Below are 119,513 nucleotides of genomic sequence, written 5' to 3'. Positions count from 1 at the left end.
CACTGTGGAGCATGCTGGAGGTCCTTGAATCAGTCCTTCAGACCCCAGATAACTCACCAGCGGTGTGGCCCTTCGCCCAGTTCTCCATTCACCTACACAGGGGCTGTCAAATGACAGCGCTAGCTTGGAAAGGATGGTTTGAGGATTGATTGTTGTTGTTTTGTTTTGGGTTGTAGGAAGTGTTATTGCTTTGAGGTCCAGGCTGGCCTGGAATTCATTATGTAATCAGGGACAACTTTGAAGTTCTAATCCTCTTGCCGCCCGCTCCTAAGTGCTGAGATTAGAGGCACGTGCCACCAAGTTATTACTGATTTGAGGACTGGAAAGCCAGGTCCTATTACTGAGTTCTTGTTAAAGCTTATTTTAGCTGTTACCGGATTTTTGTGCTTTGACGTGACTACCTGAGAATCACCACTAGAGGGACCAAAACCAAAGAAATGGGCAAGCTCCCGGACACTGGTCCCACCCCACCCCCCGCCCTTCTTTTCTTTCATTTATAAATGAGAGAGTGAGAGAGAGAGAGAGAGAGAGAGAGAGAGAGAGAGAGAGAGAGAGAGAGAGAGAGAGAGAGAGAGGTCCCCTGTCTGACAGTATCTTTTTTCAAAAATAAAAAGTAAGCAAAAAGTAAGATTTGTTAGCAGGGCAACGTGTGCCTGCCCGTAAGCCTAGGACTCAGGCACGGAGGCAAGAGGACAAGAAGATGGCCTTGTGGTCCAAGCAAGCCTGGGGTACATGGCAAGGCTTTGTCTAAGGTGCAAAGAAAATGGCTGGTGAGATGGTTCAGGCAGCAAAGGCGCTTGCAGCCAACTCTGATAACAGATCTGAAGAGCAGAGGGGGAGGGGGCTTTATGCCTTGTTCGTACTTGTGGATGTCAAAGATCAACTTGCAGCAGGTGGTTCTCTCCTTCCACTGTGTGGGCTCCAGGGTTAGAACCCGGGGCTCGGGCTTGTCAGCCCACTTGGCAACCTCGATGGACACACTCAGACTTTTTTGCTTTTGTTTTGTTTTTTAGGTGGTTTATTGTTTGTTTGTTAGTGTGTTTGGGTGCTTTGTATGCATGTATGTCTATGTACCATGTTCATGCCTGCTGTCTGTGAAGACCAGAAGAAGGCAATGGGATGGAACCCTTGAACTTGAGATGCTCCTAAACATTGTGCCACCTCTCCAAGACAAGGCCTCACATGCAACCCAGTATAGTTAGGAGACTCTTTTTAACTCAGTGCATGTGTGAGACAGAGAGAGAAAGGAGAGTGAGTGTGCCTTGTTGCGCATGGGGAGGTCAGAAGACAATATACAGAAATCAGATCTTTCCTTTAACTATGTGAAACACTTATTAGGATTGTGTTGTGGCTAGTTTTGTGTCAACTTGACAAAAGAGGAAGGTAACCCTATTGAAAAAAATGCCTCCATAAGAGTGGGCTGTAGACAAGCCAGTGAGGTGTTTTCCTAATTAGTGATTGACTGGGGAGGGCTCAGCCCATAGTGGGAGGTACTACCCTTGGGCAGGTTTAAAATCTAGGTATCCATAATCCCAGCATTTTCCAGGCTGGAGGCTGATGCCAAAAGATTTCAGTGGGACCAGAGAGGTGGCTCAGCACTTAAATGCATGTACTGTTCTTCTAAAGGACCTGAGTTTGGTTCCCAATACCTATATCAGGCCTCCTATAATACCTGCTCAAGGCTTCTACCAGCACCTACCACACACACACACACACACACACACGCACACGATTCATGGACTTGGGCATGCTATGCAAGTACTATATATTTTTTTCCCTCAAGACAGGGTTTCTCTGTGTAATAGCCTAGGCTCTCCTGGAACTTGCTTTTCAGACTGCTCATATTCTGATATAAGCCAGTAGAAAATCTTTATTAGGCAGCTGATGACTATACTGAATGTTCAGGATCTCAGTATAGTCCTGAGCCTTTCTCAGGGTGAGCTTCTAAACACAAAAACCGTATTCTGGGTTGACTTACTTCAGTTAACAAGAACAGTTAGCCAGAATCAACACTATAGATGTTAAAAAGCAAGATTAGTTAAAAAGCAAGTATAGTACACTTCCCGAAACTATGGACTTTGATGGATTAGATCTTTGTTTTCATTTTGACAGGTGATGTTGTCATCTATGTGCTGAAATATTTTTGTTTGTTTTTGGGTTTGTTTTTGTTGTTGGTGGTTTTTTTTGTTTTTTGTTTGTTTGTTTGTTTTTTGAGACCCTTGGCTGTTCTGAACTCACTCTACAGGCTGACCTCAAATTCACAGAGATCTGCCTGCCTCTGCCTTCTCAGTGCTGGAACTAAAGGTGTGTGCCACCACTGCCCAGCTTGTGCTGAGCTTTATAGCTTGAGTGGTATTTCCATCATGGAGGCAATCTTACTGAGCAACAGGCTGAGGGTATATTACATGCTCACTGTTTTCAGTTTGCCTTGTTCTTGATTTTTAAGACATTGTTTCAAGTGGGCTGGAACTACATAGTAAGACTCTGTCTCCATTTTTCTTTTACATATTTAAAATTGTGTGTGTTGCAGGTAACCATGAAGGCTTCCGGCTGGAGTCACAGGTGGTTGCAAGCTGCTAACATGAACACTGGGAACCAAACTCAGGTCCTCTACAAGATTGTTATGTGCTCTTAGAAGTATTAAATTATTTATCAGAGATTGGTGGGTATGCATTATCAGTACTCATAGCTGTAAACTTTCCTTACACCTGTCTTAGCTTAATTTTTATAGAACTAGGGTCACAATCTGAAGCCAAGAAGCTACCTATCTGTCCTAGTTATGACAATTAAAATGGTACAGAAAAAGTTTATGCAATGTGGCCATACTGGGAAAAGGGACAAAGAGATTTTCCAAGTCCATCTTCCAGTCTTGACAGGAAGGCGGGGCTTAAACAGAAAGCATATAAATATAACTAAGCTGTCAACCACATGGTCCTGTCCACTGTTATCTTCGCTCCCATTCTCTGTAGCCAGGTCAGTTTCTTCTATATAATCATCTGATAAGTTATAAAAATCTTTCTGCAAAAGATAGCTCCTTCTCTAGCTTCTCTTGGGGACTCCAGTCATTTCCTCTCAGGGAAGAAAATTCCTGAGGAAATTATAATTTCTTGGGGGTGAATTCTTCTAATAGTCTGATGGCCAAAGAGTATTTTTTCAGATACATCCATTCTCCAGGCACATGGCATCTCACACCTTTAATGCTGGCATTCAGGAGGCAGGAGCAAGTGGATCTCTGTGAGTTCAAGACCAGCCTGGTCTTCTTAGACAGTCCAGGTTAGCCAGGGCTATATATTGAGAACCTGTCTCAAAACAAAAACAAAAACACCTCCTAGAATATATCCATCCCTGATCTACAGGTGGGTGAAATCCCCAAAGTTTCTGGCAATTTGTACTTTTCATTTTACTGGGGGTCTAGAAACTTCTTTGCTGTCCTGTCTGAGTTCTTCAAGGGCCCCAGGTCACCCAGGGGTGTGCTATTCAAGGCAAGTCATGGTGGTACCTGTTTGCAATCTCAGTACTTGGGCGGTAGAGATCAGGAATTTAAGGCCAGTTAAAGCTACTGGGCGTGATAGAATATTTTCAGGTGTGTGACTTGTTTATGCTGCATTTGTTTAATTCTGTGAAGCTGTGTTACTGTGCCTGTCTGAAACACTTGGTGGTCCTAATAAAGAGCAAAATGGCCAGTACTGAGGCAGGAGCAAGGACAGGCAAGGCTGGCAGGCAGAGAGTATAAATAGAAGGGGAAACGAGGAAGAGAGAGGAGGACATCAGGGGCCAGCCAGCCAGCCAGCCAGCGAGTAAGAAATACAAAAGTAAGAAAGATAAAAGCCCAGAGGGAAGATAATTTAGGTTGAAAAAAGCTGGCTAGTAACAAGCCAATTTCAGGTCAGGCTTTTTGTTTGTTTGTTTGTTTGGGGTTTTGTGGGTTTTTTGCTTTTTGTTTGTTTGTTTGTTTGTTTTAGAGAGGGTGTCTCTGTATTGCTTTGGAGGCTGTCCTGGAATTCACTCTGTAGACCAGGCTGGCCTTGAACACTCAGAGATCCACCTGCCCAAGTGCTGGGACTAAAGGTGTGTACCACCAACGCCCGGCTTTTATAAGAAAGAATAAGCCTCTGTGTGATTTGTTTGGGAGCTGGGTGATGCCCCTCCCCTCCTCCAAAAGCCTAAAGAATAAAAGAGCAGACGCATTGCATATATGAGCTTCAGGACAGCCTGTTTCATAAGGCCCTGTTTTCAAAAAAAAAAAAAAAAAAAAAAAAAAAACCGGAGTGGGGTGGAGAGAAAGCTCAGTAGTGAAGAGCACTCTGCTCCTCCAGGGAACTGGAGTTCAGTTCTCAGCACCCATGCTGGGTGGCTCACAACTGACTCTAATTCTAGTTCCAGGGGAGCCAATGTCTCTGGCCTCCGCCGGCAGCAGCGATCGTGTGCACATCCTCACACATAGACATAACTAAAGAATTAATTTAAAAAATAGTGACAATAAAATAACCTTAGAAGAAATGACTGGGCTCAATGGTACATTCCCATAATCCCAGCATTAGGAAGCTTTGAAGGAGGGTCCTGGAGAATTAAGGGCCAGCCTGGGCTATGAGAGAGCCAGGTCAGCATAGGTTAGACACTACTTCAACCCTCCCTACCCACACAGACATGGACTAGAGAGAGATAGCTCAGTATTTCAGGTTCTGAACTGCTCTTGCAGAGGAAATGTCACATGGAATTGCTTGCAATTCCAGTTCTAGGATGTATGATCCTGCTTCTGGACTCCAAGCATGCCTGCACTCATCTGCAGTCCCACACATGAACACCCATGCAAACACACACTTAAAAGTAAGTCTTAACCCGGATGTAGTTGTTCATACCTTTAATCCTAGCACTCAAGAGGCAGAGGCAGGCAGATCTCTGGAGTTTCAGGCCAGCCAGGAATACACAGAGAAACCTTGTATTGAAAAACCAAAAACAAAAATAAACAAACAGAAACCCTCCCTCAACAAGGAGGCCAGTAATAGGAGATAAGATCTCCCCAAAAAACTGTAGTAATAGTCACAACTGGATAGCAATTGTAGTTCCTGTCAACTCCCACCCAACAGGTATGTGTGTGCAGGCAGAGCCCGATGGGCATTTTCCGTGGGCGGTTAAGGGTATGTTGTGTAAGGCTGGGCCACATTCATTCCAGAGGCTTTTGGATGTGCACCCACTAGCCCCACGAGCCTTGGGAATGTGGGCCAGGCAGGTATTCACTCACTCCTCACACTGTGGCCACGCCCCAGGGGCGGGGCAAATGCCGTGTGTGCCGGGATAAGGACCACCTACCACCGCCCGCAGTTTATATTATTATTATTACATTGTGTGTGTGTGTGTGTGTGTGTGCGTGTGCGTGTGTGTGTGCGCGCGCGCACGCACGCTTGCTTGCTTGCATGTGTATGGACTTCAGCCTGTGCCATGGCCGTGTGGAGAGCAGAGAACAGTTTGCAGGTTTCCCTTTCCCACCACACGATGGAGTTCAGGTTGTCAATCTTGTCAGCAGACACTGTTACTCACTGGGCCATCTGGACAGCCCACATACCCAGCCATACATGGGGAGGTCAGAGAACAACTTTCAGGAGTTGGTTCTCTCCTTCCACCATGTGGGTCTGGGGATTGAACTCTGGGATTCATGCTTGGCAGCAAGCCTCTATCCACTGTGCCACCTCCCTGGCCCTACACCCAGTTTTATTTGGTGATAGGAATGAAATACAAGGCTACCTGCGTTCATTGCAAGCTCTCAAGCCAAAGGTGCTGCATCACCAGCTCCTATACTTCGCTTTTTGAGGGATTTCCTCAGTGACTTCCATATTGGATGCTCCCTATATACATTTCCATCATCCACTGAATAAACTTTTAAGTAGGTTTGTGACGATTCTTCCTCTTTTTTTAATGGTTTATTTTTATTTTTATGGGCATTGGTGTTTTGTCTGTCTGTATGTCTGTATGAGGGTTTCTGGTCCCTGGAACTGGAGTTACAGACAGGTGTGAGCTGCCATGTGGGTGCTGGGAATTGAATCTGGGTCCTCAGGAAAAGCAGCCAGTGCTCTTAACCACTGAGCCAGCTCTCCAGTCCCAGACTCTTCCTCTTCCCACAATCTTCTCTCTTGCCAGTCTTAAAGCCTATTATTTTCAATGGAACCAAATTAGATCCCCAGGGTTTAACACATATGTACTTGAATATACATACATGCACATGCATATACCAAAAGAAGTAAGGATTGAAGGCGGTGAGGTTGTAACTCTGTTGTTGGAGCATCTACTGGGCACGCAGGAGACCCTGGTTTTGATCCCTAGACTGAAGACCCTACACACCTATAATCCTAGTACTTGAAAGGTACAGACAGGAAAACAGTAGTAGATAGGGTCATCGTTAGCTATACAGCAAGTTAGAAGGCCAGCATTTGGGGAGACAGAGGCAGGCAGATCTCTGAGTTCCAGGCCAGCCAGGCCTACATAAAGAGAGAGATCCTATCCTGTCTTGAAAAGAGGATGGTGGTGGGTTGGGAGGGGGAGCAGAAGGAAGAGATGACCCAGCTGATAAGGTACTTGTCATGCATGCATGCATGCATAAGAATCTAAGTCAGACTTTACTGTTGACCTAGATGGTGTACATATGAAAGGCAACACAGAGAGAGGAAATGCCTTTGGTTTTTATTTTAACTCAGGTGGTGACTCTGTCTTTTCCCCAATGGTTGGGGTACCACCTCACAGTCTTAATTCAATCTGTTAGTCTGAAAAGAATTAGTCACAGGAAATGAGGAAGGTGGTAATATATTGTTTATGACCTAATAAAGCCACTGGATATCAAAATACAAAGCTAGCCACGGCCATAGAGGCCAGGTAATGGCTTGTACAGCCTTTAATCCCAGGACTCTGTTAGTTCAAGGCCACAGTGAGCTAAATAAAATTGATCCAGTCTAAAGCAGAAACAGCTGACACAAAGGCGATCCTAGCACTTGGGATCCCACACCTTTAATCTCAGCACTGGAGACAGGAGTGATATGTCTGGACAGAGACAGAAATATAAGGCTGGAGGAGACAGGAATTCAGGGATTGCAGTCTGAGATTTGGTGGAGAGCAGTGTAGTCTGCATTGCACTCTGAGGGTCTGTGGAGACTGGATCACCCATTTTGGTCTGAGGTAAAGATAAGAGCTAGTGACTTGGCTGCTTTGCTTTTCTGATCTTTAGCTTGAACCCCAAGAAGAAAAGGGTCTCTGCTCAAATTTCTGAAATATAGCAGTAGGCTCTTTGGTTAAACAAGGGGGTTTGTTTACTGGGGAGGCAGGGTTTATTAGAGAGGCAAGGTTAAACGTTTGCATAAAATTCTTACAAGGTGCACGGACATAAAAAGATTTGAATTCCTTGTCTTAAACACATGTTTTACAGTATTAGATAGGATAGACTAGCTGAGGGGATTACAAATCTGTAACCCCAGAATTTTGGAGGTGGAAACTGCAGATCATAATCTCAAGGTCTTTAGTGGTGCACACCTTTAATCCCAGCTTGGGAGGTAACTCAGATCTGAATCTGAGACCAGCCTAGTATACATACATATCTAGTTACAAACCTGCCAGGACTACAAAGTGAGACGAAACATTGTCTAAAAAAAGTTCATGATCATTGGCTACATAGCAAGTTTGATGCCAGCCTTAGATATAAGGCTGTCTCTGATTAAAAAAAAAAAAAAAAGAGGGAGGAGTTAATTAAGGATTTGGGCACAGCCAGGCAGTGGTGGCACATGCCTTTAATAATAGTACTCAGGCAGAGGCAGGCAGATCCATGAGCGCCAGGACAGCCAGAGCTACACAGATACCTAACCCCTTAAAACTGCCTTTTCCAAATAGGATTCTGTTTATGATGAATCACAGTTTGTAGATGGAAATATTGCTGTTATTGGAACATTCTAGAACCAGTGTGAAAAGTAATGGTGCTACCATTACTTCTTTTATCCATAGATATCAATGTGTTTGTTGTCTGTGAAAGAAAGTCTGGAAAAAGTTAAGAAAGATTTAACAATAAATATTGAATATAGTGTGTTGGTTTAGGGTTGCAACCCCAGCTCTTAGGCTGTTGAGACCAACCACTGGTACAAGTTTGAGCCAGCCTCAGTTACATGGAAATGCTCTATCTAAATACACCAACTAATCAAACAAGGAGTATTCAAAAGTTAAGTGTTATTTTGCATTTCATACAGTGGCTGTACATTAAGGAATTGTTGTCCCAAACACAAGTGCAACTCTGCAGCTACCAGCGGAGAGAGATGGCAGAGCTTTCCTCCTAGTCAGAGTGGGACTGTCGATAATTTGTGCAAGAAATGACCCACTGTAGTTTTCTCGTCTCAAGTGTTTACCACCTGAAGAATGTTCTAGTACAATTTCTGCTCCTACTGAGATGAGCTAAACCTGTCTCCTTGTTCAGCTGTATGCAATAACCCCACTCACCTCCCTATTCAGATGTATATAATAAACACACTGAGTGCTTTGAGGTTTCTACTGTGGTAAAGACAGACGGTGGCGATGGCAAACTTTTTGTTTTTCAAGGCAGGGTTTCTCTGTGTAGTTCAGGCTGTCCTGGAACTTGCTTTGTAGACTCACAGATATCCACCTACATGGCAACTCTTACAAAGGCAAACACTTTAGGGGGCTGGCTTACAGTTTCATAGGTTTAGTCCATTATCATCATGGTACTGAAGAAGGAGGTGAGGGTTCTACATCTTGAGTCATAGGCAACGGGAAGTGAACTGTGTGCCACACTGGGTATAGCTTGAGCAAAGGAGACCTCAAAGCCCACCCAAAACAGTGACACACTTCCTCCAAGAAAGTCACACCTACACCAACAAGGCCATACCTCCTAACAGTGCCACACCCTTTGGGGGCATTTTCTTTCAAACCACTACACTGAGCTTCCACAGTGCTGACTGAGGAATCTCTACCACAGAGCCCAGATCACCTGATCTCAGTTTGTCTGTCTGTGTGTTTGTCCTTTCTTCATTCCCTTGTCAGTCATCATTTGGATTCTGGGACTCAAGCTATGTAAGAACCCGATACAGCTGTCCTAGCAGACTGGGGGGATGGAAACAGAAGGATTCAGGCTTGATGTCCAGCTAGTCAAGATAAGTGGTTACCTCTGGATTCAGTGAGAGATCTGTGTCAGAAAATAAGTGAAAACTGTGGAAGATACCAACCTTTGGCCTTCATGTGTACTAGTGTCTGTGTAATATATGTGTAAGCCCAGCCTAACATCCCACATACTTTATGCATGCATGCATGCACACACACACACACACACACACACAGGACAATAAATAATTCTCATAAGTGACAATACTAATCTATAAAATATGTCATTCACAGAAAGAACCCAACTGAGTGTCTGAAGCAGTAAACATACATAAAGCTCATTTCTTTAAATATAACTGGAGGGGCTGGAAAGATGGTTCATTGGGTAAGAGTACTTGCTACTCTTGCAAAGGACCATAGTTACACTTCCAGCACCTATATCAGGCAGCTCACAACCATAACTAGTTCCAGGCAATTGTCTGGCTTCCTTGTGGCCTGCACAGAAATGTATGTACACTTACATGCACACACACACACACACACACACACACACACACACACACTTGCAGACTCACACCACTACACGTTAATTAAAAAAAAAAAATAACTAGAAATATATAACCTAAAAAAAAATCATCTTGGAAACCAAGATTTTAAAAAAACAAATGTCAATCAGGTGTGATGTACCAGTCTTTAATCTCAGCTGTTAGGAGGCCAGCCTGGTCTACATAGCGAGTTCCAAGACAGCCAGAACCACATAATGAGACCTTTTCTCAAAAAACAAACAAATCAAAACTGGTTTTAAAAAAAGTAGGTAAACATTGAGCCTAATTTCTTTTAAAGCATGTGTGGGTTCAATATAGCAGCTGGAACATGTTTTATCAAGTCATATCGAAAACATTTATTCCCTTACTACAAGCCATCTGTATTAGCTTTCTATTTTGCTTAGCAAATTACCAGGAACACAATGGCAAAACAAAAAAAAAAAAGAAAAAAAAAAAAAAAAAAAAAAAAAAAAAGACATGGCCTGGAGTGGTGGAGTGGTGGCACATATCTTTAATCTTACCACTCAGGAGGGAGAGATGGATCTCTGAGTTCAAGTCTAGCCTGGTCTCAGAAAGTTCTAGGACAGCCAGGGCTACAGTGAGAAACCTTGTCTCATACCCAAATGGACACCAAACTACCAAGGTTGTCTCTGGAAAAGTGACAGGGGAAAGATTTCCAGGGTTAAATGGGAATTGGAGGAAAGGGACTTGTGAGCTGGGGTGGAGGGAATCTAGAGGCCAGCATTGACCTTGATAAATTAATAGGCAACATTCATATGTTAATAGAGAGCCACAAGAGCCACAAGGGAGAATGACTCCCTTTTATAAGTAGGAACTTTCTTCAAGCCCCTGAGGGAATGGTGGCTTTTGTCTAAATTCCAGACTTTGGAAAAGGAATTTGTTGGGGAAATAGACAATATTCACTGCAGTGAACTCCCGCCCCCCATAGGGTTTCTCTGTGTAGCTTTGGAGCTTGTCCTGGAATTCACTCTGTAGACCAAGCTAGCCTCAAACTCAGAGATCCACCTGCTTCTGCCTCCTGAGTGCTGAGATTAAAGGCATGTGCCATCACCAACCGTCTAGTGAAATTGTTTTAATCTCATTTATGGCTGAGGTCTTATTTTCAGTTTACATGTTCTTGCCAGGATTCTTGCTGTAGTTGGAAACCTAAGGTTCCAGATATCCACTCTTGGCCACCATAGAGACCCCTGTGGTTCTTCACAATTTGGGCCTTTCACAAGCACCATGACATTCAAAGTCATCCTAGTTGGCTAGGTGTTAGGACACTGAGTAAGAGGGACCTTGGCTGGTTGGAGCCAAGAGGCCCCATGTCCGGTGAGAGACAGACACACCTTGCAGACAGTGGAGAATGTTATTGGGGGAAAGGAGGGAGAGAGGGGAGGGGCACAGAGAAGCTTCTTGGAAAGAGAGACAGAGGTACAGAGAGGAGAGAGAGAGGTGGTTAAGAAGAAAAAGGAGAAAGCAGACAGGATTTCACCTTTTAAAGGGAGAGATGACGCGCACTTACACAGAGACCACACAGCAGGCCAGGGTCCTGCCTGTGTCCTGGGCATGCACACAGGGGTGACACACACTGCCAAGTCTCCAAGGGATGGACCAGGTGTGCTTGAATGCTAACACTAGGGATGTGGCTAAGTTGGCAGGGTACTTGCCTAGAATGACCTGGGTTCATCCCCAGCATAGCATACAACTCAGGTTGTTGGCCCATGCTTATAGCCCTAGACTGGAAGGTAAAACAAGAGGACCAGGATTCAAAGGCATCCTTGATTACATAGTGAGTTTGAGGCTAACCTGGGAAAAACAGGGCCATGCCACTAAACAAGAAAAATCAAAAGTAAACCAGACACCTCTCTAGTCTGTGGGAACAGCCCTACATAATTCAGTCATCCCCTGATGCCCATGGGGGATTAGTTCCAAGATCCAGAGACACCAAAATCTTCTCATGCTCAAGCTCCTTGTCTAAAATGGAATAGTATTTATTTGTGTGTGTGTGTGATTGAGTGCACATGCATGTGCAAAGGCCAGGTGTCAGGTTCCTCCTCTGTCACTTTCTGCCTAATTGTTCAGTTTAGGTCTCTCCCTGAACTTCACATTTTTTTTCCAGGTTGGCTTCAGCCAGCAAGCCCTAGTCATCCTCTTATCCCTACCCTCCCCCTCAGAGTTGGAGTTTGCAGGCATGCTGGGGATGGCTAGCTTATTCTGTGGGCACTAGGACCTGAACTCTGGTCCTCATGATTCCATACAAAGTTCTCTCACCTGCAAGGCCATCCTTCCCCCCCTCACTCCCATGCTTTTGGTTTACAGTTGGTTGATGCACAGGTTCAGGACTCACACATACAAGTGGCTTAATTGCACTACCTAACAAAGAAGCAGCCATCCCATCATAGTCACAGGTCACAACTGCATTTATGAGAAGGGTTCTTTTCTTGACACTGTGACAAAATATCTGACAGAAACAACTTCAGGGAGGAAGAATTTACTTTGATTTGAGTTTCTTGGAAGTTCAGGGCATCCCAGGTGGGAAAGGTGGAGTGGAGTGTCTCCAAGGCAGAGGCAGCGTCTGCCTCCTGATATTTACACAGTAGCCAGCTCAGGGAGCAGTAAATGAGACAGGAAGCAAGGCCAGGCTACCATCTTCAACAGTTCTGTTCTTGGGGAAACTGAGGTTCCCTCTTAGGTGTGTGTGTGTGTGTGTGTGTGTGTGTGTGTGTGTGTGTGTGTGTATCTGTGTATGTATGTGTATGTGTTTTGTTGGTTTTTCCAGCCAGAGTTTCTCTGTGTAGTCCTGGCTGTCCAGGCATGCACCACCACTGTCAGGCTCTTAGTCTCATTAAAAGAATTTAGGAACAGATTTGGAGGGAAGCTTGAGAACAATTTTATTATTTTAAAAGATAATCTGGGCAGTGGTAGCACACACCTTTAATCCCAGCGCTCAGGAGGCAGAGGCAGGCAGATCTCTATGAATTCTTGGCCAGCCTGGTCTACAGAGCTAGTCTCAGGACAGGCTCCAAAGCTGCAGAGAAACCAAAAAAAAAAAGGAGGTAAAAGCCAGGCAGTGGTGGTACACACAGAGAAAAACTGCCTCGAAAGAAAAATAAAACCAAACAAAAGGAAAGGCAAAGGGAAACAGGGACAGCAAGCTATACATCTCAGCTGCCTGGAGGAACAAGAAAGCCATTTCTAGCTGGGTGTTGGTGGTGCATGCCTTCAATCCCAGCACTCGAAAAACAAAAAAAAAAAAAAACAAAAACAAAAAAACAAACAAACAAACAAACAAAAAAGAGAGAGAGAAAGAGAGAACAAAAGAAAGCCACACGGCAAAGGGGAGGCATCCTCACAGAAAGAATGAAAAAAAACAAAACAAAACAAAACAAAACAAAACAAAAAAAAACAAACAAAAAAATCAACTCAAATTACCAGGAAAACCCCTCGCCTAGCATCTGAAGGAGACAGACCTGACAGAGAAGGAGCTACTGGGAGAGACAGCTCAGTGATTGCAAGCACTTGATGCCCTTCAGAGAGGACAGTTCCTAGGGCTCACCTCAAGCAGCTCACAATAGCCTATAGTTTCAGGTGTAGGGGATGCCCTCTTCTGGCATGGGCAACCATATACATGTGGCCCACACACACACACACATACACATGAAGAAAAGGAGAAGAAAGTCATGCTTCCCCGAAGCTCGCTCTATGGAGCCATGTACAGAGACAATATGAGTAAGCAGGGTTCTGGAAAAGAAAAGCACATTATTCCATTAAAGAGATAATTACTCCTCCCATTTCTTTAGCATGACACAAGGTGACTCCCAAAGCCAGGTGATTGACAGGCCCTACTGGATGAACACCTTTGTTTGAGTAGCTTGGAATATTAAGTCTCTACCCAAGATCAGAGGTAGTTCTACCTTTTTGACCATAAGGAAAGAGTTATACATTAATGGGACTCAACAATGCCCTGATCAAGGCCACTGTAACATCCTGGTCTCTGAAGAAGTAATCTGAAAATCATTTAGGAGATGGGCTGAAATTGAGTAATAGATGCAAATCTATTTCTCATTAAACGCAAAGATCCCATTCTAAAGCTGTTCATAAGAAGGGATTTGTGTCTGGAGTTTCAGTCCTACCCTCAGCCCCCAGGTGGAAGCGCTCCCTTCTGGCCTGAGCACCAAGGAGAATCCTTCAACTGTGCTGCCTCTATTAGTTACTTTTTTATTGCTGGAACCATGCAATAAAACTACGACCAGCCAGATATGATGGCACATGCCTTTAATCTTAGCACTTGGAAGGCAGAGGCAGATGGATCTCTATGAGCTGAAGGTCAGCCTGGTCTACACAGCAAGTGCTAGGCTGGCCAGTGATAATACAGTAAGGCCATGTCTCAAAAAAAGAAAAACTAAACCAGCCAAACAAACAAAAACCACCACCATGGCCAATACAATTTTTGTTTGTTTGAGACAGTTTCTCTGTGTAGCCCTGGCTAGCCTGGAATTCACTCTGGTCTCAAACTCAGAGATCCTCCTGCCTCTGCCTCTCAAATGCTGGGATTAAAGGCATGTGCTATCACTTCCTGGCTGACAGATGCACTTTATAGAAGGAAGGGCTTATTTCTGGGCTTACAGTTCCACAGGGATAAAAATCCATCACCATCACAGCACAGATATGTGGCAACAAACACCAGGTGTGCCAGGTGGGGAAACACATCTCAAACCTCAGGCAGGAAAGAGATGCTTGAACTAGCACAGTCTTCTGTGCTACTTCCTCCAGTAAGGCTGGCCACACTTCATAAGGCTCCCCAAACAGCTACTAACCCGGGACCAAGTATATGGACACCCTCTCCCATGTGGGAAGCCTCATTTAAACCATCACCCTGCCCGTGCAGTTTCTATGTCTTGTTCCCATCAGTTTTACTCCAAAGACCCACTTTTGCCTGCCAGGTCCCATGACTTCCCAAAAATAGCAGTGTTTGACACATAAGCTACAGGGACATTTCATGTACCAGGGCACCAGGGGCAAGAGCTTTCCCAGGCATAGCTGAATTCTTCATCTTGTTTCCTTTTTGAGAGAGGTGCTGTCACTGAACCCTGGAGCCTCCTTCATGTTCAGCAAGCCTGCAATGGAGCTGTACCTCAAGTCAACTCCAGCAAATGCATTTAACATTTTTAGACATTTCTTTTTTGTTTATGTGTATGTATGTGACCGTGTGAGTTTATTTGCACCAGTGTGTGCCACTGCAGGTCAGAGGACATTGTATTCCCTGGAACTGGACTTACAGGCAGTGTGAGCCATCTGACTTAGGTGCTGAGTACAGAAATCAGAACTCTGGAAGAGCAGGAAGTGCTCTTAACCACAGAACAACTTCTCTAGCCCCTTTGTGTAGCTGTTAAAATAAAAGGAAACCAATAAATAAAAATGGGCTAGACATGATGGCCCATGCCTTTAAGACCAGGACTCAAGAAACAGAGGCAGGTGGAACTCTGTGAATTCCAGATCGCTATGAACCCTAGACAAGCTAGGGGGTACACAGTGAAACTCTGTCTCAAATTGAAAAAGGAGGAGGAAGAAGAAGGAAAAAAATGGAAATTATATGTGTGTACATACATACATACATACATACATACATACATACATAATCTACGCAGGAGGCACATGCTGACAATCCCAACACTTAGAAAGCTGAGAGGGGAGAATGATGTGCTAGAATGGGTTGCTTCTAGAAACCTCAACTCAAAGCAAACACTGTATTGAATTTCATCATTGTATACACTGAGTGTACTAAATCCAGAACTTCCAAATTCTTGAGAAAAACATACTCAAGGTACTCCATATGATATACTCTGAGGTACTACTCAGTATTCCCCAAACTTTTCTAGCCAGGTGCCTCTAGCAGAGGAAACTAGATTATTATTTATAATTAGTAGTTTGTAAGTCTAAGTGAATGTCTTACAAAATTAGACCCAGAATGACTTTGAGGACAAATCTTTCTGAAAGTCAGGTAGTTTCCAGTCTTTTGCTTTCTGCAAACCACAGGAGAAACTAATCAATTTCTCAGCCATTAGGTCATTAAATGATGCTTGTGCTGGGTACAGGTGTACAAACCTGAAAGCTCAGCTCTTAGATTTGAGCTTGGACTACATAACAAATTCCATGCCAACTTGGACACTGCAGTGAGATTGGGGGTGGGGTAGGGGAGATTTTTGAAAACAGAAAATTAGGTGATTTTTTTTTCAGCATAAAATGAGACAGAACTTGAAAGAATTTGGTACAATAACAAAACACCTCAAGTGTATGTCTATTTATATATGCATATGTGTATACATGTCTAGCTGATATGGAAATCATCCAAACAACAATATTCATTTACAGATATTTAAACTATTTGGAAAAAGATGCTTCTTGCTTTTTTCTTTTTCTTTTTTGTAGTCCTACTGGCTGGCAAATGCTAGACAAGTTCTTTACTATAGAGCTGCATCTCCAACAGACTCCAAGGATTTCACAGTGAAGAATGAGGTGGTGTGTCCATTCAGTGCTATCATTTGTGGGTTTAGGCTTTCAACCTATCAGAAATCATTCTGTCCTTGATATCATTAAAGAGGTGGTTCTACTAAGTTAAAGGCTAATAAGGAATGGTTTGTAAAGCTATACTGTGGAGCTAGGGATGTATCTCAGTGGCAGTATGTTTCTTTTTTGTTTTTTCTTTTTAACCCCTTTGGTTTTTGAGACCGGGTTTTTCTGTATAGCTCTCACTGCCCTGGAACTAGCTCTGCAGACCACCAGGCTTGCCTTGAAGTCACAGAGATCAGCCTGCCTCTACAATTAAAACCACTGCCAGGCAGTGTGTTTTCTCAAACTTCACAATATTCTTAGTTAAATCCCCAGTGTTGGAAAAGAACAACTACCACCAGTAAGAATAGGCAATCCACTGACCAACATAAGGCACAATATATGCATCTACAATACCTTTTCCATTTTCTTGTGGTGCGGTCAAACCTAAAGTAGAGTCACTGTATCCAGGGTAAACATTAGCATGAAATAGTTGTTTCTACTCAGCTACCACCCAGGCCCAGCACCCAGACTATGAACTGGCCCACCGCAACAACCACCCCATCTATGGACTGCTGGAGTACATGAAAGGGCTGGTCCTGCAGGTCCAAATATGTAGAATCTTCAAGACACAGGGCAACAACAGGATAACCAAGAGGAGTCCCAGATTGATAGTGTAACAGAAGACAGAGGCTTTGAGCCAGACCAATGACCAAAGCTTAAAGATGTATGGACTAAAGGGTGTACTGTGCAACTCACTGTCACACTACAGCTTCCACGATGAAGTTGTTTTCTTTTAAATTTTAATTTATCTTGTGGGGGAGGTTTCAAGGGCAGGGTGGATTCAAAGGGATGGGGAGATGGATGGGGTCGGGGTACATAATGTGAAATCCACAAAGAACCAGTAAAAAGTTAAAAAGAAAAGAAATAGTTGTGTTCTGGAAGTACTTAGACCTTGAAGGAATCACTGTAGGAATGGGAGAGATGGCTCAGTTGTTAAGAGCACTGGCTGCTCTACCAGAGGACTTGAATTCAATTCTAGCACCCACAAAGCAGCTCACAACTGTCTGTAACTTCAGTCCCAGGGGATCCAACACCCTCACACACACTCAGGCAAAACACCATTGCAGATAGAATAAAAATAAATAAATCATTAAAAATGAAAGACTTCATCCTAGAAAAAAATGATGATTGTTTTCTGTGACTTACAGTCTTGTTCTTTTTCTGAAGGAGCTTTATAGCCTTTGCATGACTTTAGTCACAAGACAGTCCTGGGAAACCTGGAAGGTCTTGCAAACAGTGCACAATAAGAACTAAAATTGCAAGGGTGTGACATTTTCCTTCATGAAACATATAGATCAGGGGCTTTGGTATGATGAACTTGTTTTACTCCTCCCACAAAAAAACAATTTTTGTGTCACAAACAATAAAGTTCTATAAGGCTGTTTGGAGTTCAGTCCATCAGAAACTGTTCCTCCCTTCTGTCCCAGAGTCTGTTTACATCCTGGAGTGACCCAATGTAATTGTTCAGTTCAACCTTAAATTTGCTACTTAGATAAGTGTCATACTTAGGGTTTCTATAGCTGTGATCATAAAAAGCTTGGGGAGGAACAGGGAACAGGGTTATTTCAGCATTTCAGCTTCCAACTCAATGGCCCCAATTTTGCTTTGATACAGTTTTTTTTGTTTTTGTTTTTTTTTTTTAATGTAGTTCTGGGTGGCCCAGAGCTATGTAATCAGGCTGACTTCAAATTCACAGAGATCCACCTGCTTCTGCCTCGATAGTGCTGGGATTAAAGGCACACACCACCACGTTGGGCCTAAGGATTATTATTACTATTTATTTGTGTTTTTGAGACAGAGACTCACTATGTAGCTCTGGCTGGCCTGGAACTTGCTATGTAAACTTTCTGCCTTTGCCTCCTGAGTGCTAAGGATGAAAGCATGTGCCACTGCAACCATTTTTGGCCTAAAGATTTTGATTTTTTTAAATTATGTTTATGTGTGTCTGTATGTATTTGCACAATTGGGTATTTCCATGGAGCTCAGCATCACCTGGGACTGGAGTTACAGGTGTTTGTGAGCTGTCTGAAATGGGTGCCAGGTACCAAACTCAGATCCTCCCAAAGAGCAATGCATGTAGCTAACCACCGAGCTATACCTCCAGCCCCCAGGCTTAATCTTTAATTTTAAAGATTTATTTTTATTTGTATTGGTGTTTTGCCTGCATTTATTATGTCTGTGTGAGACTGCCAGCCCCCTGGAACTGGAGTTATAGACAGTTGTGAGCTGCCATGTGGGTGCTGGGAATTGAACCCAGGTCCTCTGGAATAACAGCCAATGCTCTTAAACACTGAGCCATCTTTCTGGCCCCTTAATTTTTTTTTTAAATAATGTTTAGCTTTATTTTATATACATTGGTATGAAGGTGTCAAATCCCTTGGAACTGGAGTGGGAATTGAACCCAGGTCCTCTGGAAGAGCAGCCAGTGCTCTTAACTGCTGAGCCACCTCTCCAACCCCCTAGCTCCTTAATTTTTAATTATCATTTTTTTCATAGTCTTTAAGACAGGGTCTATATAGCCCTGGCTAGCCTGAACTCCATGTAGACCAGGCTGGCAAGATTCTCCTGCCTCTGGACCCTGAGTACTGGGATTAAAGGTATGTGCCACCACAACTGACTATTGTTTTGTTTTTGAGACAGGGTGGGCTCAAGTTCACTACATAGTGAAAATGATCCTCTTGCCTCTAACTTCTGAATTTTCAGATTAGGGGATTATATACCAGTCTCACTGTAATTGAGTTCTAATGACCCAAATGGATAGAAGGGACCAGAATTTCAGGGTAACTGTAAAATGAAGGCACTTAGAGTTGAGAAGTAACTAAGGATTAGAAAAATTATTTAAAGATGTTTCTATTTATATGCCAGGTGGTGGTACACGCCTTTAAACCCAGCACTCGGGAGGTAGAAACAGGTGGATCTCTGTGAGTTCTAGGGCAGCCTGGTCTACAGCAGCTAGTTCCAGGACAGGACAATCAGGACTACAAAGAGAAACCCTGTCTCAAAAAAAAAAAAAAAAAAAAAAAAAAAAAAACAAAAAACAAAACAACAACAACAACAAAACAACAAAAAAAAAAAAAAAAAAAAAAAAACCAAAAACCAAAAAGTCCTTTTTTATGTGTCTGGGTGTTTTGGCTGCATGCACGTCTGTGTTTACCAAAAGAGGGTGTCAGATCCACAGGTGTAAGTCACAGGTGGGTATAAGTCAGTCCACAGGTGAGAGTTACCCTGTGGATGGGGGAGAGAGGGAGTCAAATCCAGAGACTTTGCAAAAGCACTGAGTCACTTCTCCAATTCTAGAACTAAGATTTTAAAAGTTAGTATGGGTCAATTACTTTACATCTGGCTAGCTGAGTTCTCATCATAACACTGCAAAAAAAAAAAAAAAAAAAAAAAAAAAACATGGCCCATCATTTTAAAATTTCACCTTTGAGACAAGGTTTTAGGTATTCCTATAAGGGGCTCCCCGTATAGCTGAAGAGGACCTCCTGCCCCTCTCTTCATGCGTGTCAGGAACAAGCCTGACTTTACAACCGAGCTACATCCTCACTCCTGGTCTTGTCATTTTAGAGATGCTGGGTTTAGAATACTAGCGGTGGTGGCACACACCTTTAAATCCAGCACTCGGGAGGCAGAAGCAGGTGGATCCCTAAGTTGGAGGCTAGCCTGGTCTATAGAGTGAGTTCTTGACAGCCAGGGCTACACAGAGAAACGTAAAACGCAAGCCAAAAACAACAAAAAGATGGGTTTAGAATCGGCACAATCAACTCCTTAAGTCACAAGAGCCGGGCCCAAAATTTGACCCCCACACAGAAGAACCAAGTGCTCTCCATCGCGTCCTTTCTAGTAGCCCGACCTGAACCAAGGGATTACTTTTACAAATGCCCAAAGCGAGGTCCAGAGGACTGGCCGAGGCTGAACCTGTGGGGGCCGAGCTGGGGCCAGAGGGCACCTGGGCCCAGGTCCTCCCGAGTCTGAGTTTTGAAATTCCATTGCACATGCTAAGGGAGTTTGGGAGAGAGCGCAATCTCCTGAGGAGGCTACAGGGGTAAACTGAGGAAGAGCTGTCACAGAGCGTGAGGCAGGTGGGGGAAATGCTCTGGGGGCCCGGCCTCGGCCAGCTCCGGACTGAGGCGGAGGCAGGCAAGGTGCGCGCGTGAGGCCCAGGTGGGAACTCGCGGCGCAATCGCAAACTTAAGCCGCCGCGGCGGTGGCAGGCGAGCGCGAGGCGAAGCGAGGCCGCCGAGGGGAGCCGGGCCACCTTGGGTGGGGCCGGGCAGGGCCGAGGCCGCGGGCGGCGCCCGGACACGTGACCCGGCGTGTTGTGGTCCGGCCCGCGTGGGTGGCGGGAGCGGCGCGGGGGCGGGGGCGGCGAGGGCCGGGTCACGTGACGGGGTTTAAATCTCCCGCAGCCGAGCCGCGGGGGCGCCAGTGCCGCGCGTCGAGCGGAGCAGAGGAGGCGAGGGCGGAGGGCCAGAGAGGCAGTTGGAAGATGGCGGACGAGGCGGCGCTCGCCCTTCAGGCCGGCGGCTCCCCTTCCGCGGCGGCCGCCATGGAGGCCGCGTCGCAGCCCGCCGACGAGCCGCTTCGCAAGAGGCCGCGCAGAGACGGGCCCGGCCTCGGGTGCAGCCCGGGCGAGCCGAGCGCGGCGCCGGCGGCGCCGGCGGCGGGGTGTGAGGCGGCGAGCGCCGCGGCCCCGGCGGCGCTGTGGCGGGAGGCGGTAGGGGCGGCGGCGGCGGCGGCGGGCGCGGAGCAGGAGGCCCCGGCGAGCACCGCGGCCGGGGACGGAAACAATGGGTCAGGCCTGCGGCGGGAGCCGAGGGCTGCCGACGACTTCGACGACGACGAGGGCGAGGAGGACGACGAGGCGGCGGCGGCGGCGGCAGCGATCGGCTACCGAGGTGAGCCGCGCGCGCGCGCGCGCAGCCGTGTCCCTCCGCGTCCCCGCCTGTGACCCGGTCCCAGGCTGCCCGGGGCCCCCAGGGCTCCTCGGGCTCGGCGGCGGCGGCGGCAGCGGCGCAGCTCGGCCCTGGCTCGGCCGCGCGCCGCCGAGCTCGCCGGCCCTGCAGCGGAGCCGCGCGCGGACTCGCCGCTCGCTCGCTCGCCTGGGCCGCTTTGCGCTGCGCGCAGTCGTCACCCGGGCGGCAGGCTCTCGCAGTTGTCGTTGGAATAAGTTTTCCCTCCTTCGTACGCTTTTTTACCAAAGCGCTTTTATTAAAGTTGTGTTTTGCTCGCAACACAAATTAGACTGTCCCGTGGATCGATCCTCTGCGATTACGTTTGCAGGCTGACACCTGTGTGGTGTTATTTTCTTTTTCTTTTTTTCGACCGGCATCTTTTTTTTTTTTTTTTTTTTTTAAGTTAGACATTTTTAATAGACCAAAGCTGTTTCGTAAAGCATAGTCTTAATGTCCGGAAATTCCTGCATTTAGCACCTAGGTATAGAAGAGTGAGTGGTATTTTACAGTACTTATTATTTTTTATTAAAGTCATGTGCTCGTAATATTTCTTTACTTACATATCTGTACTTCTAAAAAACCGGCTTGTTTTTGCCATATTGATACCAAAGGGTGTTGTATATGTAATAATGTCATCTGAATTGTTTTTGTCCAGAATTTATCGGAGTCTGTCAGTAGTATTTGTGGACCATTTTATATATATATATATATATATATATATATATATATATATATATATATATGTATACATATATTTTTTTTTTAAATTTTACTTTACTTTATGTCCATTGGTATTTTGCCATGGTGTCTGGGTCCCCTGGAACTGGAGTTACAGACAGTTGTGAGCTGCCATGTGGGTGCTGAGAATTGAACCTGGGTCCTATGGAACAGCAGTCAGTGCTTTTAACCCCTGAGCCATCTCTCCAACCCGTGGGCCATATATTTTTTTCTAAAAAAAAAAAAAAAAAAAAAAAAAAAAGGCGTATTAGGGACTGGAATGTATTTACTTTGATTTTGGCTATTAAAGGGGAAATAATCAGTGTAGTGTAAAGTTATGTTTTATGTCCTCTAAGGCATAAATTTGCCAACACCCGGGAGGTTGAGGCAGGAAGATTGCTACTTTAAGGGCTACAGAAAGATCTTGGTTGGCTGGGACAGGGAGAACTAAAGATTTTACTTCAGTGAGATTTTGAAGTGTTTTTGTTTTCTTTTATAGACCAGGCTGGCACCAAACTCAGAGATTCTCCTGCCTGTGCCTACTGAGTACTGTGATTAATGAAGAGTGCCACCACTGCCTGATTTAAGGCAGTTTTTACTTGCTACATTTCATGAAGGCATCATGGAGCCCATATCCTATTTGAAGGTGTGCTTCCCCTGAGCTACACAGATTTTATTTTATTTTATTTTATTTTTCAGATTTTTGAGATAGGGTTCCACTTTAGCCGGGACTAGACTGGATTTCACTGTTTTATATAGTTCAGGTTGATCTCGAGTTCTGTGCCTCTCATATGCTGGAATCATAGATGTAAATTCCTGTGCCTTATGGTTTTTGTTTTTGTCTCAATAACCTGATTCTGGCCATGTAGCCCAAACTGGCCTCAAAGTACCAGTGATTGCAGGTGTGTACCCCCAGGTCCAGATGAAAACTGTTTTAGCAACAGCCTTTGTTTTCTTTCACAGACAACCTCCTGTTCACTGATGAGATCATCACCAATGGCTTTCATTCCTGTGAAAGTGATGAAGATGATAGAACTTCCCATGCAAGTTCTAGTGACTGGACTCCACGGCCAAGGATAGGTATGCGTCAGACTTATGAATCCTTAAAGTAAATGCTTCTTTCCTTCCTTCCTTCCTTCCTTCCTTCCTTCCTTCCTTCCTTCTTTCTTTCCTTCCTCTTTTTGAGACAAGGTATTTTGTAGCCAACCCTGGCTGAATTGTTCTTTTATCATTTTGCACCAGCCTTTGTCATATACCATAACCAATGCTGTCTTTCTTTCTTACACCTTTTCTTCTTTCTCCTTCCTTTCTTTTCCTTTTTTCTTGATTCCCAAGCTGGCTTTAAACTCAGAGTCTAGGATGTAAGGAAGGACAGTGTTGAATTTCTTACCTTCTTACCTTTACCAGCAGCCCAAGTGCTAGAGTTATAGGTGTGCTATACCATGTCCTTTGTCTGAGGTTGAGTGTGGTCCTCATTGCTGTCCTTTTTTCTTTTATACGTTGTTTTCTCTTTTGCTCTATGTGTACCATTTTTTAAAACTTTGCTTTCTTTTTGAGAACCGGATCACTTGTAGTCTAGACTGGCATGAATTTACTGGGTAGTTCCCATTGGCCTTGAATTCCTGATTATCTTAATTAAGTCTAAATGCTGGGAATTAAAAGTGCCATCACCACCCAAAACTATTTTGTATCAATTTTAAATTCTCTGTCATGTTTACTATTTAGATTTAATTTCTCCTGTGTTGGTAAGATTTTTCTTCTTGGCCTCCTGCATACTAATTCCTGAGTTGCTTCCTCTGTCTTCCACCTATTTGCCCCTTAAAATGCAATCAAAACACTTAGACTTGCCAGGCTGCAGAGGTATGCAAATCTGAGTGAGTTCAAGGCTAGCCTGGTCTACAAAGCAGTTCCAGGACATCCAGGGCTACACAGAAAAACCTGTCTTGAAAAAACAAAACTGAAACCTTAGACCTAAGCATACTCCCCACTTGGATATCCCCACCCAGGTCAGATCTTTACCTTTAAATTGTACCTTTTTTGCTTTTTTTTTTTTTGCTTTTGGAGATTGGGAGACCAAGTTTCTCTATACTCTTGACTGGCCTGGAACTCACTCAGATAAAGCTGGGCTTCTAACTCACAGAGATCCACCTCTATCTGCCTCTCCCTCAACCCCTGGCTCTAAATTGTATTTTCTTTGCGTAAAAATTTTATATGTTGCTAACTCATATACTTGAGAAAATAAATGAGGTGTTTGTTAGAGGTGGGATTGACCTCAGTCTCTCTTCCCTTCATACAGGTCCATACACTTTTGTTCAGCAGCATCTCATGATCGGCACCGACCCTCGGACCATTCTGAAAGATTTGCTACCCGAAACAATTCCTCCACCTGAGCTGGATGATATGACACTATGGCAGATTGTTATTAATATCCTTTCAGAACCACCAAAACGGAAAAAAAGAAAAGATATTAATACGATTGAAGATGCCGTGAAGTTACTACAAGAATGCAAAAAGATAATAGTTTTAACTGGTGCTGGGGTATGTATGTAAGATGCATAATAAATAAGAACAGTAAAGAGAGCTAATATATATTTTATTCCTTTTCCAGTGAATTTTTTTCTCCTCTAGTTGTAGCCTTTGTTCATAACATAGGTGTCTAGAACTGCCAAAACCTGAGGGCAACAGCAGTTGCTAAGTTAGTTCAGGGTTTTGAAAAGTTTGACAACTTTAAATGTTCATCTGTTTGTAGCACAATTGATAAAGTGGAATTGATGGCCCCCGTTTTTTAAAAAAGATCTTATTTTTGTGTGTTTATGAGGTTTTTGCCTGCATGCATTATGTGCACCATCTGTGTACCTGATACCAAGAGGCCAGAGGTAGGCATTGGGTTCCCAGGAATTTGAGTTATAGTCAGTTTTGATCCCCCATATGGTTGCTAGCAACCAAATCTAGCTTCTCTTCATGGAGCAGCAAATTGTCTTTAATGGCTAGGCCACCTCTCCAATTCCTGTAGTTTGTTTTTAATTTTATGTATATGGGTGTTTTACCTGCATGCATGTTTTTGTTCTATTGTGTGACCAAGGAGTCCAAAAGGCATTAGATCCCCTGAAATTGGAGTGACAGGTGGTTGTGAGTGAGTCTTCAGGTCCACATCTGTAGTGAGATAGTCCTTCTGTAGCACTGACCACACCCATTGGGGGGTGGAGCCATGGGCGGAAGTGACTTGTGGAAGGAGGTCGGAGGGGGCCAGAAAAGGCAAACAAGTAACAGGGCCAACAATATTGTATCAAATACAGAGTCTCAGTGTGTTATTTGGGGCTGGCTTGGTGGCGGGACAAGACCAGGCGGCAGGGGGAAAAACCGTACTCGTTACACACATCAGGCGCTCTCTCCAGCTCCTGGAGTTTTAACACATTGCATCCTGGTTCCTAAAGATTTAGATAAATTGGATTCTTATGCAGTGTTATGGTAACAGGCTTTAGTGGAGATAGCCAGTTTTCATGGAGAAAGCAGAGACTTATGGTTAAAAGAGGTAGTATTGGGAAGGTAGCTTTTTTTTTTTTTTTTTTTTTTTTTTTAATTTTAACTTAAGATTCTAGAGACTTGGCCTGTCCTGGAACTGTCTCTGTAGACCAAACCGGCCTTGAACTCACAGAGATCCCACTGCCTTTGCCTCCAGAGTGCTGGAATTAAAGGCTTGTGCCACCAATGCCTAGCTGAGACTTGACCTTTTTCATTTGACTTGATCTAAGACCGAGTCATATTCTGTGTTGTATAGTATGTTAGACGTTATGGTAGCAAGAAGCACTTGGGGCAGTGTGGAAAAAGGTACTAAATGATTATTAATAATAGCAGTTCTGGAAGTCAGAGGAAGACCAGGGTTTCAGTGTGTAGCAGCCTTTGCTGTCCTGGAACAACTTTATAGACCAGGGCAGCCTCAGATCTGCCTGCTTCTGCCTCCTGACTGCTGGGGTCCAGGCCTGCACCACTATCACCACCTGCTTTGTTTTTCAAAAGAAAACATATAGTTTGGCTTATGTTTGGTTGTGTGTGGTAGCTTGTATGCTATGTGTATGTTATGGCACCTGTGGAAATCAATACAGCTTGAGTTGTCTACTTGATTTGTGTGAGTCTTGGCTTCAGGCTTGGTCAGAAGCACCTTAACTGCCTGAGCCATTTTGTAGGCTCCCAGTTTTAGTTTTTATTTATTTTTTGTTTGCTTTTTCATAGCTTTAAGTGAAAAGTGAAGAGTTATTTTTGAGATAAGGTCTTACTATAGCACTGACTGGCCTGGAACTTGCCAGAGAGCCTCCCAGGTGCTGGGATTATTAAGGAGGAATGTACTACCGTGCCTGGCTGATTTTTTTTTTTTTTTTTTTTTTTTTTTTTTTTTTTTTTTTTTGAGATGGTCCCTGTAGCCTAGGATGGTCTCAAACTGGCAGTAATCTTCCTTTTCCAGCCTTCAAGTGTTGGGTTGTGTGCAAGGATTGTGTTCCAGAGACTTTTTTTTTAACTGTAAAACTGGAGCAAAATAAAGCTTGTTGATTTCCCTATTTGAACTGCCAGGGTTTATTTGAAGGAAGAATATTGTGTCTAAAACCTTATTTTTTGGTTTTTTGAGACAGAGTTTCTCTGTAGCTTTGGAAGCTGTCCTGGAACTAGCTATTTTAGACCAGACTAGTCTCGAACTCACAGAGATCCAACTGCTTCTGCCTCCCAAGTGCTGGGATGAAAGGCCTGCACCATTGCCTGGCACTTTTTTTTTTTTTTTTTACTTCTTTTGAATAGTATCTCACTGTAGCTCTGGTTAAATTAGAGCTTTCTTTGTAGACCAGGTTGTCCTCAAATTTGCCAGAGATTAAAGGCCTGCCTCAGCTATCTTAGCTCTGACTATAGAGTTGGGCCACTGTTTGGCTTCTATTTTTATATTAAAAAAATGTAGCAGGTTTTCTTTTGGGCCACCAACCAGCTCCCAAATCATGACACAGGAACTTATTAGTTATGAATACTTGGCCTTGGCTTAGGCTTGTCCCACTAGCTCTTACAACTTATTTTTACCTATTTATCTACAATTTGCCTCAGGATTTTTTTCTTTCTTTCCTTTCTGTATGTCCTGTTGTTCCTTCATATCCAGCCTGCTGTTGGCTGCCTGGCTGTTCCTGGGGGATCTTCCTTTTTCTTCCTTGTTCTCTCTCTCTGTTCTTCTCAAGCCTAGATTCCTCTTATTTATTCTCTGCCTACAAGCCCCACCTATTCCTCTACTGCCAAGTAATTGACAGCGTTTTATTAGCCGAATCAGGTTCTTTAGGCAGGCTAGATAAAACAGCAACACATCTTTACATAATTAAATGGAGCATAAACAAATGTAACACATCTTTATATAGTTGAAGTAATATTCCACAACCAAAAAAACCACATCCTTAACTGGATATGACAGCATTTACCCCTCAGCATCTTACCTAACTGTAACCTTTGCACTGGGGTGTAGAGATAGATTCCTGGAGCTCAGTGGCTAGCCAGCCTAACCAAAGTGGTGAGCTCCAGGTTCAGCAAGACACTGTTTAAAACATGAGAAGCTAGGTGGCCTGTGCTTTAATGCTAGCACTGGGGAGGCAGAGACAGGTGTATCTCTTGAGTTCCAGGTCAGCCAGGGACACTTAGACTTTGTTAAACAAAAGACAAAAACAAAGAAGCCATAAATAGATGTTAAGTTCTTTGACAGGAGAGGTGGTTCAGAGCCTAGCTCTTGTGCTGCTAGGCAGGGGGCCCAGGTTCAGTTTCTAGCACCCACATGTCAGTTCACAACTGCATGATCTGATTCCTTCTGACCTCAGGACACCAGGTGCTTATGTACAGAACATACATACATGCATAGAAAACAAAAATGATAAAACCTAATAGTTTTTGAAAAGAATTACTTTCTTGTGGTATGTGTTAGGTAGTTGTACTACTGAATAACAACATATCAAGGACCCACACCCCCTTATTAAAAATAGCTTTTCCTGTTGTGATTGTCCCTAGATAGTCTTGGAAATCTGAAACTATAGTCATGAACCCATGTGCCCAGCTTAGAGTATAAAGTTTCAGAACTCTAATTCTTGAGTAGTAAAAGCTGGCTATGAGAACAGTTTCTTGAATGATTAACTGGTGGAAAAGTCTTACCTACTTTTGGTTAAAAGGTGGAATTGATTTACTTCAACCAATTGTATTTGCTTCAGTATGTTTAGATGTTTAAAGGTTTTTAAGATTAGCTCAACTTACCACCACTAAAACTAGTATGTGGCAGATTATTTTCATTAGTTTACCTTTCATCTGTATTTGAAATTAGAAGGATTATATTTCTGTTCCCCAGACTTACTTTTGTCTTTAAGTTCTTAACACCAAATTGCATGTATTAGAGGTACTAATTATGAGAGTAGGACAATTGAATGTTGTGAATTATGTCTTGTATGCTGCAGGTTTCTGTTTCCTGTGGGATACCTGACTTCAGATCAAGAGATGGTATTTATGCTCGCCTTGCTGTGGACTTCCCAGACCTCCCAGATCCTCAAGCCATGTTCGATATTGAGTATTTTAGAAAAGATCCAAGACCATTCTTCAAGTTTGCAAAGGTATCACAGGGTTTTGTTTGTCTTTGATGAAAAAGTGTTCTCATGTATAGGCATCTTAAGTTGACATACAGTGCCCAATGAATTTTATGCTACAGTGTGGTAGGCAGAACTTCTGTTGTTTTAGGACTGATCGTAAATAATGTATTTTTTGGTCTTTTGCCTGTGTGTCTCTCTTCTCTGGAGGTTTGTAGATCATATAAAAAATGGCTTATTTTGACTTTTAATCTTACTTTTTCTGAGTCATAAAAGATGATAGGACCTTCTACAGTATGTTTTGTAGTGGACAAGTTTTAATGTGTGCATCTGTCTGAAAAATGATTTTTAATTACTGAAGATTAAGATTTTAAGATTACATTTTTTTTTTTTGGTGAACAGATGAGACTCTAGAGTCAGCTGGTCTTTTAGTTCATAAGTCAGTTACCAGCTGCATGTGGCTTTTGAATACTTGAAGTGTGGTGACAAGTAAGTGAAGGACATAATACTTAACTGAATTTTAAAGACTTTGCTAAAGAAAAATAAAATTGTACTAATTGCACTTATTAAATACCAACAAGCAAACACATGTTTGGAAATAATTTGTTTGGTAATATGTTCAGGAGCCAGACATAGTGGCATATTCTACAATTCCAGGATTTAAGAGGCTATCAGAAGACTAGATTTCATGATCAGCCAAGGCTACATTGTGAGACTCAACTTCACAAACAAAGCAGTAACAATATTTTTTTTTTTTTTAGGCATTTGAAATTTTCTCTTTAATGTGAACTAGAAAATTAAAAATTGATATCTGGCTCCATGTAGCAATTGTGCAGCTGTGCTAGAGATCATAGAATGTATATATTGCCCCAAGATTTTAGTCACTAGAAAATATATTTTACATTTTTATCCTCTTTTTTGTTTTGTTTTGTGTTGTGGTTGTTGTTTGAGGCAGTCTGATGTAGACCAGGCTGGTCTTGAATTTTTCATAGTCAAGGATGACTTTTGAGCCTCCTGACCCTCCTGCCTCCACCTACCACCAGGTCTCATGTTAATTCATTGTTACAGAGCTTGCAAATAAATTTGAAAGACTCTTCCAGAGACCTTATAGAGAATTGAGAAATTAATGGGATCTTACAAGTTTTCTTTCAGGCGGGTGGAGTGGTGAATGGTGGTGCACATGCCAAAGTGCACCTTTGGAGGCGACAAGACAAATTTAGTTTAGGGAGTTGGGTTCCCCCACATAGACACATACGAGTTCCTGGAATTGAACTCGGGTTGACAGGCTTGGCAGCAAAGTCCCTTTACTTCTTGCAGGCCTAAGCTGTAGTATACAGACTGTCTTCATATGCTATATTTACAGAAATGTGAAGAAATACTCCCAATTCTTGTCTCAACATTGTAGGTGCTGGGATTAGAGGGGTGACCACAGTTTGCAACTTTAAGATGTACTGTTGAAACCTGTGCTGCTTAGTGGTGCTGCCCTGTTTATCAAAGAACAGTGAGACTTCTTGACAGATGCAGGACACTAATGTTTTGTAACTTTAGTAGGTAGATACATGTTTAGAAAGGTCAGCAGATAACTTAAGTTACTTTCATGTCTTATATAAGTATAGGTGGTTAGTGTATCTATGTTAATAATCCCCAAGATTTTTTTCTGTAAATTCTGTTGTGAATGGGGGAAACTTGCCAGAAGTAGTCATTTTTTTCATTATTTTACCAGGGTTGTCAAGTGCACATAAATACCTAAAATTAAGGGTTTCATAAATTTTTTAAATTACATTTACTTATTTTCTGTATGTGTATGGGCAAGCATTGTTTTGCTCTTCTTTGGGGGATTATAAAGGCTGGAATTCCAGGAAACCTAACATGAAAATTTCTCTCATAATGTGTAACAAGCCAGCTCTACTTGTTGCTGGTCCCAGGGTTCAGGAGTTGGAGGCAGCCAGCCTGGGTTACAACAGCACAGCTTTCTTGAGCACGAGGCCCTGGATTCAGGCCACAGCAATGGACACACATGCTAGAATGTGGTTTTGTTTGGGTTTTAATTGGGTTTATGGCACAGGTGGGGAGCATAAAAATTAATCTTCATTGAAAGATATAAATGGGGTAATCAAAGATCCCTCAGTTTACAGGTGATAGTCTCGGTACATAGACCCTAGAGGCCTACACCAGAAAAGTTCTTTGTCTACATCACTTAACAAACATGACTGGGATGGGAAGGACATAGACATACAAAACATGACATTTAAATGTTTTAATATTAGTACTCCATTGACATGAGACACTGTTGCTCCTGACAACACCATACATTTTCCCGAAAATATGTTGGACACTGTTGTTGCTCCTGCTGGAGTTCAATCTCGCCTCAGCTAATGGCCTGTTGGGCATAGAATAGCCCCCACCTTGACCACTGATTTGGACATGCAGTCCTATGTGCTTACAGGAGACAAATATAAAAGACTACTTGACCTTGCCAAGTCAGGGTAAGACAGCCATTCTATTTCCCTGCTGTTGTTATGGTCTGTCAAGTTCTCTTGGCCTTAGCCAAATCTGGGTGTACCAACATCGCTGTGAGACCTAGGGTGACTGTTCAGGTGGCTTGCTGTTTCTGTCCTTGCTGCACCGTTTTGGAAGTTGTCCATCCACATTTCCTGTCTACTCTAGTATTGTTATTTTCCTTCTCAGGTCTTGATGAGGTTAAAGATTAAACTATCACAACTATTATCTCTCTTCCTAGTTAGATATATTAGGTACTAGACTTACGTTTTCCAACTTAAGACAACTCTATTGTAAACTCCATTATGCCCTCACCCTAGGAATAGATATGTAGGTCATTTTGTTCTCGATTTTCCTTTTCTTAGAGCACACTTGTTATTCACTGTTTTGTATATAGTTTTATATTAAGCCTAAATCTTTTCTTTAGACTAAAAGGGGAATTGTAGTGAGGTAGTCCTTCTGTAGCACTGACCACGCCCATTGGGGGGTGGAGCTATGGGCGGAGGTGACCTGAGGAAGGAGGTCGGAGGGGGCCAGGAAGGCGCTCTCTTTCTGGCGTGACTCGGACAGGAGAGGATTGGGTTGAATTTCCTGGTGTTCATCTGTCTAGGTTGTAAGTTATTTCTCCCTGAATAAACATCTATTCGGCCTATTTGTTTATCCTGACCCTTATTTACCGCAATAGATGTGATGATATCATAATGTATAACTCCCAAGTATGGCTGACTGTGAGTTATGAATTTATTCAAATGTACATAGAAGTAGATGTTTATATCATATACATAACGTTGCTTGTATATATATTATGGAATGGCTATAGCAAGTTAGTAACATCCTTTATATCACATACTTATTTGTACATTTCAGACATTTCAGGTACACAGCATTATTAATTGATTTCTATGTTGTACAATAGATCATCTAAACGTCATCCTCTGTCAGATTGTGTCTGCTTACCAGCTTCTTCCTGCCTTACCCTATTGTTTTTATTTATTTTTTATTTATTTATTTATTTATTTTTTGGTTTTTTGGAGACAGGGTTTCTCCATCATGTGGCTTTGGAGGCTGTCCTGGAACTAGCTCTTGTAGACCAGGCTTGTCTCGAACTCACAGCCTCCTGAGTGCTGGGATTAAAGGTGTGTGCCACCACTGTCCTGCTACGAGAGTTAAATTGTTAATGACTGGGAGTTGTCAGGCTGCTTTCATAACACATGAACAGTATGAAATTCTACTGTACTGTTCCTAAGTCAAAGATAGCCAAGTCCACTTAATAGATCATCTCTGACTACTTTTGCAGTATGAGACCACATGGCAAAATGTGTAGCCCATAAAGCCTGAAATATTCAGTGACCAATGTGTTCTGTTAAAGTCAGATCTCCTCCAAGAGGTAGCTGCCAACAGTTTTTATCAGTAAAGTCTACTAGAGTTCTGCAAATGAAATGAGTATGGGTTCTTACTGGAATTTTCATTTCATATTTTTCCCTTTATGAGCATGTGTATGATGTTTATGCAATGTGCAGGTGTAAGTGTGCATGTCACAAGTGGTGGCGAGAAGTTGACTTTGGGTCTATTTCTCCATTACTCTCTCCACATTATGTATTGTAGACTGTTCAGCTGGGGTCCCTGTTTCTGCCTACTACGTGTAGAAATGATAGCACTAGTCCTCAAGCTTGTAGTACAAATGCTTAGCCACTGACCCATCTCTCCAGCCCTTCACTTTTTTTTGTGTGGTACTAGGGATTAAGTTCTTTGCCTCCCGCATGCTAAGCAAGAGCTACATCTACAGTTTGCCACCAGCCTTCAGGTCTTCACAGAATGGAGAATTTTGGTTGTATCTTACCAAACTCAAATTCCTTTCTCTATTCTCTACAAACTCTTAAGATTGGGTGAATAGTTTTTTAGGGGCTGTGTAATACCCTAACATTTAGGATTTTTGTTTATTCTGTAGAAACTTAGAGGAAGAAAGCAGGTAGTATCACTGGAGGGAAAGCTTTTCTGAATGTTAACTTTTATTTTTGCTTTTTTTCCCAAGACATGGGTTTCTCTCTGTAGCCCTGGTTATCCTGGAAGATTTGTAGACCAGACTGACCTCAAATTGAGAGCTCTTCTGCCTCTGCCTTCTGAGAACTGGGATTAAAGGTGTATACCAACCAGTGCCCTGAAGAGTGTTACCTTTTAAAATATGTATTTGAAACTTGATCTTTGTAGAATGACCCAACACTCATGATTGTTTGTTTTTCCCCCTCCTCCTTGAATGTGGGTTTCCCTGTGTAATAGCTTTGGCTGTCCAGGAACTTACTTCGTAGACTGGGCTGGTGCCTGCCTCTACCTCCCAAATGCTGGGATCAAAGGCGTATGTGTTAAGACCTGAGATGACCTATCTTTTTAAGATTTGGAAGTTCTGATTTAAAGTTCTTTTACAATTCTAAATTGACCTCTGTGTGCTGGGATTACAGGATGTGCCACTCAGTCCAGCCTCATAAGTGTTTCCTGTGTACATTGGAATGGAAAACAAAAATCTTGGACTGCTTTTATGGAACTACTTTAATGCTGGGTGTGGTGGTGCACACCTTTAATCCCAGCACTCAGGAGGCAGAGGTAGATGGATCTCTGAGTTCAGTGTCAGAATGGTCTACACAGTGAGTTCCAGGAGAGCCAGGGCTATGTAGAGACAGACGGCTATGTAGAGACAGACCCTGTCTCCCCCTCCCACCCCAAAAAACCCTAGCTTATTAAATTTTATGTAGCATTGCTGAGTGGAAATTCTAAACAAGATAAAAGTAAAGTCCTCTAATATTACAGCAGCCTCAGCCCTGCTTATAGTTGCTGTGTGCTCTTCCCATATCTGCAGATAGAATCATCCATATGTGTACACGATTTCAATTTTTTGCTTAATAAAGCCAAAAAATTTACTCCCTGGTGATTAACTTGCTTTTTTCATATGCCATGGACTATTTTTCAGGTCAGTGTATAAGAGACCTCTCATTCTCTGAGTGGCTGAATTACTCCACTGTGTGGATGTATATTACTATACAACCAGTTTCCCTATTGATGGACATATGGTTGTATTTATTTTTTGCTAACATTTTGATGGATTAGATAGAAGCTATAATGTAAGGAAGTATACAGTACAGCTACTTTAAAGAAAAAAGAAGAAACTTCCTTTGCCATAGTCACTTACTAAGTGAAATTGAATAAAAACACTGTCAAAAGTTGGGAGAACCAAAATTGATACATTTTCTCTGATCTTTTTGCCATGTGTATATCTGAATTCTTTGTTTTTAAAGAAGAAACAACATTGAAGCATTATTTGGGGGGAAAAACACACACACAATATCCAGCAACTCAGCATTCATGAGCAGCTCTGTTCTATCCCAGTATGCCTGTGCAATGGAAGGAAAGCAATTTTGGTAAGGAATTAAAACTTCAGCTTTAAATTCCCAGCAGGTTGATATTTATGAATGATGAATTAAAAAGAAAGTTTTTAGTTGTGAAGTCACTAGTTGTGAAGTCACCATACCTTTGATATCTGTAATTCCAGTGTAAAGTTCCCCTTTCTTTCCTTAAAGAAAAAAATCTGAATTTACAGCCAACAAAATTTAGATGTACCTAAGGTATGTATTCCTTTTGACTTACATTAAGATGTGTTTATGGGTCACGATACCTTGTTCTGCAAGGGGCCAAGTTCACTAATTGCTGATTTTTTTTTTTTTTTTTAAAATAGTAACAAGCCTTTTTCTAGGTGTGTCATCTATCTAGATGCTTTAAAATGCTCGTGTATTTTGTTAAAGTATATACGTGTGGTGTTACTAGTATGTTTTTTGATTAAACATAAGCAGGATTTGTTACTTATTTCATTAATGTTAATCTTTGTTTTTTTTTTGCATTATATAGGAAATATATCCTGGACAGTTCCAACCATCTCTGTGTCACAAATTCATAGCTTTGTCAGATAAGGAAGGAAAACTACTTCGAAACTATACCCAAAATATAGATACCTTGGAGCAGGTTGCAGGAATCCAAAGGATCATTCAATGTCATGGTTAGTAATTATCAACAATGGTTTTCTGTAATGTGCTTAGTGTAATAGAAGCATCAGGCTTATAAAGAAGCTGCTATCGCTCGCACACATGCACATTCTTAATATTTAACAGAGGAGAACTCAGATTAAAGTCTTTATGGTCAATAAAGCAGGTATATTTTGTTTTAGGTTCATTTGCAACAGCCTCTTGCCTGATTTGTAAATACAAAGTTGATTGTGAAGCTGTTCGAGGAGACATTTTTAATCAGGTACTTTAATTTATCTGCTCATTTTAGGAATTATGTAAACATAATTTTTGTTGCTTCTGCCTTCATCTTTTTCCCCTTTCTGAGAAAGAAGTATGTGTTACACAGAAAGAACGCTAGAAATTCTGATAAGTCAGTTCTTTTTCCTACCTTAAGTAGCAAATTTCTGTTCAGGCAAGGATGTTAGAGCACACTAAAGAAGCATGGAACAGGGTGCATTTATGAGTGCACTCAGTGCTTGCCCGGTTATCCTGAGCTGTATAGGAAGAGTCATTTGAAAAAAGTTGGCAAGGTGGTAGTGGCACACACCTTTTATCCCAGCACCCCAGAGGCAGAGGCAGGTGGATCTTTTGAGTTCAAGGCCAGCTTAGTCTACAAAGTGAATTCTAGGACAGCAAGGACTATTATATTACACACAGAAGAAACCCGGTCTCAAAAAACAAAAGAGGTTGGAATGTTGCTCATTGGTAGAATGCCTGCTTAATATTGAGAATCATTAAATCTGGTGTTTGGGCACATGCCTGTAATCCCAGCACTTTGGAGGCTGGAGAATAAGCTGTAGGTCATGCTCAGCTACAAACAAGATCCTTTCACAAACTTTAATTATCTCCTGTAAGTACCTCCTTACTATCTAAGTGTAAAATAGGAGGCCTAGTCACAAGTTGGAGGGAATGCTGCTATCTTGGCTTTGGCCAGAATTTGGAGACTTTCCTACATTATGTAAGATTTAAAACATCTTCAAAATGATAGTGAAGTATTTAATATAGGAAAATATAGCAACACACATTCAGAAATACGTCCTCTATGTTTAGGTGCTCAATTATGTATAATCAGGAAAAATAGTATATTGAAATGGGAGTCATTTTCACAAATATTTTTAAAAGGTTAGATTGTTTGTGTTTTTTTTTTTTCCCCTGTGCTTGTTTTTTGTGTATTTAGTATTTGGCACAGGTGGGCATGGGAAAATGACAACTCATGTGTGGAGACAGGCTAAATGAGAGTGTGTTGGGAGTTAGAAGATCAGTGGGTGGGGGTCAGTCCTCAGTCTATAATGTGGACTCTGGGAGTTGAATTTTGGTTGTCAGGCTTGGTGGGAATTGTCTTCACCTGCTGAATTGTTACCTGGCTGTCACCTAGCTCCACAATAGACACTGTCAAACTTACTTTTTCATAGCCTTTATGTCTCCTAGAAATGTTGACTGATTGTAACTTGGGCTCCCTTCACTTTCTCATTTTGTGCAGGTAGTTCCTCGGTGTCCTAGGTGCCCAGCTGATGAGCCACTTGCTATCATGAAGCCAGAGATTGTCTTCTTTGGTGAAAATCTACCAGAGCAGTTTCATAGAGCCATGAAGTATGACAAAGATGAAGTTGACCTCCTCATTGTTATTGGGTCTTCTCTGAAAGTAAGACCAGTAGCACTAATTCCAAGTAAGTTGATGGTTTAGGGGCACAGTGCTGCATGCTATGGGTTGTGGATCTGTGTAAGAGGTGATTTTACTGTTTCTTTCTGGAAAATAGAAGTTCTAAAGTTTACTTTTTTTTTTTTTTAAAAAAACAACTTTATGTATATGGAATGTTTTGTTTGAATCCATGTATGTGCACCATGTGTACCTGTTGGATCCCCTGGAACTAGGGGTTACAGATGGTTGTGAGCCATCATGTGGGTGCTGGGAATTGAACCATGTCCTTTGCAAGAACAGTGAGGGTTCTTAACCCCAAAGCCATCCTCTAGCCCCTAAGCTTTAGTTCATTAAATGACATTTTGAAGACATAATATCAAATTTTAAGCTATGTAAAATCAAAACTGTTTGACTCATACTTTTTAATGGTATGTATTTAAAGTTGCAGAGGGTTTGCTTCAATTAATCCTATGTGTAGTTTCCTGTTATTTTATGTGAGGTATTTTGCCTGCGTGTATGTCTGTGTACGAGGTATTTTGCCTGCATGTATGTCTGTGTACCTACTTTGGCCAGACCAAGGTGTCAGACCATGGTTCTCAACCTTCCTAGTACTGCCACCCTTTATTTAATACAGTTCATGTTGAGATCCTCAGTCATAAAGTAAATTTTGCTGCTACTTCATAACTAATTTTGCTACTGTTACATATTATAATATGAATATGTTTTCTGAAGGTCTTAGGTGACCTCTGTGAAAGGGTCCTTTATCTCCCAGAGGGGTCACAACCCACACAGATTGAGAACTAAAGCCCTAGAATAGAGTTGATTGTATAGTATATCACTCATGTATGATCAGATATATAGCTTATTAGCTGTGTTTTCTGTTCATGTATGCTAGCTAGAAAAGTATGTGTGTGTGGGGGGGGATACTGGCTGTCCTGGAACTCACTCTGTACTGGCCTTGAACTCAAGAGATCCACCTGCTTTTGCCCTCCCCCCCCCCCCAGACTGCTGGGAGTAAATGTGTATATCACCACACATGGCAAAGAGTACCACTACTCTTGTAGAGGACCCACCATGAGTTCCTAGCACCCACATGACACTCACAAGTTTGTAAGCACCTCCATTTGGACATAGTGGTCACAAGTACACCATACACTTTCATGTAGCTAAGCACTTAACAACCTCTTGCCCCCTTCTTGAGACAAGATCTCACTATAACCTGGGACTGAGATGTGGGCCAGGCTGGCCTCAGACTCAGATAGTCTGCCACAGCCTCCTGAATGCTGGAATCAATCAAAGGCATGTGCTACCACACTCTTGCAGGTAGTAAATTTTTTGTAGCCAGAAATAGTGGCACACACTTGTAAACTATGTGGTGGTGGGGTCAAGGCAGGAGGATCAGGAGTTTCAAGGATGACTTCTGATATTGATATATATATACATATATATATATCAATATCTCAAATTTGAGCCCAGCCTGGCTTAGATTTTAAAAAGTTTCATTCCACAATGGCATTTGCTTATGTCCAGGAGCTAGGCATAGCAACTAACACCATTAATTTCAGCAGGCAGATCCCAGTTTAAGGGTAGCCTGGTCTACATGCATAGTGTGTTCAAGGACAGCCAGAGCTACATAGTTGAGATCCTATCTTGATCACCTCCCCCCACCCCAAAAAAAAAAGTTTCATTTTCTGTTGCCACTTGCACTATGTGAAGGACTAAGACATTTCAGTTACACTGGATATATGTAAGAGACACAGGCTTCCAAATACCTATAGCTACATGTTATGCTAAAATTTTAAAGCTAATTCAAGGGAGTTTTGTAATTTAATTTCAAACTTTGAGCTGGAGCTTTCTGAGGCTTGGACAGGATTGCCATGCATTTAAGACCAGATAGAAGGCACAGACTCTGGCAGAAAAGTATGTATTATTATGAAGTTGGTTAGTTTTGGAAATGAAAAATGCTTGTAATATAGATTTGTATGTTCCCACCCCCTTTTTTGTTTAGACAGGGTCTCACTAGGTTCTTGGCTGCTGCCCTTGAGCTCTCAGAGATACTGATGCTGGGATTATAAGGGTATGCTAACATGCCTACCCCTGTACATTTGTTGTGGTTATAACTTTTTTCTAACTCCCTTTTTTTCTTTATTTTTTAAGGTTCCATACCCCATGAAGTGCCTCAAATACTAATAAATAGGGAACCTTTGCCTCATCTGCATTTTGATGTAGAGCTTCTTGGAGACTGTGATGTCATAATTAATGAGTTGTGTCATAGGTTAGGTGGTGAATATGCCAAACTTTGTTGTAACCCTGTAAAGCTTTCAGAAATTACTGAAAAACCACCACGAACACAAAAGGAATTGGTTCATTTATCAGAGTTGCCACCAACACCTCTTCATATTTCGGAAGACTCAAGTTCACCTGAAAGAACTGTACCACAAGATTCTTCTTCCATGATTGCTACATGTGTAGACCAAGCAACAAAGAACAAAGTTGATGATTTAGAAATACCTGAATCAAAAAGTGGTGTGGAGGAAAAGTCACAAGAAGCACAGACTTGTAGAAATGTTGAGAGCATTAATGTGGAAAGTCCAGATTTCAAGGCTGTTGGTTCCAGTACTGGAGAGAAAAATGAAAGAACTGCAGTTGCAGAAGCAGTGAGAAAGTGTTGGCCTAACAGACTTGCAAAGGAACAGATTAGTAAGCGGCTTGATGGTAAGGAATTTTGTTTGTTGAACCATTTTCAAAGTATTGTGATCCAAGAAAGGTGACTCTTAGTGTCAGATATGGGCTTACGCGCGCACACGCGCGCGCACACACACACACACACCATCAAAATTTATTAACTGTTTTGAGGTAGTGCTATGTGTTTGTGTGTAGAGTTAGAGAAGAAAGGTAATGTTTATTTTTGCAGACAGTATTGTGATTAAACCCAGGGCTTCAAATAGCTATGCAAGTGATCTACCAACTGAGCTATATAGCCTCAGCTCCAAGAGTGGGTTTTAAATTATTTTAGTGTGCTGTTTTAAGCAGTATAAATGGCGTAAGATAGCTTGTTAAAAAGCATGCTGTTTCCCCACTTGGGTCAGTTTATATACATACTGTTTTCACAGGATGAGAACCATGTTCTAGGAGGGAAAAGTCAGGATTGAAGATGTGTTATATATGACCCCTTGGAAGATAATTAGGAAGTGGTACTGCCAGAAAAATTTCTAGATATGCCTTGAGGCTGTACCCTCTAGATTCTAGAGTCTAAGAAAACAGGATTCCTTCCTTGGTAAGCATCCAAATCATAGCAATCTAGACAACAGCAAAGTAGTGTCCTCAAGAGATCTGCTGTTTTTCTGCCCCAAGTGCTGATGCCCAGCTTTGAAATGATAAATTTGTAATGTCTCTGAAGTTATTTAACACCTATCCTTCCCCTTTGAGTGCGAGTGTGAGCTATCATAGCTCAGCTATGAAATTTTAGGCGAACTGCTTCCATCTTCCCAGTGTTAGGACTACAAATATGTACTACCATACCTGGCTTATGTAATGCTGTATAGGAACTCAAATTTTAGTTGAATAAAGCTTTGATCTTTGTTAATTGTAAAAATTGGTCATACAATGTTTAAATGCTTCTAAAGCAGAATAAAACTTAATTTTGAAGCAAACACCACTTGACAAAATGCCCTGATTACAGGGCCCAACTTCTTAAACAACAGTTTATCCTTTTTTCCCCAGGTAAACATTAGGAACATTTTATGTTTGGAAATGGCAGAGAGGTGATTCAGTTATGCAACATACACCCTCCCCCAAGTCTGGACATACACAGTTGGAGACTTAGGTTGGATCTGTGTCAAACAGATAACACAACAAAACTAAAAACTAGTGTGAACACTTAAAAGTAACTTTACTGTTGTATTTCAGGTAATCAATACCTTTTTGTACCACCAAACCGTTACATATTCCATGGTGCGGAGGTGTACTCAGACTCTGAAGACGACATCTTATCCTCTAGTTCCTGTGGCAGTAACAGTGACAGTGGCACATGCCAGAGTCCAAGTTTAGAAGAACCCATGGAAGATGAAAGTGAGATTGAAGAGTTCTACAATGGCTTGGAAGATGATACTGATAGACCAGAAGGTATTGGAGGATCTGGACTTGGAGTGGATGGAGGGGATCAGGAGGTAGCTAATGAAGCCACAGCCACGAGACAGGAAGTGACAGATGTAAACTATCCATCAGACAAATCATAACATCATTACAGTTGTTCAGGTACAGGAACCGCTCCACCAGCATTGGAACTTCAGCATGTCAAAGTGAATGTTTACTTGTGAACTTGAACAAGGAAGTCAAAAAGATGTAATATTTATAGACTGGAACATAAGATTGTCTTCTAATTTTTAAAGCTCCATCATTTCTGTACTTGTACATTCAACACTAATTTTTTTTAAAGGTACTAGGTATCTTTAATCAGCTGTTAGTTGACTTCAGTTTCCTTTAAAGATTCATTTGTATGATACATCCATATGTATATATATAATTTTGATTTTGCTTAATGATTTTCAATATTTTAAAGAGTTTTCAAAAAGCCATTGGAATGTTAATTAATGTAAAGGGAACAGCTTATCTAGACCAAAGAATGGTATTTCACACTTTTGTTTGTAACATTGAATAGTTTGAAATCCTCAATTTCTGTTCTGCTGCACTTTTATTTTTAGCAGTTACCTTTTTAAACACTGGCATTTTCAATAACTTGTGGCAGCTAATATTTTAAAATCACAGATGACTTTCAATGTGAGAAGGAATTCAGCATGTGTGTGGAGCACTCAGAAGTGGGTGCTCAAGAGTTTGAAGTGTGTTTACTGCTTAAGACTGCTTTTGTACTTGCTGCAGATGTGTGGTAATATTCCAAACAAGCCCCTGAGACTTACCTGATAAAATGATTTGAAAATGTTTCAGTTGCTCTAGAAACAATAGTGCCTGACTGTAGGTTTCATTTGCCATTGTTTAACCTATCACTGTGGTAGAGCCTGCTTAGATCTTCACCACAAGTATTAAACTGCCAAGATGTGAATATGCAAAGCCTTTCTGAATCTAATAATGGTACTTCTCCTGGGGAAGAGTGTAATATTTTGGACTGTTGTTAAAACATAGGTCTCTTAATTAAATTCAAAAGTAATAAGATAAATTGTAACTCAGCCAGAAAGTACTTTGTTTCCTGTTGAGAGAATCTGGTGTAATGTATCCCAAAGTATTAGCCTTGTATTATGGAGATGAATACAAATTGGATAGTCAATGAAACTAGTTCTATTTATTTAAAAGCTTAGCTTGCCTTAAAACTAGTTATCAATTTTTTGAACTGTTCAAACCTCAAAGACTGCAGTCAGTATTAATTAGTTTGACACACTTCTTTGGAACATTATCCCCAAATTTAAATATATTCATATGTTGGTTTAATATTTATTACAAGAATGTTTTGAAATATAGCTGTTCTTTATGCATATAAAATACCCACCTAGAACTGTTACTGCCAGAGGAGAAAACTGATTAAGTGGCTCATGTCCTTACCTAAAAAAGATCTCAATCTGAATTTGGCTTACACTAAAGAGTGCAGTACATTTTAGTTTTCCTTTTGCATGATGTGTTTGTGCTATAGACAATATTTTAAATTGAAAAATTTGTTTTAAATTATTTTTACAGTGAAGACTGTTTTCAGCTCTTTTTATATTGTATATAGACTTTTATGTAATCTGGCATATGTTTTGTAGACTGTTTAATGACTGGATTATCTTCCTCCAACTTTTGAAATACAAAAGCAGTGTTTTATACTTGTATCTTGTTTTAAAGTCTTATATTAAAACTTGTCATTTGACCTTTTTTTCCCTGTTAACTTACCAGCCCTGACTATCACGTGTTGTTACCTGTGGTGTTAGTGTTTGGGGTCTTCTGGTGTCTCTGACCCACTGTTGACAGTGACTCTCAAATCAGCCACATAGATGACCTGAATCTTGTGAGAGTGTGTATGGACCAAATGACCAACAAGCTAAATGTCAAAGTAGAGAAATGGTTTAGTGGCAGGTCTGTGGTCTTCCCTCTTGACTCAATTTGGACACTCAGATGACTCTAGAAATAGCCAGCTTCACCATGTAGTAGTAGACTTGTGGCACAAAGCAAGAAATGAACTCTTGTAGTAGGGTCACTGCGGTGGTGACAGACCAGAGAAAAGCAATATAATTGACTGTCTCCCAAGTACAGGGAGGGAGTGAGTTTGTGCGCTGTGATGCTGTGCTTCAATACTATATATTACTACATTTGTAAGAGTTATAGGGAAGAGTAAACCTTGAAGTATAAAATAAGAAAACACACCCAGGTGTGCATATAAAAGACAGACACAAACTCCCAAAGTTTGAATCAGATGAGAACCATTGGAAGTTGAAATATTAAGCTACTAAAGTCTTTATTTAAGCTTTTCATGGCATTTTTTAATTTAAAAAAAATACTTGCATTGTAGCTAGCAGGGTCACATGTATTTTGCATCACCTTTTACAATTCATTAACATGAGATAATTAAGCAACAGCACCATTAAGACTTTCTAAAGCACTGAGAATTTAATAAATATTGCAGCATCAGTTTTGCAGCTGTAGCTTGTGATTGCTTCTCACAGTGGCCACTGTTTTCTGTCAACAGATTGATAGCCTCACCAGCCAGCATATCTCAGGACTCAATACTTATCATTTAATGTAGCAAAACGATTTGTTTCCACCATGCTTTTATAGTCAGACTGGTTCATAATTTTTAACCCTTAAAATTCAGCTCATTTCAATTATTTAACAACCATAGAAACTACTGGTATCTGAATGTCACTATTTTATTACAAAACTTTTATTTACAAAATGAAAAAATAAATGACTAAAGGCAGGCCATAGTTTTTACCCAGTGATTGAAGAAACATTAAGCAACATTTCCATGCACTCACATCAGGTCATTTTGAAATATGCAAACTCTTAAACTCTTAGTAAAACTTTAATGTATTCACAATACTTGTATGTTTATGAGGATGGGGACAATTAATGGTTATGTACAGTAAGTTTAGTATTAACAGTTGCTCAATTTTTAATATTTGGCTTTCATCAATACAGCAGTGAACAATTGGCAAGTAAGAATTACAAGTACTTCTTACATTGCATTCACAAGAAAAACACAAGTGGTTTGACGCCTTTGCATGAAATAAACAGTAAACTCCAAGGCTATATTAAACTGAACCCTTCATTGTGATCTATAGCTTGGATCAGTTTACATCGTAGAGTTTCTTTTTCTGTATATTTTGGGAGATCTAAAAGATTAAAACAGGTATGGGAAACCGGGAGATAGCTCTCACCACCTCCTGTTGACTGGATGACTAGTTTCAGACTCTTCATACCAAGGATGGGAATTCGATCACTACCTGTCAAAAATACTGCCAAAAAGAAATGATTTAGGCATACAGTCCAGTAGCAGCCCAGCTTTGCATGAACCCACTGTATTAATTTTTACAGAGAGTGCTCAATAAATACCTGGTGAACAATGTTGGTACTGACGAAAGCATTTAGAAAAGCCATTAGACAACTGGTTAGACTTGTTTGTCAAAACTACTGTCAGTATCTCCTGCCATGTGGGACCAGGTTCTGGATTCATGAAGTGTTAATGCTAAACTGTGTTTACTGCTTCTTTTTACTTAATAGAATCTTGGTACCTGTCCAGATTTCAACTCTATTTCCAGCAGACCTTGAACTTGAGATCCTACCTCACTCAGTCTTCTAAGTAGCAAAAGCAGTGTACACTCTTAAGTAGACACTCCTGAGAGTGGGGAGAGCTTCAGAGGGAATACCATACCATTTTTATAAAAAGGAAACAAATAGGAAAGGAAATCAAGTCATGCCCTATCCAAGTTAGTTAGGTTCCTAGCATCCATATGGTGGTTGCTCACAACCACTTAAAACAGCACCTCCAGGGATAGGACACCCTCTTCTGGTCTCTGAGGACACACACTTGCATACATAAGACACAGACACACTAATTTTAAAACCTGAGCTAATATTGTACACACACACACACACAATTAACGGTTAGATTCTTGTCTCATAGATTATGCAGCTGGTCAAGAATACTTACACAGAAATTGTTTCTTCTTTTCCAGTGGTAATTCATGAAATACTTCCCAGAAAATTTTTATCGTGGGATGTTCTGCCCAATACTCCCCTTTGTATTCTGTATTCTAAAAGGAATACAACCATTTTTAGCATTAAGGAATATTAACCTAGTAAATTGTGGTTGATGAGTAAGAGCTACTACTATAATCCTGCATTTTACAATTTGAAGCTACTGGTTCCCAGGAAAAGGGAACAGATCTTAAATCAACAGAAATGCCTGGGCAACACTATCAATGAGGATTTATTAAAATACCAACATGGAATTCAAGTTTGTTTTACTATTTTCAGGAAGAGGAATCAACTGGTACTGCTGTTTTTCTTTAAAGAGCAGCACTGACAATGTTCTGTGGTAGTATCTAAGATGACCCTCAACCGACTCCCAAGTCTTTCCTTTGTAGTCCCCTCTGTACAGGGATGGGCTTGACATTAAGGCACCAATTCTAAACACTAGGATTTGCTAGAAAAACAGGGAAACAAAAGTCTTAATTAAGCACCTGATGGAGAGCCATGCAGTTTATAGAACACTTCCACAGCACTTTCCCAAGCAACTCACTAGTATTATCAAACAAACCACTCTGTGCACTGTGGGTAGGAGGGACAGGGTGTCTATCCATAGCCATGGCAGTGAGTGGTATGAAGGACAACAGCATATAGACAGGCTAACAGATAAAGGTTGATTTTTCCTTACCTTCTCCAGTTCTTTCCAGTCATAATTTGTATTCCCAATAACCATAGCTTGTAACTCATTAGGCTGGAAGAGCAGAAGAACTTTTCCTCCACAGACCTTATGAAAGCCTGCATGGAAAGCATCAAATAAAGATGCCACCGATTTATTGAATATGTAATCCACATAGGCATCAACAAACTCTTGCCTAGAAATGAAAGCAAGGCATAGATATACAGGTCACATGCACCATTTATGGAGAATACCCAATGCTGTCCAATTACATTTTTGCTATTTCACTTCTTGCTAGCAGAGTTCAAAGGAAGAACACCACCATTATAGGGAAAACAAAACCAAAAAAAAAAAAAAATCACACCAAACCCAGAATAGCCAGGCTATGTAGAGACTCTGTCTCCAAAAACAAAAAAACAAACCAAACCTGTCTATAAGGCTATTTCTGGTGAAAAAAGTAATTTTCTATTCAGAGCAGGCAAAATACACCTAAATCATTGAGAAATACCACTTCAGAAATACTCCTGAAGGTGACTGCCACAACTCTAGGTAGTAAGAGAGCACCCTGGGAGCAGGTGTTCTGTGCCAGAGAACAGATTTCCATCCCTTTGGTTTCAAGGAACCACAATATTCATTCCCAAGGAATAAGTATTAAGCATTCCTCCTTTCAAGGTCATCATTAAAAGTTACAAATAATCTCTTTTGGTTTGGATTTTCAAGACAGTGTTTCACTGTGTAGCCCTGGTTGTCCTTGTAAACCAGGCTGGCCTTGAACTTGGAGACCGAGTTGCCTCTACCTCCAGAGTGCTAGGATTAAAGACATTGTGCTACCACTGTCAGGCTAATATACAGTTTCTTCTCAAATGTTGTGTTCTCTCCTGCCTCTCATGATACCATGGAAAATTTAAACAAAAAAGCAAAGCTGGTCAGACGACTTACTGGCTAAATGCACTTGCTATCTAGCTGGATGAAGGAGAGAAAATTCTCTTGGGTTGTCTTCTGACCACCACACAGGTGCTATACGGTATGTTAGTTTTGGAGTTACAGGGAGCTGTGTGTGTCCCTAGGGACGATGCTGGGTTGCTTGACATGGTAAGGAAAGGTTTCTATTTGACTTTTTAAGTCCTCAAACTTAGCACTTCTGAAGAGTGAATTTGGCTTAAGTGTCTGAGCTGCTGTTCTACAAACTGAACTGGTAGGTAGCTTCTCAAGTCCATCTTACACAGCTTTCTAAGATTTGCTAATTAGTTGCCACCACTTATTTGCTGTTGTCGCTTTCATTTCTTTTATGTTTTCTTTATTCATGATCTTTTCATTACTTATAGCTTAAAAGAGATTTCAGGAGCAAAGACATACTACTTTCCTACTGAAAATTCAATTATGGTTGTTTTTGCACTGTTTTGAGACAGGGTCTCATCATGTAGTCCTGCCTGAGTCAGAGAGATCCACCTGTCTTTGTGTCCTAAAGTGCTGGTAATAAAGGTGCTCACCACCTACAATACTGCTTTCAGTTGTGACAGGCCTCTAGTCACATTAGGAAGTGCCTGTAGCCCTTACACTTAGACGGGGCCTTCGATGCACTTACCGGTTCTGTTTGTTAACAGCTGTGTCTGCACCATTCACAGCCAGCTCTTTCACTTCTGTTGCTCCAAAGTTCTCAACTGTGATCTGTTAATTAAAAAAAAAAAAAATTAAAGCTCAATATCTATCTGGCTCAAAACCTGTAATGTTTTTAAATGTAACATTCTTTTTAAGCTAAAAACAGCCTACTAGGCACCTTTTGTAGTAGTCTGATTCCCTCAGCAACCCAAGTACTTGGTTAACTAAATACAGGCAACATGAACATTTCTCATAAACAAGCAAACAAAATTGCAGGAAGGACTTTTCCCTTAGGAAACTAAGTAACCCTGACACCAGCACAGTGCACGTTCCCATATGACAACAGCTTTCCCATAGTCTTCTGTCATGTTCATATTTTAAAACCTTTTATTTCTCCTAATAGTCTATGGTTTTTTGTTTGTTTGTTTTGGTATCCACAAAGCATTATGAGAATACATTCTTGCTTTCAGTTCACTATCTTGTAAGGGAGAAACCCTTTACAAAACACAATACATGGAATCATCTCAACGAATCTACACTACCACAAACATCAACTCAACAAAAGGATTAAGTAAGAAAGTAAATAATGCCTGGCAGTGGTGGTGCACACCTTTGATCCCAGCACTTGGGAGGCAGAGGCAGAGGCAGTGGATCTTTGTGAGTTCAAGGCCAGCCTGGTCTAAAGACTGAGGAGTTCTGGTATATCCAGGGACACAAAGAAACCCTGTCACAAGGCAGGGAGAAAAGGATAAAAAAGTTATGAAGGTGCATGGCAAAAGGCTCTAAAAAAAGGGCAGAGAACTATATAAACAGAAATAAGCCGGAAAGAGAACCATATAAATAGAGGAATCAATAAGCTGGAAAGGATGCCAAATTAGCAGCTAAAGACTCAGTGCCTGCTTTGCAAGAATGAAGAACTGAGTTGGATCCTTCACACTAAGGCTAGGAGATGTGGAGAAGGCAGACACAGGGATATTAAGCCAGCCAGTCCCAGTAAATGCAGTGAGGTAAAGGACCCCATCTCAAAAAACAAAGCAGAAAATGAGGAAGACATCCCAATATCACCCTCCAGCCTCCAAATGCACTACAAGGAAAAGCAAATCAGTGAACACAGCATACATACAAATTTGAAAAAATAATTCAGGAGGCACTGAGGTGGCTCAGCACCAGCTGCCAACTCTGAAGCTTGAATACACCTCTAAGACCATACATGTTCAATGTGTATGCCTGCGCACACGTGCACACACACACAGTTTCAAAAGAGAAATGATGTCTTTTATGTTCTCATAGCTTTTACTGTGCAATCAATAATAAAAGGAGTATGGAGAGTCTCTACAACAGGGCAGTTGGAAGAAATGTTTGATTTATCAACGCCCCTAAATATATAGGAATATGTGTACTGGTATATTAGAACTAAACTTTACAGAACTCAAGATTTTAGTCAACTACAACATTAACAAAGAGTCAAAGAATTGGGCTGATCAGTATGTTAAGAGCACTTGGTGTAACTCCAGTTCTAGGGGATCCAATACCCTCATATAGACATACATTAGGCAAAACACCAATGCACATAGAATATTCATTTAAAGGGTTAATGAATCTTAAATTGACACAAGTAAATACAATGAAAAGGGGAACCAAATTTTCACAGAAATTGGAAAGCATTCTAAGTTCTTCCTCCTTCTCAGTATCAGTGCACCCCCCTTCACCCCCACCAAAAAAAAAAAGAGTGTAGCACCAGACTGGCCTTGAACTCAGAGAGATTCATTTGCATCTGTCTTGGAGTGCTGAGGTTTTCAAATTTCAGCAGTGTGCACCTTAAGGCTTGGTTACTATTGATTATTTTCTTTTATGGTTAACTAGTTTGTTTTTTTTTTTTTTTTTTAACTTAATGCTCAGATTTTTGTGGGTTGTTCTCTCTCCCTCTCTCTCTCTCTCTCTCTCTCTCTCTCTCTCTCTCATCAATCTAATTCTGCCCACTGTTGTGTAATAGTTTCCCCTGAGATTGAAATACTTCATTCGGCAGGGAAGCTCCTTGAGCAGCTAAACAGTAGCCAGCTAGTAGTGGCTCAAGCCTTTAATGCCAGCACTAGTCAGAGGCAGGTGGATTTCTTAATTTGAAGCTAGCTTGATCTAGGACATCTAGAGCTACACAGAGAAATACTCTCAAAAAAACCAAACCAAACAAAAGAAGGCAAACAAGTTAAAATAGCTTCAGGAAGTCCCTGAAACTGACCAGATTCACTAAGGTCCATCTGGCAGTGTAAGCTTTAAAAGCTTGAGAGTCACTCTCATATGGAAGGAAGCTGAGCTGCAAAGAACACTCAAAGCAGACCAGGTGCCTGGAAGCAGCAGAAACAACCAAGCTGTCTGGAAGAGGCTTAGATGAGAGGCACCTGGATAGGACACTCTCCAACCTGTTCAACTGCCTGCAGGCTGTGCACTGTGCTCTAGGTCCCCAGCTTTGTAAGCTGTCCTCCACGCTGGGGTGGGCCTTGGTGATGCTGCTGTCATTTCTGCTGTGAGTAACCCCAATAGAACTCACAGGTTCACCAAGTTGGACTTTGGTGGTATCAGTATATCTCCCCAGGAAAAGTTTTGCCATATAGCCCCCAAATACAAAGTACTCCTGAATTTGGAGTCATCCAAATAGAAGCCATCAATTTGGGTCTGTAGGTAGGGGTGTGTGTGTGTGTGGGGTGTGTGTGTGTGTGTGTGTGTGTGTGTGTCTAAGTGCCGGTGCCTGTGGGGGACAGAGGCTTTGGCCTATGGAGCTAGGTTAATGGCAAATGTGAGTTTCCCAAAATAGTGTTGCAAATTGAACTTGATCCTTGGCAAGAGCAGTAAGTGTTCCAGCCCCCAGGAAGATTTTTCTTGTGAGGAAAAAAAATATGCAGTAATTTTTACATCAGCTTAAACATGTATCAAATTTCCTTACAAATATGCCATTCACATTCCAATCTTATAATGATCTGAGATGTCTGGCAAGATGGCTCAGTGGGTAAAGGTGCTTGTTCTGTAAGCCTGACAGCATGAGTTCAATTCCTGGATCCATATTGAAAGGATAGAACAGGCAAGAGTCAGGATGGACTTAAATGGGAAACAAACATACTGGAGGAATTCAAAGTAGTTATAGGAATACTTTCTTCTGTTAATCTTTCCATCTCTAAGCATTCCTATAGCTACAAGTTCAGAAATGAAAGAATAAGTCTCCCTGAATTTAACTTCCCCAAAAATTATGATTAGCAAAGTATGTAATTACTGAGATCACAAAGCTGGTGAATAATGACTGACAAGCAATTATTTCAGTTTTGACTGACAAGCAATTATTTCAGTTTTCTTTATCTGTAAATTAAGGATAAAAACAATCTCACAGGACTGCTGAGAACAAAATGAAATAATCCATGTATTGTGACTGGCACATAGCAGCAAATGTTCAGTAAATGTCAGATGCAGAGTTAAGAATTCCAATAATAGGCCTGGAGAGATGGCTCTGTGGTTAAAAGCACTGGCTGATCTTCCATAGTATCTAGGTTCAATTCCTATCATCCACATGGCAGCTCATAACCATTTTTAACTCCAATCCCAAGGGACTCCCTTCTGAGCTCCATGGGCAGCATGCATGCATGCTGTGCACAGACATACAAGCAGATTAAACATCTACATACACACACTGGAAAGGAGAAATCCTAAAGTGTCGCTGTTAAATAAGATCACCTGACTAATGGTCATCTTACCGTGAAATTCAGACAAAATGTTTCCTCTATGTCATCTTCTGGATAGTCCAGTAACTGCTGCATGCTTCTTCAGGGGGGAAAAAAAAGTTCTCCAATGTAAAACATGGTTATTTTGAGAATTCTGTATATGTTAGACTTCCCTTTATTGAAACTGTTTACTTTAAAAAAAAGTTAGCAGATCAACAAAACATGATTATTTCTAGAAGGAAAGCTTTCTGTACATTCCTCTCCTCTAGCCCCAAACCTACCCTAAGCACTTTTAACTACTAACCTCCCAACATCAGGCATCAGCTCTTTCAGATCATCCAGGGATGGCTTCCGTTTCAGTAGTTTCTTATATAAAGCCAAAGGAAAATGTAGGTCCACAATAGTAAAGTTATAAATTGCTAATCCACAGATAACACCAATTAAGTGGAACAAATCACTGTCTTCAAATGTCTAAAAACACAAAGATAAAAAGGAAAAAGATGTCTATTCCAAATTAAAAATCCTGATTTTTAGTAGAAAAACAAAAATCACTGTCTTCAAATGTCTAAAAACACAAAGATAAAAAGGAAAAAGATGTCTATTCCAAATTAAAAATCCTGATTTTTAGTAGAAAAACACATTTTCCATAGTAGAAAAATTCTGAAGGCACATTTCCATTCAATACAGTCTTCTTAAAAACTTGCTTGTTAGCAATGAGTATGAGTGGTGGTGTACATCTTTAATTCTAGCATTTGGGAGGCAGAAGCAGGTAGATCTCAAAGTTCAAGGCCTGTCTGGTCTACATAGGCAGAGCCACAAAAGTCAGGACTACAGATAGACGCATGGCTTCACAACTGATTTCCCCCCCCAGAAACGTAAGCATCTCCATATCATTAGATATAAAATATGGGCTGTTAGGTTTGTCTACTGTGGGCATGGCCCTGAGTCCGATACACTGGGTGGGAAGGAACACAAGGATGGTTGACAGACAATAAAAGCGAAAGAAACATTTAAAAATCTGATCATGGTATGTGTCTGTCTATGTGCGCATGCACATCTGTGGTGGCTGGATCATAACCCAAGGTGTCACCCTCAAGAAAGCTACCCATCTCTTTCACTGGGTACAGCTCAAAGGCTAGTCTAGCCTGCCTGCCCATTAAGCCCTAGAGACCCTCTTGCTCTGCCTTCCTAGCAGTGGGGTTATACACCACCATGCCAAGGTTTTTCTTGAGACATGCTTTGGAGAAGGGTCTAGTTTAGAACCATAAGTCTAGATGGAGCCCAAGTTGTCACATCTCAAGCACTGGATTACAGAAAGTGTGAGTTACTACATCCTGTTTTCTCCAAGCTTTTTAAAATTTATTTTATATATACGGGTGTTTTGCCTGCATGTACACCTACACATCAGAAGAGGGCATCTGACCTCAGGATGGCATGGGACTATAGTTAGATGGTTGTGAGTTGCCATGTGGGAACTGCTCTTAGGACCTCTGGAAGAGCAGCCACTGCTACTTACCCACTGAGCCATTCACTCCCCAGCCCTTATGCCAAGCTTGTTAAGTGGGTGGGTGTTGGGGATCAAACTCACATTCTTATGCTTTCAAGGCATGACCATAACCACAGCCCCTAAAACAGTAACTTTTTTTTTTTTAAATTCAAGGCTGAGAGTGGTGGAGCATGCCATTAATTCCAGTGGATCTCTATGAGTTGGAATCCAGCTTGGCTTACAAGGGAGCTTCAGGCAAGTCAGAGATACACCATGAAACCAGATCTCAAACAAAAACATCAAACTATGCATTCATAGTTACTGTAGTGCACCCCTGTGACCCTGACAACTTCGGAGGCTAGACTAAGTATCAAGAACTCAGCTGGGGTGATGACATACACTGGCACAGGCAAGCAGATCTAATTCAAGGCCAGCCTGGTCTACATACTGAGTTCCAGGACAGCCAGGACTACACAGAGAGACTCCATTAAAGATAGATAAGTAGAAAGAACAAAACACAAAACCCAAATGAGTTAACATTTGAACAGAGAAAAAATGACTTGGCTTCTTCTAATATATCTTATTGTTTAATTTGGTTATATGACACAAACATCTTATGAATTAATAAAAGTAAATTACAGTAATCAATTCAAAAAACTCCTTTATGTTAACCTAAATATGTATTCACAATAGAATAACCATAATAATCAAAATAATACAACTATTTCAAATAACAGCAAACACCATTGGTTGTTTATCTACATGGCTATACCCTAAAGACTGAAACAAATCACACAATAACTTAAAAAATGTATTTTCATTTGCATAACATTAGTGCTATTGTTTGGCTGTATTTTTAAAGTATAGGACATTTAGTGGAACTACCAGAGAACTAAGGGTGTGTGACAAGGTGCCAAGCAATCCCTGAAGCCCCCAATAGATAAGACAATGTGAGTGGGTATCAGTAAAGAAAACAAGGGCAACAAACTTAGAAACACAGTGTAACTACTGCTGGACTCTAGTGAACATCTGGTCTATTTAAGAACAGGTAACTGACCATACAGACTCCTTTCCTGGTGAACTAGATATCTACCAAATAACACAGGGGTATTTCTCTATACAACGATCCAAGATAGTGTAAAAATTGTAGCAGCATTATTTTGTTACCCCTCAAGAATTATCCTAGGCATTGAATATCAATGACTGCTACCCTCACACAAGACAGCCAGCCTCCTGCAACAAATATATATATATATATATACATATACATATACATATACATATAAACAAAAATTATATATTATGACCAGCTGGTAAATATCTTGATCTTTGATCAACTAATCAATTCTGCCTCTGATGCATACATGTCAAAAGCAGTAAAAGCCTACAAGTGGCTTCCTATATAATTAGTGTGGTGGGAAGAACCGACTCACACACTACGATGTACTGGCCCTTCATCTCAATTGTAAGAGACATCAGTAATTTCTAATGCTTTTGACATTACCCATACTATCAATTTTCCAAACTGAAATACGCAGAAGGAAAATTCAGTTTGTTTCTTTTTCCCAGAGATGGAGTTTCTCTGTGTAGCCCTGGCTGTTCTAGAACTCACAGAGATCCACCTATCTACCTCTGCCTCCCAAGTGTTGTGATTAAAGGCATGAGGCACCACTGTCCATCAGGATTGTTTTTAAGCTGACCCTCAATTATTTTCTTAATTTTAAATGTATAAAAATGATGGTTGTGTTTTGACAATAAGTATAAAAGTTCCTAACTTCAAGTTGCAATTTATTGACCAAAACATGTTAGGAATCTAATCTTCCTGAGTCAACAGGGTATAGAAACAATGGCCGGCAGCAGTGGTCCAAGCCTTTAATCCCAGCACTCAGGAGGCAGAGTTTTGAGGCCAGCCTGGTCTACAGAGCTACTTCCAGGACAGCCAGGGCTACACAGAGAAACTCCATCTAGAAAAACAAAAACAAACAAAAAGAAACAACTGTGGTAAATGGGCATTTTACCTTATCTGAAAACCAAATGAGCCTGGAATCTTCATAATATTGAAACATGCCATATTTAGGATCCAATAACTCCCTCATGATGAGCAAGAAAAATTCTTTGCGTACACCTCCTGCATCAACAGCATCTTCTCCAACAAATATAACCTAGAACAGGGTAATGTGAACATTGAATACACTGTAAAGAAATGGAAGTGCACTTCAGAGACCCTGTTATATGCTGTCCATTGCTAATAAATCTTAGCAATTTAGCTAGGAATGGTGGCACATGCCTTTAATCCCAGCACTGGGAAGCAAAGGCAAGCAGATTTCTGTGAATTTAAGACCATCCTGGTCTACAAGAGTTAGTTCCAGGACAGCATCCAAAGCCACAGAGAAACCTTGTCTAGAAAAAAACAAGACAAACAAACAAACAAAACACCAAACAAACAAAAGACCTGAAACAGCTTTCAAATAGAAGTTCCAATATTTGTAAAGAGGTGCTCACTTACTTTGAGTGGCTTCTTGTAGTCTATGTTCTTGGTTTTCCTGAGGACCTCCATTGCATCTCCTACAATATTCTCTCTTCGAACCACTAGAATTAAGCAGGGATTCACAGACTCAATCACCGGGAGAAAAAGAGAGGAGACATTCTGCCTGTGGGCCTGGTCAATAGCCATCTAGAAAACAAAATCAGAATTTTATTTTACTTTGAAACAGTTTCATTTAACCTACCTGGCTTTGAATTTGCTCTGTAATTGACTGGAGGTTTGAATGTGTTCATGCATGCGAATATTTAGTTCCCAGTGGTAGACAATTAAGGTTGGAGGGGTGGGCTTCCTGCCTGGAGACTAAACATGTAAAACTCAGCTACTGCTTCAATGGTATGCTTGTCTGCCTCTTGTCATAGCTTACAGAAAAGAATGCCTCTCTTCTTTTTCTCTTTGCCTTTCATCCATAATGAAGATTTTTTTAAAACTAGTTAATGGAAGAGGCTGGGCAAGGTGGCACATGTCTTTAATATAACATCTGAGAGGCGTAAGCAGGTCAATGTCTAGGAGTTCCAGGCCATCTAAGCTATACAGTGAGACCCTGCCTCAAAAAGAGTGTGTGTGTGTGTGTGTGTGAGTTGTGTGTGGGAATATCACAATGAAACTGATTACTTTATGCTAACTAAATAGTTGGGCATGGTGGTGGGTATATGTGATCCCAGTCCTAATCCAGCGTTTGGTAAATGAAGCAAAGCAGAAATTCACCACCATCCTGTTCTGTTGCTGTGAAGAGACACCTTGACTAAGGAAATGGTTAAGAAACTTAATTTGGGATTTACTCATTGTAAAAGGCAAAGAGGAAGGAAAAGAGGCATTCTGGAGGCATATCTCAGAGGTTGAGGTTATCCTAGGCTAGCCAATCAGTGAGAACCTGTCCTGCCCTTCCCCTCCCCCCACAAAAGAAAATAAACACAAACAAAAAACCTATGGCCAACTTCAAAGAAATTTTTCCTTTTTTCCTTTCTTGAGACAGGGTCTATGTGGCCCTGGCTGTTTTGGACCTGGCCATACAGACCAGGTTGGTCTCTGAATTCAAAGCTGGGGTTAAATGGGTATGATACCATGACAGGCTCCAGGGAATTTCAAACTCTCTCCCCATTTAAGTGATGAAGTGCTTCCAAGTATGATTTTATCTCACCTTTCCTCAATTAACATAAATAAAGGCTATATTGCTTTATTTTTATTATAGTTCCTTTTTGGGGGTGTGGGAAGTTTTATTTTATTCTGCAGCTTACAGTCCTACAAGATGGGAAGCTAGGACAGGAGGTCAAGGCAGGAACCTGAGGCAGAAACTTAACATAGCTCCTTTTTAAAAATCAAGCAACTTTCACATTTGTGTTTTATAGTACAATGCAAAGGACAGTCTACAATACTGTTCCCATACATTACTGTGTTTCAAATATTAAAAAAAAAAAGAAAAACAATTTTTTAAAAAAAGCATCCACAAATCAAATTAGCATTGTACAGTATTTACCTGCATCTGTAAGACTGCATCTGTTTGTAATAGAGTGGTTTTGGCTTGGGCATCAAACACAAATGGGTATGTACAAATTGTCACAGGGATATCTGCCAACTGGGGGGGGAAAAAAACTTATTAGTTTAAGCTGGTTGTGGTGTGTGGGTGCTGTCAATTTTGGCAAAGACGATCATCATATTCTTTGTGCCCTCACTGGCATGGTTAGAAATGATCAAAAACGTTTAGGGTTTCTCTGTGTAGCCCTGGCTATCCTGGAATTCATTCTGTAGATCAGGCTGGCCTCAAACCTGCCTTTGCCTCCCAGGTGCTGGGTCTAAGGGTGTGGCATCATCACCACCCAGCATCACTCTTTTTTTGACTATAGGATTTTTATTTGTTCTATATACAGCACTAGAATAACCCAAGAAAAGAACTGCATAATTTAGAATTCATAAGACTGCAAGTAACAGGCGGCTAATGAACTCAAGATGTTGTAAGTGTTCTTAAGTGCTCAACCACTGAACTACATCCTTTGCCCTTTGTTTAAACCCAGGCTGGCCTCAAACTCTTCAACTTCCCCATCTTCACCTCCAAGGTGCTGGGATGATGTTGTGTGCCACAAGTGAATTTAATGTAAACAATGTACCCAAATAGTAACCCCCAGTGATTTTTGTTTTGGATTTGTGAGACAGGGTCTCTCTATATAGCCCTAGAACTTGCTATGTAGACCAGGCTGACCCAGAACTCAGAAATCCACCTGCTTTTGCCTTCCAAGTGCTGGTATTAAAGGTGTGTCTCCACACTTGCCTATGAGTATGTACTCAGGCATTCTGATGTCATACATGGCATGCACTTGAAGGTCAGAGGTGATTTCTTTCTATCAAATGGGTCCCATGGACTGATTCCAGGCTGTCAGGTTTGACAGTAGGTGCCATACTGCTGAATTTTTTACAAAAATCACATTTTTTAAAGTTGTATTTTGTGCTTGTCTATACATGCATGCCATAATGTGTATATGGAGGTCAGAGGAGAACCTGCAATACTTAGTTCTCTCCTTCTACCATTGGCAGGTACTTCACCCACTAAACCATCTTCATGTTCCCGAGTCTTCCATTTCCATAGACCACTATGGATCTTTGTTTAGCTCAGAGGTTCTTAACCTTCCTAGTGCTATGACCCTTTAATATCTCATGTTGTGGTGACCTCATACCAAAAAGTTATTTTTGTTGCTACTTCATAAATGTAAATTTGTTATGCTTAGGAATTGTAATGTAAATACCTGATATTTCTGAAGGTCTTAGGCGACCCTATAGGGTTTAGTTCCTATAGTCTGCAATATTTCAAATCCTAATCATGTTTTCAAAACTGTGTTTTCATCTCCCCTTCCCCAACACAAAATTTTATGGTGCTGGGGATTGGGCATGGAGCCTTGTTCGTACATGACAGCCTAGCACTGAGCCATACCTGATACCATTCCTATTTTTTGTGTAATTTTATGTAATACTTGTCTAAGGAAACAAACAATCGTTTATAATTTAAGTTAACTAATACTTCCTCAGTTCAGAAAAAACCACACCAAGTAAAGCCTGAAGCAAAGCAGAACAAAACTTAACATCATGACATAGAAGAATAACATAATGTCCCCAGTTCTGAAAAGAAAGCTTAGGGTCACTCATTACTCAGCTCAAAGTACTGGAACTTTACATATCAAAGTAAAACATGAGACAAGAACAATTTTTGATTGATAGCAATTATTAGTTTAAAAAAATAGATCATTTAATTCTCTAATACTTTGTTCTATTAGGTAAGCATTCATAAAATTTTAAGATAAAACTCACACTATGTATAGCAGGCTGGCCACAAACTCAGATATCTGCCTGCCTCTGCCTCTCAAGTGCTGAGATTAAAAAGTATGCCAATTTATCATTTAAATCAGAAAACTGCTCTGAAATAGTATCATACGTATTAACTTCTAGTTTTTCTTTTGCAAGACAGGATTTGTCTGTGGAACAGTCCTGGCTGCCCTGGAACTTCATTTTTGATCAGGCTGGCCTCAAATTCAGAGATCTGCCTGTCTCTACCTCTGCTAAGATTAAGTGTGACACCATGCCAGACTCGAATTTTATATGCACATTAAAATACAAAAATCACACTCAACATACATTTGACTATTCACAAAGAAAAAAAAAAAACATAAGGTACTTCATAAATATGAGACTTCATTGCACCAAACTTACCTCAGTTAATCCATGGCTGACATCCTAAGACAGCAATGCAGAATGCAACAATGAGGAAAAAGCAACATTAGTGTTCTATTTCTATTTAAGAAGTAGTTCGTATATTTTGCTACAGCTGAATACTGACTTAATGAGGTAGAAAATAAATTGACAAAAAAGTTTACTGACCCACAAACTTCTTCCACATCTATATCTATAAATTTTAAGCGTTTTGGGTACTCTGTATGTGAAACTAATAGGTTTGAGATCTGGTTTCAGCAACTAAGTATCCCCACTTGCAGAATTTACATAGACTAGTAAACTAATTCTTAGCCTGATATGTCTTCATGGCTGTTTCTTTACCTGGAAAATGAAAGAAATTCTCAGACTTGACTGATCTCAGTAAAGTAAAACTGCTTAGTATATTGAAATGTTACATGGAAACAAACTGAGAGGAGAGCTGCCATATAAACTGTTACGGGACAGATAACAGAAAGATCTATGGTATCTTAATAGTGGTTGGTTTTTTTCCCCTTAAAATTTCTTTTTGAAACAGGGTTTCATTATATAATAGTTACAGCTGGAATGAAACTTACTATGTAAGTCAGGATAGCCCAGAACTTAAGAGATCAGACTGCCACTATCTCCTGTATTGAAATTAAGTGCCATCATACTCAATCTGTGTCCTAACATTTTTTTATTGTTATTATTACAGGTGTGCCTCTGGGCGGGGGAGGGGTGGGGGAATAGGGTGGGATGGTGGTGGTGGTGTCAAGAAACAGTCTGTACAAGTTGGCTCTCCTTCCTTCCACTATGGGCTCATAGGTTTGTATAGCAAATGCTTTTACCTAACTCTGAGCCATCTTGCCAGCTCTCTTAATGTTTTGAAAACATTAACTTAAAAAAAAAAAAGTACAATATGGAATATGATGATAGCTAAATTGTAAAAATGCAGATTTTTCTTTTTTTTAAGGTTTTTTTTTTTTTTTTTTTTTTTTTTGAGACAGGGTTTCTCTGTAGCTTTGGAGCCTGTCCTGGAACTCACTCTGGCCTCAAACTCACAAAGATCCATTTGCCTCTGCCTCCCAAGTGCTGGGATTAAAGGTGTGTGCCACTGCCTTTATGTGAAGGAAAAAATAATGAAAGCTTACTTAAGAGGCTAAGAAAAGGAATGTATGCTTTTTTCCTTCCAAATCTAGGGATTAGATACAGGGCCTTGCACATACTAAGCCAGTGTTATGTACATCCCAGCCCACAAATGTTAAAAAAAAAAGTAAAAACTTTTTTAGGCAGGGACTCCTGTATCTCAGGCTGGCCCTGATCTCAGTATACAATTTGGAATAACCTTTAACTCTGATCTTCCCACCTCCTTCTACTGTAAACATATGCCATCATGCCCAGTTTTATTTGATGGTGGGTATCGAATCTAGGGTTTCCAAACATGCTAGACAAGCACTCTACCAACTGAGTTACATGCTTTCTTACTGAACGTTTCCATACCTCATATGCTCAGGGTTTAGACTTCTAAGTACTTCTGTCTTAAAAAATGTTTCACTATTGTAGTGAAAAATTAACTTTATCCAAACATAAAGCATTTGCTCTAGGCTATTATGGGTCTTTCGAATGACAGGGATCTTTAGCTGCTGACAATGTAAATATTAAGATTTATGATGCAGACTTTAGCCATCTGATATCAGTTCTGCCTTTATGAGGTTCAGACATGGAACTAGAGAAAAGGCTCAATGGTTAAGAGCAATTACTACTCTGACAGAGGACTGCGGTTCAGTTCCTAATACCCACATAGTGCCTCAAAACTGTCTTTATCTACAGGCACCCCACCCCCAACTTAGTGTACATATATATACATACATGCAGGCAAACATACATATGCACAAAAGTATTAAGTTAGCTATGGTGTGAGAAGTGATAAACACCAAATAAAAACACTGGGCACAAGTCAGCTTTGGTGGTTAGCAACCCTCTGAGCACTATCAATGACAGGTACCGATTTATGATACCTCTATTAGAGTCTTCCTGGTGTCTTCACTTGACCAATTTTAATTTGTGCTCTTATTCTGTAATAAAATGCATTTGGCAGGTGTACCAGTTCTTTGAGTTCTATGAAACCTTACAACACAAATGATAAGAACCTGGGAACAGAGTGGACATACTCCCTCCCAACTTGGTAAATGGTTATCAGAAGTAAGGACAGTCCCCCACGGTTTTCTTCCAATTTTGTAGGTGGCTACACTCTAACTTGCTTTGATAATTGAGAAGAAACTCCCTACCTAGGGAAATTAAATATCAGTGTGTCTTCCCAATGCTGGTCTATCCTGATGTTACACCTGCCCATCTATCATACTAATGAGTATGCCAGGTTGCTATTTCAATCACTATCCAATTTAACTCCCTAGGACAAATTCAGAACCAACCACGCCATTTATGACTTACAAATATATAACATTAAGAAAAACAAAACGAAAACAGCAAAAAACAAAAAACAACAACAACAACAAAAAAAACCCCATAACCCTCACCTAACCCAAAAGCTACTTAACTCAAATCTGACAAACCCAGAATGGATCTTTCTAAGATTTCTTTTGAAATAGAATTAGCAGAGTGAATTTTGGATCATTTTGCCTCCACTTTTCTGAGTGCTGGTATTATAAGCATGTCCTACCATACCCATGATGGGAGATGTCATTCTGTATATTTTTCTCATACTGGTTTAATGAATAAAGCACTGTTGGCCAATAGGAAAGCAAGATAGGCGGGACTAGGAGACAAGGAGGAAAGAGGAAATAGTAAGGAGAGTCAAGATGGAGAGTCTGGAGAAAGCAGTATGCTGGCCGGCTCCCCGCTAAGAGAAATACATAGATCAGTAGAAATGGGTTAATATTTAAGACAGAGCTAGCCGATAAGAAACAAGTAACCGGGCCAACAGAATTATATCTAATACAGAGTCTCAGTGTGTTTTTAGGGGCTGGTGCGGAGGCAGGACAAGACTCTGCAGCAGGACAAGACCAAGCAGAGGGAGGAAAACCCATAGGCCTTACATACCCAGGTAAAAACTAAGTTTTATTTCTAATGCATTCGTGGGGGAGGGGAGATATGTGCATGGCACAGCATATGTGTGAAGATCAGAGGACAACTTGTAGGAGTCAGTTTCTTCGGGTCCCAGGGATTCAAAATCAGGTCATCAGGCTTGGTGGCAAGCCCTTTAGCTGCTGGCATGTGTCATAACTCCAAAGAGGGTGGGGGAGAGTGAAAGAGGGGATAGAAGGGGGGAGAGAGAGAGTAAGAAAAAGGGGAAGAGATGGCTCAACAGATAAGAGTTCTTCCAGACACCCAGGTTTAATTCCCAGCATCACATGATAGCTCACACCACTTATAACTCTAGTACCTGAGGACCCAACACCATCTTCTGACCTGAGTAGGCACCAGGTACTAAGTGGAGCCCAGATATACATATAGGCAAAATACTCATACATATAATAAAAATATTTTCAAATTGCATTTTATTATTTTTAAACCATGTGTATGTGAATGAGTGTGAAGTGGGTGTACAAATGTAGAAAAGGCCACTGGATCCTCTGAAGCTGGAGTTATACATGGCTGTGAGTAATGATAGGTGTGCTGGAATTGAACTCAAGTACTCTGGAAGAACAGCCAGTGCTCTGACCTGTTAAGCCATTTTGTCATCCCTTCATTGTAACCCTTGATAAGTTTATATAAACTGCAATGGTGACACAGGCTTAATAGTCCTAGCACTGGAAAGCTGAAGCAGAAGTTTTCCAGATTGAATCTAGCCTGGATAGTTTCAGAAAAACAACTCCCCAACCCCATAAACCAAACTGGTATTCATATGTTTGTGAATAAATAAATAAATACATACATAATTGTACTTACACAGAAACACACACATTATCACAAAATAGCAAGAATATCTTTAGGAGAGTCTTTAAAACTTTACTAATGCTATGTGAACATGACACCCAACTCCGCCTTAAGACTAGCAGTGAATTGTGGATCTTATTTTTTTGTAACTTCAGTAAGAAACTGTAAAACTTCTATGTAAATGCAGGGCTAGAGTGATGGCTCAGCAATTAAGAGCACTGGCTACTCTTCCAGAGGACCCAGGTTCAATTCCCAACACCCACATAGTAGCCTGTCATAATTGTCTATGACTCTACTTCTAAGGGATCTCAAAATAAAAAGTTCTCTGTAAATATGAAAGTGTGATGAGCTCCCTTTAAAAAAAAAAATAAGAAAGAAAGAAAAATAAAAGCAAGGTTGGTGGCACAAGCCATTAATTCTAGAACTCTGGAGGCAGAGGGAGGTGATTTCTGTTGAGTTCAAGGCTAGCATTGGTCTACTCAGCAAGTTCCAGCCCAAGCAGGGTTGATTCAAAAAAACAAAAAAAAAAGCAGGAAGCAAAACAAAAGGGCCTGATGGTGGGTGGTGGTGCATATATATTTTTTTGAAACAGAGTTTCTGTGTAGCTTTGGAGTCTGTCCTGGAACTCGCTTTGTAAACCAGGCTGGCCTTGAACTCAGAGATCCACTGCCTCTGCCTCCTGAGTGCTGGGACTAAAAGCGTGCACCACCACCACCCGGCTCAGTGGTGCAGGAATTTAATCTCAGCCCTTTGATCCTGGCAGAGTCAGGTGGCTCTCTGTGAGTTGAGGCCAGCCTGATCTACAAAGTGAGTTCCAAGACAGCCAGAGCTATAACATAGAGAAACTGCATCTCAAAAACACCCCCAACCCAAATTAAGAAAAGCCAGCTTCCTGATATAATATCACTGAATATCACATTAATTTATAAATGGGGAAGCAGGAACTATTATTACAGATCAGCGAGAATGAGAAGTAAAACAAAACTAACCAGAAAACCCCTAAAAAATTAGTCCTCTATTACCTCATTTTTATCAGAAAACAGTGAATAGTAAAATAGCTCCTTAATGAGATTTAGTTTGATATCTTGGTTTTGTACTAACATGTGCTTGGATGGCAAGACTACCAAATTTCATGCAAATATTGAAACAAAGGAAGAATCACTAGCTAAAAAGAAATCCTATTGCTACAGCATTTATCTCAGCTTGGTTGGAACACAGGTTGTCTATAGATGGATGGTTTTACTTTTCTATCAAGCCGGCTCAGAACTCGCTGCCTCCAGGGATGGAGTGCTAAGACAACAGATGCACGCCACTGTGTTTGGTTCTCATGGAGCAGTAAGCATTTGGTAATTAAAGACTTTCAGTTACATGCAAAGAAGCTCATCCAAATGTGGACATATATTAATAACTGAAATAAAATTAAAATACAGAATCAATGGTCTCAGGGCTCTATCCAGCTTCTGAAGCAGACATATCATTCCTAAGAGATCCAGTCTATTATTCTGAACATTAGAGAAGAGGTAATCTTATAGGCAATAAAGAGTTCAAAGTCCAAGCCACACATCCATCTTCTTTTAAAAAATTACAATCTGTACTGCTGGTTTGATTTTGAGAAAATATCGGCATATATGCAATATATCATTTTAAAACAATGTATCTGGAATGAAAGCTATTAATATTCTTATTTGCTTCCAAAATGTTTTTGTGTTGTAACAAATGGCACGTAAGTTCAAATCTCCAAGTGCAGAGACATACCACTCCATAGGCTTGCTGTTGGACCCAGTTGATATAGTCATTCCTTATGTCTATTAATTCTTGTACTTCATGTATATAAAATTTGTCATACTGTATTAGCTGTCCTGTTTTCTCATTTACCTAAAAGAAAAAAAAAAAAGAGAGAGAGAGAGAAGTGTAATTAACAAATTTAGACAGTAAAGCAGAGGGAGTAAATAGCTATTAAATAGAAAAAAAGGATTTGGAGATTTCTTTAGCTAATATTCTATGGAAAAAAAACAATTACTGAGTGCCTACTATATATGTAATATACTTATCAAGTGCTATGGGAGACACAAATACTTATAGGATGTCATATCTATCTATATTGAGTACCTCCAAATCTAGAAATAAATACCTTTACAACCACAACAAACTATAAAATGTACAAATCAGAAACTACATGGACTTCCAAGTTGGCAAACAGGACCTGAACAGTAACAGCTAATGCTCGACAAATATTATGCTATTTAATACCTGATTAAACAAGCCTTTAAATTATTCATTTGTTTTCATTTTTTTTTTTTTTTTATGTGACTGTACACCACATGGGTGGGGTACCTCTGGAGGCCAGAAGAATGGGTCAGATCCCCTAGAGCTGGAGGCAAAGGAGAGCAGCTGGGAACTGAACTCATGTCCTTTAGTAGAGCAAAGTGTTCTTAGGCACTGAGCAATCTCCCCTGTCCCTGATTATGTAAGGTGGTGTATGAGGATGGAAAAAAACAAAAAAACTAGGCTGCAGGCTCACTGGAGAGAGAAGCTAGTACACAAGAAAAGGTAGTCCCTAGTGAAGAGCAGCATCATAACCAATACTGGGGCAGTGACATATCTTCTACTGATAGAATACAAGTAGACACTTTTTTAATTAAGCAAACTAATCCAAATCTAATCAAGTCTTAGAATCTAAATTGTGGCTTACAGAAAACACAAAGGATAGACAAGCACCATAGTAAGGACACAATCACAAAAACCCTCATTGTGCAACTCTTCACAACACTCACGAAAGTTCTTCAAAAGGACAAGTAAATAGAAAGGAGGTAGGGATTCCAAGTAAAGAAAATACAGAGGGGGAGGGACCGGATCCTGTAAGATGGTTTGGGGGATAACAACCTGATGTGGGTTTCTGGAACCAATTCTTACAAGCTGTATGGTGAGCATTCTATGGCAGTGGAGGCACCTTTCACAAAAACAAGTTTTTAAAAAAATGAGACCAGAAGTTCCAGTGGTAGGTATAAAACATACCAAATCATCCTCCTGAAAGTAGCAATGACAAATTCTTGACCATAGATTAATAAAACAACTATTTAACAAACACTATAGATCATGTGTGAGGGGAGGAGCAAGGACACAATATGAAAGAAAAAGAAGACAGGTTTCTTCTCAGTGACAGTGAAGAGAAGGCAGCAGCCTCAACAGACAGAGTCTTAACTAAGAAAACAGGATGACCAGAGGAAGAAAACCAATGGGTAAAGCCTCCATCACAAAAATTCCCCTAAAAACAGGGTTACACAGACCAGTAAGATGGCTCAATAGCTACAGGCATTTAGTACTGAGCCTGGAAACCTGGATCAGCTCCCCAGAACCACATACATATGGTCATACAAATAAATGTAATTTTAAAATTAAACATGAGTATGGGTGGGAAGACTAGGGGAGGGCACAACAAACGGCAACCCAAAGGATGTAACAGTAGGTTTTCTTTCCATAACAGAATTAAACTAAGTCAGTCACAGAGATGTACAAACACAAGCTTCTAATGACTCCTATAAGAGAATTATCAGAATAATTTATAAAAGTTATAGTGTAAAAATTTTTTCAACTCAATTTCTCTATCAAGAAAGCTTTGAAAATGAAGAAAGTACACATACCACTAAAAAATTAGGGAACACATTCAAAATGGTATTACTTTATGTGTAGGAGTACTCTGCCTATATGTAGGTCTGGATCATGTAAATGCCTGGTGTCCGTGGAAATCCAGAAGAGGGTGTTGGGTCCCCTGGAACTGGGTTACAAATGATTGTGAGCAACCACGTGGGTGCTGGGAATTGAACTTGGTTCTCTCAAAGAGTAACAAGTGTTTGAACTATTTAAGCCACCTCTCTAGCTGCCTAGAGATTTTTTTTTTTAAGGATGTATAATACCTATGAAAACAATAAAATATTAAACAACCTCTCTAGCTGCCTAGGGGTATTTTTTAAAGGATTTATGAAAAGTATAAAACATTAGAGAATATAAAGAGAACTAGATAAATCAAGAGAAAGAGTATAACCACAAACTACAAAGAAAAACAGCAAGACTTGACAAATGTAAATAGCACAACTTAATTGGACTCTGTATTTAAAAAGTGATTAAAAGAACATCCTGCTAAGCCAGGTGTTGGTGGCGCACTCCTTTAGTCCCAGCACTCAGGAGGCAGAAGCAGGAGGATATCTGTAAGTTTGATGCCAGTGTGGTCTACAAAGTCCAGGACAGGCTCAGAAGCAATACAGAGAAACCCTGTCTTGAAAAAACCAAACCAACCAAACAACCAAACAACAAAAACCCCAAAACAAACAAAAAGAACATCCTGCTATAACTGAGGCAATCTAAATAAGCCCGGACACCACAGGATCATAATCAATTTCCTTAAGAGAAATAATGATATTACTGTTGTGTAGAATATTAAAGAGTGACATATAGGTGACAGAGATGGCTCAGTGGTTAAAAGTATTTGCTGCTCCTGTAGAGGACCTGGCTTCTGCTCTCCCACCACGCACTCAGTTTTTTAACAATTATCTCTGGCCAGGAGATCAGAATGTCATCTCTTCTGGCCTCAGAGGGCACCAGGCATGCTTGCACATGTATGTACATGGTACACAGACATACATGCAGAGAATACTCATATATGTAAAATAAAATTAAAAAGGAAAAGTAGCATATAGTATAGCCACAAATGTTTTATTGAAATGTACACATACAAACATCTAAAGAACAAACATGACAGGTTAACAACTGATAAATCTAAGATGGAGAATATAGCTAGTTTTTACTATTTGTTTTACAATGTTTTAATATGTATGAAAGTAGTTAAATAAAAACTGAAGAGGGAAGAGGCCAGGGATATAGCACAGTAGTAGAGGCTGCTTAGCATGTAGGAGGTTCTGGGTTCAGTAACGTTATTGTGTCTCTCTCTCTTCCTGTCTGCCTCCCTCCCTTCTCTCTCTGAAAACAAAATTCAGAAGTGTAAAAGGTTTTAAAAAGTACGCTGGATAATGGTAGTGCACACCTGTAGTCCCAGAGTTCAGGGGCAGATTGGTCTACAGAGCATGTTCCAGGACAGCCATGGCTAAATATAAAGTTTGAGAAAGTCAAGTCTAGACTTGTAGGCAAAAAAAGAACATGAGTTTAAGGAGACAAATTCACATATCCTTGCTCTAATAGCTGGTCCAACAAGAATGAAAGACATATGAAACAAAACTGAACTAACAGCAGGTTTAAACTGTGTAGGTCAGCCAACCTAGGTGGAAACTGCCCACTTCTGAAATAAGAATGCATGCTTACCTCTGTGAGAAAGGTTTGCAATGTTTTATTCAGGAACTGACAACTGATCCACAAGGAAATAATTTGGAGCTAACAGGTTTTAAAATCAAGTGAAATTTTGAAAATTATTCTGCTGGCTCAGTAAGATAAAGAATGAATGTCATCTAGTCGCAGGAAAATGAAACAGAGTGTCAGTAAAGATTAAAAACTCCCTGGTAATAAGGTATGTGGAAGCCATAGCAACTAAATGGACAAAGTTAATTTTTTTTTCAATACTTCAAACCTGGTGAACAACAACAAAAAACCAGGAATAACACCTATAAGTCAGAAGACATTCTTGGTATGGAAGGAAGTGGGAGTTGGGGAGGATGAGAAGTTTCATCTTTGTAAATTCTAAAGTAAGGAGAAGAGCTAGGTATCAGAGTTACTGTGTGATTACAGCACTCGGGTGTAGAGGCAGGAGGACCTGATGTTTACGGCTATCCTTGTGTCTTGGGAAGCCAATATGGGCTACTTAAGACCACATGATCCCCTCCCCCAATCAACAAATATGTTAAAGCAATGAAAAGACAGAGCATTGTTTTCTTTAAACAAAAATATTAAAGCAGTGATAATAGTTCATTCAATATACATATTAAACAAGACTAACTTCCTATGGTAAACAACAAAAGTAACTTTATTAATAGCTCCTCTTTCAAGTCAGTAGATCTACATTAAAACCATTTCCTGAGCTGAACATGATGGTGCCTTTAATCCCATCATTCAGTAGACAGATTTCTGGGGCAGTTCCAGGTCAACAAGGGGTACACAGTAAGACGCAGTATAAAAAAACAAAACAAAATACCCCAACAAATAATCCTTTTCTTGGGAAGCCAAGATGGGCTCACCCAGTGAGAACTCTTGCCTCCAAGCCTAACTGGTCACAGGAGTTTGATTCTTGGATCTACAAGGGAAGAACCAACTACTGCGAGTCATCCTGTTATCTTTTTCCCTTACATGCTGTACTTCATGGATGCAAAATAAATAAATGGAAAAGAAACCATTTAAACAGTATGGTATGGTGGCCAATGCCTCATAACTCCAACAAGAATAAATGGCCATGAGTTCAACCCTGGTCTGAATAGTAAATGGTAGGCCAGCCAGGGGTGCAGAGTGAGACCATGTTATAAAACAAAAGCCAATCTCTCAATAAAACAAACACCTTTTCCTAATAAACCTCAACTTCTGAGAAAGCAAAAGAAGGAAAAAAGAGGAGAGAAGAAATCATCAATCAATTCTGGTATTTTAAAACAACAACAAACCTCCAGAAAGGAGGAAATGAGCAGATAGACAAAAGGCAAAAAGATATGTATACAGCTCAGTTTTCAATGAGACTTTTAACACAAACCATCTCTATCCACTACACCTTTAGAAGATGTTCTGTAATGAACAGACAGTTCATTAGTAATGACAAATATTTAATGTTCATGGATTTCAAGAAAAATTAGAATAAACACTGCATAACACTTCTCCAAAGAACAAGAACAAAAATTTTGACTTTTTTAAACTTAAGATTTTTGCTTAAAAATCAACTCAAACTGTATTTAAACTATAGCCATCATTAGACCTTATGCTACTTGTGTATATCAGTCAATATTCTTGCAAAACAGTACTGCTTTTATTTTAAAGGTTATGTTTTTAATCCCTTCATCTAACACAATTCTGAGGTCTCTTTTCCTGCTTTTTATGAGTGGGTGGAGGGAGAACAGGGTCTGACTATGCAGCCTTGGCTTCCTTGAAACTAGTAAGCTAGGCAAACTAGCACTAGGCAAAGTATGCCTGTCCCTGCTTCTGGAGGTCTGGTACTAAAGGTGTGTGCCATAAGGCCTTTCCCATTTTTCACAATGTAAAGCAACCAGAGTGAAGCTATTATCAGAGATCGAAGTGTGCAATACTGCCTAACTCTTCATAGAAGAAGCTGTGTATTCTGCCCTACAGTAGTATCATTAGTTGCACCCTTTACTAAAAACACATGCAATATCACACCTGTATACATACACGTATTATGTACACACACACAACTGTAACAGCTTTTCCTTAGACACACATATTTGTAAATATAAATGCAAACTCAAAAAATTAATAAGATCTGTGTGTCACCCAAGATGGCCTTCAACTCACATTTTTTTTCTTGCCTCAGCTACCCAAGTACAGCTATGCCATCAGGCTCAGAGAGAGAGAGAGAGAGAGAGAGAGAGAGAGAGAGAGGGAGGGAGGGAGGGAGGGAGGGAGGGAGGGAGGGGGGGGGGGGAGGGAGGGAGGGGGAGGGAGAGGAGAGAGAGTAAGAGTGTGTGTGTGTGTGTGTGTGTTTCATTGTTTGAGACAGGGCCTCTAGCTATGTAGACCAGGCTTGCTTTGAACTCATAATGATCCACTGGCCTCTGCATTCAAGTGCTGGGATTAAAAGTATGTGCCACAACACCCAGCTCACATATTTTAATCAATTTTTAAATCTAAATGCAATTTTTGATGAAAATAATTCAGATTTAATTTCTTTAAAATGTAAATACTTTTAAAATATTAAAAAATAAATCTTAAGTTTTCCTCCTTTCCCCAAACAGTGTTTGCAATCTAAATATTTACACAAAATTGATTCAGTCCTAAATAGAAACAGCTCACACAAAGGTGGGATCACATGCCTTTAATCCCAGGATTTGAGAAGTATTAATTAAAAAAAAAAAAAAAAAAAAAAAAAAGAGGCAGCAGTCTAGAATTTCAAACTGAGGCTTGGTGGAGACAGGATTGCAGTCTGAGGTTTAGTGGAGACAAATGCACAGATAATACTCATACACATAAAACAATAAAATAAATCCATAGAAAGTGTAAATCAATAAATTGGCTTGGGTTTTTTGAGGAAGAGTCTCTGTACTCAGCCTTGACTGTTCTGGAACTCACTAAGTAGACCAGGCTGGCCTCAGACTTAGAGATACACATGCCTTTGCCTCCCCAAGTGCTGGAATTAAAGGCATGCTCACCATGTCTGGCTCAGAATTACAAAGTTACAAACATAATACACATACACCTACCTCTCTGTATGGTATGCACACATACAAAAGCTATCTTACAAAGCTACCTTTCCCCTAAAAAGTCTTTAATCCTTCAGTTAGTACATTACACTTTTCCTTATCTAGCATTTATGCCATATAATAGCCAAAATCTTTCTAGATACTAACTCAAAGGTGGGAATCACGTAATTCCCTATCACTAAATCCCTAGCATCTAGTATAATAACAAGCATACAGTAGGCACTCAATAAATATTTGCAAAAGAAAAATCACATGACAGAATTTCAAAAAGAAATCTGTAAATAATTTTTACTAAAAATATCCAAAATAACATCTAAATTATGGTCACAACGCTATTATTTCACATTATAATATAACATTTTGCTTAAGAAGTGACTGTGTTGAAGAAAAAAAAAAAGAGTATATTCTATCCATTCAGTTTGAAGGTTCTGTGCCCCCATCCCAAATGTTTGAAAACCAGTACAATACATAGCACCTAAGCTAGACATACCAAGTAAGCCTTTCTTTTGACACACTAGTGTTACTACAATGCACTATGTAAGAACTCAAAAGCTAACCTAATTACTACCCATTAAGCTTATTTAATCTCATTATAGATTCATTCCTGACAGCAGGTACCACAGGTAATTTTCCTCGTGATGCCATTTAGAGCACTGGAAATATTTCCAACTGAGAAAAGTTTTCCAAAGGACATGACATATGGGAGGAACAGCACACCCTGAAATAAACAGTGAACACGAAATGTTTTCTTGTTTCTAATCCTGCTCCTAGCTTAGGTCAAGGAGCAAACTGAGGAAACTTAACCTAATTCTTAATCATTGAGCAGGGAGAAGGAATAAATAAATAGCTGTGAGACATTGTGTCTTTAGTTCTTTTAATTTTTTTTAATTAATTTATGTGTGTGCGCATGCTTTCAAGTATATAACAACTTCAAATGAGAATCTAGTTTCTGTCTAACCCAATAAATCGCAGGTGGTGTTTCCTTACATAGTATGCTAATGAAATCTCTACCTTCAGAACACATTAACAACTTAGTGGCACTTGCAACCCAGCCTGACAACCAGTGTTCCATACCTGGGACCCACATGGGAGAAAGAACTGACTCCTACAAGTTGTCCTCTGATTTCCTCATGTGCATCATAGTACATGCTCACTGGTGCACATTCAACATACATACAAAAATAAATATTTAAAAGTTATAGATTAAAATGTGTTCTACTGATTTAGTTCAGGAATAGTACTGATGTGGACAAAAAGACATAACTCCGTCATAAGTATCTCAATCTTTAGTACTGCACATACATATTCAGAAACCACACACAAAGCAGCCTAGACACAAGACAGTATACATAATGTACTCTACAGTGTATGTGTGTATACAAGTATTGGTGCCCGTGTGTGTGGTGTGTGTGTGTTAAATTTGGAGAGAAAGTTTTTTTTGTTTTTTAGACACACAAACACACACACCACCTCAAAATCTTTGAGGAATATACCCTATAAACTGAAGTATTGCCTAATTCTAAAACTTTTATCTTAAAAACAGTAAAGGTGGGATCTTAGTAAAAGTTTTGTTGGAGACTGAGGCTTCTGAGCAGGAAAATCAGTTGCTCAAGTCCTGGCTGGGATTGTAAAAAGTACCCTCCCTTCTTCTTTGTAGTTCACAATGGCCTGGAATTTTGGTGATCCTCCAGCTTGAGCTCCCAGAATGCTGGAATTACAGCCATCCCTTCCTCTTGAGATAAAAGACGAGGCTAAGAAAAATCAGTATTCTTTAAGAGGAATAAAGATAAGCAGACAATGGAGTCAAAAAGAGTAATCATGCAGCAATATAGTCCAGCTGAAGAAGGTTCATGAACTATTAGGGAAAAGTTCATAAGACGAAAGAAAATTAAAATCAATTAATCATTTGAGTCCTAGGTAAAAAAGTATACATGAAGGTAGAGACCCACGCTATGATGTCACAAGATCTTCATAACTGCAGTATGCTGCACACCCAGGCCCTGATATGCTGCAAGAAAATCTTGTTCTGGGGAATGACCTGTTTTGCTAGGAAAAAAAATGGCTATCAAGTCTTTAATCATGACAATGAGAACAGAAATTAACTGCCTAGGAATCGTGAACATATTAAATACACCAGGGAAAAGTTCAGGAAGTTAATGAGTTGAAAAAAAAATACCCACGAGCTTCACTAAAGAAAAAAAAAAAAAAAAAAAAAAAAAAAAAAGGTAACATAAATGATCCACAGGATTCTTTGATACAGAGAACATGGACCTATCTCCTTTGTCCCTTTCACTGTTTACTTTAGTACTGAGCAAGAACCGAAAAGTGTAAAGCAGTTGTTACGGAAAAGAAACTACGTTCATATGGGATTTTCAGTCTATTGGGGACTATGAATACATGTGTCTCCCTTAGGTCATGTCCCCTCTAAGTAGCAACTCAAGAGTACCAAATGGCATAACAGAGACATACCTACCAACTGTCAGGGTGACTCAAGTCCATCTTTAATGAGACAGCTGAGACTCTATTTCTTCATGAAACTTTGCACTTCTACAGTGTAAAGTGTACTATTTCTTACACTGGGAAAAAGGGCAGGAAAGAACAATAGGCAAATTAATGAATTATATATGGTTTCATTTTTAAATTAGTCACTTGTTTCAAATGAAACATTCTACTTTGATTGAGGCCATTAGTACCTGACATCAAAATAACAGAACTTTAAATGTTCATAATTACTAGGGCCCAGTCACTTGTATGTATATGATAACCACTTATAACTAAAAATAATGTATCATTAACACATTAGGTTCCTTACAAGAAAACATAAGAATTCTAATTCATTAATATGCTATTGTTCTGCCCAACTGTAGGCTATGGATGCCTAACAAAGTCAAATAAATCCAAAGCTACAAATTACAAATTTATTATTTTAAAGGAAATTGAGAAACTATAACTTCTAAATTTAATATGTACCTTTTATGCCATTCTAATATTAATGTTAAAATGAACATCAAACTGTTAGTAGAAACGGGGAAAAGAGGAAAATAAAGGACTAATGGACATACCCTATGTAATATTTCTAAAACCTTTAATGCAGTATGAAGAAAACTGTTGAAAATTCTTCTTTCAGAAGGGGGAATGCCGATCTTGTAGAGTTTCAAAAGATGTACCACAACTTCCTTAAAAAGTTCTACTATCTTGAGGAATAGTGGAGGTTCAAGTACTGACCACCAGTTTTCTGTTATTAAAGGGTAAACATGCAAATAAAATGAATAAAAAAATCAGAATTTAAAAAACATACTAACTTTTCTTTTAGAGCAGTGGTTCTTAACCCTTTGAACATTTCAGGAAGATGATTATAGCAATAATTTATATAACATCACTAGGGCTACTCACTACCAAGATAAAGGATAATATTCTTTAAATCTCATCAAAAGTAAAAATAAAGTATGAAAGGTCTACTGAATTCACATTCTTGGTATCTTAAACTATACTTAAATTCACAAACTAATAGTTAAAAATCACCACCATAGCTAATATTAAAATCAGTTATTAAGAAATCAGAACTATTTTCAAACAAAATACACACTGAAATAGTATTGTTCAAATATTTTAAAAATCCAGATTTTATTATTCAACTTAATATATAAAACTGAAATATCGTGAAGCAATACCTTTATAAATCCAAGAACTCTGGAAAATCAAAAAGGAAACTTAATGTAAATTTGTAATCTACACTACCTTATTCATGTTATTATTTATAGTTTCTAACTACAAACACTACCATCATGTGATATGAATTTAAACATAGGGAAACAGTACTTGGCTTTACTTTCCCATACTGGCTCACTCCTTCAGGTCCCAGCACTCTACTCCCCATTTAGTGCTTTTTCTACTCATCCTCAATCTTAAAGTTCCTATAGTGATTTTATTACTTCAATATATTTCAGTTCCACATACCTAACAAACTCTTAGTAAGCAAAGCACTGGATAATCCATAGCAAGCCAAGTATAAAGGCCAGGAGTTAGAGATGAATCCATACCATTAGAAGAATTAAGGTGAGCAAAGTTAGAACAAAGCCCAGAGAAAAATACAGAACATATTATGAACTCAGCAATCTTGTGCATAAGCAGAGATACAAAGTTAAATAATAAGAAATTAGCAAGGGAAGTAACTAAGAGGAAAAAGGCTGCTGACACTAGGACTCAAGGGTGATTTAAGAGAAATGTTCAGTTTTAATGGCTCTTCCAGCTCTTTAACAGCAAGATCACTTAAGGCGATGGTGGAGAAAAATACGGGTTTTTAACTATTCTTGATACTACATCTCTGTGTTATAGTGAATTAAAATTGTATATTTTAATATGATTTGCCTTCAGCAACTCCAACAATTAGAATCAAACAAATAACGGGGGTGGGGTGGGGCAATAAAAGAGCAAACAAAAGAACTCATTAACATTTTCATTTGAAAAGAAAACATTTCAGAAGAAAAAATACTAAAATTCTTACCGAGCACTTTCAGTGGTGCCTTTTCTAGGTTCACAAGAGCTGTACCAAAAGGAATTGCTATTGTGGTGAAATTGTTGGAATCACTCATCAAGGGACATTCTGGTAGAGTAAGATAAAACCTCAATGCTTCAACATCGGGTAAGGAGCTAGTCAGTTTAGGTATAAGATTCTTTTCCAAACTAGCTGCCACCTATATTTTGACAAAAAGTAAAACCTACTTCATTTAAAATGAATGCACTTCACACAGATGCATATACATACATTTAACAAGAGAGGAAAAAAAAAGGAAAAAAAAAAAAGAAAAATCAAGCACTACTACATCAAATGACTAAAACAAAAAAGACAACATATTTCAATGATATGCTCGGAGGCCCAATGAAAACTACCACCTAAGCATTGCTAAGAAATTTCAAAGAACCCTACTATACTATCAATTTAAACTCTCTACCACAGTAACTCTACAGCTATTAACAGACTAAACCAAAACAGTAATATTAAGTATTTAGTCTGCTAAAAATATCTGAAAAGATTAATGTAACTTCAACATATAAATTACAAATGCTTTAAAATAAAAACCTTTGATATAACATGAAATATAATGTAAGTCTATGAAATACAAGTATAATTCTTTTACAGACATAATATAACTATAGAAATAACATGTAAAATTCCAGCAGTCAAATAAAGTAGACATACAATCATGTAAAAACAAACCTGCTGAGATATCTGAGGATGGTCAGGCTGTATTAGTTTGTGGAATAAGAGTCTGGCAGCATTCATATCAACCCCTGAAAACTTGGTACCTGTTCTATAGTGATCATCATTGCTAAAAAAGAAAAAGGGGAAGAAGAGTCATTTTCTTTGAGCTGTTTCCAGGCTGAAGTGAAAAAAACCCCATCCATGCTCATGCCAAGGACTCAGCAGACACCACACGAGCACACAGACGGAGGACAGGAAAGCAGATGAGGAACTTTTTAGGAAGAAGGGGTTGAACATAAGTGAGAAGAAGATGAGAAGGCAACAAGGGGTTACAGCATCAAAGCACATTATAAACATGAATGAACTTTTAAAAGTAAACTCTTAATTTAAATATTAAATTTTATTTCTTCAATATATAGATTTCTACAAGTATATATATTTAGATACTAATTACTCAATTCTTTAATAATCAGTAAATTTAACTCATTTCAAAAGTGTCCAGGCACTCAAGAACTTGTCACTTACCTAATAGCTAAAAAACTTCCATTTAGGCAACCAGATGAAGAAAATGTTCCATCAATCTCACTAAATAAACAAACAAACAAACAAACAAACAAATAAATAAATAAATGAGACACATAACTATTTACCTTTTGTTTTTAATAAAAATGTAAATGACCTAGGTATAGTGGCACATGGGTAGAAGCTTGAGGCCATCTGAGGTTATACAATTAAAACTGTCCTATTAAAAGAGAGAGAGAGACAGAAAGAAAGAGAGAGAGAGATGGAGCCAGGAAGGAGGAATGACTTAGTGCTTTCCATGTGAGCAAGAGGACCTAGGGCCTATGTTTGGCAGTGTGTGCCTGTAATACCAGAATTGGGGAGGCAGAAAAAAGAAGATTCCCTGAGGCTTACGAGCCACCGAGTCTAGCCTAATCATAGCAACTTCAAGGTTCAGATAAGGACCTGGTCTCAAAACAGTTAACAACTGAGTAAGACTATCAGTGTTGGTTGACCTATGGCCTCCATACATTCTCTCAAACATGTACCAGGACACATACATATGAACATGTCTCTCACACACACACAAAGCACACACTTACTTAATGCTATAGAGTACTTCTCTCATCACTCAACTGAAATAATCAGGATTATGTGAATCGCTGAAGATAGATTACATAATACTTGATAAAGAAATTAACTGTTTTTGTTTGACTTAAGCTAAAATGAATTCATCTTCAGCAGCCACAGAGATGGCCCAGTTGATCCGCCGTACCAGCACAAAGATATGACCTCCTATTCCCTGGTATCCACATAAAAAAGCTAGGTGTGGCACGTGTCTTTAACCTTAGTGGTGGTGGAAGGGGGGGGAGACAAGGGGATCCCAAAGCTGACTGAATAGTCGGCCTGTAAGCACAAGATCGTGCATGGCTCAAAAACTAAAGCAGTGATAGGGAGAGCAGTCAACACAGACCCACCACTTTCACATGCCCCATGGAAACAGATGTCTGTACACACATCACACACACAGAGTACATCCTAGGAAATAGACACTTTCATCCTAGCTATCCACCTACCCAGCACAAGGTCTCACTATGTAGCCTTGGCTGGCCTGGAATCTTCTATGGAGACCAGGTTGGCTCTGAACTCAAAAAATCAATTCCTTCTGACTCCCAAGTACTGGGACTAAAGGCATACACCACCAAATCAGGCCCAATCTTCAAATAATTTTTATGTACATAGAAGAGAACTCACTTCTCCAAGTCATCCTCTAACTGCCACATGTGCCTCCCTAGTGCTGGGATTTAAAGGCATGCACCACCACCATCCAGCATAATCAAAGATTTTACATGAGATCTTAAAAATACCCACTATGGAAACTTTTTTTTAGCTTGTCCTGGAACTTGCTCAGTAGACCAGCCTGGCCTTGAACTCACAAAGATTCACCTGCCTCAGCCTCCCAAGTGCTGAGATTAAAGTCATGTGCCACCACCGTCCGGCTAATACTTCAACTTTTATATACAAACCACACAGAATACAAGAGTCAATTAAATATTTAAATGAAAATTGTCGGGGCTGCGGGTGCAGCAAAGGGATGGGGAGATGAATGGGGTCAAGATGTATGATGTAAAAGACCCACATAGTAAATAAAAAGTAAAAGAAAGGAAATTCTCTGCAAAAGGTGCTCCCCCACACAGGTTTGGGGCTGAGTGCAATGTTCCCCCGTACTTGGCTATCTCCACAGGGAACCTTCCAGAAGGGTAGCTGAGCCACTTCTGAATCAGAGCTTCATTCACTGTCCAGATCTGCTTTGAAGGATCAGGGCATCTGAAGTCGTCTGCTGGGCCACAGTTCTATGATACAATTAGAGCAGTTGCCGGAAGAGATGTCACAGTACAAAAGTAAGAAACAGTATTTTTGTTTGCTTATTTTTGTTAAAAATAGAAGTTAATTTCTCTTAAATACCAAAACAAAAAACTTAGCAGATAGTTTAGGGGGGGGGGGAAAAAACTAAGACAATAATCTGTAACATACAAAAGATATTCGAGGTAAGTTTCTAAAATTATTCCAACTTGTTTAAAGCTAATTATTTATATGATTATATTAGTACCTGAGGACTAGAGTAATGTGAAAAGCTTTGATCTCCACCTGAGAAAATTCTTTTGACACAGAAACAGTCTTCAAAATCTACAATAAAAATAAAATGTACAACATTAGATTCCAAGACTTATATTTCCAGAACATTAAATTTGCGATAGGACTTGTCTTGATAATCTAATTAGGCTTCTCATTTATTCCAGGGGACTCTACAACATGAAATGGCTTAGAATGATCTACTTACTTGAGATTGACCAAATGATGAGCAGGAAATGACTCCACAAGCCTAGAACTAAGTACCATTTGGCAAATTGCTAAGATATTCTTCTGACCTATATCCATGCAAAAAACTGTTTTCCAGTCTTTATCTCACCTTTGGGTTTAAACATAATATAAACTGGAGTAATAGTTACAAAAGATAGGTTAGGGGCTAGAGAGATGGCTCAAAGAGCACTGACTGCTCTTCCAGAAGTCTTGAGTTCAATTCCCAGCAACCACATGGTGGATCGCAGCCATCTATAATGAAATTGGGTGCCCTCTTCTGGCATGCAGGAATACATAATATAAATAAATCTTTAAAAAAAAGAAGGAAGAAGATAGGTTAGATGAAAATAAAATTAAAGGGGGTACACTTGATGAAATCTCAGTATTTGGTAGGCAGAAAGAGAACTGCAGAATTTGAGACAAACTTGGGTTTTATATCAAGATTATACCTCAAAACAAATAGCAAACAGAAAAAAAAAATCACTTTTGAAAAGAACATGGGAAACTTAAATAATTTTGAGTAAATACTTCATAATACATAACTATTTCCATTCACCGGCCCTTAGAACAGTGGTTTCTCAAACTGTGGGTTGAGACCCATTGGAGGATTTGAATGATCTTTCCACAGAGGTCACCTAAGATCATTGAAAAACAGAACAGCAGCAAAATTACAGTTATGAAGTAGCAATGGAAAAAATATTATGGTTGGGTGGGGGGGGTCAACACAACATGAGAAACTGTATTAAAGGGTCACAGCATTAGGAAGGTTGAGGAGAACCATAGCTCTAAAAGATGATGCACAGAGATATTTGTCATTAAAAACTAAGCTGAGGAGACAGCTCAGCAGCTTCACAAGTCTGACAACCAAGTTGCATGTCTGGAACCACTGTTTAAAAGAAACCCAAAGGCTACCAAGTACGGTGCATGCCTTTGATCCCAGCACTCAGGAGGCAAAGGCAGGAGGGCAGCCTGGTCTACAGAGTGAGATTCAGAAGAGAGAGAGTTACACAGAGAAACCCTGTTTCAACAAATAAGGGGAAGAAAGAGGAAAGAAGAGGGGGAAAGGGAGGGAAGCAGGAGGAAGCAGAAGTTCAAGGACAGCCAGGACTACACACACACACACACACACACACACACACACACACACACACACACACACGCGCGCGCGTGCGAGCGAACAAAGTGGCTCAAATTTGTAATCCCAGCACTCCTACATAGAAATAGGAGGTAGAAACAGAAAAATCACCAGATGCTTTCAGGTAGAGAGAAAAATTGGATTTTCCAAAGTTGTCCTCTGACCTCCATAAACTTCCTCTGGAGAATGATGCTTAAGCCCCCCTTTCTCTTTTCTTCTGTTCTCCCAAATAAAAACTGCAAGGGTTGCATTCTGAAGTATGGCACACATATGCTAAAAAACAAAGTATCCTGTTTTAATTAAAGTCTAGCTATTTCCAAATCTGCAACGTTTCTGTTATCTTCTTCTTGAGTCTCATGTAGGACAGGCTATCCTCAAATTTGCTCTGTAGACAAGAATGAATTTCTATTGCCCTGCCTCCTCTGTAGTTACTGGTTTAGTAAGTATGCTTGGTTTGACTTTTTTGTTTTTAAACCTTGTACTATTCCCCATAATTGCTAAAGAAATATAAGCTTTATTCAAGGAAAGAAAATTATCTTAATTTCCTTGATTATGCCCTTGCAACTAATAAAACATTTCTTTAAAAAATATCCTTAGTTTAAAAAAAGATGAACTATGTAAAATACTATTTAAAATATTTCTATTTTAATTTGTTTATATGTATGTGTGTGTGTGTGTTGTATGTGTATGTGTGTTGTGTGTGTGTGCGTGCGCCTGTAAAGACCAGAAGAAGGTCATCAGGCTTCTTAGAGACATGATGGGTACTGGGAACTGAACAAGGGTCCCCTAGAAAAGCATCAAGTGCTCTTAATTGCTAAGCCATCTCTCTAACTACAGGAAGACAAACAAATTCTTTCACACCAAAAGAAACCAAATTCCACCCTAGAATGTGGGATGCAAGGGCAGGCAGATGAATCTACGAGTTGAGACTGATCTAAATAGTGAGATCCAGGCCAGGTAGGGCTATATAAGTGAGACATTTTCTTAACAAAATCGGAAGGACAGAAAGAGGAGGGAGGAATAAATTCAATCACATGATATCTCGTATTTTTCATTCATTCACCTGTCGTCAGACACCTGAGTTATTCCTGACTTTTGGCAACAGTGCTTTAACAATTTGGGAGGGATGACAATGCTGGAAATTAAGCTTTTAATAGGCAAGTGTTATATGATGCATGTCAAAACCAGCTCAGATTTGGCATTCACTATGGAGCCCAGAGTGGGCTATAGACTTGTGCCACCATACCTGGCACTATGAAACTAAGAATAAAACAAAAACAAAACAAAAAAACAAAGCCAAACTCTTTTTACCACTGCAATACAAAGAGCCTTAAGAGCTATGGTTTCAAAGGTGACAAAATTCATGTCTAGGTGAGTAAACTTCATAAACAGAAATGCACAACTTTTGTTTTTCCAAGACAGGGTTTGTCTGTGTAATAGCCCTGGCTGGCCACCTGCCTCTGCCTCTCATGTGCTGGGATTAAAGGCCTGTATCACCACCACCTGGCAGAAATGCCCAACTCTTGACAGCATCCATACTGTTTAAAACCACAAAATGTCTTTACTAAATTATCAGTAATGCATTCTGTGGAAGGAACTGAAATACTAATTACTAAGAACACGAGAAAAACAGTAACATTTAAACAAGCAAACAAAAACAAAAAAGAGTCTCTAAATCAAATAGTAAATGAAAGATGGTAAGTCATAAATGCCCATAAACTCTGGCTGTCCTAGAACTCACTATACAGACTAGGCTAGCCTCAAACTACAGAGATCCACCTACCTCTGTCTCCAGAATGCTGGGATTAAAGAGGCATGTGCCACTACTGCTCAGCAGCATAATTCAAAATTTTAAAGCCTGGTCTACAGAATAAGTTCCAGGACATCCAGGGCTACACAGAGAACACCCCTAAGCCTTAGGTCAAGCTTTCATAACTAATAAAGTCTTTGTGTCATTATTTTGGGAGCTGGCTGGCAGAATAGAAAGGCGTCTTTCACATGCACTTTGGGTCTTGCCATTAGCCCAGGCTACACTAAACTTAATGTTCCTCTTGTTACCATCATACATACCTGTAATTCGACAGTTTATCTTGGAGTTCCTACAAACACAGAAGCCTTCACCACAAAGAGCAACATTTTAATAAGAGCTTCAATATGTAGAGGTTAAATACATTAGTACTTACCAATATCTTGTGGACACTGCCCATTGTAAGAAAACCAATTTCCTTTTACAGTGAAAGGACTTTTTCTGTTGCTTGTTGAACCAGTTCCCAACTGCCCGTTACCACCAAGACCAAAGGAGTAAATTCGTCCTGAAGAAGGAACAAATGCAGAGGTATGCTGCCTAGAATAGAATGATAGAGAACCTCTGACTTAAGGTTAAATTCTAAACAATATACTTAGAAAAATAAAAATTAACCAGCAGAATCTTTGTTAAAAATAAACTGGGGCTGGGAAGATGGCTCAGTATATTTGAGTGTTTGCTCTGCAAGCACGGGGAACTGATTAGAATACCCACCATCATGTAAACAACCAGGTATGAATAGCTAGCTGTGTGTGGTTGTAAGCCCAGAATGTGGAGTAGGGCTCTACTGTTGGTCCTGAGAGCTTACTGACCAGCCAGCCAGTTTTGCTAAAATGGTAAACTTCAGATCACTGAGAATCCCTGACTCAAGGCAACGCAGCAGGGAGTGACAGAGATGGACACCTAATGCTCTGTTCTGGCTGCAGACTATGCCTGCACGCCACACACAATTAAAAAAAAAAAAAAAAATCACAAATCATCTCAACAAATACACAAGGAACATTAAAAACTAGGAATGAGGCTATAATGACCCTCAATGGCAGAACACTTGCCTAGCATGGATATGACCCTGGAATCAATGCCTAGCACTAAAAACAAACATACAGAAAATAAAAACAGGAATAAAAATGTTTAATCTGACAAAGATTACCTACAATAACAGCTGGATCCCAGCACTCGGGAGGCAGAGACAGGTAGATCTCTTCGAGTTTGAGTCAGCCTAGTCTGCATATAGAGGCTTCTAGGGAAGCCAGAGTCACACAAAGAAACTAGAGCTACATTAAGAAAGCCTGTCTCAATAAAAACATGACCAAATGAAAACCTACAAAACTTTTATGGCAGATGAATACTTAATTGTAAAATACTGAGTTTTCCCACAAAAAAAAAAAAAAAACAGAACATGATGTCTTTCTTTTTTGGGGGGAAAGGGTTTCAAGATGGGGTTTATCTGTGTAACAGCACTAGCTGTCCTGGATGTCTTGATCATCAGCACTTTAAGGAACATTATTCTAACATATCAGCCAGTAATACAGTAAAACAAGACATGCATAACACCATAGATATGTCTGTGTACATGAATAAGTTATTAATAAAAGGTAATGAGGCAGCATTTTAAGTAGCAATATAAATGTGTAATTTATATAAACATCGTCATAACAAAGCAAGTTATTTCAAAAATGAAACTAGATAAAAGATTCTGGGAAAATGGATAAGTACTAAACAGTGGGAATCTCTCATATGGGTAAGGGTTGCAGTGATAGAATTGATACAATTATTATGTTTGCCTTAAAATAGCAAAATTGACAAGTGCGATGGTGCACAGATTTAGTTCCAGAAATTGCGAGTCAGGGGCAGGCTGACTGAGTTCTAGGACAGCCAGAGCTACAGAGTGAGACTCTGCCTTAAAACAAAACAACTTTAAAAAGAATCTAATGGACTATGAGATAAACTGACTGAGAAAGACAATTCAAACTACTAAAACCAGAAATGAAAGTGGAAGGGTAGGAATGGTGGCACTTGGGTATTGTCAGCAATTAGAATTATAAGTTTTAGGGCAGCCAGAGTTATATAGTGAGACCTTATCAAAACAAACAAAAAGTCCTAAGTAAACTAAAGAATATGTATTATGATCCAGGATGGTTTATTTCTGTAATGCAAGGGTAGCCCAGAATACAAACTGATCATTGCACACACCTAATTAAAGAAAAACAAATGACAAATCCCCCAAAACATGACCATTCAAGTTGATGCAGAAAAGTTATCTAATGAACTTAAATAATAATCGACAAACTAACATAATAAAGCCAGAAAAACAAAAGAACATAAACAACACATTCAATGGTAAAAAGATTTTTCTTCTGTAGATCACAAAGCAAGATGTCTTCTTTCTACCACTTTTATTCCACACAGTCCTCCATGTCCTAGCCGTCCAATTTGGCAGGAATAAGAAATAAAATGGATTCAAATTAGAAATGGATACACACACACACACACACACACACACACACACACACACACACACACACACACGTAGTGATGCAAATGGCATCACTACATATGTAGAGCACCTGAAAATATACACCAAAAGCAAAACCAAAACAAACATTTCTTAGGAAAATTGAGCCAGGCAGTAGTGGTGCACGCCTTTAATCCCAGCACTCAGGAGGCAGAGGCAGGCAGATCTCTGAGTTTGAGGCCAGCCTGATCTATAGAGTTCCAGGACAAGCTTCAAAGCTCCCAGAGAAACCCTGTCTGGAAAAACCACATACACATACACACACACACCAGTCTGATCTATAGAGTGAGTTCCAGGACAAGCTCCAAAGCTCCCAGAGAAACCCTGTCTGGAAAAACCGCACGCATGCACGCACGTACACACACACACACGACAGCTCTATTACTTTGATTTCCTGATAGCTAGTCAGATATTCAGGAGAAAAGTTTCACATCAGACTATTAGAAACCTAAGACAAACGGTTATACAACTGTAGGGAGTATGGTTTTTCCGCCCGCCGCCTGGTCTTGCCACCACACCAGCCCCAATTAACACACTGAGACTCTGTATTAGATATAATTCTGTTGGCCAGATACTAGTTTCTTATCATCTAACTCTGTCTTAAGTATTAACCCATTTCTATGTATTTCCATGTGGTCTTACCAGCAAGAGGCGACTGGCGGTCCTGTCTTCTCCTGACTCTCCATCTTGACCCCTCCTTCCTACTTCCTATTTCCTCCTTGTCTCCTAGTCCCTCCTATCTTCCTTTCCTATTGGCCAACAGTGCTTTATTCATTAACCAGTATGAGAAACATATAAAGAATGAAATCTCCCATCATCTCCTCTTTTCTGTCTAAATAAAAAGAAGGGTTTTAAGCTTAACATAGCAAAATATATAACACAACAGTTATCAAGTAAGAATCACAGTTAACAATATTTAGTCCATTAACATTTAGTAAGATTTGAAGAAAATATTCCATCATCTATTTTAACTTTGTGAGTCTAAAGTCCTATATGTACCTTATCATTGAATCCTAACTAAGGAAAACTATAACCATAACTATCTGTCTTCAACTCCTTCAAAGACCACAGAAGGATAGTATATAAAAATGACAGAGACATCTTGCCTTGTCAGTCACCTGAAGTTCTTCTGTAATCTTTTATCTTCAGCCCATAGGCCATAGTGTGTCTGGCAGAAAATTTTAAACTGTCTTCTTGTACTGGCAGTTTGTCAGTCATTTTTCTCTGTGTCCTGCAGACTGTCTGGCAGACTCTTCCATGAAGCAGGAACTCTGTACCAACGTCCATCTTGAATCAGCAGTCACTTTTCTGTGGGTCCAGCATGTCCAATTTATACAACATAAAGTCAAACAGTCCAGACAAGAGCAGTATCTTGTCCAAATGGCTTGTCTTGCCATATTGAAAGTAAACTTTGTAACAAGTTTCTTCGATGTCCATCTTTCTTTCTGACGCAGGTGGTGTTGCCAGGAGCATTTATATCTCATAGTCAAGAAAAACCCTAAACCATTTTAAATGCCATATTCTGTAGGTCTTTGAAAGGTTTGAAGAATGTCTATTTACCTCAAATATATCTCTGTATATCTAGAAATATTAACTAACTTAACTATAACATCTGACTATCATAGGTACTATCTATAATCTGTATTGAATTATACATTGTAGTGAGATAGTCCTTCTGTGGCACTGACCACGTCCTTTGGGGGGTGGAGCCATGGGCAGAAGTGACCTGTGGAAGGAAGTCGGAGGAAGAGCTGGGAAAAGCCCTCTTGCTGGCGGGACTGGGACAGGAGAGCATCCAGTGGAACTTACTGGTGTTCATCTGTCTAGGTTGTAAGTTATTTCTCCCTGAATAAACATCTATTCGGCCTATTTGTTTATCCTGATCCTTATTTAACAGCAATATACAACCCTTTAAAGAACATGACTTTTGCTGGGCGATGGTGGCATACATCTTTACTCAGAACAATCAGGAAGCAGAAGCAGGCAGATCTCTGAGTTTGAGGCCAGCCTGGTCTACAGAAAGTTCTAGGACAGGGCTACACAGAGAATCTCTGCCTTGGGGGCATAAGGGGGAGAGAGAGAGAGAGTGTGTGTGTATGAATTTTTCTTGGGGTAGGGAAGAGGGAGTAGGTTGTATGTTTGAAACAGTGACTCCCTATATTGCCTCCAAAGTGCTAGAATTCAAGTGTGTGCTGCATGCTTACCAGCTCAATAATCTGTCTAGAAACCAAAGACCTCTCCATATTGTTTACCATAGCTTACCTTCCACAAGCAACCTGAGTGACAATGCTTCCCATAAGTTCAAAAACTTTCCTTGGGTTTATTTCATGACTGGTAGAATTATGACCCAACTGGCCATACCCTCCAGCTCCAAAGGTAAACACTCCTCCTTCCTGGAAAACAACAAACAACTAACTTATGAGGCAGCTCAACAAAAGAAAATAAACTAATGCTCAGAAATGAGTTGACCTTTAATATGGACTCAATGTTTTCTCTCCTGTCCTTGAAATTAAATAGACGATGGTTGACTCAAGAAGATAAAAACTAGATAAGATGATATGTGATAGCAGGGACTAACCCTACAGCTCAGTGCATGTGAGGCAAGCATTCTATCACTCAGACTACATCCTCATACTTTTTTTTTACTTAAAACACTTTTGAAATGTACTATTAGTGTGGGTATGCATGCTACACATGTACTCAGAGGTCAGCTCTATGGAGTTGGTTCTCTCTTGCCACATTTACTTGAGTTCTGGTGAACCAACTCAAGTATGCCTGCAAAGTATCTTTATCTGCTGAGCTACCTCTCTCCCTTTTACTTCGAACCTCACTGAGTGAGATGTCAGGATGGCCCTGAACTTGATATCAGTTCAGGAAGGCCTTGAACTTAGGGACTCCTGCTTTAGCATCTCAAGTAGTTGTGACTACAAGTTTGAACCACCAGGTAGGCTTTCAGATTTTTACAGTACTAAATGATGCATACATTATGCTAAAACAATTTAAGTGCTCCTGGCAGAAGTAATTACTTCTGGGCACTGTGGTGCACAAATGCAATCTCTGCACTTGAGAAGAGGCTAAAAGATTGTCCAAGAGTTTGAACTACATGAGACACCTCACCCACCAGATAATAAGCACCATTAAACTACCCAAAGAGCCAGGAAATACTTAATTGCATTTCTTTTGCATACATATCATTATATTCTTTTCTTAATTCAAAGGACACATTTCTAACATTTCATAAAAACTTTAAGATGCTACAATTTTTAGTTAGTGTGCCTTGAGCATAAATGCTCTGCCTAAATTGAATGGGGACAAAAAAATAATGAGTTTAAGGCCAGCCCAAGCTATACAGGGAAATCCTGTCAAAAACAAAATAAAAGGAAACAAAAATAAAAGGAAACAAAAAGGCTATACATAGAGAGTACATGTAAGCAGAATGCACGGATATGATTTTAAGCATACATAATTGCTATAAGAGATAATCTTTAAATTTTTTGTTAGTAATATTCATGAGTCAATTAGAGGCTATGCTTTTTTTTTTTTTTTAAAGACAGGGTTTCTCTGTATAGCCCTGGCTGTCCAAAAATTTGCTCTGTAGACCAGGCTGTCCTCAAACTCAGAGATCTTTAATCCCAAGTGCTGGGATTAAAGCTATAAGCCACCACTGTCTAGCTGTGGTTACGTACTTTAAAAAACAAATGACACAACCTAACACAACCACAGTATTTTTCAATTTGATACTTTTCATTACTGTAATTATATGTGTACAATTTTACATATTGCTTTCAACATCTAACAGCATAATTTTTTAATATAGTATATGGACACTTTTTAGGAAACTTTCCATATCAAATATAGAGTAGGAGGCTGGGGATACAGCTTAGCTAGCTAGTAGAGTGCTTTCCCAACATGCACAGCTTTGGATCCCATAAAGCCAAAGTCAGCCTTTGATTTCTGAACTTCCTGCCTCCCTCTATCACCCACCAATCCACTCAGTTTAAGTGGTACTTGGGATAGAACCCAGGTCCTCCTGTATGTCAGACAAGCACTACACCAGCTACTACATCCCTAGCCCTTCTGAAACATCCATTTTAATTTGGCCAATGAATTTCCCAGACTATGTTAATATGAATGAACTCAACAATATTTTTCCAGTAAAAATTAGCTGTGCTTTGTTTTGTTTGTATATTGCTGAAGAGCAAATTTAAGTCCCTATGTAAGTTTTTATTGAGCTACATCCATTGTCGGAATGTGTCTATTTTCATTTGACAACTATTCACCATAGAAATATCCCAGAAGATAAATGTTAAAGCAACTGACAAGATTGTACTGAAAACACACTGTAACTGCTAGCATGGTACTCAGCCTATAGATAACAGAAATCCAGCTGCTTCTTTGTTATAAAACAAATACAAGTTTAATGCAAATTAGGCAGAATGATAAAGTACAAAGGGGACTGATACATAGCACTGCAAACTCGATGAACTAAAATGAAGTCATTTCATTAACTAATTTTAATAATCCCAGCTACTCAGGAGGCTAACAGTATTAAAAATCCAAGATCAGCATGAGCAATTTGGGAAGCTACTATCTCAATACAAAAAAGGGCTGGAGATGTGGCTCAGTGGTAGAGACATGACCTAGTATATACAAGGTCTTGGGTTTTAATTTCTCTTATCAACACCACAGACAAACATCCCTCCAGAAAGTGCTAGGCATGGTACTGAATGACTGCAATCCCAGCCCCAGGAGATTCAGAAAGGGGAGTGTCTACAGTTTAGGTTGAGTTTGGGCTACATAATCATTTAAACACTGCTGCAATCACATGTTGACAATGTATCAAAACGCACAGTTAGTTCATAACCCTAAACAAAACTGAACATGAAGACAAGCTATTTTCAAGAATAATTTTAGGTTTTTTTTTTTTTTTTTAAATAAATTGTTTCAGAAACACAAACACTGCTCAAGTTTAATGGAAATACCATGAAAGCATTCACTAATTATGAAAAATTACTGTGAATAATAAAAAGTTTTATTAATACAATACCTTGGTTAATGCAGCAGTATGATCTTCTCCGCAACAAATATAAACTATTTTCTGAGATCTTAGTGACTTTAGTAAATTAGGAACATACCTATCTGAAAATTCCAATAAAAGACGTTAATGATATTTTTTAACTAAAATTCTTCTAAAATGTGCTTGCTCTATAGATTTCCAAACTCAGTAGACATAATACTAATTTTTACTATCAATCAATGACTTTGCAAGAAAAACGCCTATAAACCTGGATTTCTGGGGCTACCAATCTCTACTCCTAAGACAAAGTAAAGATGGATTCAAAAATGAGCCAATGTGAATAGGGCTGAGCAATCCAGCTCAGGGTTTCAGATTTTCTACATATGCATCATTTTTTATTCTGTAATGGCTATGCTCAGAGATCCTACTCAACAGTCTGTCCTACTTCTGCTTTTTGTAGCAGAACACATACACACAATAATATGAACAATTTTTATGCAGAATTATCTAATTCTATAAGGGAATTATTTACTTATTATCACTTGTTAGTAGGTAAAAACTCACTTTGGCCATCTCATTCATTAAAAGTACGTCGAAATTTACAAACTGTGATCTGTATGCCAAATATTAGTATCCAAAATACTGTCAGGTATGAAATGCCTGATAAAAATTGTAACTTTTAAAAAGACATTTTTTAAAATTCAAAATGTTTATTTCCAAGACTGTCATCAGTATAAAAAGAAGTTCAACCAAAAATTAATCTAACAACCCCAGATCCTATAAATCCAACTTGAAACACATCAAGTGAATACATCATGTTACTTTCCTAAAGCAAGTTTTTTTTTTCTGTACCAGGACGCTGTATGTGAAGCTTCTTCACTAATTTTATAGCTTCTTTCCACTAATGGTGGCCAATACCAGAACAACACTGCTACCAAATTAAAGCATTATTTGTAAGCTTACACCCAATAATGTAGATTTGGGCAGCATAAACCTTTCCCTTTCTTTCAGTACTGAGGATTAAAAGCTTAGCCTCCTGTGTGGTAGGCAAGCATTCTACCATGGAGTCATCTATAACCTCAGTCCAAATGATCTAAAGATTTTTTTCCCTTGGTGGAGGGGGGCATGGAAGGTGCTGGGGATTGAACCCAAGGGGCCTTGTGCACACTAGGCAAGAACTTTCCCACTGAGCTCATCTCCAGGCTTCAATAAACTCTTCAATTATTATATGCTAATTTTTAGTTTTCCCATGATGTTCTCAAAACATACCACATTAAAATTTTAAATTAACATCCTCACTCAGTTCCACCTCTATCAGTCCTGGAAAGACTTGAGTATACATTTCTCCAATAGTCTAAGAATACTCATTCATCTAAAAGATGACCTTTTAAAAAATACACTTGAACTTTAATGAGACCTACCATTTTCATCATTAAGACCTAGCTGACCAAATTTGTTACGTCCCCATCCAAAGATAGCCCCAGAAAGGGTGAGTACAAAACTATGAGCTCCTCCTGCTGCAATTTGCATGAATGGAATTCCAAGTAAAGACTTAATCAGCTGTGGTGAAGTTTGCTTTTTACAGTCAGTGCCTAGACCAAGTTGGCCATATTTATTCTGTCCCCAACAGAAAACTTCACTTGCTGTAAGACAAAAGAAAAAAAAAAACATAAAATTATTTTTATACAAACATATCATTTGCAGATCCACTACTCTTCTGAGACATCCTCATTAGATGAAAATACATACTTACTAACAATGACATTTGTCTTGTTATATAAAAACATACTACTACCTAGAAGAATTTTTCTTATCAGTACACTTTTAAGTTTCAACAAAACACTAGGAAACAGTGATACAAACTAGGGATACACTCAGTTCAGTTATACTCAACATCAAAGGACTGTCTCTTTTTAACATTCCTTATCTTTCATTCTTATTCTCTAACTTCTCCTCAAGCAATCTTCTAATCTCAAAGCTTCAGTTATCAACTAACATACATGTGTAAAATGTAAGAAACACCCTATAGCCCATTGCTTATATGACACCCACATGTGGATATTTCAAAACCATTTCTAATTCAGTATACCCAAACTGAATATGGTTTCTACCCTATTTCCAATTCCCACATGACTTTTCTTCCCACCCTTCACCAGCAGTGATCTACCCAGCAATGTCACAGCCCTTCTCAGACATCACCAAATCTAAATCTACCAAGTATTACCAAGTTACATACAGGTTTCTTTCTCTTAAGTAGATCTATTTTTAGCATCCTTCCTGATTCCTTTAATCATTTTCTTTACTAGTCACTTTTGATTCATCTGCCAGCCTGTTTTGCAACTTCAGACATTTTTTATTAAAACTACCAATGATCTAATAAGCAATATAATGAGTAAATTTTAAATTTAGTGAAAAATATAATGAAGATGTGTAAGGTATTTGCAGATAAGTGAAAATACTAGTGTTGGGCAGGGGTGGCATACTCCTTTATCTCAGCACTAGGGAGGCAGGCAAATCTCTGAGTTGGAGTCCAGCCTGGTCTATATGAGTTCAAGGAGAGCCAGGACTATGAAGAGACAGACCTTTCCTTAAACAAACTAACAAAACTGGTAAGAAAAACTTGAAAGAATTACATGAAGAAGTATCATGTTCATGAGTAAAAAATTTAACACTGTAAAGATTAGCCTGAAACTGATTTATACAATACAATCTCAATAAATATTTTAGCAGTTCTATATGTGTGGAAACTACTAGCTAATTTAATATACACACAGAAATGAGAAAGATCCAGAATCAGAACAAATCTTGTAAAAGAGAGAGAGAGACAGAGAGAGAGAGAGAGAGAGAGAGAGAGAGAGAAGGAGCTAGCTTGCTTGAGGCCTTTTTGTTCAAAGCACAAAGCAAGAATTCTTAGAAAGAAAAGGGTAAATGCTTACCTTTAGAAAGTGCAAGTGAATGATAGTAACCACATGCAACTTGCACTATTTGGATATCCGAAAGACTTTTAATATTTCTAGAAAAGAAGGAGAGCACAATCAGTTCCCTGTGTATAACAAGTGGATATTGTATGCTACTCATGTACTATTCATTGGCCACTTACTATGTGCAAAAACTGTCTTTTCAGGATGTGCTACCTTTTTCAGTCAGGCTAGTAAGCATTTAAAAAAAAAAAAAAATGGGTTGAGAAAATACCTTAAAAAGCAAAACAATGGGTTGGGGATTTAAGTCAGTGGTAGAACACTTGCCTAACAAGCACAAGGCAGAGGCCTCAGTCCTCAGCTTGGGGGGGGGGGGATGTAAAACAAAACAAAGAAAACAAGAAAAACAGGAGCAAAGTGTGCCATGCTTACAAATAAATACCCTTCAGGATGCTCTATCATTCAAATATTTTCTTCCACTATCCCCACTTTTCTTAATCTTTACAGTGTGAAACTTGGCAGATTATTTTGGATGCTAATTATTCTAAAACTGCTGCTCTCCTAACTCAAAACTATGACCCATCCCCCTCCCCCTAGCCTACCCTTCTTAATTTATACCCACAGAGTGGCATCTGAGTTAGTCCATTCATATTTATGATAATCAATGTTCTTTGCTGTCTTGTATTGTCTTTACACTCCAGAACTTGCCTAATTACAATGCACTGCACTTCCCCTTGACCTGATCAATCTTCTACTTTTCTGAACAAATGTTTTCAAGAAAAAGAAAAGGAGGAATTTTCTTATTTGCCTTTATCTGATGCTGCCATCTGACCTGATTCTGCCAACTCAAAGTCAGGAGTAACTTCTGAACAAAGTTTTGATACTTATGGTTTTCAGGAGGCAACTTCAGTGACTCAAACTGTGAGTAGGAAAAAGGTGAGTTACTCTAACTCCATATTATTCTTTAACTGCTTTTACTTAGTAAATATATTCTTTTTTTAACTAATTTATTTTTATTTCATGTGCACCAGTGTTTTGTCTACATGTATGTTTGAAGGTGTTAGATTTTCTGGAAATGGAGTTACAGACAGTTGTGAGCTGCCACATGGGTACTAGGAATTGAACCTGGGTACTCTGGAAGAGCCACAAGTGCTCTTAACCACTGGATATATGTTTTTAACTACAGAACCTGAAAGCTGTGCTGCTTCAAATCAGCAGGTTCCAATGCACCTTCAGTTTTTAAAATCATGATGCAAAAGAGCTAGAAACAAAAATATATGGATGTGTACAATTGGGTTGAAGTTAGTATTAACTGCCACTGCTTATGGATACCACCCACATCACTTACTGATCTTTTCACCATATTAAATTACTCTGGGGGAAAAAGCCTATTCCAGTTATATAATGTCAATGTACAAGTTCAAGTAAAACATTTCAAAATACTGCATTCTCACAGAACCCTCTGTTTTCCTGTTTTAATATACTTGTCACTAATACATATTCACTTAATGTTTGTCTCCTAAACAATATATTCTGTAAAGGTGGAACACATCTTGCATCCATGAGAATCCCAAAGCCTAACACAGTGCTGGGCAAACACTACTTAATTGAATATACCACTTTTAAAGGTCTATAAAGTGAGTTTGAAGCCAGCTAGAGGTGCACAGTGAGATGCTGTAAAATTAAACAAACAAAAACAACCACCTTAAATGGCAACTACACTAAATTCTCCAAAAATGAGCTAATAAATACAGTTGGGTGGTGTGGCACACACATTAAATCACAGCACTCAGGAGGTAGAGGCAGGCAGATTTCTTTGAGTTCAAGGTCAGCCAGGTCTATACAGAAACACACACACAAATAACAAAAGAGCAACCCAGTTGAGCCTGGTGGAGAAGGCTTCATAGAAAGAAAGAAGTCGGATCTCTGAGTTCCAGGCCAGTTTGGACTACATAGTTCCAGGACAGACAAATTTAAAAGAGTAACTGAGTGAATTACAAAATTCAAACGCATATAGCTGCTACTTCCTTTTGATCTGTTTGAGAAAGACTCACTTTGGAGGCCAAGCTAGTCTGCAAATGACAATTCCTCTTGCTCAGCCTCTTCACTGCTGGACTGAAGGTGTGGACCACCAAGCCAGATCAGATAAGCCACTTCTAAGAAACTCAATTTACCTCTAAGGACAGAGACACACAAGATGTAGCAATGGGAGCAGGTGCTCCATGCAAACAGGGCTATAAAAGAACAAAAGCCATACCTCTAACAGATAAAATGCAATTTAGGTATAAAATAGCTTAAGCAAACAAAAATTCTCAATATATGGCACAGAATATTAGAGCAACCAAATATTCTATACCTAAAGTGAGAGATCAACTCCAACACAGTAACAAAGGACATTAATGGCCCACTTTCTGTAGTTAAAAAGTCAAAGAATTAGCAGTCAAAAGACCAAATGGGCCTAAAAGACAACTACAGAACCTTCCACACAACAGCTCATGAAACCTTCTCCAGGGTAAGCTGTAAAAGGCCACAAAACCTCAGTAACATTTCCTCCTTTTTTTCTTCATCTGATACAAAATCTCACTTAACTCTGAGCTGTCCTCAAACTTGTTATGAATCTGAGGATGCCCTTTTAATCCCTCTGCCACCATCCCAGTGCTGGGATTAGAAGATTATACGATCATATCTGGGTTGCACAGTTGCTAGCAACAAGCAATCTCTATCAAACAAGCTTCACCTCTAGGCCCTCAATAAAAATTTAAGAAACAAAATCATATTATCTTTTCCAATCACAATACAATGAAACTGGAAACCAGCAACAAGAAATAACCACAGATTATATAGTAACACAGAAATTAAACAGCTTAGCAAAACAGCCAAATGGATCAAAGGAGAAAACAAAACAAAATTTAAAACTTCTTGAAAAAAGGGGAAATGAAGACACAACAGAGCAAATATATGGGTACTGAGTTTGCAGCAATCAGCACCTACATTATAAAACAGAAAAATTTCACATTATAAGACAGAAAAATCTCAGACACTCATTCTTCTCTAGATAAAAGTAAAATGACACCTTTAATCCCCACACTTGGGAGGCAGAGTGGAGTGGAGTACAGAGGCCAGTCTGTACATAGTGAGTTACAAGGCAGCCAAGGCTAAAGGCTATACAGAGAAACCCTGCCTCAAAATCCCCTTAAAAAAAAAAAAAAAGGAAACCAAGAGGTACCCAACAATAGATGGAAAGAAAAATAAAGACCACAGCAGAAATAAAGAAATAGATTTTGAAAAAACTTTTAAATAAAGTTCTTCAGGCTAGAGAGATGGCTCAGAGGTTAAGAGCATTGCCTGTTCATCCAGAGACCCTGAGTTCAATTCCCAGCAACCACTGGTGGCTCACAACCATCTGTAATGAAGTCTGGCAGGCAGAATACAGTGCATTATATGTAACAAATAAATAAATCTTTAAAAAAAAAAAAAGTTATTCAATAGATGAAAATTAGCACATACCCCCTACTGGACTAAGAAAGCAGTCTTGGGCCTGTTTCCTTATCATGTAGCTGTTTTAGCACCAGAGTACTTGCTGCCAAATCTGATGACCTGAGTTCAATTCCTGGAACCCATATGATGGAGATGGAGACCCAACTCCTTTCTACAAGTTGTTCTCTAATTACCACATATGCAAACTGTTGCATATACACACCCACATACAAACATACATGCAAAATAAACAAATGCTAAAGTAATTTTAAATAAAATCAGAGATAAAAGGGAGACACTGTAACTAATACAGAGGCTCACTAGATATTATTACAGACTCTCCACCAGCAAACTCCAAAACCTAGAAGAAACAGACCAATTCCTGAACATAAACACTTACAAAACTGAACCATGAAGAAACAGAAATATCAACAGACCAGCAACAAAGAGTAGGATAGAATCAGTACTAATGTGTCCATCAAAGAAAGCACAGGACCTGTGATGGCTTCTCTGCTGAAGTGTGTATGTAACAAACATCTAAAGAACTGATAGCTAGTCTCAAATTATTTCAAAAAAACTCAAGAGAAATAAATTCATCTGCTCTGATACTACTAACAAATAAGAACACAACATAAAAGACTAGATGCTGGAGAAATAGGTATAAAAGGAGTATATCTCTACATAGTAAAGATGTTGTAGAAAAAGCCAGCAACTAGAGGCCTGGAGAGATGACTCAGTGGTTAAGAGTGATTGCTGCTCTGGCAAAAGATTCGTATTTGGTTTTTCCAGTACCCACATGTCAATTCACAACCATCTGTTGCTCTCATTTAGTGGTTCTCAACCTATGGGTCTTGACCCCTGGGAGTGAAGTGGCCCTTTCATACAGGTTGCATATCAGATATCCTGCTTATCAGGCATTTTCATTAAGATTCTCAGCAGTAGCAACGAAATAATTTTCTGGCTGGAGTCAAACATGAGGTACTGTATTAAAGGTTTGCAGCATTAGGAAGGTTGCTCTAATTGAACAGCATCTTAACTTCTTCTGCTTCTCTGGGCACTCATGTGGCATATACATACATACATATCACGCAGGCAAAACACTCATATACATAAAAAAAGAAAAATCTTAAAAAAAAAAAAAAAAGCAAGAATAGTGGATAAAAGCTAAATGCTCTTTCCAAGATCTAAAACAGTTGGGAATAGTGGTTCATACATACCTTAAGACCCAATATTGGGTGGAGGGTGGGGTGGCTCCCTATTTCTAATGGACCTCACTGAATCAAACAAACAAAGACCAATAAGGCCTTTTTAAAAAGGTCAAAGAAACATACAACCAATAGATATTATTTTTTGTTTTGTTTTTGGGACAGGGTTCTCTGTGTAGCTCTGGCTGTCCTAAAACTCACCATGTAGACCAGGCTGGCCTCGAACTCAAATAGATACATCTGCCTCTACCTCTGAATGCTAGAATTAAAGGCATGTGCCACCATGTGTACCAACCAATCAGTATCTAATAAATATTTCAATAGCTGGGACACTTGACAGATTAGAACTAGCAGCTTAAATCATTAGCCTGTCCCATTCTAAAAGAAAACAACTACTTCTTTTTCTTTTTTTTCTGAAATAGTTTTTGTGTAGTCCTAGCTTCCTGGAACTTGCTCTGTAGACCAGCCACCTATCTACCTCCCAAGTGTGGAAATTAAAGACATGTGACAGCCACTATGCCCAGCATCCTACTTCTTTTCTTTACAAGCAGAAATTCTATACATTATGGAAAAAACATCAGTTATATATTTCAAAAAGGGCCAACCAAATACCCCAACCCCAATCAGTAATAAGAACCAACTTAGTAAACTATTAAAAGATTCAAAGGGAAGAAATAATTAAGCAACAATACTTACATGCTCACAACAAGCAGAGTGCTCACTGTAAACAAAACGATTAGATAAACAAACTGATTACAAGAGATTAAAGACCTCTTTGCGGTCACCTTTGTTACCTGGGTACTCTGATACATTCCTCTGATCCTAGGAGGCCAAGTTGTCCATCAGAGTCGAGACCCCAAGCATACACCTGGCCCTTGTCATTAAGTGCTAATGTATGAGCTTCTCCACATGAAACAGCTACGATATTTTGGGCATCCAGGGCAACAACCTGCTCTAACAGAAGTCAAGAAGAGAAACATTACATTCCAGTTTTGAGCCTGAAATAAGAATAAATATATTCAATTTTCATTATCTATCAAAAGTAGACTCTTAAACATAAAATACAATCAGTTGTTTTGAAAAAAAAATATTCCATACACAATTCTCATTGTGATAACACCATAAGGTATAAGGGACCTGAACATCTAGGGGAAATCCTGGCCTCATCAAGATGATTGCAGAAGAAAGTACTCTATACTCAAAACCACCACTGAAAAGGAAGTCACTTAACAATAACCTGGGCAATTGGAATTTTTTAGCAGTATAATTACTGCTTTACCGTACAGGCACTATAGTGTAGTATTCTTAATGAAATCATCTCAACTGGCAATTTATTTACAGGTTTGTATTGTTAAGTTTTTTTTTTCTTTCTTCCTTTCTTTTTTTTTTTTTTTTTTTTAATAGAATCTCACTATTGCTGCCAAGGGTGACCTGAACGTGGTCTCCTCCAGCCTCTGCTGCCCAACTGCTAGGATTACAGGCATGCACTGTCACTATAGGCTCACATTTTAAAATATAAAATCTATTGGATATGCTGAAAAGAGAACTAAAAAGTAGTATATGCCCACTATAAATGGTAGGTTGTAGTTTATGGAATTCTATTTTAGCATCAACAACTATAAACCCCCTCATGTAGTTAAAATATACTCAAGTTTTAAATCAAAAGTAGCCAGCTAATGACACCCAAAGTTTCCCTTAAGATATACTGTATTGGGGCTGCAGAGACAGCTCAATGGATAAAGGGAACCTGCTGTTCTTACAGGACCTGGGTTCTATTCCCAGCATTCACACATAGGCTTGCAAACATATGTAACTCCAGTTCCAAGGGATCTATCCGATGCCCTGTTCTAGCCTACAAAGACACCTGAATGTACATGGTACACATAAAAATATTCAGGAAAAACACTTATACACATAAAATAAATTTTAAAATCTTCAATACAACAGAAGACTCATGATGAAAGAAATTAAAACCCAGTCAACCAGGGTTTCTTGGCATACGTATCTGTAAATAATGCTACTCAATAATGAAACTGACCACATCAAGGAAATTGACATTTCCACATGTAAAGTAACTAGTATTAGATCTGGATTAAGATCTTGCATTTTTAAGTGGAAGGCTAGTGCTGGATAACCTTTAGGAATCTCTATATAACATTGATAAACTAAGCACTTACCTTAAAGTATCTTGAGTTGATGTATACTTGAGGCCTTACTATGTAGATTAAGGCAGTTTAAGCCTTCAGCAATCCTCCTGCTTCTACCTCACAAGCTAAGATTACAAGTGCCCACAACCATACCCAGTGAGTTGATAACTCTTCAAGTGAGTGCCCAGTACACAGAAGTTTATTAAACATTTAAATAAAATTATATTACAGAAACACACACACAAACACACACACACACAAATGATTAAACACGACTCTTCTCTAAAATCAAGAAAACTAATTATCACTAGCTTACACAAATAGTTCCATAAATCTTAATAACAAGGGGGATTGAAATCTGTTCTCATTAACAGAAGGCATGCTGCACCTTTAATCCCAGCACTAAGGAGGTAGAGGTAGGGAGATCTCCATGAGTTGGAGGCCAGCCTGATCTACACAGAGAAAATCTGCCTTGAAAAACTAAAACAAAAATAAATAAAAATAGCAGAGGCTCCCCCAAATAAGTCAGTATCTCACTAAAACAATTCTCAAAAGAAAATAGATATAGGAACGAATTTAAGACTCCTTGGTTCTCTAGTTAGACAAATTATGAGCATTTAAATAGGATTCAAATGGCTATGAAATCAAAGGCATTAAATCTAATGTGTAATATAAACATCTAATGTAAAATATTATATTAGTATTTAAATATAGTTTTTCTGTGCTCCAAGCACTGAGAATATAAAAATAAGTTTAAGAAAGACATTGGAAATAAGGATTGTGATTAAAGATTAAGCTAAAGATATAAAAAAGATACCATGTGAACAAGAGATGTTTATTTAGGCTTTGAAATACATCAGGAAGGGTTCTGGAAGACAGTGTGATACTTAAGTCATAAGCTTAGGAAGGCAAAGGAGCATCCATGTGACCATTAGGAAAATTCATCAAAAGTGAAAATACTGAAAGGGAAAACATTATTTATGCCTCAGACAAGGAGTAACTTTTCCTAATTCATTCATTTTTGAGGCAGGGTCTCTCTCTATATATATATTAGGATGACCTTAAACTCACAATCTTCCAATCTTAGTCTCCTGAGTAATTTATTTATTTATTATGTATACAGTATTCTGTCTGCATGTCTGTTTGCATCTCATATCTGTTTGCATCTCATTACAGATGGTTGAGAGCTATGTGGTTGCTGGGAATTGAACTCAGGACCTTTGGAAGAGCAGGCAGTGATCCTAACTAGCCATTTCTCCAGCCCAACCCATCCCAATCCATAAAAGACTTCCTAGGGAAAAGGTCACACGAAAGCTAGAGCGAAAATGTGAATTTCATTCATAGAAAAACAAATAGCTTTTTAATCATATCAAAGATGCTCAACTTTGAGGGGGGAAATGGCAAATTCAAACTATACTTCAAAGGAAATAAAACATTTTTATGCATGAACTAAGCTTCAACACAAATTTTGTTTACTGTGCTGGAGGTATAGGTATGTCAAGGAATGTCAGACTGCCAGTAAACTAACAAAACCAAGCATGTGTGGCTATGCTTACATTAGATAAATCAGACCTCAAACCAAAATTTCTTAGACTAAGATTGCCATTACTTAATGATAAAGGGTCAATTACCACAGAACATAATGAATGTAATTATATATTCACCTAGCAACAAAGCACTTAAATATAAAGCAAGCATTAAAGGACATATGTAAGAAAACATACTCCAAAAGAAGTAAGGCCTTAACACACACCGTTTTCAGACCAAAAACTCACAAGAAAAAACTGGACTGAAATGTAATCTAGACTAAATGGTGCTAATGTGTACTGCACATAGAACAGTTTTGTAAGTCTTAACAATTCAAAAAGACAGAAATCTTATCCAGTATAATAATTTCTGACCATAAGTAGCATGAAACTAGAGGTTATCAACAGAAGGCAATCTTGACACATGGTCAAATATACCATACATAGTGCATGGCTGTAATCCTAGCATTTGAGAGGCAGAAGCAGGCAGATCTCTGAGAGTTCCTGGCCAACAGGGTCTACATACACAGCATGTCTTAGGACAGTCAGGGTTACACAGGGAGACTCTTTTGTGGGGTGAGGTGGGGGGGGCGTTAAACCAATGTTCTCCTGAACAACAAGTCAAAGAAGATAGTAAAAGGAAAACGGATTATAAAACTTAGGATTACCCAAAAAAAAAAAAAAAAAAAAAATCAAGACAGATAGGAAACAGCAGTGGCACACCAGAGGCTCAAACAGGAGGTTCTCAAAATCAGTCAGCCAACCAAATAACAACAGGTAAGACAGTCCTCACCTCAGGACTGTTAAACATGCAAGTTTTCAAATTTACAACGGTATGAAAGCCATAGATAACAACATGTGGATACTGCACTTGGTGCTCTGAGCTTTTCCAGAGCTAGGGGTCTGGTATGTTATCATAGTCTTCTGATGCTGGGCAGTGGCAGAGCTGCAGAGTCCAAATACGTGGACAAAGAGGAAAGAGAAAATGTACTCTTCATGCTACCAGGAGAAAAGTAATCAGTACCTTCCAGATCAAAGAATATTACTAAGGGATGAGGAGTTGTTTGGAGAAAATGAAACAGACTAACTCACATTACAATCACTTCCACTTTTTTAACACTCCCTTCTTGTTCTCCACAATTGTGTTATAATTCCACACATACACACCTTGATTTTATTCCTATTATTTTTTTCATTCATTAATTCATTTATTTATAGGCAATCTCTCTTTGCAGCCCTTGCTGGCCTCATATCCAGAGACACCCCCCCCCTTCTTCTGCTTCCTGAGTACTGAGATTAAGAGCTCTGATTTTTTTGACATGTAAATTTCTCCTCTACTTAATTGCCAAAATAATGACTGCTTATAAGTAAAAAGTAAAGTCAGATTGGTGTGATTTTTTTTAAACATTTTGTGGTCAGTTCATTATTTACAAGTCTCATCATTTTCTTTTTTTTGTTTTTAAAGACTGGCTTATTATGTATAGAGTTCTGCCTGCACATATGTCTGCAAGCCAGAAGAGGGCACCAGATCTCATTACAGATGGTTGTGAGCCACCACGTAGTTGCTGGGACTTGAACTCAAGACCTCTGGAAGAGTAGCCATCTCTTCAGCCCAAGTTCATCATTTTCAGTTCAGCAGTGTTTAAGAGCTTGAATAAAAAACACTAACTTGAGTATTTCTTTTTCAAAATATCAGGATACAACTATACCTTATAATTATTCATTAAATAATTTTTAAAAATCAATGGCTAGAAGCTTTCAAGATAACTCAATGTAAAGAGGCTTGCCACTAAGTGACTGAATTCTTTCCACAGAACCACACAATGGTAAAAAGCCACCTACTGTAGGTTGTCCCTGATCCCACATGCAAAGTACAGCGTGTGTGTACTCATCTCCACCATACAAACAACTGTTTGCGTAAAAATAAATAAAAATAAAATTAACTTCTGGCATTTCCATGCTTCCCACGAGAGGAAGCATCACTGTTTTCCTGTCCCATGTCATCTTTTACACAAGAAAAGAATCCCATCCATTTTGTCTTGTCAATAGAGTATACCTCCAAGCATCACAATGTTTTTGTTTTTTTTTTTTAAGTATTTCTGCATAGCTCTTGAATAAAAATTACAACAAAGCCTTTTTAAAGATTAAAAGAGAAAAAAGTATTTTTGTGCTTAGTACAATCAAGACACATTAGAACAAATGTTTGTTGAAGAAATGCCTAAACTTCAGCTATAATGAAGATAGATACTGGCAATCTGGAGACAAATATGTGAAAAACATTGTTTCTAACAAGGCAATATAGCAGGTATCAGGTAAATACGAAAAGAGCCTAATACCCAAATTGGTATTAGTCAGACCTATTTAAGTACTGCCCCTCTAACTCCAACATTAATTAGCAGTTTTTTAAAAGCAAACATCTACTGAGTACTCAGGCATTGTTCTTTGCACTGCATGTGTTATCTCACTTAATCCTTACCCCTGCCAAATCCGAAAGTTTACCATGATTACCCTAATTTCATAGAACAGAACACTCAGATACACAGAGGATAAGCCATGTGCCCAAGACAATATACCTACAAGAAACAGATCAGGTACATCTAAGTTCTTAAATCCCTATCTTTTAAAAAATAGTATTTTGCTGGACATAGTGACACACATTTTTAATCCCAGCACTCAGGAGACAGAGGCAGGCAGAAGGACCTCTCTAAATTCGAGGCCAGCCTGATCACAATTCAAGTTCTAGGACAGCCAGGGCTGTTACAGAGAGAAACCCTGTCTCAAAAAAACTAATATATATAGATATATAGAGATAGGTAGATGGACAATAGATAGATAATATATTATTGTAATGTTGCATTATTCAAAAAGATATAAAGTGAAGTATATCATCATTCATCAACCTACTTATTCTCCTCCCGCCTCTGCACCTACTGTTATTACTTGTTTAAATATATATACATATACACATGTGTATATGTGTATGTCAATATAAATGGATTTTTGTTTTTCAAGACAGGGTTTCTCTAACGCCCTAGCTGCCCTGGAATTATCTCTGCAGACCAGGCTGGCCTCAAACTCAAGAGATCTGCCTGCTTCTGCCTCCCAAGTGCTGAGATTAAAGGCGTGCACCACCAATACCTGGGTATAAGTGGATTTTTTTTTTAACCTAGCTTTCTACAATACATTCTTCTATATCTTGCGGGGTTTTCCTTAGTATATTAGATGTCTTCCCAGTCCTCAACCCCACAGCACTATACTATATTACAATGGCTAGACAAAACATAATTTTGCTAGTTTCCAAAAGAAACATTATTTTTAATCTCCATAAAGCACTATTGCAATACAAATGTAGCTATTCTAGTAGCCTAGAAATTGGCCTTTTCACATAAAAAGAACAGCTGTCAATTCTTCATCTAGGTCATACACATCATTTTACACTGACCCTGAATTATTCTTTTTATTGTTATTATAAAAAGTGTCTTCTATTATTTCATTGATCTTATTTTCACTGTGTTGTATATGTGGGGCAGGATAGTGGTGGTGGTGAATAAATGGATGAATACACCATGTGTATAGGTATCTGTGGAGACCAGAAGAGGGCACAGAAACTCCCAGGAGCTTGAATTACTTTAGAAGAGCAAAATACACTCTTAACCCAAGCCATATCTCAAGTCCTATCCTCGAATTCTTATTTTTCTTGCCCACAAAAACAAACAGGGCTGAACAGTGGCACAAACCTGTGATTCCATCACTAGTTAGTTCAAGGTCAGCCTAAAGCCAAAGAGCAAGACCCAGTCTAAAACAACAATAAAAAGGGAGTGAAAGCTGATTTTTAAGACTTTTGGGTAATGCAGAAAGGATTCAACAGTGCCTGATGCATAATGGTATTAGTAGTAGTAGTTTTGAATACCAGCATTGTATTTTTAAATAGTTCATTAAGTTTCCCATAATGTTTTTTTTCCCTCCTTATACACTGCCATATCAACTTCTAAATATAGGCTTTCTTATTTCTACTTGAAGGCTTACTAAATCACTCACCTGAATATACTTGTGAACATATATGTTCATGAAGAGATAACCAATTAGTTTTTTATATGATTACTCTTCAAAAGGTAAGTGTAAAATGGACTGGAGAGATGGCTCAGTGGTTAACAACATGTACCACTCTTGCAGAGTACCTAAGTTCGAGTCCTAAACCTATGCCAGTTGGCCCACTTGTAACCCAAGCCCCAGGGGCATCTGACAACTCCAGCCTCTGTGGGTACTTGCACTCATGTGCACATCTACATACAGATAACATAATTAAAAATTGAAAAAAGGTAATTATAGTTTCATGAGGTTCATTGCTGTTAGGAAGTAATGAATAGCAAATACTTGGATCAGAAAGTATGTATATAGTAATTTGTAAGTACTTGGGATCAATTCTGGGCAGCAATCTGAGCTCTGCACTCAACGGGTAGTCTTTCTGTTGTTTTCCAGTTAGGGTTTTTCTGTGTAGACCTGGTTGTCCTGGAACTGAACTCACTCTGCAGACCAACCTAGCCTGAACTCAAGAGATATGCCTGCCTCTCCCACTCAAGTGCTGGGATTAAAAGTGTGAGCCACCACTATTAGGCTTGTATGACAATCTTATAGAAATAAAATCACTAATTAATTTCTACCAATTAATTAGTAAGCAAAGCAGCTCAGGCTGTTTTCAGATACTTCCAACTCTATTCATAAGGACCTCTTTTCAACTTACTCTAATTCCTTCCCCCTTCTATTTTCATGTCACAGTGTTACATCAAAGGAACTCTCATCCATTCCAACAATACAGTCTATAATTATGAATATTTCAAATACTAGTAACCCAGAAAGAAGCATCAAGTCAAACACAGTAATTAACTTGATAGGACTGTGTTTATTCAACAATAAGGTTATTGACAAAATTCAAACGATTAAGGTATCAGATGGTACCTGACTGTGGTGGTTTGAAAGAAAATGCTTGCTTGGATGAAGTGTGTCACCGTGGAGGTGGGCTTTGAGACCTCAATTATGCTCAAACCACACGCAATGAGAGAGAACACTTCCTGTTCTCACCATGACAATAACAGACTAAATCTCTGAACTGTAAGTGAGCCACCACAATAAATATTTTCCTTTGTAAGAGTTGCTGTGGTCATGGTCTCTTCACAGCAATAGAAACCCTAAGACACTGACATTTTCATTTTATCACTTAATAAAAAATTCAATTTTGAAAAAGACAGATAAAACAAGGCCTGTGGTTCAAACCTGTGATCTCAAACTTTGGTAAACTGAGGCAGAAGGGTAGCCTTGAGTAGCAGGCCATCTTAAAACAAAACAGATAAATAGACAGCCATTTAAATTAACAAGTTACTTGAAATTCACTAGGTACTTTTACCAGTTTCCACAGCTTAACTCCCAACCACAAAAATAATAGCTATGTTATTAATTACTTGATTCACTGGAACAATGGAAAAATTTACAGCCTACCTAATACACCTAAGGGAAAGCAAAACTGGAAATAACAACTTCATGCTTTTAGTCATGATTTTCTCCCCTTTTTTTTATTCTTTAATGCCCAATGAATATTGCTATCATTCACAATAAAATTTACCTCACCAGAATCACCTTTCCACAAACAGAAGACGTAACAGTCCTAATCATGCCACATTCCCTATTTCCAGTCAAGGACTCCCCCTGGGATCACAGCTGCCTCTTTATCATTACTGACATCCATCAAGTTAACGATGTCCAAGAGAAATTATTTCCTCTCTTCAATTCTTTATAAAACTAGTAATCCCCATTAAAAAACTATTAATACCCATTAACCAAATCAAAATCAAAACCTCTAATTTTACAGTTCAACCTGCTGTAAGCACAATTATGGATCTTATAAGTGCTTATGTTCACAAGAATGCTGTCTGTAAAGTTCCAAAATACATTCATCTGACAAGCTTCTGATCATTGTGTATGAACAGATTGTAAATGATTGTATGGAATGTTTATGCTCCCTACTCTCAGATATTCTAGTAAAATGGATTACCATTCCCAACAAGGAATCAAACTTGCCTATGACCATTTGAACTAGTTTGCTTCTAAAGCACTTTCCGTTCTTTCCTTTAAGAGCACTGAATATATTCCATGTTCATGTGCTATCTATCTCTCCTACATTCACCATTAAGTCATGATGTTTTACAAGGTCCTATTACTCATCTTTGTGTTTTGGGATTTTTCTGGGTCACTGTACTGAACTTTTTTTTCAGCATTCCTCCTGAGTTATAGGATTACAGATGTGAGCTACCACAATCAGCTATTCTATACAATCATTCATCTGTAAACAACACTGCTAATGTAAGGATGGAAAAATTTAGCCTAACTCTCCACTGACCCCAGGAGTAGCCAAAAGGTCACATTCTTGACTGTTTACGACAGGGTGGTTTTTGGACAGCACCTGGGAGTGAATGAACAAGAAATGAGCCTTGTCACACTACCCAGAAGCCCTAGCGAAAGCAGACTTCCTGGGCTAAGCACGGCTTGGATAATTCTGCACTGGATGCTATGAGATGATTGGTTTATGATGCGCGGGCTTTGTTGTAACCCTATAAAAGCTGTCTAAACCCTGTACCCAGGGTTCCCAGTCTTCTACCCCACCTGGGGTATGGCTGTGGACCCCAGTGCACTAGAATATAAAAGACCTTATGCTTTTGCATCAAGACCACTTCTCGTGAGTGATTTGGGGGGGGGCCTGAGGGTCCACACCCTCTGCAGGTCTTTCACTGCCTATTTGTATGCACGCCTATTGTTTTGTGTCATTTTAGATTCCTTACTAGACTTTCAAACAATGTTCATTATGTTGTATACAGAAGCCTGTCAAAGCAATGTATTTTGGAACTTTCATGTACATTCTTGTGAGCATATGTATTTATAAGATGATCTACAATTGTGCTTAACATTTAAAAAATAGAAGTTAGCTGTCTGCTGTAGATATGTTAACATTAAAGGCCCTGGTTTTCTCTAAAGACAAATGTAAAAAAAAGACTGAACTAAATTGTACAGTCATGGCAGATAAATATATATGGGGAGATGGAAATATTATTTTTAAATCTTGAATGTTAAAATTATCACTAGTTAATATTCTAAATATTTTTTTGTTTATATGTATGTGTTTTGCCTACATGTATGTTTGGGCACCATGTGCATGCCATTGGAAGTGATCACCCAAGGAGGCCAGAAGAGGATGTCTGATTTCTCCAGGGAACTAGAGTTACAGATGGTTGCAAGCCACCATGCAGGTGCTAGAAATCAAACCCTGGTCTTCTGAAAGAGCAGCTTCTAAAGAGATACACTTAAAAGGGTGAACTATCACTCCAGCTCCTTGATATTTTTTTTAATATAGAAAATAACTGATTATTCATTTATCACTGCAAATAGGTTGAGAAAAATACATTCCAGTTTGTAGTCAGAAACATGAGTAAAGAGGACTCAAATGAGAGTACTTTGCAGGATATTACACTCAATTTTTTTTTTAACCTTCTTGTAGTTGCCCAATTTTCTACCAAGAACGTGTACTACTTCTGTAATCAGAAAAAAATATGAAAAACTAAAACTGTATTTCAGAATTATATAACAAAAAAAAAATTAGTCTAAACCCGTCTGTTAATAAAAAAGCAAGGAGTCGGGATACAGTACAGTGGTAGAGTGCTGGTCTAGTATTATGCAATAAGACCTCTAGCACTTCAAACAACAAAAAATAAGTATTGGTTCTGAATAATATGTGGAAAATGTGTTATTAAAAAGTCTTAAAAATGAGATGGGCAGTGGTGGTACATGCTTTTAATCAGAGCATTTGGGGGGCAGAGACGGGCAGATCTTTGAGGTCAAGGCCAGCCTGGTCTACAGAGTGGGTGCCAGGACAGGCTCCAAAACTTTACCCTATCTCCAAAAAACAAAACAAACAAACAAACAAAAAATAAAACAATAGGTGTGGAATGGGCTAGAAAGCTGGCTCAGACGTTAGGAACACTAACTGTTCTATATAGGTCCTGAACTCAATTCTCAGCAAACCACACGGGGGCTCACAACTATAATGGGATCTGATGCCCTGTTCTGGCATGCAGGCATACAAGTAAAGGCCCTCCCCCACCCAAAAAAAAAAAAAAAAAAAAAAAAAAGGGAGTAGATGTGGTTGTGCACACCTTTGGCTCAGTATTCAGGAGGCAGAGAAGCAGGAAGATCTCTACTAAACTGGAAGCCAGCTTCGTCTATATAGTAAATCCAGGCCAGCCTAAGCAACATAGACCCTGTCTCAAAAAACACAGCAAAAATCTCTGAAAAGATGATGTAAACTAACTTCCTAGGCTGCCAGCTTAAAATATTAATCCCAGGCCAGCCTGGTCTACAGAGTGAGTTTCAGGACAGCAAAAGCTACACAGGGAAACCCTGTTTCAAAAAACCAAACAACAAAATAAATAAAACCAAAATACTGTTTCTATCACAAAAAAGGGGGGGGAGGGGGTATAAGGGACATGGTAGTCTTCAGTTTTGAATGCTGGTATTAAACATGTTCACCACCACTGCCCAACTTCACTTTGTATTTTTGAGAGAGGATCTTGAAGCTCAAAAAAGCCTCCAACTAATGATCCTCCTGCCTCAACCTTCTGAATGCTGAATTACAGACCAATCATCTAAGCAAGGCAATATACCAAATGCAAAAAAAAAAAAAAAAAAAAAAAAAAAAAAAAAATCCTGAAAGGAGTCAACTAGTTTTTTTTTTTTTTTGCATGAGTTATTTTTATAACACAAGCAAACCAATGCATCCCAGAGACAGTCTTGTTATAACATAAATTAAGTAATCATGTTCTAATGCTAGCCACTCAATCAATCCTGCATGACAATTACTACAAACTTCTAACACACCAGCACGGCAGTCAAGACAATAAAGGATAAATAACACAAAACAGAAACAAGAAAAGTAAGCTTTGTTCCTCTAACTATTCTTAGGCTGGGGCATAGTTGAATGTCAGAGTGTTTGCTTTTCATGCATGAGGCCCTATGTTTGATCTACAATGTAACAACAACAAAAAATTGTTCCTACCACACAGTGACATAATGCAATCATCTTGGAAAAATAGATTTATGCTGGGTATCGGTGGCACACACCTTTGATTCCAATACTTGGGAAGCAGAGACAGGTGGATTTCTGTGAGTTCAAGGACAGCCTAGTCTACAGAGCAAGTTCCAGGGCAGACTCCAAAGCTACAAAGAATCCCTGTCTCAAAAAAAAAAAAAAAAAAAAAAAAAAAAAAAGGCCCACAAAAATGTATTTATTGTTATTTATTTCAACAGGCCATCAAAGAAACTATTTAGTATCTGGTCTGCCTCAAACAGAAAATACTATTGTAAATAACACTAAACATAAGCACAATTTAGTGGATACAGTAGGAGACTGAAAGCCTTAAGCTTTCAGATTCAATTTAGAGCTGCTCACCAGCCTGCTGTTTGACAAGTTACTTACCAACTTGTGCTGCCATTTCTCCGAAAATCTATCCCCTAAGATGAGGATAATTCTTGCAATTTGTGTCACAAGCATTTTGAAAGGAACCATGAGTTATTGTGTAATGCTCTTGAAATTCCTCAGATGTGGGTCCTACACAAAGTAAAGTATTATTATACATCTCTCTAACAGCATCTGTTTGCATTATGACTTTTCCCCTACACTTGAAACTGTGATTCATGGGCCTGACCTTTCTCATAGTGCTCAAACAAAGCCTCAAGTCCTGACCTAGGTAATTTTTTTTCCAAGTCGTCTGTCATCTACATCTTTCTCTTCCTTAGAAGGTGTTATGAAAATGATGACTTACAAAACCCAGTGAGCTTCTATTTAGCATGTTTTAGTAAAATAAATGTGTGGGACAATTTGGTATTTCTAATCTGCAAATAATTTATCATATTTACATAGTCCCTGCACTATTTTTAAAAATCCAGTTGTATATAAAAGGACATTTCATTTGTAGATTTATGTTTTATGAAGAGAAAGAAAAGGTCAGAAAATGAGGAATTAAGAAAGACAAGTAAGTAACTACTGCTGTGACCAAAACGGTTTCACTGGCAACACTAACAAAAGACAGTGTTGTGAGGCTCAAATGAGATAACATTTGTAAGAACTTGGAAAACCACATAAAGCTACCAAAATACTTTTTTAACAGAATTATAACATTATTTACAATAGTAAAATAGCTTAGTACTACTGCTTCTAACATGAAACAAGTAAAAACAGATGTATAAAACAGACTTAAAAGTTCCTGTCAACAAGTTATTGTGAGTAAAGAAGCCTGTTATTAATTACTTTTAAATCTCATAAGTAAATCTAGAGGCATACAAATAAGACTAATGATTCATTTAAATGGATAGATATACCGAATAAATTATTTGTAAGCTAAGAATTAAGAAATTGAAAAACTAGCTTTAAAAAGTGTCTGGAAGTTTCTATGTAGGAAAAAATATATAAAGGTAGAAGAGTCATTAATTTTTCTAGCACTAATTCAGAAAGAGCTAGTAGTGAGGTCATACCTATGTAAAAGAACAGAAATGGATATGGATTTAGCCTATTGCTCTTGATATAATACAAGTCAGAAAATGTTTTATATGGTTCCTAGAATATATGGAACGGAAAACTCTCCCAATAGGTCACATGTCCAAACTACTACACAGCAAGGCTAATCCCCCTAAAGTAAGTCATGTGACTCCAGTGACTTATCCTTATGATGCTAAGTTGCATTTCTTTGTTACAACATATTTGTTATGGTCATAAAGCCTGTCTATGTAAGGGCATTAATTCTTAGTTTTTCTCTTTCTTTGTGACTTAATAAGTAAAGCTCTGATGAAGGAACTGTCTATGACACAGACATATAACCAGGAGGCTCAATTATTAAGACTTTTTTAAAACCAATTTTAAAAAATCTAACAATTCCTTATCTCTAAACTCAGTCCTCAAATTCAACAATTTATAAAAGAAGCAGGGAAAGGGTACATTTAAAAACAGTGAAGAAGGGGTTGAAGAGATGGCTCAGAGGTTAAGAGCACTGGCTGCTCTTCCAGGTCCTGAGTTCAATTCCCAGCAACCATATGGTGGCTCACAACCACCTATGACATTTGGAGCTCTCTTCTGGCCTGTAAGCAAGCAGGCATTATACTGTATACATAAGAAATAAATAAATCTTTAAAAAATATTTGAAGAACCATTCCAAAGAGAAATAATTTTAGTTAAAACATTATTAAAACTCACCACTCATAGACAAAAAAAGGAGGTTGAGCCAGGCATTGGTGGCGCATGCCTTTAATCCCATCACTCGGGAGGACAGAGGCAGGGGGATCTCTGTGAGTTCAGGACCAGCCTGGTCTACAAAAGCTAGCTACACAGAGAAACCCTGTCTCGAAAAACCAAAAAAAAAAAAAAAAGAGGTTGAAAGCTGGAATCCTATCATAGCAATCACGCCTTGAATTTCTAATTTTTTTTTTTTTCTATCTCTGTAACCTAGTTACACTCCAAAATATCAGAGAACCGAGACTTTTGCTTAGGATCAGAGTCCCCGAACCCCCTTTAAAAGCAATTCTAGCTCCAGACTTATTTTTTGGCTTATGTGACTACAGACAGAATTTAACTTAAACCTTTATTTCTTTAATTCAATCCTACAATATCTTTCTCATCATTTAAGTTCCCTAGGCTTGACATATATAGCAGACAGCTGAATTTCAACTCTCTTTAGTTATTCCATTTATATATGTCTGAACTCCCAACTCCAGCTCTAAATCACTGGGAAAACAAAGCTTTTCTCTTTTTCCATCGTCTATTTTATAAGCCCTGAACATCAGTGAGCAAATGTAAAAGTGGAAGCACAGTTCTTCAACTTCGTATTACTAAGTAATGTTTCCAGGATGAATTAACAGGAAGATAGAAATGTCACAATACAACCATCACAATGTGAACAAGACCAAAAAGCAGCTGGCTTTCCCCAAACTACATTTGTGCAATTTAAGTTATTCTACTCATTGGTGTATGTGTTCACCCTTGTTCTGAACACCAGAGGTGTTTAGTAACATTTAAATTTTCTAAACCTCAGTAAATTACATGTATTAAGTAATCCCAATATCATAGAAACCTCAGCTTGAGACAGCATTTCCATACTAAGCAAAATGTACAGATAGTAAATTAGCACCCACAACCATAGATTATGAAATCTATTAAGATCCTGTAAAAAATGCTTTTGTGACGTATAATACAAGGAAACTATCATTTACTTTGAGCTCTACAATAATTAGACCTATTGTGTTAAGGAATTGCTCTCATTCATTCAATAAAATCAAGTTACAAACTATGCCTCAAGAGATGGGATTAAGAGCCTACCCACAAACAACTAAAACCTCCAGGATCTGCAAATCAAGAGTAAAGTGTGGCAACAGTGGTGAGATGATATGAAAGATATTTCAATTTAATGCCTGAGTTTTATACCCACATTGACCTCTCAAAAGCAGGATACAAAAAACAAAAACAAAGAAAGCCCTATACAATGAGTTGACAGAGAAAAAGGATTGCCACAGGAAACACCTGTCATTACTGTGACACTAGGTACAGCAACAGTCTCACCTGATTCTACTACCTTAATGTAGTACCTTTGGTTGTCACAACTGAAAGCAAAGTACCTAACAAGATCATCTCAAATGTGTTCATACCAATTAAATATAACATCCAGGAAAACAGAACATGAAATGAGACTAAACGCTTCCAATTCTCATTACCTGATAAAGTATTTACGTTTTGCTTACATACTGCTACACAGATAGACCACCTCACATTCACAAATCTTTTAAAAGCTAGCACTGATGATGTAAAAGGAGAAAACAGGGGACTAAACAGGATTTCTAGCTAAGCAAAAGAAAAATTACATATACAAAGCAGAACAGGGATAAATGTGAATGTAACAAAAATAAAAAGCTTTTATCCTATCCCCCCATGTGTACAAAACACCACAGAGCAAATTGGGAATTAAAAATCTGTTCAAGGTAGCTGAACTTTTATTAAAGATTCTGATACCTTTGTATTTTTTACAAAAGAAACATACACTGAAGGCTAGTTTTTGTTGTTGCTAATTTCAACCACAATCAATTAGGGATCATACTAGTAGTAATAATAAAAGAAAAAAAAGGAAAAAAACACAAACCAAAGTACTAAGAAGGATGTACATGAGTAATTCTTACTTTGCTTTTAAAGCTTGATAAAGACTAAGTTTAGGTTTACAGAGGTCATATAAAACAATCATTTCAAATGTGAAAGTATATCAATTAGAAATAGAAAAGTTTTAACTTACCTGGTTTCTTTCTGGATTTATCATGACCAAGCTGTCCTAGATCATTACATCCACAGGTGTACACAGTTCCATCATCCAGGACAAATACAGTGTGTCTGAGTCCACATCCTACATCTCGGACCTTTTTATTTACAAAAAAGTCACTTTTTCTGGGCTCTAGTACAATTTCTTCATCAATTCCACCCAAACCTAGTTGTCCATAGGATGCATTTCCCCAGCACAACATGCTTGTTATGATTTTGGTCTTCCAGTTTCAATACAAAGGTCTCTTCTGAAACAATGGGAACTTAGAGGTACCCTATGTCTGAGGAGATAAACAGAGCTAATATTACTTCAAAGAAAGCATGACATATAACTGCTCTTTCACCAAGTGTTAGACTATAATGAGGATTGTAACTATTAAATATTTAAAATATGCCTCAGTTATCAGTAAATTCTAATCAGTTCTTTCACTTTTAAAGCATCATATACAAATGTTTAGGAAATGACATCTACTATTCTTCACAATACTTACAACAGTAACTGGCTTTAACTCAGTAATAAGTACTCTTATGAAATTAGTTCTTTTTTAAGTAAGTTTAATGAGAATAGTATATAAGGCATGTGTCCAATGCCCAAACCAGCAAACCAGCCAACTGCAAAAACATCACCTTGCAGTTTCCCTCAAATCACAAAATTAAACAATTTGATACCTACCTCCACATCAACAGAAAACTGAAGTTCTTTCCTGAAATAAAAATTAAACCAATAATGGAACTTTAAAAAATTGTCACAATTTATACTAGACTTCTCATTACATAACTAATAGGCTATATACAAAATTAGAATTTATCACATCATACCTTGAAAACAATTAACTCAAAATACTAGCTAGCACCAAACCCTCTCTATTAATTTAATTTTAAAACTAAATCCATGTGATTAAAATACACCTGCCTCTGCCTGCCAAGTGCTGGGACTAAAGAAAAGCATGCACTACCGCCTCCCAATTCAAGCTTTTTTTTTAAATTATTATCATGAATGGTTCCTACAAGTAAAAACTTCTTGATAATTTATGTATACTTGTAAGGCAATTACTTGAAGATGAAAAGAAAATTGTAAACAATTCCAGAACTGTTGTTTTTTTCCTAAATAGGAATGGGTTGGTGGAAGTGGGGAAGGGGTAAGTCGCTGTTAAGTTTGACAGATCTATATAACTTCTTCGCTTGAAAGACATATATGAGGGGCTGAGAGACCTCTCAGAGGTTAAGGGCACTGACTGCTCTTTTAAAGGATCCGGATTCAATTCCCAGCACCCACATCGCTACTGCTATAACTAATCCCAGGAAGTCCTACGCCCTCTTCTGGCCTCCACCAGCACCAGGCACACACATAGTGCACACATTTCCAAGCAAAACACCCGTAAGCATTATTTTTAAAAAGAAAAAAAAAATTCCGTGAGTCTTTCTCATCTAAGCTTCCACATTTTTTTTTTCAAAAATCATGATACGTTACTAAATAACACCATTACTGGAAGTCAGTCTTATGGTTGCTGTCCAAAGTCACCTAAGTTCCTCACACTAAATATTATTTTCCTGCATTTATGTTTATTTTACAAAATGCCGAAGCTGCCCCACTACACTCGCATGACCAGAAATTTGATTTCATCCCTCTGGGATACCGAAACTCAAAAGTTCCAGAGAGTTCTGCATTGTCTTTTAGAAACGTATCTCCGATTTCAGCGCGCTTCGTTTGGGCCCCCTTTCTTTTCCTCCACAAGTCAGAACCGGTACTGGAAAGGCGTTCTCTCGCCAGCAACAGGTAGGAGAAGAGGAAGCAGTTTCGTTTCCTTTCCCCGACCATGCACCGCCATCAGCTCACGCGGCCCGGGCGAAGACGAATGGTCTGCACACACCCAGCCTCACGTGCCGTGCTGACCAACCAAACCCCCTCAGCTACCTGCGCGTCCCCCGCGACCTCGGCCCCGGGGAGGCCCTTCCCCCGAGGGAGGTGCAACACCCCGGCCCCGGAAAGCGCCGAGGACGCCGGCGCCCTTCGCCAAGGCCCAGCGGAACGCGCCTCCGTCACACTACCCTGAGCCCACAGGGACAACGACTCACCCGGTCCCTCAGGGCAGGGAGAGTCCCCGGCGACGGAGGGTGGCCGCTCTCTGGAGCGCTCTCCGACTCCCGAGATCTTCCTCCCTCACGGCCGCGGCGATGACCACGACTCCTCCTTCGGGATCCCAGCCGCCGCTCAGCCGGCTCTGCGTGCCCGGCTCTCTCTCTCCTGTGAAACTTTCCCAGGTTCCTCAGAGAAAAGCTGCCGCCAGCACTCTCCGGACCGAGAGACAGCCGTCAGCGACCCGGATGGAGCGGGAGGGGAAGGGCTGGTGGCGAGCAGGGCGGAGAGCACGAGGGGTGGAGAGAGCCGAGGGAGAGGCTGGCGACAAGGGAGAGGGGCGGTGGCTTCGCTAGGGGGTGGGGGAGGGGGGAGGGGATTGCCGGAAGTGAGTCTGCGCACATGCGCGACCCCGCCCACTTCCCTGTTCGCGCGCCTGCGCAGGGGTCCTCCCATGGTTCTTGAGATCCAGGCACCTGCGCAGTGTTTTACTAGTCCCTGCTCTAAGGGACGAATGGAGGCGTGAGGGTTAGAAGCTGTCAGTGTATTTTCTTCCTATTTTTGTCTGTGTGTTTTTAACAGTGCTTCGGCGTTCACAAGAGCAGCTTAATGAAGCTTTGTTTTTGGTTTGTCGTTCTACTGGGCGGGCTCTTCAGTAGGTTTTAGCCTTTTCATAAGTGTTGTTAACTAAGTCTCAAGATTTTGAAGTAGCAGACAAAACAATCACAAATGTAGTTAGAAAAGCGGATGGCTCAGTTTAAACTCTTAAACTCACCTGAACTTAATCTGAACATGTTAGGTATATTGATAGCAGTGGAACCATGGCCTAACCTAATCTTTGTTCCTGGAACACTGTTGGCTCACATTTTAAGCTAACTCATTGGAAGATAAAGTTAAATTGCTGGACCTCTTTCACACTCAGGAGGGCAAGAAAAAAGATGTTTTCGGTAAGACATCAAGACCAAGAATGGGTAGCTTGCTGACATTTTAACCGTCTTAACACAAGTTCCATGCCCCCTTTATCCTTAGAAGGAAATGATTGAGGAAACCTGGTAGCTAACGATCTGTGGGGCTGTGTCAGTCTTGAAGAGGGAGGAAAAGTGCATGCAAACCAGCTGTGCTATAAGTTTAAGGGGGCTGCTGCACGACTAAAGGAGGCATAAGCCCTTTACAGCAGAGAATAGCTATAAACAAAATTAGTCTCATTTAAAAATTAGAAAACTTACTGAACGATGGTGGCGCACGTTTTTAATCCCAGCACTCGAGAAGCAGAGGCAGGTGGATTTCTGTGAGTTCCAGGCCAGCCTGGTCTACAGAGCGAGTTCCAGGATAGGTTCTACAGCTACACAGAGAAACCCTGTCTCGGAAAAAAAAAAAAAATAGAAAACTTAAAACGAGGCAGTTTTAAAATTGTATGGGATTTAGTTATGTCTTTTTTTTCCCCCTTGAACTCAAAGAGATCTGCTTGTCTCTGCCTCACAAGTGCTAGGATTAAAGGCGTCGCCACCCCACTCTAGTTATATCTTCACTAGTGTTTTAACCAACTAAGCACATCACCAAAACTAAGTTATGTTGTCTTCAAACTTGTTAATCCTCCCTCTTGAGTAGCTAAAATCACAGGTGTAGGCCATAACACCTAGCTTATACCATACTAGAACCCATTGTTATTTTGGTATGAATGTTAATCATCTATAATCAATCCCACGGTAGGCTGGGGGGTTTTTGTTTGTTTTACTGAAAAGTATATTTCAGATTAGGAACTGTCTATAGTTTGGTATATGTGTATTAGTTTCTTGAACTATTAACAAATTACCACCACAATCAGGTCTCTAAAACAATAGAAATTTGTTATATCAGTTCTAGATGTCAGAGGCCGGAAAGTTGGCAGCAAGTTGGTTCCCTTTGGTTTCAAGGGGAGAATTTCTTTCATGCTTCTCTCCTAGCTTCTGATGATTACCAATAGTCCTTGTTACGCCTCATGGAAGCATCACCTTTACTTGATGCTTCCCCTGGATGTCTATATTAAAGCTTCCCTTTCTATAAGGACAGCAGTGATTGGATAAGGACTTACTCTTGTAGTCATTATAAACTCATCATCATAATTTGATTGTATCTACATAGATTTTATTTCCTAGTAAGATCACATAGGTTAAGATTTAAGCCTACCACAATATGTTAGCATAGTATAAAATGGAAAAATACTTTAGAAATCATAATTTCAGGGACTGGAGAGATGGCTCATTGGTTGAGAGCACTGACTGCTCTTCCAGAGGACCCGGGTTCAATTCTCAGTACCCACATGGCAGCTCACAACTTTAACTCCAAGATCTAACACTCACATAGACATACATGCAGGCAAAAATAACAATGTATATAAAAATAAGAATAAATAAATAATTTTTTAAAAAAGAATAATTTCAATGCTGTGAGAGTGGTCACATTCTCATTTTTACTGTTTCATCTTTTATATTGTTTTTTTTTTTGTTGTTGTTGTTGTTATTTGAGACAAGATCTCATTTTTGTCAGGACTACCATCAAACAGAAGTACATAATAGAGTAAATCCTTGAAATACAATGAATGGGCAGTAAAAGTCTCCTTGGAGTAGTTGCCACTAAAATGAAAACTAAATGGGACAGAAAGGTGGCTTAGTGGTTAAAAGTACTAACAGCTATTGCAGACAACCTGGATTCAGTTCCTGACACTCACATGGTGAATCACAAGCATCTATAACTCCAGTTCTAGGGAATCTAATGCCTTCTTTTGACTACCTTGAGCACCAGACATGTCTGTGGTGCAGACAAAACACACACATAAAATCCGAAAAAGGAAAAAAAAAAAAAAAAAAGACTTGTGAGGTAGAGGCAGTAGGATAAGGAGTTCAAGGTCATCTTCAGTTGCACAGTAAGTGTACATGGTCCCAGTGTTCAGGATTGTAGGGGAGATATATAGGCAGATATGTAGATCTCAAACTCTAGGAAAAAATGAGAAAACATTCATGGCTAGAAGACCAAAATGAAGCCACTAAGGCAGAAAAGAATGTGACATTTTTGAAGAACTAAAAGAAAATTGGAGTAAACCAAAGACAGTAACAGTAGACATGTTTGAAGTAGATACAGGGTATAATTCAGAGAGAAAGTCAAACAAGTAGGGCAAGCTAAAACTTACTTTGTAGATAAATGTAACAGGATTTCTCTAGGTAGTTAATAAGAGACTGCAGCCATTAGTAGCTTTTTGATTTAGCAACTGGCTGAATAACAAATGCCATTTACAAAAATGAAGACCACTGAAGGAAGCCAAAGATGAGGTTTCGCTTTGCTTTAGTTTTTTGTTGTTGTTTTGTTTGATTTTATTTTCTGAGACAGGTTTTCTCTGCATAGCCTCTCTCCTGGAACTCTTTGTAGACCAGGCTGACCTCAAACTCAAGAGATCTACCTG

General features: G+C 39.3%; 2 protein-coding genes across 7 annotated transcripts; one reads left to right on the top strand and one right to left on the bottom strand.

Annotated features, from left to right (window-relative positions):
• Window positions 1–20,627: 20,627 nt before the first annotated feature.
• Window positions 20,628–42,509, top strand: Sirt1 (sirtuin 1). Its single transcript, XM_051186829.1, has 9 exons — window positions 20,628–21,145; window positions 22,883–22,999; window positions 24,216–24,457; window positions 28,378–28,530; window positions 34,897–35,044; window positions 35,213–35,292; window positions 36,532–36,718; window positions 38,848–39,405; window positions 40,600–42,509. Exons 1-9 carry the CDS (start codon window positions 20,737–20,739, stop codon window positions 40,926–40,928), a joined length of 2,223 nt encoding a protein of 740 aa, XP_051042786.1. The 5' UTR covers window positions 20,628–20,736; the 3' UTR covers window positions 40,929–42,509.
• A 1,019-nt stretch (window positions 42,510–43,528) lies between these two features.
• Herc4 (HECT and RLD domain containing E3 ubiquitin protein ligase 4) lies at window positions 43,529–116,226 on the bottom strand. 6 transcript variants are annotated; one of them, XM_051186822.1, is made up of 26 exons: window positions 116,077–116,220; window positions 114,674–114,704; window positions 113,978–114,281; window positions 97,732–97,891; window positions 92,274–92,350; window positions 90,759–90,980; window positions 89,368–89,459; window positions 86,583–86,713; window positions 82,185–82,345; window positions 78,616–78,692; window positions 78,234–78,358; window positions 76,530–76,589; window positions 76,020–76,131; window positions 75,306–75,495; window positions 73,864–74,036; window positions 64,200–64,319; window positions 58,569–58,592; window positions 56,350–56,448; window positions 54,837–55,004; window positions 54,349–54,492; window positions 51,149–51,315; window positions 50,878–50,944; window positions 47,127–47,209; window positions 45,554–45,737; window positions 44,828–44,930; window positions 43,529–44,132 (listed from the first exon to the last, which is right to left on the bottom strand). In XM_051186822.1, the coding sequence occupies exons 3-26, from the start codon at window positions 114,201–114,203 to the stop codon at window positions 43,924–43,926; spliced, it is 3,174 nt and encodes a 1,057-aa protein (XP_051042779.1). In that variant the 5' UTR covers window positions 114,204–114,281; window positions 114,674–114,704; window positions 116,077–116,220; the 3' UTR covers window positions 43,529–43,923. The 6 variants fall into 6 exon arrangements, with proteins under 6 accessions (XP_051042779.1, XP_051042781.1, XP_051042782.1 ...); XM_051186824.1 differs by lacking the exon at window positions 114,674–114,704 and having other exon boundaries at window positions 116,077–116,221; XM_051186825.1 differs by lacking the exon at window positions 58,569–58,592.
• Between the last annotated feature and the right edge of the window lie 3,287 nt (window positions 116,227–119,513).

Source organism: Phodopus roborovskii, unplaced genomic scaffold (assembly GCF_943737965.1).
Source record: "Phodopus roborovskii unplaced genomic scaffold, PHOROB, whole genome shotgun sequence".
NCBI lineage: Eukaryota > Metazoa > Chordata > Mammalia > Rodentia > Cricetidae > Phodopus > Phodopus roborovskii.
The sequence above is the reverse complement of the archived record's forward strand: the minus strand, read 5'-3'. Positions and strand labels throughout refer to the sequence as shown.

Bases quoted from the DNA above. Each gene is read 5' to 3' on its own strand.
- Sirt1 (XM_051186829.1), top strand. From the start codon at position 20,737: ATGGCGGACGAGGCGGCGCTCGCCCTTCAGGCCGGCGGCTCCCCTTCC. The intron at 24,458-28,377 runs GTATGTATGTAA...TGTATGCTGCAG, and splicing joins TAGTTTTAACTGGTGCTGGG to GTTTCTGTTTCCTGTGGGAT. The intron at 28,531-34,896 runs GTATCACAGGGT...TGCATTATATAG, and splicing joins CATTCTTCAAGTTTGCAAAG to GAAATATATCCTGGACAGTT.
- Herc4 (XM_051186824.1), bottom strand. From the start codon at position 114,203: ATGTTGTGCTGGGGAAATGCATCCTATGGACAACTAGGTTTGGGTGGA. The intron at 78,693-82,184 runs GTAAGTACTAAT...TTTTTATTGTAG, and splicing joins GCAGTGTCCACAAGATATTG to ATTTTGAAGACTGTTTCTGT. The intron at 45,738-47,126 runs GTAAGTGCATCG...TTTCATTTCTAG, and splicing joins GCTGTTAACAAACAGAACCG to GCAAGAGTTTGTTGATGCCT.